Source organism: Lontra canadensis, unplaced genomic scaffold, assembly GCF_010015895.1.
Source record: "Lontra canadensis isolate GAN:19392208 unplaced genomic scaffold, GSC_riverotter_1.0 scaffold14, whole genome shotgun sequence".
Taxonomy (NCBI): Eukaryota; Metazoa; Chordata; class Mammalia; order Carnivora; family Mustelidae; genus Lontra; species Lontra canadensis.
The window spans coordinates 5,529,063-5,673,241 of record NW_022631008.1 but is presented as its reverse complement, the minus strand read 5'-3'; the positions used below and the strand labels follow the sequence as shown (position 1 = coordinate 5,673,241).

The 144,179-nt window shown below is 37.4% G+C and overlaps 2 protein-coding genes and 1 pseudogene across 5 annotated transcripts in view; 1 reads left to right on the top strand and 2 right to left on the bottom strand.

Moving 5' to 3' along the window:
- The window catches only part of GJB7 (gap junction protein beta 7), a 12,905-nt gene extending 3,873 nt beyond the window's left edge, over nt 1–9,032 (top strand). The window contains exon 2 of the mRNA XM_032858074.1: nt 7,275–9,032. Coding sequence (XP_032713965.1) covers nt 7,302–8,108 — 807 coding nt within the window. The 5' untranslated portion in view covers nt 7,275–7,301 and the 3' untranslated portion in view covers nt 8,109–9,032. The remainder of the gene's footprint in view (nt 1–7,274) is intronic.
- A 16,406-nt stretch (nt 9,033–25,438) lies between these two features.
- ZNF292 (zinc finger protein 292) lies at nt 25,439–116,708 on the bottom strand. 4 transcript variants are annotated; one of them, XM_032858070.1, is made up of 8 exons: nt 116,440–116,708; nt 69,161–69,315; nt 68,699–68,777; nt 66,330–66,465; nt 50,696–50,898; nt 44,391–44,527; nt 42,022–42,163; nt 25,439–34,418 (listed from the first exon to the last, which is right to left on the bottom strand). In XM_032858070.1, the coding sequence occupies exons 1-8, from the start codon at nt 116,605–116,607 to the stop codon at nt 27,270–27,272; spliced, it is 8,169 nt and encodes a 2,722-aa protein (XP_032713961.1). In that variant the 5' UTR covers nt 116,608–116,708; the 3' UTR covers nt 25,439–27,269. The 4 variants fall into 4 exon arrangements, with proteins under 4 accessions (XP_032713961.1, XP_032713962.1, XP_032713963.1 ...); XM_032858071.1 differs by lacking the exons at nt 68,699–68,777; nt 69,161–69,315; nt 116,440–116,708 and adding an exon at nt 68,026–68,105; XM_032858072.1 differs by lacking the exons at nt 66,330–66,465; nt 68,699–68,777; nt 69,161–69,315; nt 116,440–116,708 and adding an exon at nt 62,113–62,135.
- Nucleotides 116,709–133,612: 16,904 nt separating this feature from the next.
- LOC116868024 lies at nt 133,613–133,954 on the bottom strand (annotated as a pseudogene).
- Nucleotides 133,955–144,179: the final 10,225 nt, after the last annotated feature.

Here is a 144,179-nt window from a genome sequence, read left to right as displayed (position 1 = left end):
TGCTGCTACGTCATTATGCCAGTCACAGGCCAACATGGTTGATTAGCTTGTTTCTTCGTTTACTATCAACTTTATTTAGGGACACTCTGGTTGCTATGATGGGAAAATAAGTTTCCAATTCTCACCATGACGTTTAGGGTCTTACATAATTCTACACCCTTATACCTACTAACATTCTAGTATTTTCCAGATTATCCCAGGAATATAGGACAGATGGTCTTTTTGAGATAGCTTTTTTGTACGAATTACTAATCTTTTCCAATGATGCTTTTTAGTTATTTCACACTCAAAGGAGGTATTTGTCTCCAAATTCTGAGTTGCTTGATTTGGTCTGATTATGCTTTCCCTCCAGGATGTCATGTTTTATGGAGGCCTGTGATTGTAGTCTTCATTTTTTAAAAAATTCAGTTAGTAGAGGCCACCAGGGTGGCTCAGTTGGCTAAGCGTCTGCCTTCAGCTCAGCTCAATGATTCCAGGGTCCTGGGATGGAGTTCCATAGAGCCTGCTTCTCCCTCTCCCTCTGCCTACCATTCCTCCTGCTTGTGTTCTCTCTCTCTCTCTTTCTCTGCCAAATCAATAAATAAAATCTTTAAACAAAATCAGTTAGTAGAACCTTAGTATAGCTAGTAGAGGATTTTTTGTTGAGCTTTTGGGGGTCCTTCAACTTTCACTGGTTTGATAATGATGATGATATTTAAATTGGTATTTGTTATGCATCAGGTCATATCCCAAGTGCTTCAAATGAATTTATTCATTTATATCTATTTACTCATAGCTATACTAATGCAAGTTCCTTCTAAGAGTAAACTCTGACACGTACAAATTTATTTCTTCTGCATATTCATTTGGTTGTGACTCCTGGATATGCAACACACAGGGGATAGTCATTTTAAATTTTACATTTTAACACAATTCTTATCCAAAATCTCCATTTTGAGGATCAGCTCTCTGATGTGAAGAGAAGGGTCCAAACAATTTGTCAATCATTATTCTTAGAGCATTCCCACTCCTCATCCCCACAGAGCATGGGCGTATGTGCAACCACATACCCTCTGTCTCCACTTCCCAGACACATTTCATCTGGGAATTTTAATAGAATTATGAAATAGTTGTATCAACATTAATGCCAATAATGAAAAAACCCTTGCTATAAGCTTAACATTTGAATTATTTGAGTAAATAAGAATGGATGGATATTTCCTACTAATATTGATATTAGAGATGACAGCAAAGTGATATGAAAATTCATCTCTCATCTTTTAGCTCAATATTCTTAGTGTGGTCAGTGTGAAGAATTAAGGCCCTTGGTGACTGTATGAGTGATTCATTCTATGGCAAAGAGCAAAGAAATCTGAGATTGAATAATTCACCTGAGAGTCAACATTCAATTTTGCTGTTTCCTTTTTTCTTTTCCTTTCTTTTCTGTTCTTTTCTGTGTGTGTGCATACTTCACAAAGTTTTTATATTTCATCTTATATTCTAAACATCTTATGTTCCCAACAAACTTCATGAAGCCAGCTTGAAAAATATTAGTATCCCCTTTTTATGGACAGGGAGAATGAACCCTCAAAAGAGTGAACTTCTTGCCTATAGTGACATAGCACAGGACAGCCCACTGTGACCTCTAAGGTTCTATGTGACCTGGCTGGACCTCCTTTTCCAGTCTCATCTCAGACCATCCACTCTTTACTCACTAAGGTCCAGTCATGTGGACCTTCCTTCTGTTCCTCAAACACATCAGTTCATTTTGTCCAGCCATTCCATTTTCCTTGGATGTTCTTCCTCAGAGCTTCACATAGTTGACTTCTTACCACTTGGGGTTCCATCTGAAGGCCACCTCATTAGAGAGCTCTCCCATGGCCTCCCAGTCCAAAGGGGCTCTCCTGGCCCCATCAAAATTACATCATTCTACTGGTGCTTCTTCACAGTCTTCATCATTTTCTGATATTCTGCATTTATTTCTTACTTATTGTCTCTCTTCTTCTCTAGAATATAAGCTCTATGAGAGCAAGGCCTTTCTCTATCTAGCTCACTCTTGTATCTCAGCACCCAGAGCATATACTTGTCACAATTCTTTTTTTAAGGGAAAGAGAGAAAGAATTGGAATGAGAGAGAGAGTGAGAGTGAGCCAGAAAGAGTGGGTGGGGAGGGGCAGAGGGAGAGGAAGAATCTCAAACAGGCTCCATGCCCAGAGCAGAGCCCAATGTGGGGCTCGATCTCACAACACTGACATCTTGACCTGAGCCAAAATCAAATTGGATCCTTAACCTACTGAGCTACTCAGCTGCCCCTTTATTTTATATTTTAAAAACTGTCCTCATCCTAGTAAATGTGAAGCAATATCTCATTGTAGCATTGATTTGCATTTTCCTAATGACTAATGATGTTAAGTATCTTTTCATGTATTGACTGGCCATTTGTATGTCTTCTTTGGAGTTATGTCTATTCAAACATTTTGACCATTTTTGAATTATTTTTGTTGTTAAGTTTTAGTAGCTCCTTACATATTCTGGATATTAAAACCTTACCAGATACATTACATACAAGTATTTTTTTCTCACTTTGTGAGTTGTCTTTTTGTTTTTGTAATAATGTCCTTTGATGAACAATGGTTTTTAATTTTTATGAAATCCAATTTATTTTTTTCTTTTTTGTTGCTCATGCTTTCAGTGTCATATCCAAGAATCTATTACCAAACTCAAGATCATAAAGATTTACCCCTTTGTGTTCTTCTAAGAATTTTGGTTTTAACTCTCATATTTAGGTCTTTGATCCATTTTAAGATAAGTTTTTAAATGGTATAAAGTAGGGATCCAACTTTATTTTTGTTCATATGGAAATCTGATTGACCCAGCACTTTTCTTCTCACCTCCACTTTTAATTCAGAAAAGATGTTTGGGGAATATTTGCAATTTCCCAATATTATTCCTGATATTAGTAATACTGAATATTTTACTTTCTGAAAATATTTGATTAATTGAATTTTCCAAACTAAATTCTTGTGCAGTTAACTGCTAGTTCTTAAGAGAAAAGAGAAAGTCACAGGAGAACTAGTACATTAGAATTGGCAAGTAGAAACTCTTCAAAAATTGGTAGTTATCCTTAGTGGTTTAAGAAAAGAGATAAATTAAAGAGTTTTATTAAAGATAAAGAGATAATCTGAATTATTATTTAATGATGTTGGGGTACCTGGGTGGCTCAGTCTGTTATGTGGTTGCCTTCGGCTCAGGTCATAATCCCAGGGTCCTGGGATCAAGCACCATGTTGAACTCCCTGCTTAGTGGAGAGGCTGCTTCTCCCTCTCCCTCTGCCTGCCTCTTTGCCTACTTGTGCTCTCTTTTTATCTTGTGGTCAAATAAATAAATAAAATCTTTTTTTTTTTTTTTAAAGAGAGAGATAAGAATGATGAGCTAATGATTTCAAACTAATAATGACTGCTTTCAAATGCTTAAAGGGCCATTATATGAAGATTCCTAACTTACCCACCTTCATAGGAAAAAAAGCTAGGGAAAAAAATATATATACTTACAATTGGAAAGACTTCCAATTTGACATCAAAGAAAGGCTTTTAGTGGCAAAATAATGATGATGATGATAATAATAATGCTTATGGATCACTTACCATGTGTCAGACTCTGTTTTGAGCCCGACATGGCTGGTACTATTATCATCAGAGCTAAACTTGGACTTGAACCTGAGGAGTCCAACACTGTGCCCAGGCTCTTATCCACTGTGCTAAACCACCTTTGTTAAAATTGAACTAACATTAGAACACCTCTCTCTCCTGAGAAAAGCCGTGGTCTTTCCATTAGCAGAGAACTTCAAAATAGGATAGACATTTATCAGTCAAATGAAATTCATAATCCTGTCACATTTGATGGTATCAGTCTTCCAATTCTATTCAAACACCAGTTGCTTTTTTATTGCTCTCCTTTTAGCAAAAAAGTCTGAATCAACTCTTGCCTTCCTCCCTTCTCTAAAATGCCCAGCAGAGTGGCTTTCAAATGCTTTGTAATATTACATAAATACCCTTTTGAATAATATGGACAAATGCTCAATGACACATGTTACAGGAAAACATAATACCCTTTGTGTTCCCTTTTTAATCTTTGGGACTTTGTTTTATAATTCATGGAGACATTAACCTTTCAGGTGGATTTGAGAATCCTTTTTATTTAATACAATTTTGTTTGTATTCTGAAAACCCAAGGACATTGAAGTATTTATTCCCTGCTGAATAGAGCACTGTGTACATGTGTCTTTGTTTTCTCTGAAAATGTCTCTTAACCTTCATACATTTCCTCAGGGCTCTAGTGTGTGGGCTTACTAGATATTGTTCTCTCTATAAGAGGTAATGTGACATGCTCCAACAGGTGTGCTGCTATAACAGTATCCCAATTTTCTTAACATTCTCATTCCCCTCACACCATCATTTCCATGATACTCTTTCAGCTGAGCTATAGCAAAAGCAAAAACTAATTAATTTTTGTAATAGAAAACAAGATCTGAAATGGCAAGGATTTCACCTGAGAAATCACAAAGTATATGAGTGGCAGACCTGGAGTTCTGGCCCACATCTTCTGATGAGAGAGTTAAGAGAAGTGATTTTTACTCAGAGAGATTTTGCCTCATCTCCACAGGGCACATTTGGAAATGTCTGGACTACATTTTTGATTGTCTGAACTGGGGGCAGGAGGTGGTACTACTGGCATTTAACTGGTAGAGGCCAGGGAGACTGCGAACAACCTACAATGCACAAGACAGCCACTCCAACAAAGAATTATCCGGCCCCAAGTTTAATGATGCTACTGTTGAGAAGCTCTGTTTTAGAGTGATGGAAATTGGATTTGAACCCTGCTCTGCATCTTACTTTGTAAACATGGGAAAGTGGCTTCATTTTTTAGAATCTGCCTTCTCATCTGAAAGAACAAAACATCCACCACCATAAGCAAACAAACCAAACCAAAAGCAAACAGAACTCCCACTTTCCAGAGTAGTTGTGAGAAACCAACTTAAAAGCACTGAACAGAGAATGCTGAGCATATATAAAATGAGCCCAACAAAAAAAAATCAGGGCCACACCACAGCATTCAATTATAAGACAAGAATGAAGCCAGAAAGACATCACTGATATGAAAAAGAAGGCTCCCTAGCATCCTATCAACTTTTTAAAACTTTTTAAAATAGAAATTCAATTAATTAACATACAATATATTATTAGTTTCAGGCATAGAATTTAGTGATTCATCAGTTGCCTATAACACCCAGTGCTCATTACATCAAGTGCCCTCCTTAATGTCCATCACCCAGTTACCCCAACCTCCAAACATCTCTCCTCCAGCAACCCTCAGTTTGTTTCCTATAGTTAAGAGCTTCTTATGGTTTTCCTCCCTCTCTGTTTTTATCTTGTTTTATTTTTCCTTCCCTTTCCCTGTGTTCCTCTATTTTGTTTCTTAAATTCCACATGAATGAAATCATATGGTATTTGTCTTTCTCTGACTAACTTATTTCACTTAGCATAATACCCACTAGTTCCATCCACATTGTTTCAAATGGCTTGATTTCATTCTTTCTGATGTCTGAGTAATATTCCATTGTGTGTGTGTGTATACACACACATATATATACACACATACACATTTTATATACATACACATATATACATATACATATACATATATATCTCACATATTCTTTATCCATTCATCCGTCTATGAACATCTGGGTTCTTTCCATAGTTTAGCTATTGTGGACATTGCTTCTATAAACATTGGGGTGCATGTACCCCTTCAAATCACTATTTTTGTATCCACTGGGTAAATACCTAGTAGTGCAATTGCTAGGTCATAGGGTAGTCCTATTTTTAACTTTTTGAGGAACCTCCATATTGTTTTCCAGAGGGGCTGCACTAGTTTGCATTCCCACTTACAGTGTAAGAGGGCTCCCCTTTCTCCACATCCTTGTTAAAATCTGTTGTTTCCTGACTTATTAATTTTAGCCATGCTGACCTGTGTGAGGTGGTATCTCACTGTGGTTTTGATTTGATGCCAAGTGATGTTGACCATTTTTTCATGTGTCTATTGGCCATCTGTATGTCTTCTTTGGAGAAATGTCTATTCATGTTTTCTGCCCATTTCTTGACTGGATTTTTTGTCCTATCAGCTTTTATATGGAAAAGAGCAAAAGAGATGGAGAGAGGTGCAAGATAATTAAGCATCATCAAGGACGTAGTATGAGGAGACTGGAAGAGATGATGAGACTGGAAATGGAAAGGTGTGGGAAGGATGTATAAGTGAGAGAGATTTCAGCAGTGACCTGGAGGGAAATTTGAGAGATATTTAGGAGGAATCAGAATTTGGAGAGCAATTAAAAAGGGGCATGAGAGAGGAGTCCAGGATGTATGTGGGATATCCAACTTGGGCGCTTGGGTATTGGTGATACCATTGAGCAAGAAAATCAAAGGGCAGGACAGATAATAAATTCAGCTGTAGATATATCAAGTTTGAGATGCCTGGGACATATTTAAATGATAACCAAGAGGCAGAGAGGTCTGGAAATCTGGGGAGGAGCCAAAGATTTGAGAGTCAGGAGTCTGAAAGCAATAGTTGAATCCATGGGAATGGGCTATAGAGCTGGAATGACCATTTTGAGGCAAGATGAGACGACCCCTCCCTCCAGACTGGGTGGAGCAAGTTAAGTTGGGCAGTGATGTAAGTGGATCTGGAAGGGTGAGAAAACATGAGTTTGAAGAAATTCTTACTGGAGAGAATCATTTTTCACTATCAGACTGTAGGCAAGCTCAGCTGTTGATATAGGATATGGGACATAAAGGGAGGTTAAGTGCAGTGACTAACCTTTAGGGATTGGGGAGGGGCACTGACAAAGTAGAAAAAGTGAGTAGAGATTACAACTTCAAGAAGTGGGTATGTGAGGGCTATCTCAAAGTACCAAGGTTACCTTGGGATTCATATCTAATTTTTTCTAGATTAGTAACAGAACACATCCATCCTTATAGAGAAGCAATAAACTGAAGAATTTGTTTGAAAATGGGTATAGTGTGTGTGGGGTCACCAACCATATTCCAAATTAAACTGGGCATGAGATCAATTGTATATACAGACTAATTGTGTTATCTCCATGTTTGAAAGTGAGTCCTCAACATCCAGAGTTGAAATTTGAGTTTCTTTTCCACAATCCCAAAATCAAGTAAGACAGTGAAAATGATCAATGAAATAAAAATAAATGAATCATGATGAAATTGTTTTCTTTTGCAGAATCTTACCTTCTTTTGAACCCAAGTCATGATTTGGATGTTCCTCAGAGACCTCTTAACTGGAGTAAATAAATACTCAACTGGCATTGGACGGATTTGGCTGGCTGTTGTGTTCATCTTCCGTTTGCTGGTCTACGTGGTCGCAGCAGAGCATGTGTGGAAAGATGAGCAGAAAGAGTTTGAGTGCAATGTGAAACAGCCTGGTTGTGAAAATGTGTGTTTTGATCACTTCTTCCCCATCTCCCAGGTCAGACTTTGGGCCTTACAACTGATCATGGTCTCCACGCCTTCACTTCTGGTGGTTCTACATGTAGCCTATCATGAGGGTAGAGAGAAGAGGCACAGAAAGAAACTGTATGTCAGCCCAGGTATGATGGATGGGGGTCTGTGGTACACTTACTTTATCAGCCTCATCGTTAAAACTGGTTTTGAGATTGGCTTCCTGGTTTTATTTTACAAACTGTATGATGGCTTTAGTGTTCCCTACCTTATGAAGTGTGACTTGAAGCCTTGTCCCAACACTGTGGACTGCTTCATCTCCAAACCCACTGAGAAAACCATCTTCATACTCTTCTTGGTTATTATCTCATGCCTGTGCATTGTGTTGAATTTCATTGAACTGAGTTTTTTGGTTCTCAAGTACCTTATTAAGTGCTGTGTCCAAAAATACTCTAGAAGTCTTCAGTCCTCAGCATGTGAGTGCCACAACCTCAGATATGTTGAATGTGGTGAGATAGGAACTCCTCCCTTACTCCAGAATCGCCATTCGGATTTGGCCACAAGCTCACCCCATCAAGATAAAACCAAGCTACTTTTTGACACACAAGAGGGTTAGACAAGGAAAACTGGCATCCTTTCTGAACAAGATCTGAGCTACACTGGAAAACAAAGGGCATCAACCTTCATAGGATTTGGGATTCCTTTTTTTTTTTTTTATTTTCAATATGTGCTCAGTTGTATACACTAGACAGAGATCTCATTATTGTAGGGTTCTAGTGGGTACGTGAATTGTGTTTGAATAGTTAATTGCAGATTAGTCTGAAGAAATTCAACAAGCAGCATTCTTTTAAATGCTTAGATCCATCAACCGGAAGATATAAAAAGTGACACTTCTGAAAAATGTGATGGCCTTCAAGCTGAAGTTGATGCACTGGTAATCTTTCCAGAGTGGCAGCCTAGGCTCCCCTCACTCAGCCCTACTTAATCTCTGCAGAGAAAGAGTATGTTGAGGGTGGGGCAGCAGCTAACTGAGGGTACACAGAAGCACACACAATGACACTCAGTAAGAAGACTGGCCTGGGGAAATGACCACAGGGCCCAGGACTCTGCAGGTCACGGCTCCCTGGCTGTAAGTGGACTAGAAGAGAGGGAAGAAAGCCATCATTTGTGGTCTCCAAGTTGATACAAATATTACCAGGAGATATTCCACTTAAACCTGAACTAGGAGGCACCTGAAAGGGTTACTCTAGAGACACAGAAGCAGGTCCCAACAAGTACATTGACCGGAGCAGGGTAGGATCTAGAAAGAGAACATACCCAGCTTGATAATTACTTGACACTTCTACCATTGAACATTGAACTACTTTGTAAATTTCTGTATTTGTTGAACATTTTTATAATCAGAAATTCAGAATATATTCTACAATATATCATAGTTTGCCCACAATTTACTAGTACATCTCTATCTAGATAATAAAATGTGTACTGTGCTATTACATTGGTGTGAGAAATGTAAAAAATCAAATAAAAATGTTTATTATTACTTGATTGGGAGTCTAGATTTTAGGTTTTTCTTTTTTTTCTTTTTTTTAAGAGAGAGAGAGAGGGCACATGAGCATGAGGGGGGCTGGTGGGAGGCAGAGGGCGAGGGAAAGAGAGACTCTTGAGCAGGCTCTACACCCAGCATGGGATCCCACAACCCTAAGGTCATGACCTAAATGGAAACCAAGAGTCAGAGGCTCAACCAACTGACCCAACCAGTGACCCTTTACTTTCTCATGTTTTTTTTTAAAAATCACAGATATATTATTTTTGGATTTAATACTCTAACGGATGTGCATTTATCCAGAATAAAAATGAAGTGGTTTTGTTTTGTCTGTCATTGATATTGTTACTTGATTGCACTATTATTATTCTGTGAAATAAAGCTTTTCTGACAGTTTCAGAACACAATTTGCAATGCTGCTTGGTAATGATAGCTCAGAAATCATTCTTCCCCACTGGGAATGTTTTAATGAGACTACAGTGCATAAAAATGTAATTTTAACTGAAACCGATTTTGTCATGTCTTCCATGGCCCTGCCCTCTTCAGCAGAAAGCCACTGCAATTCATGCATAATGAAGGTTATTTCTGTGTTATCTACAAACTGTGTCACCAACAGTGGTCATAATCTGTCTTAAAGACTGTGCCCTGGACAACACAGAGAAAGGTGAACTTTGTGGTTTTCCCCATCTTTCAATTTATGCCTCACAACCCTCACTGTTGCACTCATAAGGCTACATCCATTTGATATGAAAACACCTCAGCTTCACAAGTGCAGATAACCAATGAAGGCCTTAAAGGAATACATATAAATTTTTGACAGTGATGGGGGTTAAAGAAGTTTAAGGTTTTTGAGGCCCCGATCATAGCACAGAATCTAGAAAATTGGGTTTCAGTGCACAGAACTGGAATGGAGACGGTTTTTCAGTCTGAGAGTAAATTTGCTGCCAAAGATGTTTTGAGGAGCACAGTCTCTTAGCATCAGTTATAACAACAAATTTTGCTCTGGGGAAAAGGATGGGTGGGACATATGCTTTGCTTGTTTCCCACTTTGCATGGAGAGAAGATGGAAAGGTAACAGGAGAAATGACTGTGAATAAAGTTGTTTAGACAAGAAGGAATGATTTTTAAAAATTTTATTCCTATTTTTTTAAAGATTTATTTATTTGACAGAGAGAGAGAGAGAGAGAGAGATCACAAGTATGCAGAGAGGCAGGCAGAAGGAGAAGGGGAAGCAGGCTCCTTGCTGAGCAGAGAGCCTGATGTGGGGCTTGATCCCAGGACCCTGAGATTCTGAGATCATGACCTGAGCCAAAGGCAGAGGCTTCACCCACTAAGCCACCCAGATGCCCCCTTTTTTCCCCTTTAGAAGATGCAAAGCCTTTGATTGAAACTGGCATTTAAATTTTGACATCTTTATTGTTTCTCTTATCAATAAATTAAAATTTATTGAGCTATGATCAATATGAAAAAGACACTGTGCTATGTACCTTCAGAGATCTAGAATTATGGCCTCAAGAAAATCTCCACTTTCATGGAGGTGCATAGAGGTGAAAATGGAGGCAGGAGTAGTATTTCACACTTGTGTCCTGGATTGACATGGTAACCTCACTTGACTTTACCCCCCTACAACACTGATGCTGAGAAAGCAGGCAATAACCTTTGAACGCAAGATTGAGTCACTTCCTTTCAGGGATATACATCTAGTAAAAGTAGGGTTAATGATCGACCATGGTTTTTCCTTAAACCACTTTCTCAACTCATCAATCTTCCCAGATCACTAAACAGTTATCTTCTTAATGTCATTCAAGCCATTCCTGAGCTGCAGTTACTTTGGCTTTCTACACTTATCCGCCAAATCTTCCTGGTTACAGATTTTGTCTGTGGCCACAGGGTTTCTTCTCATTGAAGCTGGAGGGATTTTTTTTTTTTTTTCCCAAGTGCCTGTATGAAAGAATGGCTAGGATTGCAAGTAGCTATGGTACCAGGCTTTCCAAGGAAATTAAACCAACTTCCTCAAGACAGAAAGATTGCAAAGTTAAGAGGAGAGGAGAAAAAGGCAAAGACCTGAGAACATTTGAATTGTTCAATCCTGCTGTTCTGACACAGGCTCCCCCCTTCCCACTCCATCCCAGCTTTCTGCAGTTTAGTTAAATGAAAGATGAATTCCCCATTTTTGCTTAAGCTGGTTTAAATAGGGTTTCTGTATCTTGCAACTGGAAGAATCCTAATAAAACCATGTTCTTTATACACTTCTTTCCCATACAATTAAAAAACGAGGAGGAGGTAGGATACTTCTCTTGTACTTACTCTCCCTTTTTAGGCATCGAGCATCCTAACTTTTATATGTGTGTATGTATAGAATGTTTGAGTGAATAGGGGGAGACATGTGGAAGGATTTCAACATTGGTTACGATAAAGGAGAGAGAATTATTTTTCTTGATAAATCTTTTGTTTCACATTGGTGTTCTTAAAAATTTAATAAAGAAAATAAAGCAATTAAAAGCCCAAAGTGCCCCATCCCAACATAGGCATAGCACACCTTGCTCAAATACTGATGCCAACTTATTTCTAGTTTATATTTCATTCTGTTTGTATATTGCTATATTAATAGCACAGAGCACAAAAGAGAGGGTGTGTCTCATTTCTGTAAAAAAAAAAAAAAATGGTGAGGAAAGCAAGAACCACTGGTGGAGCGTTTAAGGCAAAAAGTGTCAGCATTCCTTTGGATTTTATGACAAAATCCCAAGGAAGGTGTTCTGGGAGAAACTGACCAGAAGCTCTTTCTTCAATATAAAATTGGGTCTTTCTCACAGAGCAAATCTTTCTTCAGCTGTAAAGGATAATGGTGATTGTGGGGAGTTCTGAGAAATTTCCACAGACCTATCTCGTCTCCACTGTGTCAGGGAAATTTTCTTATTATAAGTAGATTAAGATCATTTTTTAAAAGGCTGCGATATATCATATATTGTTTGAAAGCCAAGTAAAATGAGTTCTGCGTGTTGCCCAAATAGGTCAACATTTCCATCTACTTAAAGGTGAAGTATCTGCTCCTTCCCCTACTATAGAGATTTAGTTTTCTTTCAAAAAGGAAAAATACTGTTCGAAGTGATATATGTAACTTCTGTTAATTTTGTCTTGAAATTTTTTCAGACATTAGTGCTGTCAGAGTCAAGATGGACAGATGGCTGTGGTATAGAACTGTCTGTACAGAATAAAAGGAAATTGAAATTGAAGAAGTGAATTCCAGTTTTCTATCCTTTAGAAAAAGGTCACTGTTGAACTCTGTGCAATAGGTTGGGTCCAAAGGAGACAAATATTAAGCAATCCCATTTTCACTTTCTTGCTATAAAAATTTCATTAACTAAATTGATGATCATCAATCCCTTGCAACTAAAAGAAGTATTAGTCATTAGGTTAAACAAGTGCTTTCATTTATAAAGCATTTATTTCAAAGGACAGTCAGTGCAGCAACTTGAGATTTGACTTTCTATGGGAGACTAGCAAATGTGATAAACCAATCTTTTCAGAGAAAATGGCCTCTAATTACTTACATTAACTTGATGACATTAAAAACTACTCACTGTGGCTAAGGTGAAGGTTGTCTTATTCATCTTTTCATATCCTGTATCCCCACAGCTTAGGTCCCTGGTACTTAGGAGTTCAAGGTTTCTTGGGAAAAAATCTGTTCCTCTTGCTTCTTCCTTTGTCTACCCAACCATTTACTCTTCTTCACCTAAAGAATTCTGATTTTGTTGGAGGTGGCAATGTCCCCAGCTAAAAAGTCACATTTCCAAGTCTTCTTTCCATGTAAAAGCAGCAGCGTGAAATCTTATCAAAACAAGATTTTTTGACCAAAGCTTTGGGGAAAGTTAAAAAGTAGGACTGACCTAGCTTGCATGCATCTTTTCACTTCCCAGCCCCTTCCTGCCTGAGACATCATAGCTAGAGCTGCAATAAGCATCTTTCTACCATGCAGTGACTTTGAGGATGGAAGAATGACCTAATGCATGAAGAAGCAGAAAGAGCTGCTGGGACATTTGTTGCCATCTGTCATGGAAGTGCCATATTAGCTCTGAACTGCCTATTTCCATGCTTTTGTTTTTGTTATGTGAGACATAACTGCTACCTGATGTAAGCCATTGCCTTGTTAGGCTCTTTTACTTATAGCCAAAAATAGTTCCTGACTACAGTCATGTTAGTGATTAGGGTGAAGATACAGAAGATATGCTTATCTACTGAAGACAAAAGAAATGATCAGTATGGGGGTGCCTGGGTGGCTCAGTGGGTTAAAGCCAGATGCCCTTCAACAGACGAATGAATAAGGAAGATGTGGTCCATATACACTATGGAGTATTATGCCTCCATCAGAAAGGATGAATACCCAACTTTTGTAGCAATGTGGACGGGACTGGAAGAGATTATGCTGAGTGAAATAAGTCAAGCAGAGAGAGTCAATTATCATATGGTTTCACTTATTGGTGGAGGATAACAAATAGCATGGAGGACATGGGGAGTTAGAAGGCATTTGGGGGAAATTGGAAGGGGAGGTGAACAATGAGAGTCTATGGACTCTGAAAAACAATCTGAAGGGTTTGAAGATGTGGGGGGGTGGGAGGTTGGGGGAACCAGGTGGTGGGTATTAGAGAGGGCACGGACTGCATGGAGCACTGTGTGTGGTACAAAAACAATGAACACTGTTATGCTGAAAATAAATTTAAAAAAATGATTAAAAAAAAAAAAAGCCTCTGCTTTCTGCTCAGGTCATGATCCTAGAGTCCTGGGATGGAGTCCCGCTGCATAGGGCTCTCTGCTCAGCGGGGAGCCTGCTTCCTCCCCCAACCCCCTGCCTGCCTCTCTGCCTACTTGTGATCCCTGTCAAGTAAATAAATAAAATCTTAAAAAAAAAAAAAAAAGGGAGAAATGACCAGTATGTTGAATGCCAGACATAAAATATGATTTAAAATTTCAGTATTTTGTTCAGAACAAGTCGGATGAAATGAACAAGTGGTCATTCTGTGTCAAGATTTAAAAACCTAATTTTGAGACAAGGATTGGTATTAGTTCATAATGTAAAGACCTTGGAGTTTAAACTTACACTTTAGAAATGAGCAAAATGTAATATAAGACTATTGAAAACAGGTTAATCTTGTGTTATTAGAATTTTGTGTCCAGACTATCAGGAATGATGTTGAAAGATCTTGAAAGAGAAATAACTTATTATGTGTTTCAAAGAACCAGGACTAATTGGTGAACGTCAAAGAGATAAACATTTTTATCTAATATATAAATATTCTATTAATTTGAACTACCTCAAAATGAAATGGCTGCCCAACACTGAGATGATCAAAAATATTCCTGAATTGTACAGCAGGTATAGCTAAATGACCTCCAAACTTCCTTTTAACTCTCCAAGATTCTATGGATCTTACACCTAGAATATATACTGTGTAATGGTAAAATAAGACATCGTGTTGGTTATCTTACTATATAAATCTGATACCATAGAAAGATCTCTAATAGAGAATCACCTTTAAAAAACAAATTTCATGTACAGTAAGACACCTCTTTAAACAATTTAGGCAGTTCCTAACAAGATTTATCTTTTTTTAAATAAAGATTTTGTCAGAGAAAGAGAGTGAGAGCACAACCACACAAGCAGGGGGAGGGACAGAAGGAGAAGCAGACTCCCCACTGAGCAAGAAGAACAACCCAGACTCGATCCCAGGACCCCAGGATCATGACCTGAGCCAAAGGCAGACTCTTACCTGACTGACCCACCCAGGTGTCCCAAGATTTACCTCCTTTATAATCATGACATTGTAGTAACACGTAAGGTACTTAATATTTTGTATAATTATCATTCTTTTCTCAACCTTGAAAAATCTAGTTTCATTTCAAGGCTTGGATCAAATATTTCTACCAGAGAGCATTTTAAAAAATGTAAAATGGAATAAATAATACCTATGTCAAAGGTTGTTAACCAGATTAAAGATAACCCATGCAAAGCATTGGTAAATGGAGATTATTTTTTTAAAATATTAGATATTATAACACATGGCTTTACTATATCACTTATCTCTATATAATTTCTGCATTGTATCTCCCTCTAAATTACGAGCATACTGAATGTAGGCTAGAGCCATGTCCTTTGCCACTGTACCCTCAAGGCTTAACCTATCCATGAATCTTATAGCCTAACCATGTTGCATGAACTAAAAAAAAATCATGGTATTCTGGAATGGAAGAAATCTTTAAAATATTTATGAGAAGAGTACAACTCAGAATGATAAAGTGACTTGCTTATTATTACATGAAGTAATGGAGTAAGAATACTGGATTTTTTTTTTTTTTAAACTCCAAATCTAGTTGTTCAGAAATTTTCTGCACAAAACTGTTTCAAAGATCTTTGGAATATTGCTATCCCATATAATAACCAACTGCATTGCTCTCCGTTTTTGTTTTGTTTTGACCTTAGTGGTCAACTAAATTCTGATTTTGTTTGGAATGACAATGTGCCCAGCTTAAAAAAAATAAAAAATGCACATTTCCAAGTCTCCTTTGCATGTAGAGGTAGCAGTGTGACTACTTTCTTGTCAAAACAAGATTTTCTGTGCTTTCAGGAAAGTTAAAAATATGTATAATACAGAAAGTTTACTCTAGCCTGTTTCATTGTAAATGGTGGTCTATTAAAAAAGTCATAGTCATTTCCCAATTTTCAAAATTGTACTTCAGTAACTGTTCAATTTATCTTAAGTACTCAAAAATAAAAATGACCACATCTTAGGCCATGTCCTTTATAATGTATAAATAAAAAATGGAAAAGTAATTTCTGGTTCAATTTTTAGATCTTGGCTCTACACCACATTCCCTATGTTAGCTTGCCATCTTGTGGCCTCTTACTCCTGTGCAACTCATTATCTGACCACCACACACTCACATCCACTTTTCTTGTTTTATATGCAGCATGTAAGTTAGTGCACAGCAAATTTCACTCCCAGACCAACTTCATTCCAGCAAAGGTTGACAAATCTGTAGTCAGAAATACAAATGCTGGCAGCTACAAGTGAATCATCTAATTAAAAAAATATGCTCTGAGAGACAAGTACTTAAAAAACATCTGAATATTTATTGAATAGAACATGCATACGTTTGCTGAAAAGGAGTTTACGTATTTCTTTTTGGTGAAGTCAATATATGAACATGGCCTCTGATAAAGATGGGAAAGCAAGGTAGTAACAGGATTTAGATGTAGATTTTACCAAATCAAAATGGTGACATGGTCTTTCTTCCCATTCTGACAAAATTATAATCTACTACAATGTTTGCTTTCTCTGCTGAAGGTATACATACGTGTGTGTGTGTGTGTGTACACGCATATATACACCATCGTGACTACAATTTAATTTTTCCTTCAAGCAGTATTCTAGGCTTAACCTCAGTAATAACACATGGGCTTCTCAGAATAGATGAGACAAGTGGTGACATATGAATAAAAACTGTGACAATTACCTCCAATACCAACTACTTCCTTTCTATGGCTGTGATTAAATGAGTTGACATCTAATGAACTCAGAGGTCTGACACAGTTATTAAATATTATCTATTGCCCTTATGAGATAGATAATGCCAGATTTCAGTCTTCAGCTCCCCAAACCTCCCTTCCAGGATCTTTGAGCTCAATACTTTAACTGTCGCTCCCTTAATTGCCCAATTCAATGTACCAAAGACCTCTGATGAATGGCGCATGTCTGTCGTTCACTTCAGTGTTGTACTTCTGAGAAAAGCTGCCCACACAGACATTATAGCTTGGTCAATGAAAAGGGAAAGAAAAAAAAATGTATCCATCCTATAGGACTGGGTTTCTGCCAATACAGTTTTAAAATCGAAATTCAATTTTTCTCTCATTTTTGGGAATAGTGGCTTTGACAGAATAGTAAGTTAAAAATCTCAGTGATTACACACAACCCACCATTTTATGGTAGAAAGGCTTACACCATTATACAGAACATTCTGGATGTTTCTGGTCATTTCACTTCTAACAGAACAGCTGTTGCCTTTCGTACTTCTGGTTCATCAACTTTGGCTGGGGAGCTGGTGTAGGATCAAGATTTTACTGGAAGAAACGAATTGCTTCAGTTTCTCATTTTATACTGGTAACATGTAGACTACATTAAGAAACCTATTTTTAAAGTGTAAGACAACATATGCCATGACATGTGACAGAACTTACAATTTTGCCTTTTTTACTCCTAAGTATATTGCACTGCCTTCCATATTTGCAATGATAATTTTCACTATGTAATCCTGACACTCTCCACAATCATCCTTCTGCTTTGAAATGGCAATACTTTCAGCCAGCAGGACAGTAGAGAAAGCATTCTAAGTGAGGGCTCAGACGTGTTTTGTAGGTTTGCTATTACAAGTCATTACATTTCTCCTACTCACTGTCCTCATCTATAAAAAGGTTGCTTTCTCTATTCCTCTTATGGGACAAGGCTTATTTGAGAATTCCATTTTAAATTGCCTAAATAAGGTAAGACACCGTCCAAATGCCATCATGGGATGAGAAAATTCCCTTTAAGGGCATATACTTGAAAAAAACCTTGTAATGCTCCAGCTTTAAGAAGCTGTTAAGAAGGTTTAGTAAATACTTTTAAGGGTTGTTTTGAAACTTTCATATAAGTAAATATAATAATGTGTTTACCAGCTGTGTTTTAGGGTTGGAGGTAACGAGTAAGAATTGCCAATATGACTTGAGTATTTGGGCTGTATAGATTGCAGTAAAATTTTTCCCAATACCTAAGAGATTTTCTGTATATCCCATCCCCCTTCCCACCCAAGTGTTTAAGTGTTGGTTAACATCTTGAAGTCTCCATATAAAAGGGGTTACGTTGGCTTGGTGAGGAGGAGGGTGCACTCCTTGTAGGGGTGACTTCTAGGTACCTGTTTCCGATGAGGAACTTCCTGGTGTGATCTGCTCCTTAACAGTTTGAAAACTACTCTTCGTCCTCAAAAGCCCAGTGACTTAAATACTTCACTGCTATAGAGGGACCACAGCACATGAGGCCTATCATTATCACTCTGATGTGCCATTCCTCTTCTTCAACCTATCCTGGGTGACAAAAGTTTTTAGGCGATTAGGGATGGTAGTACTAAAGGCTGTTTTAAGGGCAGCTTGCATAGTGAATGTCCTTTTGACATGCCCATAGTTACTTTGAGGGAACTTTGAAGAAACACAAGAACCTGTAAGCTGAAATGGCAGCAAACAAAACATGTGACTACGAGTTTCAATTATAGGGCTCCCAATATACACGAGAGAGTGAGAAGACAGCTGGTCAGAATTCATCCAACCCCTCTACAACTGCTTATTTTCCTCTCTTAGCTTCTTTGGTTTAATAGTACACAGCGGCAGCAAAGATTCCTAGTAGTAAGCCCTTTGTTCTTCTGTGCTCCCTACCTTCATCAACACAGCTACCTTCTTCATGGTGCCAGACTTGATTCCAGAAGTTCATCTATTCCCCCTACCCTTGGAATCAATATTAACTAACTGTAAACAACAGCAAACAATATATATTTGTGTGTGTGTGTATACAAACACACATAACAACATTAAAAATGTCATTTACGAATTATCTACTAATTGCTTGGGGGACAATTCTCTTCAGCTACCACGACCATTTTTACATCATTTCAAATAGACACTGAGAAACTTGTTACTTCATTTGGCTACCTATGTTTCCCAAATAAAAGCATATATAAGCTTTGGAGTCAATGGATATGGTTTCAGCTCTCAGCTATGCCACATACTAGCTGTGTAACTATTAGGCAAGATACATAGTTTTTCCTCATCTTACTCAATTTCATCCTAAAATGAGAATATGAGCACCTAAGAATTGATGTAAGAATAAGTGGAAATACAAGGGAAGTTCTTAAGCACAGTCTAGCACATAGTAGCCAATAAATATTAACTGTTACTATCATTAGCAGATCTGATACATGGGACCTAGGCCTGGGAGAGCTTGGAATAGCAGATTCTCATTAGACTGTATGTAGCCTTGGTCTTGAAGTATTCTCTGTACTACCTCCATTCTTACTATTCTAATACCTCTCCCTGACTTGTGCTTAACCCTTTCAACTCTATTATGTTCTTTAAAGAGTTATCGCTACAACTGTTTGCTACTTCACAAATTTGTATTCTGCAGGCTTAACTGAATCTGGATCTCCCAAGACTACTGGGCCAAGATGATGTAAGAAAGTTACTTTCCCAAACTCCTTCCATGTCCCACATAGCATGGAAGCTTTCTTTCTGACAAACCTCTTAATTAAGGACTTCAGCATTTGACTCTGTCTCCTTACATCCAGTTCCTACTAGGGATATCTTCTCTGTACAGTCCATTCAATAAACTAGACAAAAATTCTTAAAATTTTTCAACTCCAATAACTTTCATCTACATTTGAATTTAGCAATCTACTATAGCCATTTTCAAACACTGCAAGCTGCATTATTCCTAAAATCTTTTAAATTTCAGTGCCCTGGTCCTGTATACCTAAATTTTGGCTTTATTCCCATCATACTCTTTGGTGCCACAAGACCTCCAGTCTCTTGACTCTCTTCTCTTCAGTCCTTTTGGCTTTGTTTCCTACTCTAACTGGGCTCAATTCATTGATGTATTTACTCCTGCCATAGACTATCCAACCTCTTCTTTCTCCTCAAGCTGAGGAGCAGTACTGGAAATACTGCATAATCATACAGATGTTGCCACTACACGATCAGGCTAACTCAGCTGTGTTGAATGATAATCATCCTTTTATATCTGCTACTTAGCTCCTTCTCCCATTCTTCAGCTCAAACCTTTATTATTTAAACCTTGGTTTCCTACTTTTCCAAGGCTTGCTATTCTGTACCTGTTTCCTTCCTTCATGACAAGGAGCTCAACATTTTTACTGAACAACAGTCTGAGAGAGAAGGGTGCCTGGCTGGCTCAGTTGGTTGAGTGTCTGCCTTTGGCTCAGATCATGATCCAAGGGTCCTGGGATTGAGCCCCAACATCAGGATCCCTGCTCAGCAGGGGGCTTGCTTCTCCCTGTCCCTCTGCTTGTGCTCTGTCAAATAAATAACAACATCTTACCAAAAAAAAAAAAAAAAAAAAAAAAAAAGGGCCCCACCAAAAAACAATAGTTTAAGAGATGTCCTTTTTCATTGTGTAAAGCTAGTATTTCTAACCTGCGATCTTAGGATCAGGTTCCATCTACTACTCTACTTAAACATCTACCTCTTTAACAAGTACCTCCCCAGAATCCACAAATATTCAAGACTCATCTTAAAATCCTTCAAATAAGGGAAAGCACTTACCCAATTTCCTTTTCTTTCATGCAAGGTGCTTAAATAATTAACAGCCTTGACTTCCTTAGCTCTTTCACCAACTGAATATAACTACACGAGCATTTATTACTTGGCATTCACTAAAACTTCTTTAAAGATCAATGACTACCAAAGATTAATTCTAGTAGCTCCGTTATTCTTAATGATCTCCCAGTGGCACAATACAGGACCAAAAACTACCCTTCATCATTCTCTTCCAGCTTCTGTAATGCCCTATAACCTTACCTCCATTCCTGGTCCTCACCTAATTTAAACCATCCTTTCCAAGTCGTCTTTGCTAGTTCCTTTTTTTCTGCCTACTAAGTGTTGGTGTTCCTCTGGGTTCTAGCTTTGGTGATTTATCCTTCCCTACATGCTTGCTATTTCTTTCAATTCCAGCAAAATTTAGTAAGTGCTCCCTATATCTCAGATTCGGAGCAAAATGCTCATGAGACAGAGGCCAAGATACTTGTACTCAAGGAGTAAAGTCCACAACTGTAGTTTCAGACCCGATAAAGAACTGATCACTATTCCTCTCTGCCTTAATGACCTATAAAAACCTCAAACTCAGTATTAACCTTTCATCCAACCCTATTTCTTCTATATTACCTTGGCAAACAAGATCACCATTCGCAATTACCCAAGCCAAAACTTGAGAATTTTACAACATATACTATCTTTCACATCTTAACCCCGCTCTACCAAATCCTTCTCACTGGAACTTAACCCGTTCTCTACCAAATCCTTTTCAATGGAACCTGAAAATGCTTGATTTTCCTATACTGTGAAAAACTGGTTGGACTCCATGACTCTTTTAGCAACTATTGTGTTAGTTTTTTTTTTTTATTATTATTTCAATAAAATACCAAAAGTAAGTGTTTACACTTGCTCTCTACACTTCTCAAACTGACTTCCACTCAAACTAAGTAATTGCAAAAGTCACAGATTACTTTCTTACCACTAAATCCAAAGGAGACTTTATAATTCCCTTATCTCAGCAGAACATGACACCTGAAATAGTTCCATTCTACAAGTCTCATGATTTTTTTTTCTATTTCTCTTTTAATCTACTTTGAAATTCTGAGTTTCTCAGAGTTAGGTCCTGGATTCTTTTCTATACAATCTTCCCTTACACAATCATCAATTCACAAAACTGCTCTTTTATCCTCACCCTCCTAAATAACATTTCAACCATTTATTCAAACTAAAAACCTATAAATTTTCTCAATTTCTATCCTCTTCCTCTTTTCCCATAACCCATAATGATCAAGTCCTGTCAAATATCCTAGATCTCTCAAGTCTGTCCACTTTTCTCCTTCAGCCATCACCACTCTTCAAGACTATTTGCTCTTCCCTGGACAACTTGGACAGCCTCTTTAACTGGTCGTCTTTAATTTTCCACTGGAAGACTCCCTCACCAGAATGAAGTTTTAAAACCAGCTTGGAGTTTTCTCTAAGTTCCTTCCCCTTATCTCCTTCTTTAGAGAAGTCTTTATTAACTGCTTTCCCTCATTACAGACTACATAGTACCAAATTCTCATTGTTATATATTCTTATAATGCCCTTGGCACTAATAATTACACTAATTGTATAGACTCAGCTCCAGAGACTCTTGATTCCAGTCATAATCAAGTTCTCTTTATCTCCCATTTAAGCATTCAAGAAGTTTTTACTATCATTAAATATGTACTATGTTCGAGGTACTGGATTGTTCCTTAGCACAGAATAAAAAGCAATTACAACCTGATAAATGCTATCAAGGAAAGCTGAATGCTACAATGGAGTAATTGATAACGGGGATGAGGCCTGAGGCCTAAACAAGAGGGAGTTAGAACACAGTAAAATATAGCACTCCAAGCAGAAGGAACCACTAGTGCAAGGGCCTTGAGATGTTAAAGAGCCTGGTTGGTTTGAGGAATTCAAAAGAAATCCATGTGGCTAGAACACAATGGGCAAAGGAGAACAAGAATGTAGATGGGCAGGCATCATAGTAAAACAAACACCATATTTTATTCAAAGTGCAGTGTGCAGAAAAAATTTCCTTTCTCCACACACTTCCCACAGACCTACTAGAATTACCTAAAAAAAAAAAAAAAAAAAAAAAAATTAACCTAGCTGTTCAGTGGGGAATATTGTGGAAGAAAGCTCATAAAGAGAATGCTACAGTGGTGTAGGCAAGAAATGATCTGGATGAGAAGTGGATTCCTTTTTGCTTGAGGTAAAAATGCCTAAAATTGTGACCAAACAGAAAGGGTGTGACTTGGTTACCATGATGACGTTAGAGAACCTAGAATGAGGAACCTAGGTAGTTATTTCACTTATCCAGATTAGGAATAGGGGAGAGGAACAGATTGAAGGTGGGGTAGGGAAAGAAATTATTTGGAGATGTTATGTTGGAGGTAGGCAGTTGAAATTACAAGTCTAGTTAACTATGAAAAGTTTGGTCTTAGAGGTATAAATTTGGGTGTGACGGTACATTCATACTGAACACAGAGAATGGGCTAAATCATCCAAAGAGAGTGGTGACATACACACACAATTAGCCAAGGTTAGGTATTGGGAGGGAATAGGGTTGGACTCAGCAATGTAGCAGCCAGAAAGGTAAGATAACCAAGAGAGAGTATTTCCAAGAGAACTCATTAAACCTATTAAATGCTCCTAAGGCAGTGAACAAGCAGAAAAAAGAACAGATATGGCAGCATAGAAGAGAATGGTGATCCTGATGAGAGCAATCTCAGAACAGTTGTGGGGAATATATATAGTGGGAGTAAATGAGAAGAAATGGAATGTCTGACAACTCAGATTAGCTCTGATGGGAACCTAATAAAAGGGATTATAGTTAAATGGAATCTGAGATTATAAACTTGCCTGTTGTAATGATTTCCCTCCCATTCAACTGCTCAAGAGCAGACAGGTTTTGAAACTGTTCTAGATTACGACACAGAGGCATGGTCTGAGGATACCTGTAAAAGAGTGCATAGAACAGTGGGATCTAGTTTCTAAGTAGGACAAGTTGAGGACAGGGTGAGCGGATGAATAATGAGCAGGTGGTAGGATTAACTGACTAGTTTCAATGAGGTAGAAGTATTTTTTTAGTGGATATATCCCAAGCAGGTGAGCTAGGAGTTTGTGGTTGGACAAAGGGAATCTAAATCCTAAATATGGAAGTGATACACGTAGGGCTCCCCCTTATGGAGAGCTGATCACTGAAATGAACCACCTCTAAGGAGCAAAACCACTGAGAAGTAAAGCAGATACTATCATTTTGTTCACTGAGAGGTAGGTAGTGTTGGGAGGCACAGACAATAAACAATATAAAATTAAAAGCATTGTTATAAAAGGACATGTGAAACCTATCAACTGGAATGAATAAATTGGCCAATCTGAAAAATCACCATTTGTAAATAGCTGATACAAGCTGCACTAGTGCACACACCTGCTTATTCTCAGCCCTGGTTTAGTGAATGCCATTTTAGAGGAGTGGTTCCTAAAAGATGCTCCCTAGAACACTAAGTTAGTAGGATATATTTAAGTACTTCTTTCATTAAAAAAGAAAAATATTTTCATTTTCAGTTAAGTCTGAAAAATTCCCATTTAACAGTTAACATGTTCCCTGCATAGAACTTTCTTTTTTTTTTTTTTTTTTTTAACTTTCAGTCTTTAATATACTACTGCACACTGGATTCTTTAAACTTGCAGTTTAGACAACTCTGATGACAGGATGTTCCAACCTGGTGGTATCTCACTACAATAAACATTCTGAAAAAGAATGTCTTACTGTTCTACTTCTCAACTCTGTTAAGACCTTTTCTTCTGGCCCCCACCATTTTTTGCCTCAAGTCTCCCTGCTTTTAACTTCCAACTTATCCAATCTATCATCCTCTATAGAATAGATATTATCTTTCTAAAATTGGCACCTGGTCAAACTGTTGAACTTAAATGCATTCAGTAACCACTCAACAAATCAAAACTGAAAACTATACGGCATACAAGAACTTTCATGACCTGGCCCATTTCCTCTTCAGCTTCTCCAACCCCCTATCTTTCCACACAGACCACTTCCAATATTGCAAATGCACTATGCTGTCTCATACCTCCATACCTAGAATTTCCGTTTCCCCATGACCATTCAAGGACTAGTCATTCATTTTTCAAGACTCATCTTTTCCACAGATTTTCATAAATACCCGCCCCTGCAATACGCCATTACCTCCTTGATTATCTCTAGCTATAGTATTTATGTCGTCTTAATAGCTACAGCAACTGTTTGCTTACCCGATGATCAAAAAGAAACTCGATCTCTGTCCAGCCCTTTAAAATAATCTAGGCTGAATTTAACACAACTGAAAATTTCCCAAACTGTTACCTTTTCACTTCACATGATATATTTTGAATAACATGTTCTGATCTGTAGATTAAAATTCTTTGGGTTTAGAAGAAGGGAAAAAAAAATCCATTTTTAAATGATAAAACCTAAGCAAACTAAGGCTGTAGAAAGAAAATACCTCAATAGATTCCCTTTTTAATACTTAGGCATTACATTTCATATCAGATTTTACCAACATGCTGTTCTATAAATCTGTATTTGTATACCATAACTTGATTTTTCTGTTTCATGCTAAAAAGCCCACTCTGTTATAATTATGTTTAGCAAGCAGTACCTGGAATATAGAAAAAATTAACTCAATGTTAGCAAACTTTCTCCTGACATGTAGAACAATTACAGAAATGTCTAAGGGTCAATTTTCTTGAGCTAATGAGCAAAAGAAAAGCCCCAATACAATAGTATTTTCACTTCACAGTGGTTCATCACTACATTCACCAGAAATAAAATCCACTTGCTACTGCACTATTTAGGGCAGTTTTGCCAAATGCCTATCTTTAAGAGCTAGGTGACCTTCCAAGAAACTTACGGAAACATTCAGTTGTTAACAAAAATTTAATATTAAAATTCAGAGTTAAGTTACTGTTAATTTAGAAAAAAACATGTATTAATTACCCATAAGAACAACTTTTATTTTAATAAATAACAGTGGGCTTATCAAAGGGAAGGAATTTTAATGTGTCAAGTTTTATGCATATTGGTAATAAACCTTAAGGAGGTGAAACCAACTATTCAATACAACCCATTAGGCCCTAAAAATAAAACTATAATGCTTTAATAAAACTTAAAAAAAATATTTTCCAAAAGAAAATAATTCACTCCTTGACCATGCTTATTTATTCAGAGTACCAGCAATTTCAGTTAAGTGCTTCATTCTTCCTGCAAATCTGATGTTGCACAGGGAATACACACATTTTCTTATTATTACAACATCATCAATATCTCAGGCTAATAATATTGTGAATGCAACTGGTTTATAACAAACACAAAGTCAAAAATCAATGCTACTATATATGGCAAACAGAAACAAAAGTAAATTCAAAAGGTGTTTTCTTTTGTTTCCAGTCCTGACTTTAGCTGGACTTCAAATGAAGGTAATAAAACTCTCCTGAAATAACCTCTACCTCTGCCATGAATCCACAGTATAAATATGGTGAATAAAGCTAAACTATAAGAGCTAACTATATACTGAATAACCAAAATAATCAATTATAACAACTAATACTGCTCTGGAAGACCAATCTAATGAAAAAAGTATCATTAGATGTGGTGGGAAAATACAAATCTGTACAATCTAACTTCTATAAACAGTAAAATCAAAACATCCAACTTCCTTATAGAAAGTGTTTCATCTATGTAATTATAAATGTTAAGGACTCTTGCATTTTATAAACACAAGATGGGCTCACTCTGATGATACCAATTTTAAGATTTATAAAAATGTTTAAAAAAATCTTTCCACAAAAGTTTATACAGTTTAAAGCTATACACCAATCTATAAATCTCAGAAAATGGAAAAAAAAAAAAACTTTGTAAGATCACATGTATAAAACAAGAAATGAAATGTGATTTTATTTAAGGCAATACTGGGCTACTTCACAAATCACCACCTCAAATATTTACACTGCTCCACACTACTAGTTTCTATCACATTCACAAAGGATTTTTTTAAATACCAAATGTTTAAAATCTTTGATGTAGTAAATTCTTTATTCACATTTCCATTATATTTCATGGAATCATAGTAACTATACCCAATTAGAAGCATTGAAAAAAAACCTGCAGCTATAGGAAACCTCTAAAGAATCTGCTATAATTTCACATGAATACCACCCCAAAATTCTGGAGGATACATTTACAAAGCAGAGCAAGATATTGATATAATGTGCCTACTTTGTGAAAAGTAATTCTGAGATCTTGTAAATAAACGTTTTATGTAAAAATCAATGAACTATGGCAGAGTTTCTACTTTTAGTTCAAAAAATTCTTAATTTAAAACAATAAAAGAACAGTTTTAAAAACTTGATCACTTAGTTAAAAATTAAAATTCCAAATATAAATGTGTCATTTAATAGTTTAGACTTACACACTGCTGGTGGCAGCAAATGATTTACAATAATAAATATATACAAAAAAGGTATCTACAAACAAAGACTACTGTCCTACATGAGCAGTGACCTGGTGAAACCTATCAATCACACAGATAATTCAATTTAGTTCATGGGAAGGGCAACTGGCTGATAGAAATTTGAGGTGAAGCTCAACTATTTACAATAACTGAAGTACTAATTCTGTTCCTCAAGTCCCATAGGGATAAAAAAAAAATTTTACATGACAAATGCCATGTTTTTTTTTTTTCTTTTTTTGGCCAGGTTAATTCATGTCAACAACAAAAATTAATGAAAAAGTTTCACAATTCTAGCATGCTTAATGGCTTCCTATTTAAAATAAAACCGTAAATAATATATTTATAGTACATTAGTTATCAGTACTGCCCTCTACCTGTAGCTTTACCCATACTAATTTCTTTCATAACAGACATATCTGGATCATTTGAACGTACTTCAAGTTTTTTCAGACTGACGGTAGGTTTCATTTCCTGAAGTTGTTTTAACACAAGTTCAGTGCAATCTTTAAGAGTCTTGTCTAAAACAATTTTTACATTATCACTGCACTGAAGCTGTGATGGATTGGCAAACTGTACAAAGGTTTCACTTTCTTTACAAGAACATACATGATTTCCACTAGTCACAGCAGTCTTATCAATATTTTTTCTTGAATTTGAATGGGATCCTTTCTTATTTCCACTATTTGGATGGTCTTTGTCAGAATTCTTCTTCTGCTTCACTGCAGACTCCTCAAGAAACTTCAGAAATGATACTTCAAATCCCATCGGTTTAAATGAGCTCCAGTCAAAAGATGCAGGATGCTCCTCTGTAGTTTGAATGGCAACAGCAGTTTCTTCTTCTTTATGCGTACTACTTAACTCAACTGCCGATGCTGGTTCTGCTTTTTCAACTTTTCTCTTTTTATTTTGGGAGACATTTTTTTCTTTATTAACTCTCTTCAAATTACTTGTTTTTTGTTTTTCTGACTGGCAGGGGTTATTTTCCTGAAAATCATTACTTACATTTGAAGAGGTATGAGCTTGGGTCTCCACACTTGCATTGTCTTCATTTATTAATTTTGTAATAAATAATTCTGTTAGCTCATCCATTTCATCTTTTTCATTTTTTTCACTTTCCCTCTGGGGAACTGTAGCTGTTCTGGAGTTATCATTACTCTCTGATACACATGCATCAGAATTTTTCACATCATTCTTATCACCTTCTTGCTCAGAAGTGTCCTTTAGTTGTGAGTTGCAACACCGTTTGAAGACAATGAGAAGATTACGGTGTTGTGATGTAAATGCCTTTGATAATTTATGGCATTTATAATGTCTTATTATATTGCTTTCACTTGTAACAACTGATGTGCACCCTTTTATCATACATGGATACTGGGTCACAAATCTGCTCGTACACTCAGATAAGGCATCATTTCTAGCCTTTATAGAATATACGTGCTTTCCACGTTTCAGAGAATAAGGCTTATTTTCTTCGATCTGCACAATTTTAGCTGTCTTATTTTCTAAATTATTTTTTTTCTTTCGTTTTGTCTTAGGCATTTTTATTCCTTCCTTTCCAGATCTGTGTTTTGTCCCCCGATGCTTAGATTTTGTCTTTTCTTGGTTTGCTTTGCTTGATATATTTTCCTGACCAGGTGTTAATCTTCTTGGCCGAATCAAATGAGCTTTATGTTTGTCATTATGCTTATTAAAAATGTGTCGGAGGAGATTTGACCGAGTTGCATATATACGGTCACAGCCTTCACAGTCACATTTGTATATGCCATCTTCTTCAGTTTTACTTCCCCTGATTCCAATTCCATGATCTGCCTCAAGATGAACAACATAGTTCAAATATGTGGTAAATGAAGACTTACATTCTAACTGGTCACATGGAAATTTCCCAACATCCACAGAAGCAGTCATACTTTCAATTTCCTCAGGAGTCATTTCATGAAGTTTCATGTAGTGTTGTATCAGGCCAGTAATTGCTTGGAAAATTCGAGAACAGTCACTCACCTGACACCGAAATTCTTTCACAGTCTGTTTGGTTTCAATTTCTTCACTTTCTTTACCAGCTTCACTTTCTTCTTCAACCTCTGCAGAAAATGCAGGTAGATCTGACTTGTGTACAGCCTGGTAATGCAGAATTAAGTTTTGCTGTATAGTAAAAGCAGCAAAGCAACCCTGGTGAACACATCGATAAGGTCTGTAGGGGCTGTATCTTGTTGGAAACTCAAGAGAGTGAGAAACCGGCTTCTTGCGTTTTTTCTCCTCCTTTTCTTTTTTATGTCTCCTAATTTTTCGTCCTTTGGTTTGTATATTTGTGAGAGAATTTGAATTACATTGTTCTGAAGTAACTGTGATCACCTGCAAGGAATTTTCTGTTTTTTCAGGACTTTTTTTTTCTACAAGTTGTTTTTCTGGGATCACTGCTTCATTACTGAGGGCATTCTCCTTCACTGCTCCCGAATCTAAAGCAGGCTGGAATTCCCTTTTATTTTCCTCTGTCATAGTTAGCTGTCTTTTTACTTGTGTAACTCGTGGGGCTGACAAATTTTCACTCTGAGATTTTCTTCCATAAGGCCTTTTTATTTTTAACTTTACCATTTCTTCTGTTGTAAAATGATGGACCAACTGGCAGTGTGCCCGGAGATTAGAATTTCTTGTAAATGTTTTTGTACAGGTAGGTACTACACATTTAAATGGAGCAAATTTCAACTGATTCTTCTTAATTTCAAGAATCATCTCTGGAGTGTACTGATGAATCTTACCATAGTGCTTAAATAAAGCATCCTTTGTCATAGCACTGTAATTACAGCCTTGGTTTTGACACACGAAAGGTTTATGAACTTTGTCACTAAACTGAATGTTGCTTATCATTTCAGAAACTGGCTGAACAACTGTGACATTTGGAATTGGTTTAACAGGAGTGGGAGTCAGTGTCACTGATGTATTTATTAGTACACACTGGGGTGCTGGAGTGGACAAGTCATTTTCTAATTTTAATTTCTGCAAGCCTTCTAAAATTTCCTGTATTTGATCCTCCTTATGTAATACTTCAGATGGAGGAATGTTACTTTTTGCTGGCATGACACCTACGAAGGAGGAAAACTGAGAAGAATCAGGTAACTTGTTATTTTGTACAGTGTTTACTGAAGGAAGCTGAATGTTGTAATTTACTTGAGCATTCTGTGACATTTCACCAACACTGTGAGATCCAGTTTTTACCTCAAGTATTTGAGAATTCATAGCACTTTTAATAATTTCAAGAGTCTTTTCAAAATTTTGTATAACATTGTCTTCAGAAATCTGCAAATCAGAATTTATTGAAGTTGTGCACGAATTCAAAGCCATCATTTGGGAATCCCCATTTTCAGTTTTTAATGTTAAAGGTGCTAACACTGTATGGGACTCAAGATTGGTTTTAAAGTTTTCTTTCACATCAGTAATAAATAACTGATTGTCAACACTATTTAATTTCTGTGTTAGGTTTTCCACCAAACCCTGAGGCTCACAATTTGGAATTACATTTGAATGGAGGTTACTAGTTGGTATCTCAATACTCTTTGCTATAAGTCCCATTGCTGTTAAGTCACTTGTTACCAAGTTTTGGGAAGCATTAGGTGCAATTAGGGGAGGAGCAACTTTCTTCCTTCTCTTTGAAGCACTGTTTCCCTTTTTATTTAAATGACCAGACCTCGTGTTCTGAGGACCACTTATAACTGAAACACGTGAACTGTTATTGGTAAAATTTTGTGATGGCCCACTAGAATTAGGGAATGAACTAGAACACAAACCATTTTCAACAGTCTTCAGTAGTAAGTCATTTGTTGGGAAAACGGGCAAACTGCTGCATTCCTCAATGGAGGAAGTTTTGGAGTTTGGTGTCCTATTCTGGTTTGTCAGCAGGGGGTTTGGGTGGCATACGGTCTGCAACAGGGCTGGTACAGCTGGATTTGGCATCACTGTTGCATTTACTTGTGTTCCATCTGGAACACAACCTGCTGGAACATGAGAAAGGATTTCAGAACCCTCAAATGTACTGGGAATGCCAGCAGTTTCCAAAGCCTGTTTAATAATTTCACTTCCTTCTTGGCTAACACTGGTACTAAAGCTAGTCACACCAGTCCGAGGAAATGTATTTGGTAAAAATGTTGAGCGATTTTCAGCAGCAAGAAGTTGCAGAAACGATGGATCTTTAAAACATGCTTCTGGATTGAAGGTAGACTGCTGCGGCTGCTGCAAATTTACTGCATTTGTGGAGAGAATCATGCTGGCAAGAAGAGAAGGCTGTCCATTATTCTGTAGAAGTTCTTGAGCAATTTCTGCTCCATCCAGTGGTTTACAGTAAGATCGCTTAGATAAGTGTCCACCCAGAGATCTGGGATTAGTAAAAGCCCTGTAACATCTGCTACAGATAAATTTCCCATCTCTGATAATTGCAGGCCATTTAGCCCTTTTGTTGTGCTTGGGTTTTCTTTCCTTCCCATTTGGGCCCCGCCCACGGTCTTTTTTAACTTTTTCAGGTGCAGACTGTTGGGCACTGGTGCTATTAAAGTCATTTGCAACACTGACTTGTGAAGGAAAAACTGCATTTTCACCATTACCTCCCTTTAAAAAGGAGGAATTAGCGCTTCCTTCAATCTGTGAGGAAAAATGATTTGCATTGTTTTCCAGTTGAGAAAAAACAGAATTAGCCCCACTCTCTGCTGGTGAAGGGAAGAGAGACATTGAACTACTTTCCGCAGGTAGAGGAAGGAAAGGATCTGAACCACTGTCAATATTCAAAGGCAAAACTGTTTTGGTTAGATCTTCCATTTGTGCTGGCAAGGTAGTAGTAGATAAATTTTCCATCTGGGAACATATAATACCACCACCTTGTTCATTTTTATCCTGAGAAGGTATATTTGGATTTATGACACTTTCCACTGAGGGCAGCAGTGGAGCTGACACAGTTGTTAAATGAGCTGGAAAAATGGAAGGCGAGACATGCTGCAACTGATTTGAACAAGTAGGATTCCCGTTGGCTTTGGTCTGTGGTGTAAAAAATGCATTGTTAGAGCTGCTCACCTGTGATGGCAAAAAATAAACAAACTTTCCACTATTTGGTGTATTTAAGTTGTTAGATTTCTGACCTTTTTTACTTTTGCGCTGCATTTTAAATGCAGCATACTGGTCAGGGTGTGCTGTCTTCATGTGTTTCCCAATACTCTGTGAAGAATTATAGGTTCGAGTACATCCCTCGACCTGGCAACTGAATTTCTGAACTGGCGCTTTTGGAGGCACTGATGGAGTTCCTAAAGAACTACTTGGGTTGGGCTGTTGTGGAACAAATGTGATACTTTCCAATGTCTTAAGAGGTAAATTATAAAGATTGGATGATGTTTTGACATTACCTCCACATTCAAACTTGGAAGCTGGTAAACTGTTTGGAAATCCTGCCTGATTTTGCACAGAAAAGGTCATTAGGTTGTTCACTTGTCTTTCTAAGTTTTGTGGGGTAAGGTCACCTATTTTGAGGGTTTCTGAATTTACTAAAGAACTCTGAGTAATCTGGGCTTCATTAAAGCAATCCTGCTTTCTTTCTTGAAAACTTGGACGACACAAATCATTACAAGTATCTCCACCTGCTGTATGTAAGTTTGTGACCAGTGATTCACTAGTGCCTTCCACAGTTGAGTTTTCTTGTTTTCCAAAGTTATCCTCGATCCCCTGATTGAGGGACACTTTAATGGACACAGCTACTTCACTGGCCTGAAGCAGAGGAGTAGTCACAGAGTTCTCCAAACCATTTGACAATGGTCCATCAGCTGGCCTGAGCTCTGATGCAGAAATCTGGTCTGGTTTGGTCAGAGCTGATTCTGCTTTGCTTTTATCCCAAGCATCACTTCCATCTGTCGGTAAGGTGTTTTCAATATTATTTTCTGAAGGAAGCACAGACCTCTCCTTCTCAAAGCTCACTTCTGTGTTCGGATTCACTTTAGAAGGCTGAACACAATCTCCAGATGAAGTACGCTGGTTTTCAGGAGGCAGCACTTTTTCAGGAGTACTGTGATCGTCCAGATGCTTTTCTAGCTCACTCTGAGAACGATAAACTTTACCACAACCTGTGAACTTACAAGTATAGGTATTATAATGCTGTGCTTCATGATCATACAGTAAATAAGCTTCTGAAAAAATTCTGCCACATTTAGGAAACATACACTTTGCTCTAAAAACTTGATGTTCCTTTCGGTGTGTTAACAGCTCCGCGTAACTATTAAAACCAGCCTTACATTTCATCTGTATACAGATATATGGTTTACTGCCACAGTGCATTTGTAGGTGATCATTAAGATGAGTAACACTTACAAAATGCCGTCTACAGTACTGGCAAATAACTTTTTTGCTTTGCATTTCAAGAAAGCGCTTGGCATCTTCATTATCCTTATGCCCCTTTACATGAGCAATTAAATTTTTAAAGTACTTAAAGCCCTTTTTACAAAAAGTTACAGGGCAATTAAATTCATTAACAGGTACTGGTTTTTGGACTGGGATTACTTCTGGTTCATAAGATTTATCTTTGTCGTCATTCTCATCATCTGAACCATCATTGTCATTAAATACTATGAAGTCTGTTGAATAGAGACTATTCTTTTTTATAGGCCGCTGTTCCTGCTTGGTCACAGCATTAGTCTTCTGATTCTCGTTGGTAGTTGTGATCTTAGGTGGCCTCCCCAATCTTCTTAATGGCTTCATAGCTGCAAGTCTCTCTTTACTAGATTGTTTAACATGCAATGTGACATGAGGGACAAAAGTTTCTTTAGAATTGAAGTTCTTTGCACATATAGGGCAACTGTAAATCCCATCTTTGTAATGTTTTTGAGCATGTCGTACTATTCTATGACCAAGGAATTCTTTGTCACATAGCACACAATATTGCATGTAGGCTTGCCAATTCCTAAACCTAGCAGAAATAAATCCCCTCTCTCTTAATTGTTTTATCTCTCTCTTCTTCTGCTTTTCATCACAGATGTCTTTAAGAAGGTCAGAATTAGCACCAATTCCACCAGAAAGTCCATTCATAGAAGTTTCTTTAATCTCTTCCTGGTAGTCCATTACTTTCTCATAAACTTCACTGTCGTTTAGTTCGTCTATTGAAGACACAATAGATGCTTCTTCCCCCATTAATGCAAGACACTGTCGTTTTAACGTTTTCCAATCCCAGAATTCTGGATCAAAGGGCCACTGAGTTTTCAATACAAGTAGGAGCTCACAACGTAGAGAATTTGGTATTGGAAGATTCTCTTCATCATATTTCTGGTCTGGCTGGTTATACAGCATCTCCACAGCATAATATGCATCTACTGTAGGCTCAATAAGAAATTCACTCAGCTGACAAGCACGTTTAACCTCCAGATCATCAGGCAACAAGCATGAAATGGTCTTGCAAATAGATATTTTCACTTCAGTATTTTCTGTAGATTCCAAACGAAGGGCTTTTACACATAATTCTATACAGGTGGCAAGTCCAGCCCCTTCAGTCTGTGAAAAAGCAAACAGGAAATGTTAATTTAATCTATACTAACCAACATGTATTTGTGAATTCAGTATTTTTGAAACTAACGCTTGCTACTCTCAAATTTTGCAGCTGTAACATATGAAATGCTGCCTCTTCTAAAGCACTGTAGCTTAGCTGTGTGTGTGTGTGTGAGAGAGAGAGAGAGAGAGAGAGAGAGAAATGAACTATAAAGAACAGCAGGAGAAAGATAAGTATTGGGAATAAAGAGAAGACCTGGGTATAAAATCACCTAAAATAGCTAGGCAAACCTGGAACTTACCAACTTCTCTAACCGTTCACCACCCACTTACAAAAATCAAAATAGCATTTAAACTTCGTAAAACTGCTGTGAGCATTAATGAATATTGTGTACCAAAAGTATATGATATAGTTTAGTATAATGTCTGGTACATAGCAAGTGATCAATAAATGTCAACTTTATCACAAATCTTATTTCCTAAGTTTGTATTTAGAATCCTTCTGAAATGAAAACCCAATTACAGAACTGAGGAAGTCCTTGTATTTCCTAATTTACTAGAATGAAAGGAGATTTTCACTTTTAACAGAATAAAGTTAACTTGATCCTTCATGGGTGTTTCTATTATACACTGGCTAAATGCGAAATCACTTACCTCGTTGTTGAACCATCTTAAAAATCAGAAGTACAAGGAGACACAATAAATGTTTTTCCTTTTGAATAAGCATCTTGAACTATTACTATAAGATAGCAGTAATGAAGGTAAGAGTCATTTGAAGGTAGAGGTAGTGAAGAGATAAAAATGGGTTTTAAAAGGACTAAGAGGACATAAATATAAGAAATAAACCAGTATAAGATGTGGTCACATTAGGGGCGCCTGGGTGGCTCAGTGGGTTAAAGCCTCTGCCTTCAGCTCAGGTCATGATCTCAGGGTCCTGGGATCGAGCCCCACATCGGGCTCTCTGCTCAGTGGGGAGCCTGCTTCCCCCCTCCTTTCTCTCTGCCTGCCTCTTTGCCTACTTGTGATCTCTCTCTGTCAAATAAATAAATAAAATCTTAAAAAAAAAAAAAAAGATGTGGTCACATTCATGGGAATGGAATATGTATTATACCAGATCAAAAGGCAGAGAAGAGGTTAAGTATAAAAAGCTGACAGGGTATTTTCACAGGCTAAGAAGGAAATAAAATATTTTACTCAACCAGCTTAGATTTGTGGGACAATATGAAAGTGAGGGGAGGATACTAAATTGGCTTGCTTCATGAAAAGCAAGGGTACAAAGACCAAGAAGAACATGGACAATAGATGATACCTATTTTTAAAAGTGACAGTGAGGAAAGGACAACAGGAAAGAAAGGACAACAGGGACCATATGGTTGTCTCCAGCTTTTACGTCAAAATCATATATTTATTTTCTACTATTTTGAGATAAATCTGAGCCAGAAAACTTTAACTGTAAAACATCTGTACCTCTGTTACATGCCTTAGCGGCTACTACTAATAATGGATAACTAGGTCACTCCTTTCTTGTAGTATGAAAAAAAGACGTGGTGAGGAAAGGTATGTATTATAGACAGGATATCTTGGAGAAATCCAAGGTGAAGTCAACCATAAAGATGATATGAAGTGATAATGAAGACATATACCAGAAGGACTAGTACATATGTACAGAACAAGAATTGTGGAGAAGGATGTTTTTCTTTAGAAAATTCAGGAAATGATGAAGGAAGAAAGGACTTTAAGAAAGGTTTCAGGAAGCCTGTTTTGTGGATGCCATCTGCACTGAGGAAGAGGGACTGTAACTATTCTGTCATGTGACTGTTGATCCCTTCATAAACAACAAAAGCAGATTCAAAAATTCTGCTTACTGCTTAAAAAATGCAACTAAAATTATTTCAGAGAGAAACTCAACAGTTCTAATACAGTCTGCTATTGGATTTAAGGGTGATTTCAACTCATTAAGGGCAAATGGCTTTGAATAAATAAGCTTTAAAAATACCTTAATGTTGTAATTAAATGTGAAATCTTAATGCCAATAAAACTACAACAATGTTTTTTATTCTTGTGAATTTTTAATCTTTGTGATTAAAAATTGTTTATAGGTAAATAAATGTTTTTAAAGATGAGTTTGAATTAATAATTTCCCATAAATATGTAATTAACAATTAGCCCACAAAAATCTACTTAATTCCGGGGCGCCTGGGTGGCTCAGTGGGTTAAGCCTCTGCCTTTGGCTCAGGTCATGATCTCAGGGACCTGGGATCGAGCCCTGCATTGGGCTCTCTGCTCAGCAGGAAGCCTGCTTCCCCCCACCCCCCTCTGCCTGCCTCTCTGCCTACTTGTGATTTCTCTCTCGAATAAATAAAATCTTTTTAAAAAATCTACTTAATTCCTATCATTAGTTAATAAAAGTTACTGATAATACCAACTTGAATTTAAGAGTGACAGATGAAAGTTAAGTGCTAAGAATTGAGAGGAGGAATATAGAATCACCCCCCACTGACAATAATCCAGCATGAGGCAACCTTCTAAAAGATACAAGATTTTATCTTTGGTACTGCCCCCCCCAACTTTTCTGTTCCTTTCCTCTGACTGCCTAGTATCCTTGGCCCAAAACTACCCGAGGCTTAAAGACTGAGTAGCAACCCCCAGTACATCTTGTACAGCCTTCTCCATCCACACACAGCAACATGTCTTAACCTGCTTTAAAATTCTTAAGTGGTTACCTTTGTACCTCAGATATATATTCTTAATGGGGAATAACAAAAGGGCCTTCACAATCTTTAAGTATGCCTCATCTGGTCTAGATTTATCTTTTATCTTTTGCCTTATCCAAATAGCCTATATTCCAGGCAAACTAAGCTAACTCTATTTCCTCAAAGATGCTATTCTCTCATTTGTCTTGATACCACTTGTGATATTATGATATAAGAAATACATATATTTTTTGGTTTTCATCCAGGGTTCCCAGCAAGTAGCTCCTAAAACCTTTGTAATTTCCTAAGTGATAAGAGCTATATGGGCATCTTTTGTTCCCAGCTCCTGAAACAGCTCCAGAACCTTAAATTGTGAAACAGGTGCTGTTACTAATTAGGCCCCTTTAACCATAAAGAAGTTTATTTATGTTAATAAGGTGATTTTTGGAAAGCCCCTAGATAACCACCGGATGGGGGCTGACAGGGGAACAAACCTGTGATTACAGGGTTGGAACTTTCAGCTCTTGCCCACACCCCCATCCCAAGGAAGGGAGAAAAGCTGGGGCCTGAATCAGCTGCCAGTGGTGGCTCATGATTTAATCAATTATGCTTATGTAATGAAGCCTCTGTAAAAACCCCAAAAGAATGGGGTTCAGGGATCTTCTGCACTGGTAAACATATGGAGATCTGGGAAGGCAGCTTGCTCCTTGCCCTATGCTTATCTTCCATCTGCTTCTTCCTGAGTTGTATCCTTTCATAAAACTAGTAATCTAGTAGGTAAAGTGTCTTCCTGAATTCTGTGGGCCACTCTAGCAAATTAATCAAATCTGAGGAGGTGGTTGTGGGGACTTCTGATTTTAGCCAGTTGGTCAGAAGCACAGATGACAAACTGGACTTGTGATTAGCACCTGAAGGGGTATGTGTGTGTGTGTGCGTGGCAGTCTTGTGGGACTGTGCTATCTCCTGGTAAATAGTGTTAGATTTAAGTTGTAGGATACCTAGCTGGTGTCCACAGAATCAGGTATCTGCTTGATGCAGAGATCATCCCCACACATTTGATGACCCAAAATATTCAGTGAGTAGTGAAGAGAGGAGAAAATTTTTTCCATATACCACTTTTCATGCTTTTTCTATTACTAGGAACACTTTCCCCTCCCACTCTGTGTGGCTACCACACAGAGTCAACACAGACAAGTGGATTAGAATGTCCACCTCTTTTATTCATTCAGCTACTTTCTACCAGGCACAGTGCTAAGCCATGTGCTCTGACAGGAGTCTCAGCACTCCACCAAAACAGAAAGACCCATACACCAAATTGCAACTGATTGTGTGTCTCCATTAGTAGACTATGAAAGCCTTAGGGCAGGGCTGTATTTTTCAACTTTTAATTTCAAGGGTCTAGGAAAAAGCACGAATAAACTGTTCAATAGCTCCTGGAATTCTGAAAGAGAGCTGCCAGTTAACCAAAATCACTAACCTTGAGACTAAATTACATCATGTGAAAAATAAGGAGTTACACTAGAACCTAGTTAACCAGAGCACTAACTTAAAGGTTTCTTTTAGTTCTAAAACAATAATAATCTATGATTGTAAAGTTTTTCTGTTTTGTTCTGAGAGAGTGAGTTTGACGCACACATGCCACTGGGGGTAGGGACACAGGGAAAAGAAATCTCAAGCAAACTTCCCACTGAGCTTGGAGCCCAATGCGGGGCTCGTTCTCACTGAAATCCTCAATGGAGCCGAAATCAAGAGTCAGATGCCTAACCAACTGAGAAACCCAGGTGCCCTATGAACCTCTAAGGGAACCTGGTGGCTCAGATGGTCAAGCAATTGACTTTAGCTCAGGTCATGATCCCAGGGTCTTGGGATGAAACCCCGCATCAGCCTCCCTGATCGACAAGCAGCCTGCTTCTCTCTCTCCACTGCTTGTGCTCTCTCTCAAATGAATAAAATCTTAAAAAGAAATAAATAAGTAAAACCTCTGTCTGATCAGATTTCAGAATGTAAAAAACAAAGAGAAAAACATTTTATGCAATAGGAAACAAGATTTTGGGGGCAGAGTAATTGATTAGCAAGTTCCAAGTTATTTTTGTGAATAGGTGAGCTCCCCTGACCCAACTTTCTAAGCTATTATTCATGCTTTTAACTGCTTTTTTATAGGCTTTACTTCTAAACCTAGTCTCTCCACAAAGGTACTATTCTGCAGAACTGTCCATGATGATAGAAGCATTCTTTATCCTATTCAATGTCAATAGCCCCATGGAACTACAGAGCACCTAAAATAAAGGTTACTGGTTACCATAATGGACAGTACAGCTCTTGTCCAAGTTTTTTCCTCTCCAACACAATCTCCTTATTAGTGGGGTGTAAGGTTGAGGGAGGAGAGTCATTTTTACCTAACTTCGTTGATTAATCTAATTAAGAAATGAAATACAAAGTGGTTAGAGTTAACCAGGTGATCAAGAGAAAGTCACCCAATCTGCCAGGCTTTTAGTTTCAAAGTCCTTCCACTGTGCTATACTGCTCTTCAATTTAGACATAAAGCAGTGGCACAACTTGTATTTTAAAATTGCACAATAATTTTTAAAGAAACTTAATATTAAGTTCTTTTTTTTACCTGCAGCACAATATATAAAATGAAAAATCAGAATGAATTAACAAGGTTGACAGACAAAAACTATATAGATGAATTCACCTCTGTTCTTTACTCCTGAAAGAGAAATTCTATTCTTCTGAAATTATTTCAAGAGAAAAAGGGAAATTTGTAAGATTTACTGACCAACTACAGATTTTAGAAGTTACTCTTAAAGGGGGAACAGAAGAGTATCTTTTGGTCTGTCCTTTCAAAAAAAAATTACAGATGAATTAAAAAATACTTCTTGAGGCTTCTGGGTGGCTCAGCTGGTTAGAAGTCCGACTCTTGAGATCATCTTAGCTCAGGTCATGATCACAGGGTCCTGAGATTGAGATCCGTGTCAGGCTCCCTGCTTAGCAAGGAGTCTGCTTCTGCCTCTCTCCTCTGCTGGTGCACACTCGCTCTCTCTGTATCTCAAATGAATAAATTAAAAAAAAAAATCTTAAAAAAATTAATTCTGTAAAACTCGGACTCCAATTGAGATAATTAGGAACATATGTAACCTCTGCTTATCACTTTCCTCTTCAGTTATATCTAATCTGTTTAATCTACTTATTAAGTGTTTTCATTTCAATAACTATGTTTTTTATTCCTAGAAGTTTTTTTTTTTTAAGATTTTATTTATTTATTTGACAGAGAGAGATCACAAGGAGACAGAGAGGCAGGCAGAGAGAGAGAGAGAAGCAGGCTCCCTGCTGAGCAGAGAGCCCGATGCGGGACTCGATCCCAGGACCCTGAGATCACGACCTGAGCCGAAGGCAGCGGCTTAACCCACTGAGCCACCCAGGCGCCCCTAGAAGTTTTTTTTGACTCTTTAAAATCTGCTTGGTCATTTTGATAGTATCTTTCTTTCTCATGCTTTACTTCCTTACTTTGTCTTTAAATATATGTATTTTATGTAATTTTCCAGAATTGCATTACTTAAACTGTTACGCAAAAATTCCTTTTCTCTACTGAAATTCATTCACGTGACTGTTTCATATGCTTTACAAATTTTTTTTTTTTTAATTTTGTGCGTGTGAGAAAGAGAGCGGCGTGCGAGCATACACACACGTGCGAGAGGGAGAAGCAGGAGCCTGATGTTGGGCTTGATCCCAGGACCCTGGGGATCATGCCCTGAGGTGAAGGCAGCTGCTTAACCAACTGAGCCACCCAGGCACCCCCTGTATAAATCCTGATGGTTAAATTTTTGTCTTTAAATAGTCTATTTAATTCTACTGTTATTTTTCTGACAAAGTTCCCTCATGACAAACTGTTTCATGTTCCATAATTCTTGATCATGAACTCATCTTAACCAGGGCTTTACCTGAGAATCCAGCACTGAGTATGTGTCACCTCAAAGAAGTTCTGCATTCTGCCAGGTGTTACCAGCCCAGTACTCCACTCTTACCTTCTTAAACATTACTTACTTGGCATGGGGATTTCTGGATTATATAAATAGGGTAAATTTAGGCCACAAATCTGTCTGAGGGTAGACCTATGGTTACAACCTCTTAAGGGAAACATTTTTCTTTCTCTGACCCACAGCCCAGTAGAACATGCACAAGCTTCCCTATCATCTATCTGTACTAAAAAGCAGCATTTTTCTGGTCTACTTTTTCAAAGAAATTATAGAACTTTGCAGGTGGGGTAGGGGGACAGATTGCTGAATTCCAACTCCCCAACTGGTGAGGGCCCATAAAGCTATCTCCCATCCCAATCTGCAAATTCCTTGGTTACTGCAAATAGTAACCTATCCCAATACCCATCAGGCCAGGAGAGACCCAGCAGCAGCTTAAGCTTTCTGCTTCAGAAAGCTTTAAGTTCCTCTTCATTTTGGGCCAATGGATTCTCCCTAACAGTCCTGCAATCTTAGATGCTATAAGAAATATTTAGTTTATTTCACTGAGTATGTTGGGGCAATTTGTAGAAGGATTTTTAGATAATGTAATCTGCCAAACTGTTAGCAAAGGAAGCTATCTCCATATCTCTCTTTATACTTTCTTAAATGTCTATAAAGCCAATTATCAAAATAGTGTAACACCTAGGAGCAAAAATTGTCAAATGATAAAATACCAGTATATGCATATTACTTTTCTTTAGGTCAAGAGCAAGCCCCTAGCTCTCATTTGTACTTTTAAGTTTTTCTGTTATCAAATGCCTATTGTAAGACTAATTAAAGCAATGTTCAAAACTCTAAATGAAATAACAGAAGTCACTGGAAGAGGTGCCAAAATAATAGTTTTTATTGAAGGTAATTAATACATCTTAAATTGAGAAAAAATAGCTTGATCATTCTTACCTCTGAATTAATAACTTTAATCAGGAAGAAAATGTGATATACTGTCTTGGTTAACAGAGAAAGTTGCCGACATCTTTCTAGGTACACTTGAATAGATGGTTCTACTCTTTGCTGTAATTTACTCCAAAAGAGAGTGAGCTCCCTAAAAAAAAGTATAAAAAATAAATTGGAACAATAATGTAGTAATCATGGCCTATATTGGTCCAGTCATTACATTTGAAATTAAAACTAGTTTTAGATTCCAAATTCTACATGTGGAAATTAAATTTAAATTAGGTATAAAATATAAAGTATATTTCAATTTTTTAAGAGACTAAATAAAATCAGGATATCATTCTTTTAATGTTTTTCAATGTCAGAGAGAAGCGATACCCGTTACTAGTAAAGCACCTCTCATTTAAACACATTATACAAATGGTATCTGAGCCACATTGATCTATACAGATCAATGGCGTATTTTTAAAAGCATTTAATTTTATCTTCTGCCTGAAACTGAAAACTGACAAACTGGTCACTTAAATTTAAAAATTTGTTATTAAATATTAATAATCAATGATGACAAAGAACTCAAAAGAAAGTAACTAAACTAATTTCTGTCAAATTAGTGAAATAATAAACTTTGAAAAATGAACTTTGAAATTTATTTCAAATACAATTAGAATGTATGTTTCACAGGAAATAATCCTATGAAACGATGAATTTTCCTCCCTTTTACCTATAGTCCTATTTCTCTTCTGTCCTCTGTGGTTAATTTCCACAAAAATCTTCTTCCTTTCTTCAACTTTTTTCACCAAGTAATCTCCTCAATACAGGGCTTTCCTAATACTATTTCCTCAGGAACTCTGCCCTTTCACCACCCACTTGAATAACTTGCTCATTTACTGGATTTTAACCTATATACTGAGGACTTCAAAATCTTGTCTCTCCAGTCTTGACCACTTTCACCTCTCTAGTTCTTTATAAGACTTCTCTAATTTGATCTCTTCTGAAACCTGAAACTTAATATATGAAAAAGATGATTAACATTCTTTCCAGTTCACCATCTTTGTAATTATATGCATCATTATCACTGACCCTATAAAAGCCTCTGCTTTCTATTATCCTAAAGACTGTTTGTGTCAACATTATTTCAACCCATCCTACATCCATAAGGAAGCCTTCTTAACTTCCCAGATGGACTGTTAACTGGCTTTCTAGTTGACTTTTCAAGCTCAACTCTGTCCTGCCACTTACCCCCAACCGTCCTCACTGTTAAGACCCCAAAGCATTCTCAAGTACTTGTATTAAATAGCATTTCTTAAACATAAATTCCCCCCTCACTTAAGAACTTTTAAAAGATTGCCTTCGTTGTAATGAAATTCAGACTTTGATGAATTTTTCAAAGCAATGTAGAGTTAATTAAGTCACTACTAGTATTTATATTACATGGAAAATCTACTTCTCCTCAGTTAAATGCATGCTTTTTATTATCCCTTCATAATCTTTCTATCTACCTTTTATATCAATCCTCTGTGTACTGCATATATGATTTTCCCTTCATAACAAAACTCAAAACTGCTCAGAAAACCTTTGTAACTGTGAACTTTATTCTTCTTTAATTACACACTGATTTAGCTTGCCTGTCCCATATTCATGGGATTTGTATGTCATATGTCATTTGGTAAAAATTCTTAATGTCTGAATGTTGTATACTGAATTTTGTGTTTCCAATATTACCAACACAACACTGAAGACTAATAATGCTGTTCACTGGCCAGATAAATTGTCAGTTTTAGCTAACACATTAATTTAAGACAGCTGATCTTAAGATTTTTTTTTTGAGTCCGTTGAAGTCAATATCTCTATTACTTGTATGTTGTATGTAACAGGCCTCTGCACACTTGAAAATGTACCATATAAAGAAATATGCACTCAAGAAGTTAGTGAAGTAGAATGATAAATGAACTTTATTTCCTCACATAAATGACTAAACTAGTTATGTAGTTGGAAGTGTGTAATATGTAGAGGGAAAAACATACACAGAGACTGCTCAGATACCTGAAAATATTGTGGCATTAGACAAAATAAAAATTTCCTTCATCTTCTAACATCTAAAAATTTCCTGATCATTATTAATCATTATACAACCATTACTCGTATACTAAGGAGATGTGTGGTCCTTAACATAAAAAAGTTTTAAAGTTACAATATGAACTACTTCATGGTCAGTCTGAACAGCATGTAATAACTGAAAATAAGCTTTTATAAGCTTTTTGTTTTGATAAGATTTTAAAATATTAAAAAGTATGTTCTTAAGCTCTCTGAATTCTCACAACCTATCTTGTATTCTTATTTAACAAACTTTTCTTTACAAAATAAAATCAACTCACCAAGCACAGTACATATCTCCTTGTTGAAGCTGACGTGATAAAAACGCAGTACATAAGACAAGAGCATTTTTTTCATCACCCTCAGATTCTAAGTTACAAATCATTTCTAGTGCATCTTTGCAGTCAACTTCTGAAATCTAAAGAAAAAAGGATATAGAAAATATGCCATAAAATGGTTTTATTATTAGGATATATAATAATATACTTTTGAATCTTCATTAGATATTTACAGATAATTTTTTATCAGTAAAATCTCTAGTTTGTCATTACTGGGCTGCAGTAAAGAATTTTTCTTCAAGTCGGAGAACCAACTATTTTCATAAACTTTACAAATACTTATTTATCTGAAATAACTAATGCTAATTTTAAGTACCCTCTACCCATTAATCAGGACTACGATACTGAAAAAGAAAAGCTGTATTTTCCCCCCTTATCTGGTAATTTAAAAACCATTAAAATCAGCAGAAAGACACAGAAAGGTATGCTGGATATACACTAATAAAGTGTCTATTCATCGGAGGGGGGAAAAGTATACTATGAAACATTTTATTTAGTTATACTACCTTTAAATTAAGCTCACCTCAGTGTTCTATAAATCTCCATTATTTTTCTTTTCATATAAATTCATTCCATCTCAAAGCCTGTCAACAGTCATGCATGCATAAGTATAACCTAGATGAAGGCAACTTCTTCATTTAATTACACATGTATTATCTATTACTTATTTTTTGAAAAATTAAAACTTATTACCACATTACAATGATTTAATATGTAAACAGATCTCTATAAGCATTTGCTGTAAGACAAGGATATAAGCAAACAGCATATAATCACAAATCACTGGTGTTCCACAAAAAAAAAAAAAGATAAATGGAAAAAAAAAAATGAAGACCAATACAGATGACTGGCACCCACACACCACAGAGATAACCATGCCCCTCCTCACTGACCTTCTGTCTGTCCTGATCAACTTTTGAGTAAAGGAAAAGTGTGTGTGTGTGTGTGTGTGTGTGTGTGTGCGCGCGCGTGCATGTATGTAAAATGTAATGTGTTCGGGACTGAACAATGTCTAAATGAGGATACTCTTGAGACTGATCTTTGAGGAGGATAAAGGTTGCATGAGGATAGATTCTGAGGTTCCATTTTATACATTAAGCTGAGCGAGAAAACTCTAAAGACAAGACCCAACTCTGAGTCTGTGTATTTAACAACAATGACTTCTTACAGGAATGATGAAGTTAGTGGCCGAGTTAAAACTGAAACCTATGTCTTGGAATTCCCCGGTGCAGTGCTCTTTCCATTATTCTTTCATCTCTTTCTAACAAATCTTTAAGTGACCCCACTTAAATAAAAAAAAAGGCTGATCAATATATAATCATACATTGAATATTTTCAAATATTCTACATTGTTAAGTGCATTATCAGACATATTTTATTATTTAATCATAAATTTCCTACTAGGTAGGTATTATCATTAACATTTTATAAACAATGAATGTGGCGTTCAAAGAAATTATATTAATTGCCCAAATTGCAACAGTTAATTAAGCAGTAGAGCTATAAATCAAATTTTGTCTAACTGGAATTAAACACTCAAGCTCTTTCTATTTCATTACATTATCTTTTATTGCAAGCTGTGTTAACTTTAAACAATTACCCCATTATAGACATGCGGACAAATGTTAGAAGTCATCCCGTAAGTTTTATTTTTTCATGTTAATAATAACAATAATGGCAGCTACTATTTATTTATTAGTGCCAGCTTCTTCAGAAATAGCACCGCTAACCAGCACAACAGCTTGCCTGGTAGATATTACTACTAACTTTCTAGAAATAAGGTTCAGAGAGGTTAAGTTAGTTGCTCAAAATCACATGCTTACTTAATTAGTGGCAGTCAAGATTTTAACCCAGGTACAGCTTCAAAGTCTGCTCCTTCCAGAACTCTCCATGCATAAGCATACTGAGGCCTTTTATTGCTAAATATTGACCCTTTACACGTTCTGCTTTAATAAAAAATCTTATATCCTGAGAGCATGATTTGTTTTGAATCTGATCTTTTGCCGTTTTTGTTCTAAAACCTAAGCTAATCTTGTTGAATGCTCAAATGATGCAAAATGTGTACATTTTATATATATATATGTATATATATATAAGGAAATTCATTTCCCCAATGATATTACCTACATTAGCTTGCACTTAGTAATTAGAAATACATATATATATTTGTATTAAAATAGCCTCAATATGTTTATTTCACATATATACAACATGTCAAACTGAAACATTTGCCATATTCAGTAATACAGAAAACCTCACTTTTTAAAGGTATGCTAGGAAAACAATTTTTAGTGTGTACTTCCATAGCTTTCATTTCCCTGATTTGCCACTAGATGGTCCTCTCGAAAAAAAACAGGACACAAAAGAGAATGACAGGGAAAACCGAAACCGTATTTAAACTAATGGATGGCTGAATTCAAACCATGAAAGAACGAGTCAAATATAGCTATCAATGAACAAGAATTATTTTTTTAATGCAAGGCAGCACAAAGTAGGAATTACCATTATATACCTAATGACTATATAGTATAGGTATCTTTTCTCTATTGCTTTGAAAAATGAGCAAAAATTTAAACACCAGAAAATTTAGAACTGTGAATAAATTTTCAAAGTCAGAATGATCTGTTTGTTAAAGACATATTATGCTAACTCCCTCTGTAAAACAAAAATCATTTTAAGAATGTGAATAATGATTTTTATGTTTTAATATGGCTCTTTATGCCAGGTATTCAAAAAGCACAGAACACTTCAACAGTATTCTATATACAATTGCCAAGTGTACTTTTAAAATGTATTGGCCTTAATCACATTTTAAGAAGTCTTCCTTACATAAAATTGCTTTCCAACTAAAAAAGAAGTTAGAAGGTGCCTGTGTGGCTCAATTAGTTGAGCATAGGACTCCTGGTTTCAACTCTTCATTTCAACTCAGGTCATGATCTCATGGGTCCTGGGACAGAGCCCCTGGCCCTCCACCTCCCACCTCCCTGCTAGGCAAGGAGTGTGCTTGAAGATTCTTTCCTCCTGCCCCTCCCTCCCACTCGCCCTCTCTCTAAAATAAATACATCTTTAAAAAAAAAAAAAAAAAAAGAACTTAAATGGTAACCCTATCATACTGAAAAAACATAAAATCAAATCATGAGCTACTATTTTTTAACTCTTGGGCAAGCAAAAATTTAAAAGACAAATAATCTCCAGTGTTAGTAAAGAGGAAATTTCATATACTGTTTATGGGAGACTAAACTGGCATAATCTTTTTTGGATGGTAGCATGGCTCTATAAATTAATTTAAAACATGTAGACTCCTTAATCCAGCAACTGTTTCCAGAAATTTGCCCTACCAGTGAACCACTGACAAGAACGAAAGGATGTATATAATAAGGAAACCATTTAAATGTCATCTAGTCTGATCAAAGATATCACAAATCCATATTATGGAATTATGCAGCCATGAGAAAGAATGAGGCTGATTTATATGGAATGATATGAAAGGACGTCCATAGTAAGTGGGGAAAAGTGAACAGTAGGTAGGGTGTGCACATGTGCATATATATGTATAAAAATATATGCATGTGCATAGAAAAGGATCAGGTTATATATCAAATTTCAAACTGAATGATTACTTGGGGTAGTATTAAATGGAGAAGGGATGGTTAGAGAGAAAGAGGATTTATTTTTTAAATTCTGTGTTTATTTTAAGACAAAACCAATAGCTATACTGGCTCTAAACAGTTCTAAAATACCAAAACACTGCTCACTTTGTTTTATACCTATACCAAGAATACGGGCCAAGGTTTTCCTTCCAGAGAAGCCAGATAAACACTCATCTCTCTTAGCTCCATTCCTCAGCCATCTACCAGTGCTAGCTGCTATTTCTATAACAATGAAAGGATCCTGAAAATCCTAGTGGATTCCTTGCTTACTGGCTTCCCTGAACAAGGATTTTCTCAAAAGGACCACAGAATTCAGGCCACAGTTGACTCTCTCCAATATCTCTTCCTACCACACACTAATGAATGGGTTGAAAAACTCAAATGCTTTTAAGAACCAGACAGGTAAAAGCAAATGAATGTGAGAGAGAGAGCATACCTCTTATGAAGAGGGCAATATCTTTGGGCAATTGTTCCAAAGTGACTACCTTCCCTTGGGGCAAATACAGGCCTTGGTGACAGCCAATCTTAACCCACTTCACATGGAACAATGAAGAGAAAATTTCTATTTTTTGTAATAGGAACATAAAAGAGTAACCAAACAATCTCTAAGCAAAAGAGGACTTTTAACAAGGAATGTGTAGACTTACACATATCCTGTCCTGCTCTGCACTTTAAGATCTAGTGTTGTTTCTGGAGTAGGGTACAGAAACTTTTGGTGAACTCTGCTTAGAAACAAGGAATGCCTTAATTCTACCTGTTTAATGTAAGAAGAAAAAAAATCATTTTATGGGATATCAGAGATACCCGAGGCCCTCACAGAGAATTTTCCTGAGGATCTCCCAGAGCAAGCTAGGTTGCTGCTACTCAAATCTGAAAAATTAAACCAAAAGGGAACTTAAAGTTCAGTTCGACAAAATCTTTTGACTATTCAAGAGTTAGAAATACAGATTTTTCCTGCAGATTACAAATTCGTAGTCTTCAACTTCAAGCAGGGACTTTAGAGCTAACCTAACGATCCTACATTTAGATAGTTTCCTATTAGAAGTTAAGTTTCTTTAGGCCAAGACTTATGCCTTAACTTACATTTAACCCCTCCCAGGGCTTAGACAGCACACATCATTCACTTAATAAAAATCTGATGAAGGGAGAATTAGATAGATGGATAGACTGACATAAGGGCAAGGAATGAACTGATAATTAAAGCTTTATTAAGGAGCTAAAAAGTATCTAAGATATAGCAGCAACACAATAATTTAAGAATTTTAGAAAACCTCTTAAAATTCAAAAGCTATCTCAAGAAACTTTGTCTGCCAACTAATGTCTACATAGCTATTCTGAACTAATAAGAAAACTTCAATCTTCTATATGTCCAAACTAATGATATAATTTCCTAGGCTATAACCCTTAGCTCTACTCTGTCTAGCCTAGGAACTGCCAGACATCACTCTTCTCAGTACCCTCATTATCCTCACCATCCATAATAACCTTATTTCTAATCTTGGTCCAAGCGTACCATTTTCCTCTTCATTTTCTTAAAAAAAAAAAAAAAAAAATTCACAAAATTATCACTACCATTACCACCTCTAACCTCATGTAGGCATTCAGCTTTTTGTCTGACACTATCCTTCTTCCAGACTGATTACAGGATCTGTCTACACAGCTGATAATGCAAGCTCTCTTGTCTTGGTTTGTATCTCAATTCTTCCTGTTACACATCTTTAAGTGTGTCCTTTAGTCATTTTCTTCTCCTCTCTATTGCTCTGAGGTTGAAGGATACTTGTATTAGAGCTATAAGACACTTGTGTGCATTAAATGCTCAGTCAACACTGTTAAACATTATAGTTTTTTATCTAAATTATTCAAATACATATTGCCTGTATCTTATTTAGCAACTTTTAATTTTCCTGCCCTGTCTCCAATTTCATTTTGGAATTATGAGTTCTCTAAAATTCAAATTCCCATTTGGACCATGATTCTATCTCAGAATTCTATAGTACAAAACAAATGCACGAATACTATGCTTTATGCCAAACTAGAAGTAAAAAAAAAAAAAAAAAAAAGCGTATGTCTCACAGAAAACAAAACTTTACATTAAATATGCAAATAAAATTTGATCTTAATATAGATAAAGATCTATACATATGTGTGTGTTTGTGTACACTTCTCCCTAGGAATACATTATGCATGTGTGTGTGCACATGCGTGTGTATAAAACAGAGAACATATTTTTAGGAGGAAGTCATATAAATTCTATAGTTACTTAAATTAGCCAGTTAGATCTACAAGTATCCTAAAGTCAGGTAAAACTAAAGTTAAGGTCCAACTGCTGACAAAAACATCCTACTCAATTAATAAGCCACCTCCACCGTCCCATAATTTAACCTTAGCAGTAAAGATTCAATTTAAAAAGAAGCTAGATGAAATCAGTTTACATATAACTCTGAAAAGCTGCTTAGAATCACTACCCCAGAGCATACTAAAATTTAAGATTGACAACAGTCCCTCACTATCTAAGAGAAGTCAAAGATATTCTAATCTAATTGAAAATTAACTTCTTCATTTTTAAAAATAATTACTAACAAAAGAAAACATACTCACCTCTTCGATTAACTTTTCATTTGGTGATGATGTACAAAGACAAACAAGGTAAGTTTGCTTAAAACTACCTTTTGTACCAATCTCTGGATGATCAGAACACAGCTTTGCTAGAGCAGTTGCTTGACTTAACTGATTGGTTTTGATTAGATGTTTAATTCTCATATCCAACAAGATGGGACCCTCAAAAGCTAAAAATTCATTCACTTTAAAAAACAAGACATAATAGATTATTAACATTTGGTAATAATTCATTTGCAATACAAATACTCGGAATATCTTTTTTAAAGCACAGGAACTAATTTTTTTTTTTTTTTTTGCTTTGCAATTCTTTATAACTATCATGCTACTATAAAATACTTGACTTTATAAGCAAAAGGAAATTATATTGCTAACTTTTAAAAGTTGCATTAAATATTTTTACCCCTGAAAGTACCATTTAGAATGAGGTGAATTAATTTCTTTATGGTAAAAATAATTTTGCACTGAATTCTAATAGCCCATGCTATTAAAATTACACTAAATTCTTTTCCCCACAGCATTTATTCTTGAATATCAGAAGTTTGTATTCCTGGAGATCTGCAGTGTTGGGGCATTACACACTCACATTGGTAACCACTGGATATTCTAGATGAGATTCAACTAAAATTGTGTTCGATACTGATGTATTTTTTATTTTACAAAGGTGAAGTCTAATAGATATTTTAGAACAAATTACGTATCTACAGAAAAATAAAGAAGGGGGGGAGGTCTACTGAAATTTCTGTAGATTTGTAATTTTTAAAACATCGACCAGTAAACCTCAACATTTGCTTAAGAACCACTTACATATAATACATTTCTATTCTGAATTTCCTACTGCTTGTTCGATCAACTACAAATAAAATTTATTTTTGTGTTTGTGAGTGAGACTTTAAATTTTAACAAGTGCAAATTTAAACTCTTCCCTGTTTTCTTTACAAGAATAAGAAAATCATGTTTAAAAATTTACTTGGTGATAGCTAGCCTGAAACCTTTGGAAGGTTTTTAGTAATAAAATTTTAAATACTCTAAATAAAACACACAACTTCTCTACTTATGAACAGACGGGAAGATACATCTAGTAAGTAATTTGTAGGTTAAAAGATGGAGAGTGAGAGATGTTCTTCCTTCTTTAAATATCCTTTGCTACCTGCTCGTACTTTTATTTTTTAGATTTAACAGCACCGTATTCCACTGTGAAAAGATTCTTCTATGAGACAGTATAATCATGGCTCCTCAGTATTAAAACCATGAACGTATAAGTATTTTAACACAGGATCCCAAATTCTATCCTTTTCTTGAAGTCTAGACCTTTGTACCTGCCAGACTTTATTCTACTCTCTGCCACATTAAATCAAAAAGTATAAAGACTGAACAAAGATAAATAAAACTAAATGCATAACTCTGTGGTGCCTCTGACAGTAATGTCTTACATATACAGGTTATTAACTTTTCTTTTTTAGTATCACATGATCCCCCTTGCACAATTATATCACAAGTCTCATTTCACCCTTCAGTTCACTGTCAAATCAAAACCAAGAAAGATTCTAAATGAAAACTTGAGAAAAAAAGAAGTTAAAGTTTTGGCCATAAATAAGTCATAGACTTAAAAAGCAACTTTACTTTCCTAATACAATTCTCTCAAAGGGAAAAACCCAGCAATAAAAAGTCTAAGAATTACTTAAAATATTCCCACTAGAATTCATAATCAACAAATTCTGAGGATTGTGGCAAAGAAATGATTTAAAGGTGGCAAGTATTTAATAAAGCTGATGACACTGAATAGAATCTCAAATAGTCCCTAAAAATCTCAAATAGCAACATATAAATTAGAGTGACAGATTGTGCAAAATAATTTCTGTGCTAATATACAGGAGAATATATGCTAACATAAAATTTCAAAAACATAGACTTTTATTTTTCTAATGATGGGAAACCACTGCCACACTTAGGGGAAAACTGATTCATTCCAAAGAAATATAGAATCTTAGAGCAGAAGGGACTTTACAGATCATTTTGTCCAGCTCCATCATTTGGCAGATGAGTAAACTGAGGCTCAAAGAAAGTAAGTTAACTTCATAGGGTCATAAAGCCAGTTAATGACAGAACCAGGACCGGAATAATGGGTCTTCTGACTTCCAGCTTAATACAGTGGTGGGATAAGAAGAACATATTCACATTAAGTGTGTCTACTTCGGATTAGAATGGCACTTAAAGCAGTCAAGAGCTGTGAAGTAGCATTAACTTTTAAAGGAAACTAATCATGTATTCTGAAGCTCGGGATTCAAATGGATCAAAAGTAGATTACATTCTAATACTCAATTCAGAACCTGCTGAATGCTTACTCTCCCTGGCCTTTTTTTCATTTCTCCTTCACTGCTTTCCATTTCCCATTCCTTCTATCTTTCTCTACTTCTCTCCAATCCAGGACATGCTTTTTCTTACAGTGTTTTAATATCACATCAAAGACTACCTGTTTTTGGGCTTGCTAGACTTATGAAAAAAGTTTTATATTTATCCCTGAGTAGCTAGTGCATTATACCTCATTCCCTACCCTAATTTTCCCACTCCCATCCCAGAAAAATAAAAATATCCTGAATTTTACTTGTGTGCAACCTTTTAATCTATTTTCTCTATTTATGCACTTGAACAGAAACACAGGTTTTACCACATTAAAGTCTATCAAGAGAGCTGGATGACATAAAATGACAATGTAAATCAGTAATTTAGCCAGTTCAATTTAATTTAGCCAGTTCAATTAAGAAAGAATGGCTTCTTCTCATAGAATGTCACTTACATAGTATTGAAAAGTACTAGTTTCTACATTAAAGATAATTAGCTTTAAACATACTACAATATCTAAATTCAATTTTTGTGACCGATCATTACACAAATATTCAATGAACATGTCCTATGCACCAAAGCTTAGACTAACTAGGTCCTGGACTTCCTTCAAAGTGGAGTCAATTTATTTACTGGGCATGTATTTCCATGGCCAGATTTGCACGCAATCTCCTCTGTACCATCTCTGAACCAGCTATTTAGCAAGCATCTCAAACTGCATACAGACATCTCTATAGCACAGTATCTATTATCTCAATTCACTTAGTCATGTTCAAGCCAAGAACCTAACAGTGGCCTTAAAAATGCTCTCTTGTGACTTCTTCTCACCCACACATCCAATCTACCACCTAACTCTGTCACTTCTAATGCCTAAATACTCCATCCCATTCACTTTTCTCCATCTCTACTCCTGCCATTCATCCATTCCTCCCAGCCTGTCATTTATCCATCAGACCACTTTGTACCACTCTGCTAGTTTTCTGCATCCACTCTTACAACATCACATCTTCTCTCAGATTAAAATGCTCCAATGCTTTTCCCTCTGACTTCAAAGAGTAGATTCTGAACTTTTCACCATGGCCTACCTGAATCTGCATCAACTACTCCTTTTTAAAAAATAGTTTGTATTTTCTATTAAAAACAATTTAGTATTTGGGCAAGGGAAAAAAAAAAAAAAAGAAAAGGCATCCAAATTGGAAAGGAAGAAGTAAAATAATCTGACTACAGATGACATCATCTTTTATGTAGGAAACCCTAAGAATTCAACAAAACAAACAAACAATTAGAATGACTTTAGCCAAGTTATAGGATTCAAAAATTAAAATACAAAAACAAGTAGCATTTTTATATACTAACAATGAACCTAAAAAGGAAATTAAGAAAACAATTCCATTTGCAGTATCAATAAAAAGTAAAATACTTAGGAATAAACCTAACGAAGAAGGTGAAAGACATACCCTGAAATCTACAAAACATGGCTGAAAGAAATTAAAGACGCAAGTAGAAAGATCCCCATGTTTGTAGATTCAAATATTTTTTTATTTGTTTATCTGACAGAGATCACAAGTAGGCAGAGAGGCAGGCAGAGAGAGAGAGGGAAGCAGGCTCCCTGCTGAGCAGAGAGCCCGATGCAGGCCTCGATCCCAAGACCCTGAGATCATGACCTGAGCCGAAGGCAGAGGCTTAACCTACTGAGCCACCCAGGTGCCCCCATGTTTGTAGATTCAAAGACTTAATATTGTTAAGATGTCCAGCTATCAAAATTTTCTAGATTTCAATACAATTCCTCTCAAATCGCAATAATTTTTTGCAGAGAGAGAAAAATTCATCCTAAAATTCGTATGAAATCTCAAGGGACTCCCAAAAGCCAAAACAATTTTGAAAAAGAACAAAGTTTGAAGTGTCACACTTCCTCACTTCAAAATAATTTATAAAGCTACAGTAATCTAAACAGTGTGGTACTACCATAACAACAGACATATAGGCATATAGGCAATGCAACTGAGCAAAAAGGCCAAAAACAAACCTTCACAGACATGGCCAAATGATCTTTAACCAGAGTGCCAAGATCACTCAGTGAGAAATGGACAGTCTCTTCAACAAACAGTGCTGGGAAAACTCATGTCCACTGCAAAAGAATGAAGCTGGACAATTACTATGTAACTCAAAATGGATTAAAGATACTAATGTAAGACCCAAAACTATAAGACCCCTAGAAGAAAACAAAGGGGATAAGCTTGAAGACATTGGGCTTGGCAAGGATTTACTGGATATGACACCAAAGTATAGACAACAAAAACAAACAACTGCAACTACATCAAACCTAATTTTTTTTATGCATCAAAAGAATCAACAGAGTGAAAAGGCAACCTACATAATGCAAGAAAATATTTGCAAATCATGTATCTGATAAGGGGTTAATATCCAGAATATATATAGAATTCTTGCAACTCAACAATAAAAAAATCAAATAATCCTATTACAAAGTGGGTAAAGGACTTAAACAGACATTTCTCCACAGATGACATACAAAGCCCAACAAACACATGAAAATGTACCTAACTAATCATCAGAGACATGCAAATCAAAACTACAATGTGGTATTGCCTCATACCCATCAGAATAATTACTATTAAAAACAAACAAACAAACCAACAAACCCAGAAAATACTGCTGGTGAAGATATGGAGAGATTGGAACCTTTGTGCGCTACTGAAGGGACTGTAAAATGGTACAATTTCTATGGAAAACAATCTGGAAGCTCGTCAAAGTTAAAAACAGAACTACCTACCATATGATCCAGCTATTGCACTTCTGGGTATGTAGACAAAAAAAACTGAAAGGAGGGTCTTCAAGTGATATGCATATGCCCCCCCATGTTCATAGCAGTGCTATTCACAAGACCAAGAAGAGGAAGTAATCCCAATGTCCACCAACAGATGAATAAACAAAATGTGGTATATCCATGCAATGGGCTATTATTCACTCTTAAAAAGGAAAAAATCCTGGGACATGCTACAACATGGATGATCCTTGAGAACTTCATGCTAAGTTAAATAAGCCAGTCACAAAAAGGTGAATACGATATAATTCTACTTACAAAGGTAACTAAAGTAATCAAAGCACAGACACCAAAAGTAAAACAGTGGTTAACCAGGGACCGGGAGAGGTGCGGTAGAGGGAGCTGATATTAAATTGTTACAGATTTTTAAAGAAATTATTGGGAAGCCTGGGTGGCTTAGTTAAGTGTCTGACATCAGCTCAGGTCATGATCCTGGGGTCCTGAGACTAAGGCCCAAGTCAGGCTCAATGCTCAGCAGGTCATCTACTGACCACCCTCTAACCCCTCCTACTACTACTCATGTGTAATCTCTCTTAGTAAAAAAAAAAAAGTTACAGAGTTTTAGTTTTGCAAGATGAAAAGTTCTGGAGATATGTTTTACAACTATATGAATATACTTAACAATATTGAACTACACAATTAAAAATGATGAAATAGTACATTTTGTTGTGTTTTTTTTTTTTACCACAGTTAAAAATAAATCAATGCAGCACTGTTACAAATATCCAAACTTAGAAATATAATAAAAACACAACACTTCAAGATGTACTTAAGTGGTTCTTAACCATGGCTGCACAATTATGTTGATCTTCTAAAAAAGCACTGATGTCTGGGGCTCAGACCCAGAGACTCTGAGCTGAGGCAGGCCTCCAGCACTGAAATGCCTAAAAACTCTCTAGGGAATTTAAACACAGACAAGACTGAGAAGCACTCCTCTAGGTATCCCTATTTCAGAGTCCAAATTACCAATTAGGGATAGTCTTAATCTTTACCCTACCACTCACTCTTTCTTGAGGGAGTATTATTTATAAGAAATAGAAGTTTTTACTTAAAAGATTTCAGTATTTCTTGGGGCGCCTGGGTGGCTCAGTGGGTTAAGCCACTGCCTTCGGCTCAGGTCATGATCTCAGGGTCCTGGGATCGAGTCCCGCATCGGGCTCTCTGCTCTGCGGGGAGCCTGCTTCCCTCTCTCTCTCTCTCTGCCTGCCTCTCCGTCTACTTGTGATCTCTGTCAAATAAATAAAATCTTAAAAAAAAAAAAAAAAGATTTCAGTATTTCTTAAATCAAGTTGCTTGCTTTTTCGTTAAATCTGAAACTTTATGGTCATTACTTCATTATGGTAAAACTTTATGATTATAACTGATTTTTTGACATAGTTGCTATAAAACAGAATTTTTATAGACCAGGGGTGCTTGGGTGGTTCAGTTGGGTTAAGCGACTGTCTTCAGCTCAGGTCATGATTCTGGAGTCCCTGGATCCACCTGCATTGGGCTCTCTGGTCAGTGGGGAGTCTGCTTCTGCCTCCTCTCTCAACCCCCAACTCCAACTCTCTTACTGTTTCTCAAAGAAGTAAAATCTTAAAAAAAACAAAAAGAATTTTTAAAGACTAAAAAAAATTCCATGCCACAGATAAACCCAGTTAGTATGCAACACTAAAATTTTCATGTGAAATAAGATTTCATTATGAGTTCTGAATTTAATTAAGTTGACATATTTATCCATTAACTTTATTATAAAATACACTCATTAAAACAGAATGCTTCAAGATGTTTCAAGAAACCAGTGAGTGTATTTTAAAAACATTTTCAGTAAAAATGAAAATTTGGGGGTCACTACATTTATATTTAATTATATAAGAATATAATTAATATTAAATACAAATATGTCATCAGCCTAAAATGGAAGTGAACACTTTTATAGGTTTTCTACAGTTAAATTCTATCAGCTTAATTCTATCCAGTCACTGATCCTCAAGGATCTAAGGGTCATACATAAGTAAAAGGCAGTCTAATTTATAAGTGATTTTTAAAAATAAAATCTAGAATGTTCCATTCAATTATTTTTTTATACCAAGACAAGGTCAATTAAGGGCACAGAAGAGAGGAGGTGGTAAGGCAAAAAAAAAAAGGGGGGGGAGGGGAATCAAACAACAAGAAAGAAACAGAGAGAGAAAGAGAGAAAAGAAAAAAGAAATAAAAACTACACAAAACTAAAGAGAAACAAGTCAGGCCAACTGTATTTCTAAAAGTACTTAATATAGTCTTTAAGGTACTCTTTTTAGTGACTTTCTGTAAGGAATGTCCTAACACAAAGAAACTGTTAACAGATTTAAATCTAATTTTCAGAGTCACCTCTTCTGGCATTCTCTGTATAGACATGTAAAGCTATACATACACACACGAAAAATATACCAGAAGTATCAGAGTGAATGCAGCTCCATGTAATCAGATCTGACCTCATCCTATCTACCTGGGAAGTATGAGTTATCACCTGCTCTCTCCTCCCATCTTCCCTCCTTTCAAAATATTACATCTTACTCATGCTAACATCTGATAAACCAGGGAACAATTTTTCCACCTTCACTTTTAAATGTAAAGTTTGTTACTGAAATAAAGACTTATTTTCTCACAAAATTCTTAAGGATTTTTAAGTACTGTGGTAAAGCTTAAGCTTTAGAAATTTCCTTTGAAAAAGAAGGGGCTGGGTGGGGGGGAACTGCAGCTTAAGATTAAGAAAGGACTGGCAAGCTAACAAAAATGTGATTTGTGAAATTGCAAAATATCCCAATATAGAAGCATAAAGGACAGGTCTGAAGGAATTCAGTGTGACTGTAATAGGGCACTCTCAGAGTTTAGATTATAAAATGATGACATGTACAAAATGGAAAGCAGGCTTAGGACTAATGATGCACATACTGTAAGTGTTACAGACCTGGTACTAGCCTATGCTGGTACTAACCTATGCAAAATGTTACTAAGGCTAGAATCCAAAATGATCCCTAGCTTACCAAAAATGCTGAGAACAATCAAATTGGCAGAGGTGGGTGACTTCTGGAGAAAGACTATTTGGGTTTGACTAGTATTATTTATGATGACAGAGAAAAAGAATTCCTCTAATGGTGGTTCTGTTAATAAGCTTTGGATTTAAAAGGGCGGAACAATGGAACAAAGGAAAATAGATGAGAAAAAGTAATTTTCAAAATGGGGCTAAGCAATACATATAATCCTTAATAAATTTCAAAATTAATCATATTAAAAACATGGCCTGTCATTGTTCAGAAGATATTTGAGTGTTAAGAGCCAAGACAGATTCACTAAACATAAACTAGGTTACACTTGTCACAAAAATTATCTCAATATGTACTGAAGACCCAAATGTTAAATGTGAAATTATAAAACTTCTTTGAGAGAAATCTATAGAACTCTAGATTTGGTAATACCAAATACCAGTCATTTTACTTTTTTTTGTATGGATTTTTTTTTTAAGATTTTATTTATTTATTTGACAGAGAGCACAAGTAGGCAGAGCAGCAGGAAGAGGGAGGAGAAGCTGGCTCTCCACTGAGCAAGGAGCCTGAAGCAGGACTTGATCCCAGGACCCTGGGATCATGACCTGAGCAGAAGGCAGCTTAACCAACTAAGCCACCCAGGCGTCCCGTGGTAATGAGTTTTCGGGTAAAACACCAAAAGCATGATCAATCCACAAATGGAAAAATTCGTGTAAGGTGAACTTCATTAGAATTTTAAAATTTCTTCTCTGTGAAAGACACTGTTAAGAAAAAGCATCAGCCACAGACTGAAAGAACTTATTTGCAAAACTCGTATCTAATAAAGAACTCGTATCCAAAATATACTAAGAATTGTTATAACAATACAAAAACAAACTAACTGATTAAAAATAAGGAAAAAAAAAACTAAAGGGATGCTCATCAATGATACACAGATGGCAAATACGCATATGAAAATGTTCAGTATCTGATGTCATTACAGAAATGCTAATTGAAACAAAAATGTAGTATTACTACAGTCCTATTAGAATGGGTAAAATTCCCAAAATAGGTAATCCCAATTACAAATGAGGGTCTGGAGCAACAGGAATTCTCATTCACTGATGGTGAGAATACAGAATGGTATAGCCACTTTAGAAAACAGTTCGGCAGTTTCTTACAAAGCAAGACATAGTCTTACCATATGATCTAGCAATCTTTTTTTTTTTTTTTTAAGATTTTATTTACTTATTTATTTGAAGGAGAGACAGACAGCAAGAGAGGAAACACAAGCAGGGGGAGTGAGAGAGGGAGAAGCAGGCTCCTGCTGAGCAGGGAGCCTAATGTAGGGCTTGATCTCAGAACCCTGGGATCACGACCTGAGCCAAAGGCAGACACTTAACAGGTGAGCCACCCAGGCGCCCCATGATCTAACAATCTTACCCCTAGTATCTACCCAATTCATATGAAACTTATGTCTGCCCAATATCTTGCATGCGAATGTTTACAGTAGCTTTATTCATAAACAGCAATGGTAGTAAACAAGATGTCTTTTAATAGGTAAATGAAGAAACTGGTACAGTCATACCACACATAATATGGTATACAATTCAGCAATAAAAAGGAATGAGCCATTAAGGTATTCAAGACATAGATGAATGTTAAATGCATATGCCAAGTAAAAGAAGCTAGACCAAAGGCTATAATTATATGACATTCTCAAAAAGCCAAAATTACAGAGATGGTAAACAAATCAGTAGTTATCGAGTGTTTAGAAGAGCATTCAGTGGGTGAAGATAGTTGATTTTTTTTTTTTAAATGTATGGTAGTGAAACAATTCTGTATGATATTGTAATGGTGGATACATGTATATACTATGCATTTGTCAAAGCCTATAGAACTTTACAGCACAAACAAGAAATCTTAAGGTATGAAAATTTAAAAAAAATATTTAGGATGTTGGGGAAGCCCAGGATGAAATGAATACAGGGGATAAAAAACCTAACTGTGTTACAAATGTTATGAAAGAACTTCACTGAAAGAGGTAGGGAACTAAAGTGCCTGCCTAACTATCTTTGAATGAGTGGAGTCTATAAGAAAAATGGCAAGAGAAATTGTACGTAAGCATTATATTCTAATCAGTAAAGTTGTTTTCCACAAAGGTATGTTATCAATTCTGAAATCACTACACATGTACACTAATACTGATTAAGTATATAGATAGCCAATGGTAAAAGGTCAGTCTGAAAAGACTATTAGTGCATGATTCCAATTATAGGACAGTCTGTTGAAGTGAGAGGTTACAGATAAGCAAAAAGAAAAGACTACAGTGATCCTTTTGGTATGGATTAGTGGAAGAAAGGTATCAGTATGGACCCTCCTATTTAGTCTGATGTAAATACATCTGGTTACATATGGAAATAGTTACAGATGTGTCTACACACAGATTAGTATACCTACATATAATTTGCTTTGTCTGTTGAGAGGACCTAGAAGTAATGACACCCTAGAAACAACATCATTTCAGTAGCAATAAACACACCCAGTTATCAGGTCTTGGTTTCTATTACTGTTCTCCAAGAAAAAAGAGTAACGGCTCCTTGAAAAAAAACAGCTGATTCTAGGACTGGGACAGGAAATATGTAAAGTAAGTTGGAGCACCTTACAGTGCCAGAAAGCAAGAGAGTACTCAACCCATAATGACAGGGGTATATCAAAGGGACACAGAAATTAATAAATAAGAGGATTCCCAATGGCCAAAGCTGGGACAATTTGAGTAACAAAGTAAAATAATACTGGATTATGACCAAAGTATAAAATTAATATTCATTAGTCCATATTGATATAAACAAATGAATGGGAGAAAGATAAAGCTGTGTAAATTCCAATAATCTGTGTAGATACTGCCCCCCCCCCAGGATGTGGAGCTTAAATTTCACCACTTAAGTGTGGGCTGCATATAGTAACTTCCCTCCAAAGAGTATGGTATAAAAAGGGAGAAAAAGAGTAACTTTAAAGTGGAGAAACCTGACAAACACACTACCTCAGACAGGTGATCAAGGTTAGTATCAACAATGAGAAGTCATGTGGACAGTATGTACCCTTGATATGATGTGATAACAATGGCATTTTACCTCTGTGATCTTCCTCCCCAAATCCATAAGTCCAGTTCTAATCATGAGAGCAACATCAGACAACTCCCAGTTAAGGGACATTCTACAAAATACCTGACCAGTATTCCTCAAAACTGTCAAGGTCATCAAAAACAAGGAAAGTCTGAAAAATTGTCACAGCCAAGAGGAGCCTAAGAAGACATGACGACTAAATGTAATGTGGTATCCTGGATGGGATCCTGGAACAGAAAAAGGACATTAGGTAAAAACTAAGGAACTCTGAATAAAGTATGGAAGTTAGTTAATAACAAAGTATAAATACTGGTCTATTAACTGTGACAAATGTATCATACTAATACAAGATACGAAGAGTAAAGAAAATTGGTAGTGGGGTATAGGTGAACTCCTCACAATTTTTCTATAATTCTAAAACTATTCTAAAATAAAAAGTTTAAAAAATTATAAATTAGCTCATCTTAACCTCAGTATTAAACATTACTGCCTAAAAGAACTCTAGCAAGAAAAAAAAAAAAAGGGAAAAAAAAAAAAAAAAAGAACTCTAGCCAAATACTTGTTATGGTGTTAGGGTCTTTCATCAAATCCTTATATACAAAAAAGTAAAATCATGGAGCAGACACAAGGAAAAACAGGCGTATTTTATCAAACAACCATAATCAGAGTATTGATTAAGAAGAAGATTTCTATTAAGTATCTGAGGAGCTAGATTTCTGGACATGACCATTTTATGGTTATTTTCAAGGACCTGGATGCCAAAAGAATATATGTTAACAAGAGGCAACTGGTAAGGGCAAACACCTTGAATAATAAAATCAAGGCTGAAAAGTTGCAAACAGAAAATGAACCTAACACTGAAATTAAGCAGGGGGGAAAAAGCGATGCTTCGTGTGACAAAGGAAAGTATAAAAATGTAGCTGGTAATTTAAGGGTACTGTTTATTTTTAAAATTTTTTGTGTGATTAGTAATTTCACGGACTTGTGAGAATGATATGGCTACCCAAAAAATTTAAAGTCATCTTAAGTCACACTAGAAATATAAATTGTCAGAATGAAAAATCAGAGAACCAATGACCTCAAAGTCAGCCAGATCATATTCAGGGTACACATTAAGTTCTGAGAATTACATATTAAAGAGATCCAAAAAATGCATTTAAAAAACCTTGCTATGGCATGAAAGAGGGACTTACACTTTGTTTGGCATGGCTCTAGGGGTACTAGATCCAAAAGATGGAATTCTAAGAATGCAGTTTTCACAATTTTTATAGTGAAGAATCACAGGTTAAGAACAGACTGAACTACGCAGCAAACCATCTCTCTAGCAAATAAACTGGTGTTTAAGAGAAGGCCAACTGGGGTGCCTGGGCGGCTCAGTCGTTAGGCATCTGCCTTTAGCTCAGGTCATGATCCCAGGGTCCTGAAACTGAGCCCCACATCGGGCTCCCCACTCAGAAGGAGCCTGCTTCTCCCTCTTCCACTGCCCCTGCTTTGTGTTCCCTGTCTTTTTGTCTGTCAAATAAATAAAATCTTAAAAAATAAATAAATAAATAAAGAGAGAAGGCCAATTTATTTGTCAGTGATATTTAGAAGGCAGTTAAAATTGGGTTAAAAAATAAAATTGGCATTCATTGTCTTTCCAATCCTGAGATTATGACCAAAGAAAGATAAAAGTAATATGTAAGCTTAAAGTTCCTATGAAATTCAAAGGGCACCTACTTGAATTGTGTAAATTTTTATTAGAGTTACTTTATTCTAGGATGCTAAAACCTTAATAGTGAAACCAGCATTTCCACCCACCCTCAATCCCCCAAATCGAAGAGCATTTCTTGGATTAGCTGGGTTTTAGTGAGTCCAAATTTAGTCAATTAAAAAAAAAAAAAAATTCTGGGACGCCTGGATGGCTCAGTCAGTTAAGCCGCTGCCTTCGGCCCAGGTCATGATCCCAGAGCCCTGGAATCAAGTCCCACATCCGGCTCCTTGCTCAGCAGGGAACCTGCTTCTCTCTCTGTCTCTGGATGCCACTCTGCCTGCTTGTGCACTCACTTGCTCCCCCCCCTCTCTCTGAGAAATAAATAAATATTTTAAAAGAAATCACAATTAGGTAGATTACTGTTCAAATACTACATCAAACCTCCAAAGGGTTCACTATAAACAAAGTAATGAGCATAGCCTCCTGAGATGTATTATTCTCTAAGCTCTAGTTCTCTTCAAACTTGCTGTAGTTAAGTTAAACTAAGAGACTGGGTATTTAAAGCTAAAAGTTCCCCATCCTTCTGAATCATCAAGTTTGATAATGTAAATTAATTAATATTTTGTGTAAAATGGTAATTCCTTCAACTTTTTCAACATACACTTCTAGCTTCTGTGATTATCCATAAAATGACTCCCATCAAAGAGACATTCTAAATAACAGAGAACCAAGTAAAGATTATGGCTGCAAAATCTGTCATTTAACATCTGACTGCTTCACTTAGTTGTATTAAAGTCTGGCTACCTACAATCCACTGCTATTTTAAGAAATTCCTCTTGGTTGAATAATCCAAATTACTCTAGTAGCTATGTCAGGCAAAGAACAAGAAATAAAGCAGCAGAGATGGGCAGAGACTTTGCTAACAGAAATGATGTTAGGCACATTTAAGCAAGTAAGGAAATGGAGTACATATTCTTTTAAAATAAATTTTAAATCTCTGCTAAGGTAAAGGTTCCATTTTCCTGTTTTAGTGTAATGTGTGAGCTCAGCAAAAATGCTCTTCAGAAATTGACAACAGAAAAAAGGAGTTAGTTATTTAAGCTAGGTGCAATTTTATTAGGCTAGGTGCAACAGGGCATGATTTAAATGAAGAGAGGTCCTGACTTCAATTCCTGGCTCTGCCTCACAACACTGGCAATGTAATACTGAAAAGACAACCAATCTTTCTGAGCCTCCATTTTCTCATCTGTAAAACAGGGATAATAAAGATCCTACCTTTTTCACAGGATCATCAAGGTTAAATGAAACCATGAATATAAAAGCACATTTCAAACTGTTAGGAACTATACAATGTAATCTGATATTAGTAGTAATGTATGATATCCAGTATATCTAAAAGCTGAATAGATTAGAAAGTATAATTTGATTATAAGAACAAAATCTTAGTGGTATTAGTATACTGGGAATGTAACTAATATGCCAAAGGCAAAAAAAATCCAAGATTCTCAATTTTAAATGTTGTTCTTATTATTAATTTAAATAATGAGAGTCCAGTCCCCATTTCTCCAAAGTCTTGAGAATACTCTAATACTGTGAGAATACTGTGGATATCTACCATGGAAGGGGGTACTAAAAATAATTTGCCTGTGAAAATTAAGAAACAGGTAACATTGCTAGAACTATCAGGAAAGCACAGAGAAATTTTAAGAGGGGAGCCAGGTAGGAAAAACCAGCTTGAGGAGAAGTTTGGGGATTGGCTGGAAGGTATCAATGTACCAGAAGACTTCACAAGCAACAGACCTAACTTCTTTCTCAGAGCCTTCACAATTTGCTACCACACAGCAAAATACCTAAAGTTTGCCATCCATCAACAAGTAAAGCAGCAATAAACAAAAGAAGTTTATTTACTTCTTCAGTTAAATACCTTGGGAAAAGTTTGGGTGAAATCTGGGCACTTTCCTAAGTAATTTCAAGAAAAGTACCAAAGACAGTAACTATGCTCTTCTTCATGGTATATAAAATTTTTGAGCTCTGAACATTAAGCGTTTACACATATTACTCATGATTTAACCATCTACTTCCAACAGGGTATCTGCCAGTTGAGTTTAACTGGGATCTTTATTACCCAAGCTCATAAAATAACAACAAAATAGAATAAAATAAAATGGAGTGATAAGCTGTTGAGAAAGAGTACTAATCTTAGAGGCAGAAGACTTGAGAGTTCTAGGTTTAATTTCTTTCTCTATTTTGAGGAAAATCATTTAACTACCCTACTTCTGCTTCCCCATCTGTCAAGTAAGTTATCAAATACAAGCTAGATTGCCACCTGTCAGGATATTGCCGAGGGAATTCCTCTATGTGAAAACATGTTGGGGAAAAATTTTAGTTTTTCTGTTACCCTAAGACTGTGTAATATCCTATAAATACATCTTCCCCCAAATAAAATTAAGGTGAAGGGCCTCAAGTACCTCAGCTAAAATTTAATTAAATGGTCCTTCTTTGGGAAATCTTAAAATGAATTATATTTATCAAAACAATTTTAAGTATTTATTTTTTTCTAGTCTAATGGTTCTTCTTCTTTTTTTTTTTTTTTTTTTTTCTCTCTCTCTCTCTCTAGAAAATTTACCTTTATCCTTATCCAATGGTTCCTGGGAAAGTATAGTGCACAGTACCGGGTTTTTCCACACCCCAGTCTCTTGAGCTAGAGTAGCTAAAAAATGCAATTCACAGCTGCCATTCTCCATCAGCTTTTCATGAGCTACCTATAAATATTAAATAAACATCCAAAGAATTACAACAGATTTTTAAAAGCAAGCTTATCAGGCTCTAAATATAATACTAAACTTTTGAAAAATCAGACTTTTATCTTAAAAATTTCACATCACATTACAAAGTGCTGAATTCCTTTACTTCTGATTCTTAAAGATGAATCTCAAGAATTGTATCAATTGTAACTTTTAAATAAATACAATTTATTTCTAGAAATAAGTCAAAATTATTTTTCCCCCAAAATCTAAACCAAGAACAAAGTTACTTCTGAAGGAAGCTATCAGAATATCCATAGTATAAAAGACCTTACACATTTTATATCCTGTGTTAGTAAAAAACTTTTTCCAAAAAAACCTACCATTAATAAAGTTTAGATTTGCATCAAGGCCTAAATGACAACACATACATATTCCAATAAAAGGGACTTATGAAAACAACTAAATGCATGGTTTTTCATTTATTCATTATATAGATTTGGCAATATTCTATTTAAAACTGACACTAAAACTTGATTACTAGTTGTTTCCAAGTGTTCATGCAATTAGCATATTCTTCAAGACACGAAAGACTAATGGTTTTTATTCAATTCAGAAAGTGTTTATTGGGAATTTCTATGGGCAAAGGACTAGGGAAGAGAGCAAATGGTCCCTGCATTTATGGGGCTTATCCTCTAGTGGGGTAAAGAAAGTTAACACAGTAAAACACAGGTAAAAAGAAACAAATGCTGTTAAGCAAATACAAAATAAGCCCAAGGGAGCTCTGAAATGAGAGCAAAGTGTCATGGAAACTCTTAAAGCTGCAAGCTATGTTTATACAAAAAGTTTATTCCTCAAAACCATAAACTCTCCCCACTGCAACAAGTTCCAGTGCTTTAAGAAAGTTTCTTCGAACAATTGCTGAAATCTACCATATAAGGATTTAAAGAGTTATTTCCTTCTCATTAACCTGTATGAAAAACTATCAACTAGTGCTACTGTTTCAAAAAGGAAAGTTTAAAAGTTATCATATGCTGACAAAATAGCATAAGGAATTCAGTATTGTATTTGTACATAAACAACTTAATTAATTCTGAGGTAGAATGCCAAACAATGAAAAGTTCTAAAATAATTATTTGCCTAAAAATAAATACTTGCTGGAAAAACCACCTAAGACATGAGTTACTGATACTCTGAAGTAGAAATTGCGTGATCAAAAAGTTAGTTGCAATGTAACAAACACAAGACACCTTCATTTCAACAATTAATTATGTGTAAGACAATATGTGGAATCCTATGATATTAAGATATAAATCCTTTCCAGAATTTTGCAATTGATGAAGATTTTAATGGTTAATATTAAAACAGAAAAGCTGACTTCTCTACCTAACTACAGTTTGTTTATTTCACATGCTTCTGAAATTTGCAACTAATTCTCTTTAATTGCTACAGAAAAAAAAAAAAAAAAAATCAAGCCAAAACATATTTTATGAACTCTGGATAGAGAAAGAGAAAAATACCTTCTGAAACTAACTAGTAAAATCATTCTTTTTAGTTAATCAATTAATCAAAACTTACTTGAAGCTATAGTATATCCAGCACAATCTAGTGCTTGAAACAAAATTTAACATTCTTGAAAATACTCCAACACAACTAAGTACTAAATTGTGTAGTACTTCTGTAAGGTAGAGTAACAGCACTAAACAAGAGAGACAAAGCATGTGTTTTCAGTTATAGGCGAAAAGCATGGACTTTGAAAAAAAGAACCTTGATTCAAATAACTACTCTGTAGTATTAGCTGTATAAATTTGGGTAGATAAATATTTTAAAGTATGAGCCTCAGTTTCCTCACCTTTAAAATGGGAAAAATACACCTTCCCCCACAAAGTTTTCATAAGGATTAAATGATATATTAAATTCATTTAAGGCACATTGCAGATGTTAGGCAAGAAAACTGTTTCTAAATACAAATTAGGGCATTTTCTTTTGTTTTCCCTTACTGGTCTAGCAAAGTGCTAATTAACTGATCTTAAAGAACAGTGTGACAATATTCAATCAATCTATTTAAATGTATATCATCATTTAACACACATTTATTGAACATCTAGCATATGAATGACACTAGTGTTAATAAGAGCTGCAAATAATGCCTGTTATTACTTAGATGGTTTTAAGTGTAACCAAATAATTTATTAATAAAGAAAAAGGATATGATATACCTATATGAAATCTAATAGGTAAATATTCTCACCTGCACCAGTGTCTGAAACTGTTCCCACTGTTTATCTGATAACTCAACAGGCAGACACAGTAAAAGTTCAACACAGCTTCTAAAAAACAAAAAATTGGTAAGGATACAAACATTTATTAAAATTCAAAGTAAAATAAAACAAATAATCCTAGTATCAGCAGATACCCCATAACTATTCTATTTAAAATTAAACTATCCTGAGATACAGAATTAAAACAAAAAAGCTTGATCTAGGGGCGCCTGGGTGGCTCAATTGTTAAGCATCTGCCTTTGGCACAGGTCCTGATCCCAGGGTACTGAGATGGAGCCCTGCATCAGGCTCCCTGCTCCTCCCTCTCCCACTCTCCCTGCTTGCATTCCCTCTCTAGCTGTGTCTCTCTCTGTCCAATAAATAAGTAAACTCATAAAAAAAAAAAAAAAAAAGCTAAATCTAATTTTTTATTTACTCAAAGGTCTACTCACAATGCCAAGCGTTCCAGAACCAATGCTACATTTTCACATTCAGAGGTAAGATAAGGTCGGGCTTTAACATAACTTTGGATAGCCACTGTGTATACCTCCAATAAAGGTAAAGGATCTTCTGAAGTTTTCCATTTCTCTGCATATTCAAGGAGTGTCTGTTTTGGGAAGAATAATAAAAAGCATTCAATGTAAATCAAAATACACACTGGTTCATCAACTTTCTTTCCTCCCTGAGAAATCTTGAAAAATAACATATTTATAAAAACAAAAAGTAGCTTACACTGATTAAAATATTAAAAGTAATAAAGCCATAGTCTTATTTCCAACAGCTCTCTGTAGGAGAAAAGATTAGTGTTAATTATCCAACAACAGCATCATTTCATGAAGGATGTTAAGTACTGCAAGCATTATCTCCTTTCTTCTCTAGTCAAAATGCCACCTTTCACCTCAAAACTGCTAAGATTTAGAAGTTATTTTAAAAAGAAGATACCTAGACAAGCTTCACCAGAAGGCAAGCAGTAAAGAATTTCAAATATTTACATTTCTATTTTTCATATAAGGAGCATAAAATTCAACACCTAAAATAAATAAATTGCATACAGCCATAAGACATGTAATTTTTCAGTTAATAAAAAAATAATAGTATAACATATTACTATTTTTATGACAACCTTTATCATTTAAAAAATCGTATGAAGAGCTTCAACATACATAAAATCAATATTAAAGATATTAAAAATTATAAGATTAACTTTTGGAATAAAGTGCTTATTTTTTTAAATAAAAAACTCTTTATCCCTTAGTAAAGCAAATATTTCAAATATACCTTATCAGAATTACTAAAAGTAAGAAAACAAAACAACAAAACAACCACCCCCCTGCTGTTTATCCTATAGAAGAGGTGGAAAAATCTAGCAGCAGCATTTAAAGACACCCACATTTAAGACTCTACAACTATTAAAATAGCAAATTACTAAAAAGTATTATCTAAAAGGTTCTATAATTATACTAATTGTTTTCATAAAATAGAAAACTGCCATAGTTGGTTCTCTTCACACTTCAAGATTTAAGACTCATCTCCCCACATCTGGAAATTCAGGTGCCCTTTCCCAGAAAAGAGGGTATTTTGCATGAAAACTCCGTGAGGGCTTACATCCTCTGGCATACAGAAGCAGCTTTTAAAAAATATGTAGATAGGCAGAAAGGTGGGAAGGAAGACAGAAAGTTAGGAAGGAGGAAGGAAGAACTTACAAACACTCAAAAAACACTGCCTTGTCCTCTCTAGTCCCTCTAACAGCAGTAAGTGATCAGGGAGAATAAGGAAGAAAGAAGGACTAAAAGGAGAAATCTGGTAAACTAAAGAGCAACACAGTAACAACTCACTCTCCGAGCTGTCATATATTCACAGACCCTGATCCTCTCCAAGTTGGACAGAAATGCAGGTAACCTGGAGACCCAAACTTGCCACTGATGTCTAAAGCGAGGGCAGTCTTGTGGGTCTGAGCCTTTAAACTGGGGGGTCTGATGTAAGTTCAGGTAGTTAATTGTCAGAATTCAATGGTAAGATATCTAATTTGGTGTTGGAGAGTTAGAGAAATGGTATAGAGAAAGAACATGTATTTCGTGTTAGCAGTAAAAAGAAAAAAATCCCACAACAGAACTTGTATAAATATCCAGCCCTATGTATTCTCCCTCTCCCCCTGCCCTTCCCCCGGCTCGTGTATGCATGCATGCTTGCTCACTCTCTAATAAAAATATAATCTTAAAAAAAAATTTTATAAAATCTAAACCAAACCTACCAACTGAATGGAAGTATCTGCATTTTGGGATTGTTTGTAACCATATTTCTATTTCTACGAATGAAACAGAGTATAATGTTCTGTTTTTAAAGTTGGTTTTAATGTGTTCCTTGGGCATTTTATGGTGATGTGGCAGAGAATGACCTCACATCTTCAAGAATTTCAGAATTTAAAACTGTGCATACAATTCTTACTTTAGCTAACACCTGTCTTTCTACACAAAGTTATTAAATATTATTTTCTTTTTTCTGGAAAAACATGCCTACGAAATTTCATGCCGGGCAAATGTTTCTAATCTAACATGAATAAGATTAAAAGCTTAGGTTTCCCCTATTAGTCCTCTAGCAGTAATGAATCAATTTCCATAAAAGAGTTTTAACTTTAGCTGGAAAAGAAAACAAAATATAGCACACCACTTTCCAAATGAGTTTGAAATTATAAGCTTTTTCCTTTTCTTATCTCCTAACCAAAAGAAACCCTAAAAAAAGGTCTACACACAAGTACATTATCTAGGAATACCTCTTTTGTTGCACTTCACCTCACTGTGCTTCAAAGCTGCGTTTTTTTTTTAAGATTTTATTTATTTATTTGACAGAGATCACAAGTAGGCAGAGAGGCAGGCAGAGAGAGAGAGGAAGGGAAGCAGGCTCCCCGCTGAGCAGAGAGCCCGATGCGGGGCTCGATCCCAGGACCTGGGATCATGACCTGAGCCGAAGGCAGCGGCTTTAACCCACTGAGCCACCCAGGTGCCCCCAAAGCTGCGTTTTTTTAAAAACTGAAGGTTTTTGGCAACCATGCATTGAGCAAGTCTATCAGCATAGTTCTTCCAACAGCTATTTGCTCACTTTGTATCTGTCACATTTTCATAATTCTTACAATAATTTAAACTTTTTCATTATAATTATATTTGCTATGGTGATCTGTGATCTTTGATGTTACTACTGTCACTGTTTTTAGGGCACCACAAACCGCATTCATCTAAGACGTGAACTTAATCTATAAATGTTGCGTGTGTTCTGATTGCTCTACCGACAATCTCTCTCCCTTTCCTTGGGCCTCCGTATTCCCAGAGACCTAACAGTACTGAAATTAGGGCAATTAACCCCACAACAGCTCTCTAAGTATTCAAGTGAAACAAGAGTCACACATTTCTTTAAATCAAAAGCTAGAAATGACTACGCTTAATGAGGAAGGCATGTCAACAGCCAAGACAAGCTGAAAGCTAGGCCTTCTATGCCAAACAGCCAAGTTATGAATGCAAAGTTAGAGTTCTTGAAGGAAAAGTGCTACTCCCACGAACATACGCATGCTAATAAAATCAAACAGCCTTATTGTTAGTATAGAGAAAGTTTTAGTAGTCCGAATAAAAGATCACCAGCCACAAGAGTCCCTTAAGCCAAAACCTAATCCAGAGCAAGACCCTAACTCTCTTTAATTTATGAAGGCTGAGAGAGGTAATTGTCAGAAGAAAAGTCTGAAGCTAGCAGAGGTTGCTTCAAGAAACGGTTTAAGGTTTAAGGGGAAAAAAACCATCTCTGTAACATCAAAGTGTAACATGAAGCAGCAAGTCACCTAGAAGATCTAGCTAAGATCATTAATGGAAGTGGCTACAATAAACAACAGATTTTGGGTGTAGACAAAACTACCTTCTATCACAAAAAGATGCCACCTAGGACTTTCTTAGAAAGGAGATGTCAATGCCTGGTTTCAAAGCTTCAAAGGAAAGGCCAAATCTTCTGTCAAGGGCTAATGCATCTAGTGACTTTAAGTGAAGCCCATGCTGAAGACCCTAGGGCTCTTAAGAATTATGCTGAATCTACTCTGCCTGAGCTCTATAAGTGGGACAAAACTTGAAGGAGAGTCCATCTGTTTACAACATGGTTTATTTAATATTTTAAGCCCACGGAACGGAAGATAAAGATTCCGTTCAAATATTACCACTCACTGATAAATGCACCTGGTCACCCAAGAGCTATGATGGAGATATACAGGATTCATGTTGTTTTCATACTTAATACAACATCTGTTCTGCAGTCCATAGATCAAAGAGTTATTTCAACTTTCAAACCTTATTAAAGAAGTACTTTCATATGCCTAGAACTGCCCGAAACAATGATTCTTCTGATGGATCTGAGCAAAGTAAGTTTAAAACATTCTGGAAAAGATTCACCATTCTAGATGCCATTAAGGACATTTGTGATTCATGGGAAGAAGTCAAAATATCAACATTAAAAGGAGTTTGGGAGAAGCTGATTCCAATGCTCATGAATGATTTTGAAGGGTTCAAGACTTCAGTGGAGGAAGTAACTGCAGATGTGGTGGAAACAGCCAGAGAACTAGAATTAGAAGGGCAGCCTAAAGGGGTGCTTGGCTGGCTCAGTCAGAAGAGCATGGGACTTTTGATCTTGGCTGAGGTACAGAGCATGAGTCCCACATGGTATGCAGAGATTAAATAAAAAACTTAAAAAATAAAGTGGAGCCTGAAGATGTGAATGTATTGCTGCAACCTCATGATAAAATTTACACAGATGAGGAGGTGCATTTTAGAGATGAGCAAAGAAAGTGGTTACTTGAGATGGAATCTACTCCAGGTGAAGATGCTATGAAAACTGTTCAAATGAAAACAAAGGATTTAGAATATTACATAAACTTAGTTGATAAAGCAGTGGCAGGAAATGAGAGGACTAACTCCAATTCTGAAATAAGTTCTACTGTGGGCAAAGTGCTATCACACAGCATCACACACTACAGAGAAATTACTGGTGAAAAGAAGAGTCAATCAAAACACACTTCAGTGCTGTCTAATTTTAAGAAAATGTCACAGCCACTGCAACTTTCAGCAACTACCACCCTGATCAGTCAGCAGCTATCATCGAAGCAAGACCCTCCATGTGCAAAAAGAGTATGACTTGGTAAAAGCTCAGATGATAGTTAATATGTTTTAGCAATAAAAGTATTTTTAAATTAAGGTAAGTACAGCGGTACCTGGCTGGCTTAGCCGGTGAAGCATGCAACTCTTAATCTTGGAGGTTGTAAATTCAAGCCCCATGTAAGTGTAGAGCTTATTTACAAATAAAATCTTTTAAAAAATTAAGTGCATATTTTTTAGACTTAGTGCTATTGCATACTTAATAGACTGCAATGCAGTGTAATTTTATGTGCAGTGGGCAAACAAAAAATTCATCTAACTCACTTTATTGTGATATTTGCTTTATTGCAGTGGTCTGGAATTGAACCTGCAGTTATCTCCAAGGTATGCCTGTACCTACACTTTTCCCAAGACCTACATTTCTTGATATGTCTAACTCTGCAAAGGGTACTCATCCATTATTTCTTTCCTTCATGAACTGAGTTCTACTGTCCTCAGATGAAAGAAGTTTTTAAACTTAACTCTAATAGGTAATCAAGGATGAATCCTTTTGGGTTTAACAGAGTCTGAATTGATGAGAAAAACAACTGACAAATCACAGAATGTTAGAACCAAAAGGCACCTTAAAAACTCTCTCCTCACCTCATTTTATTGATGAGGAAAGAGGGAGAGGAAGCAGATTCTGGCGAAAACGAGACCACTCAGGTGGCTATTTAATAGTCTGGGAATAATGTAACTAGGAAGAGGGTAGAAAGATGACAGCAGATTGAGATAATATGAGAAACGTGATGATATACTCATAATGATTACATATAAGTAAGTTAAAAAGCTGGTTAAAAAGCAAATATCTATGTGTACAGAGCTTTGAGAGTTGGTATTTATAGTCAATAAGTGTTTTAATAGTAGAGCTTCCACTGCTTCTCAAACACTAAGTAGAACCACTGTGAAACTGGCCTATCCCCAACATAATTGGTTAATAAATTATGCTTCTTCCATTAAAAAAATTACTTATTTATATCTACTGCCTTAATTAATCTATACAAGGAATTTTAGGTGGAAATGTCGGAATGATCAGACTCCTATTCTTTTCACAGAATTACAAGAGACCTTAAAGATCATTTGATTCTGTTTTAAGAGTAGTAATTAAAGAAAGGGTCTAGTGACCTGCACACTACTGAAAGAACTGGTAATTTGCAAAGCCAGGCACCCTCACTCTGTGAAACATTCTGTCCACTACAAACAAATACTGGTTGTGTTGTTATAAGAGAACTTTACATCTGTGGTGTTACTCTGTAACTACAAAGTACCTTTTACCTCTATTAATTCAATTATTCCTCATAACTATGAGATGAAGTACCATTTTTTTTTAAGATTTTATTTATTTATTTGACAGACAGAGATTACAAGTAGGCAGAGAGGCAGGCAGAGAGAGAGGAGGAAGCTGGCTCCCTGCTGAGCAGACAGCCCAATGTGGGGCTCGATCCCAGGACTCTGAGATCATGACCTGAGCCGAAGGCAGAGGCTTTAACCCACTGAGCCACCCAGGCTCCCCGAGAGGAAGTACTATTTATCCAATTTGCCAGCCATACTAGAAATAAATAACCTCTTTATTGATTAAGCTTATTTTAGTTGGAGGTCAGACTCAAAGAAGCATATAATAAAAAAGTTTTTCACATAACAGGAAATTAAGAGGAAGGGCTGGTTAGTTTAGCAGCTCAAGTCTTCAAGATTGTAATGAGCACTGGGTGATGATGTAAGCAATGATTCACTAAGGCATATACCTGAAACTAATATTACACAGTATATTAACTAATTGGAATTTAAGCAGAAACTCGAAAGAAAAAAAGTATGAACAAATAAAAACAATGTCTTCGAGAACCCACCTATATCAAGAACCCACCTATGTCTTCACTCTGCTATCCTCAGGTGGTACCCCTACCCAATTCCCAGGCCTTAAGACAGTGAAACAGGTTTCTTATCCAGTCTCAGCAGTAACCAGAAAGATGAGACTCTCTCTTCATGCACATCTCATTTAGGAACAAGGATTCCTTTCTCAGAAACCCCAAACCCAATTTCCATCCCGATTTCTCCTCAGATCTCAATGGCCACAACTGCATCACACACCTATGTCAAAAATTACCCAGACATCATGGAACCCCCTGGTTGACTTTTAAACCAAGGAGAACCCACTATCCAAGGCTGGAGATAGGCCCTGATTCTCTGAAGCATAAAACTGTGTAGAAGAAGGAAACTGTGCATAAAATCAGAGTTCTATTAGGAAAGTGAGGGAGAAACCAGTCTTATAGTTTGGCTGTCTAATGGTTTTTATGTCCTCATACCCTCAAGAATGAAGAGGTGAATGTTTATGTGTGCATATATGTATGTGTATTTATATATGTATATACATATAAACAAAGATAAAAGTCACTGTGATCTGGTTTTGAGAGAAATGTGAGGGGATAGTATAGAAGGTAACAGTTTGGGAAAGTAAAGTTTCTTGTAAGGCACCAGACTGCTTCCATTAATGAGTAAAGTATGGCAAGAAAATATAAAACTGTTATATGAAGAATGACTGATGGAACTAAGGACGCTTAATCGGGATAGTAACATTTAATGAGTATTTACTATAGGCTAGGCATTGTTCTGAGAGCTTTGCATGTAATACCTACCTATTAGCAATTAGATAAAATTACAGTACTATACTGAACTGGACCAACTGGGGTACAAAAAGATTAAAGTAACAAGCTCCAACACTACAGAGCTAGTTAAGAGGCAGAGAAGAGATCCAAACCCTAACAAACTTGATTTTAGAGTTTAAGTTTTATGCTCTACATTTCTGAAGAAATTTTTTATTTTCAAATTCACAAATCTGAAGACCTGTCATGTAAGAGAAGAGTAAATTTTATTCTGTGTCATCTCACAAAACAAAGCAGGACCACTAGGTTAAAGTTTGAAGAAGATATATTTCTGCTTCGTCTGAGGCAGAGCCATCAAACAATCAGAGTTAACCAAAATAGGGACAGGTTAGCCTCCTGGGACAAGAGGATCTACCACAGTTATTCAAGCAGGGACTTAGAGTTCAGGATGCTGTAGGAGAGTCGTATTTTGGAGAACATTCTATCACAGCGGAAGAGACTATACTTACTGTGGTGTGTGTGGGAGTGTCCTAAACCAGGGGTTCATAGAGGTTCTGAATGCTGTATTATTTTAAAATTATTTAAATTAGCTTCTGATATTTAAAAATAAGTTTTTCAAAGGGGGAAGGGGCAGAGGGAGAGGGAAAGATAGAATCTTAAGCAGGCTCCATGCCCAGTGTGGAGCCAAAGGTGGGTTCAATGTCAGAACCTGAGATTATGACATGAGCTGAAATCAAAAGTTGGACACTTAACCGAATGAGCTACCCAGGAGCCTCTAAAAATAAGTTCTCCATAAAATTTGGATTTTCTGGCTTTTCTTTTAAAAAATTTAGGAATTTTGGCAACTTTGGGCATATATTCCACTATGACAACAACTGGCTGGAGCTGAGGGATGAGCCAAGGTCCTTTGGCATAAACTCTCTGGTTGCTACTAGCTTTACCTAGTTGTCTCCCTCTTTAAGGGACCTACTGCACCCCTACAAGGTATTTGTAGTTACAGCATCTACTCTTTGGCATTATGGAACAAGCCTAGAGAAGAGAAAAAAACGTAACTGAGAGAAAGGTTAACAGATCATGTTCTAATAGGATCTCTAATGCACTGTTTTCCAACCTCTTTTTCCTAAGGAAACTTTGACTTTTTTCCCCTAACCATCCCCCATCTCCAATGAAATTTTAATACCCAGATGTATTGTATACCTCTTTATGGGCCACAAACTATTATAATTCTAAGTTTTTCTCTTTAAGAGCCAAGTTTCACCCCTTGGGAATAATAATGCACACTTTAACATTTTGGGTCTTAAACTTATTTCTCATTATCTAAGTCAGCAGAGACTGGCACATGAATACTCTAAGGAGAAAGACAGTATAAATTAACTTCCAGCAGCTTCCTTTTGTTCCTCTAAGGGTTATTAGGTAAGAAAAGAAAAGAATTTTGAATAAAACCACAGGAGTGTTAAATTTAATGAGCATGAGGACTAAACCACATTACTGTCCTATGTAAAGCTGAGACTAGTGCAGTGTTGGTTATGTTTGTATCATTATACTCATGTTCTGTTCCAATTTATATCTAGGATAGTCTAGAGCAGAAGCTCTCAGAAGTTTTGACCTCATGACTCTTTATTCTCTTAAAAATTACTGAGGAGGGGCGCCTCAGTGCCTCAGTGGTTTAAGCCTCTGCCTTCGGCTCAGGTCATGATCCCAGGGTCCTGGGATCGAGCCCTGCATCGGGCTCTCTACTCAGTGGGAAGTCTGCTTCCTCCACTCTCTCTGCCTGCCTCTCGGCCTACTAGTGATCTCTCTCTGTGTCAAATAAATAAATAAAATCTTAAAAAAAAAAATTACTGAGGATACCAGTGACTGTTTTTTATGTGGGTTACAACTACCAATATTCACCATATGAGAAATAAAAACTAAGATTTTTAAACTATGTATTTTTGAATAGATCTTTAAAAAAAATAAACCTATCATGTTACTACAAATAAGATATTTTTAGAGAAAAACTTTTCCAAAAAATTAGTAAAATGAATGCCATTATTTTACATTTTTTCAAATTTCTTCAGTGTTTGACTTAGAAAAAAGCACGACTCGCCTATTTCTGCATGTAATCTGTTGCAATATCACACATCATGTAACCTATGGAAGACTCCACTGTACACAAGTGAAAGAAGGCAAATAACATCTTACAGTTTTGACTTTTTGGACGCCCTGAGCACTTGGTGTGTAATGCTCTTTAAATTTCAAAGTTATTAAAATTTATTTTAAGGTTTTGTGTAAAAATGATTGACTGGTTACACACATTTTTGTACCCTGCTCTCTCCAAACTTCACCAAAGTAGCATAAACCAGGGGCACCTAGGCAGCTCAGTTGGTTAAGTGTCTGCCTTTGGCTCAGGTGATGATTCCAGCGTCCTAGGATGGAGCCCTGTGTTGGGGTCCCTGCTCAGTGGGAAGTCTGCTTCTCCCTCTTCCTCTGCCGCTCCTCCTGCTTGTGCTCCCTCTCTCTGTCAAATTAATTAAATTAAATTAAAATTAAGTATTATAAGCCCACATAAACCAAGAAAATAGAAATGGAGGAAAGAGAAATAAAATTTTAAACACTAAAAAGCATATGGAAGAGTGGAAGAATGGCACTTTAAGAAAAGTGACTCCTAAGTATATAAATCGCTAACTGCAGGAACACCAAAGGGTTCAAGAATTGGGAGCACCAGGTACCTCTAGAAATGGGGGTGAAGGTGGGTCTAGGAAGAGGATTGGTTGAAAGTCTATTTAAGCAGTTAGGCCTCTCTGATTTCTTTCTTAGTCGCTCTCCACAGTTAGGTGACCCAAGCTAGGAACTACCCTCTCTATAGCCAGCAGAAGCTATTCTGTAGAGAAGTCTTCTTTCTTTCTACCTCCCCCAACCCCTTTTTTTAAAAAAAAGGTGTCCATACACAATCGAGGAGAGTTATCTTACTTTTATAACAAAACATTAAGTCAACTTTACACACAGACTAACTACAGAGGCAGCTCCCTTTCTCAAGCCCTCTTCCCAAAATCATTGTCAGAACCTCCAGAGGCTTTAGTGGAGTCCTCTTCTTGGAACTCAAGAGAAAAGACCCAGAGATTCTGTCAGGCTTTTCGGGGTAGGCGGGGGCAGACGACTAGCTAGCTTCCCTTTAGGTGAAGACCACAGCAAACCCCATTCAGGGGCTTGGAGCTCTGAATCACTTTTTCAGTAGTATACCTTTAGATATGCACAGGCAAGGACCACCTAGACACTGATAAGAAGCATCTAATAGTGAGATCAAAACAAATGGTAAAAAAACAAAAACAAAAACCACACACACACAAACTCAAAATCAAAACAAAACAAACAAACAAACAAACAAGAAAGAAACCTGGAGTAAGCAGGGACTATGAGACTATGGGAGAAGACAAAATCCAAAAACGTCCTCAAAGGTTAAGAGAATACATCAGACCTATGAACAAAACACAGTGTCATATTAGAAAAAAAAATTTAATTAAAAATAGCAGAAATGGAATCCTCAAAGAACTATTAGATAAGATGAGGAAAGGTCCCCAGCAAGTACAATAAAAGGGATAGGAGAGAAAAGATAAGGAAATCTGGGGACCAGTGCCTGAGGTCCCATAATTAACAACAGGAATTCCAGAAAGTCAAAACAGAGAAATGGAAATCAAAGAATTAATTCAAGTGAATTTCCAACAACCTAAGGACATGAATTTTAATGGAAAGACCCACCGATGCCCATCGTAATTGCTGAAAGGAGACCTACACAAGGCACTTTTTCATAAAATTTCAGAGCTCAAGGACAAGGAGGATCAAAATAAGCTCAAAGGAAAAAAGACTTCTCAACAGCAGGAATGGAGCCAAAGGAAAATGAAGCGTTGTATAAATTATTTCCATCCAACTATCATAATATTAAGACAGCAAACTCATTTTCAGACATGCAAGTTCTCAAAAATTTCACCTTCTAAATACATTTTTTCAGGATGCTACCGAGGGGAGAATTTTGCCAAAATGAGAATAAAGCAAAAAAGAAATGACAGTGATATCCAAGAAAAGGGAAGCTAACAAAAAGAGAGGGAATGAAGCTCCAAGAAGAAAGCTGTGTAACAGGCCCAAAGAGTAACTGCAACCTAACAGATGGCTCCAGGAGAAGTTTCTTCAAGAGGAACCTGATGTACCTGAATAAACTGAGAGGAGATTTACACAACTGAGAGAAGAGATTGAATTCAATTAGCAAAACATATACATATATATATGTGTGTGTGTGTGTGTGTGTGTGTGTGTGTGTATATATATATATATATATAAAATTCAGATAAAGCAAAAAGTCTTCAGAAAATGGTAAACAATTAGAGAATGAACATTCTTTACAAACACAAATAAAACATTTACGAAAACTAACCACAAACTGGTCACCGAAGGAAAAAAAAAAAGAAAAAAGAAAGAAAGAAAAAATACCCACAAACAATTCATGTCATATATTTCATTCATTGAACACAGTGAAATAAAGTTAGAAACTATTACCAAAAGAATATTCCTGTAAGGAAAACTACAAACTTGAAAAATCTTTAAATGTACTTCTAAATCATGGCTGAAGATATCATAATAGAAAACAAAGAATAATACTTAGACTTGAACTACAGCAAAAACACAATATATCAAAATTTGTAGGATGCAGCTAAAGCAATCTAAAAAGGGAAATTTATAGATGCAAATGTTTATCTCGAAATTCTTCTACAGTTTTTTCTTAAAAAAAAAACAAAAACCACACATTTTTTTCAACACAGTATGAGCAAGACAAGAATTTCCAACTTGCTTATGTGTGATTTATTTATTTATTATTATTATTATTTTTTTTTTTTTGGTGAGAAACATCAGGTGAAAGCAGAAAACTGAACCCAGAGGAACTGAGCTGTGCTGGAACATGCAAAATACATAAAACTAAACACATGTACCATCTCTATTAGTTCACCAGGTGTGTACCACACCTACACACACCTACAGTATTACTCTTTCTGACCAATGTCAGAGAACCCTCCTTCCACCACCTCACAATAACTTGCAAGCTGTATCCCTTCTCACACCTACTTCCACAAGCAAACTTCAGGTCTTTTTCAAGTCAAGTACCACATTCATTTTAGTATTTACATATGTCTTAACCACTAAATGGATATAAAAGAGTACTACTGTTTTTATAAGGTTGTCTGTTGGGGTGGGAGGAAGGAAGGGAGAGAGGGAAAAGGAGGGAGGAAGGGAAGGAGAGAGAGACATGAAGCTTTTCAGTGTTGTGCCTCTAACCACATTTTCTCCATAAACCCTGTGATTTTTTTTTTAAAAAGATTTTATTTATTTATTTGACAGAGAGAAGGATCACAAGTAGGCAGAGAGGCAGGCAGAGGGGGAGGTGAAGCAGGCGCCCCGCTGAGCAGACAGCTGATGTGGGGCTCCATCCCAGGGATCATCACCAGAGCCAAAGGCAGAGGCTTAACCCACTGAGCCACCAGATGCCCCAAACCCCGTGATTTTTGTTGTGCAATTGCACAATAAGGTCTCTAAGAATACATATGTTGTGATAAAGCAAAACTGACTGCATTAGAAAAGATACAATGAAAAACACTTATAAAGGATATTGGGACAAATACAGAAGTCTAAAAATACACTGTAATTAGATAATATTAATGTGTTAATATTAAGTTTCCCGAGTGTGATGACTGTCTTTGGCGTTAGGATATAAAAATGTAAGGGGGACGATGTCATGATGCCTACTAACTTAAAAAATCCAGGAAAAAGAGAAAATAAAGTGTGAGACAAGCAAACACAGCAAATGTTAACAACTAGCAGATCTTGTGAAAGGTGTCCATTGTACTATTCTGTAATTCTTCTGTAACAAAAAGTTTGGAAAAGCAAAACATTGGCGATGGCAAGAGTGGCAGATTGAATTCTCCACTCCCTGCATTCCAGGCTCTTTTTGACGTGACTCTGGAATACTTCCCATACTGGTAGAGAATATATTCCTGTCCTTTGCAGCTTGTTTTAACCAAAAGAATGGGGCAGGAGTAATAGTAGGCCAGCTCTAAGTTTAAAGCTCTTGTCCTGTTTTTTGCTTCTACTTTCAACATGAGAAGATATATCCAGATTACCCTAATCAGGAGGATGTGAAGCAGATGTCGTCTGGTTGCTCTGGCTGAGGCCAACCTGTGTCAGTCAACATCCAGTCAGCGTCTTATCTATGCACGACTCTAGCCAAGACAAGCAGACTGCCTAGCCAATCATCTTCTGACCTGGGACAAGTGAGCAATACATGCTGAGTGTTACATATCACTAAGACTTTTGTGGTTATTATGCAGAATTTTGTGAAAACAACTTAGCAGACAACTTAAGCCAACTTAACTTAGACAATAAACAGAATAAACTCAAAGTACAAGAATTTTTTTTAAAAGTAAAAAAAGTGTTAAGAAATAAATGAAATAGAAAATAAAGATACAAGAGAAAGGATCAACAAATCCAAACACTGGTCATTTGAAAATATTAAAAAATAAGAAATCTTGTGACAAAATTTATCAAAAAAAAAAAAAAAAAAAGAAAGAAAGAAAAAAATAGAAAAGCACAAATACACAGAAAAGGAATGAGAAAGAGACCACCACTACTGAAGCATTACAATTTTTTAATTCTTAAGTTAATACATTAAATAATGTTACTCCTTATTTGAAATGCTTAAAAATCTTTGTTTAACTATTTAATTGATTTTTAATGAAAAGGCTTAAAAATCTGAATGGGAAGTATTTCAGAAAAAGTTTCTAAAACTAACTCAAAAAGAAGTAGAAAGAAAGAGTCCTTTACCCACTCAAGTCCTTTACTTACTAAAGAACCTGAATCCAATTAAAAAAAAAAAAAATCACCAAATGATTTTTACAGGAAAATCCAGCAAACAATTTGTCAGAAAACAGATAATCTCTTTAGTATAGAAACTTTTGGAAAAAAAGAACGAGAATATGGAGGGAAAGAAAACTCTCCCAATTCATGGTCTGAGGCTATTATAAACTTGAAGAAAACTGAGCATATGTAGTATGAAAAAGGAAAATCTCAGGCCAATCTCACTTATAAACAGAGATTTTAAAATCCTAAATATTGGGGGCCTGGGTGACTCAGTCAGTTAAGCGTCTGTCTTTGGCTCAGGAAATGACCTCAGGGTCCTGAGTTTGAGCTGTGGGATTGAGCCCCACACTGGAGCCTGCTTCTCCCTGTCCCTCTGCCTCTGCCTGCCGCTCCCCCTGCTTCAACTCTCTCCTTCCATCAAATAAATAAATACAAACTTTTTTTTTAATCCCAAATATTACTAAATCAAATCCTATAATAAACATTTAAAAATTTAAAAAAATATTTTGAAACAATCACAGCTACAGAAAAGCTGGCAATACAGTAGAGAGAAAATTTTTTCCTGAACCATTTGGAAGTTAATTCCCACCTGATGCCCCACTGCCTTTAAATACATGCATGTATTTCCTACAAACAAGGACCTCCATGAAAATCAGGAAATAAATATTGATAAGTTAATGCCATTTAGTTTTCAAACACAATTCAAGTGTGCCAATTATCCCAATCATTCCTTGTAGAGAAAAGTAAAACGTCTGAAACCATGCAATGTATTTAGCTATCATGTCCTTTCAGTCTCTAAGACTTATTTAGGACCCTTACACTATCAAAAATGACAGGCCAGTTGTTTTGTAGAATGTCCCTTAATTTAAGTTTGGTACTTTCCTGTAATTATATTCATGTTATGCATTTTGGCAGGAATACCACTGAAGTGATAGTGATTTCTTCTCACTGTATCTCACTGTATTGAGTGGTATCTGATTTCAATCTGTCCCATTATGACATTCCCTTTGATCACTTGATTAAAGTTGGGTCTGCCCTCTTTTGGGTTCTGACTTAGCATGCTGGAATTGGCTGTCTCTTCCACACACACACCCCGGACCACCCTTCCCCCTCTGCTTAGGCTCTGACAGAAATGCCCCCCTCCCCTCTGGTCGGGCTGTGAGGCTCCACCTCAGGCTGCTCCCCTTCCTCTTCATGGATGTTCTCTACTCATCACTCTTGGGCTCTAAATCGCCACACACAGCCATGTAAGCCACCTCCCTATGGAGCATTCGTCATCCTAACTGGGCTTGATTCCTGCCCCACTGAGCTGCTATTCTGTGCAGATACCTTCTTTGCCTGATCTGGGCTTTGACACTCACTCTGGGTCAATACAGCACCCCTGCTCCCATCCCCAGATTACCTATTTCACCCTATGTAATGGATTAAAGATAAGGACTGAGTTATTTGGGAAGGAAAGAATGGCTACAATGTATTTTTTAAAATGTATTCTGGATCCAGTAGGATTTATCCTAGCAATACAAGGACAGTTTAAAATTAGAAAAATATGTTTACAAATTTACCATAATAATAAATCTAAAGGGGACCTATATGATTATTTCAGTAATTACTCAAAAAAGAACATGGAGGGGCGCCTGGGTGGCTCAGTGGGTTAAAGCCTCTGCCTTCGGCTCAGGTCATGATCCCAGGGTCCTGGGATTGAGCCCAGCAGCGGGAATCTCTGCTCAGCAGGGAGCCTGCTTCCTCCTCACTCTCTGCCTGCCTCTCTGCCTGCTTGTGATCTCTGTCAAATAAATAAATAAAATCTTTAAAAAAAAAAAAAAAGAACATGGAAAAATGCAAACCATCCAAGGTAAAGAAAAAAACCAAAATCTTCTTTTCAACAATGAATAAAAGGAAAGCTCCTCAACATAATTGAGGGTATTCAGTAAAACCCAGAGCAAATCTCATACTTATGGTGAAATGTTAAAATATTTCCCTTTAAACTCAGAAACCAAATAAAATATGCCTGCTATCACTGCTTCTATTCAACACTGTAGGGCTAATCAGTGTAGTTAGAAAAAAAAGTTTAAGTAATAAAGGCTGGGGGGGGTAGCATCATTTATCAGGGTGCCTGGGTGGCTCAGTTAAGTGACTGACTCAGGTCACGATCTCCAGTCCTGAGACAGAGGCCTGCTTTGGGCTCCTCACTGGACAGGGAGCCTGCTTAAGATTCTTTCTTCCTCTCTCCCTCTGCCCCTCTTCCTGCTGGTGTGCACTCATGTGCTCTAAGAAACAAATATATATATATGTATATGTATATATATATATATATATATGTATATGTATGTGTATATATATATATGAAATTTAAATGTCATTACTGCAGACAATATATACATAAGAAGTTGAAGGGAATTCAATATAGCTGCAGGGTTATCAAGCCAATGCAAAAAATAAATTCCAAAGTAAATAAGTAGAAAATATAATTGTTAAAAAACACCACTTGAAATAACTAAACCCATGAAAATATCTAAGATAAATTTAACAAAACATTTTTAAGATCCTGTCAGGAAAAAAATATGAAACTTCACTTAAAGACATAAAAGAAGGCCTGAATAAATAGAAATAACCTCACGATGTAGTAAGATAAAATTAATAAAGATGGCAATGTGACCCAAATTTAATATATAAAATCAAAGCAATGTCAATGAAATTCCCCCATAGGATTTTTCATATAACTTGGAAAAATTCATAAAAAAGGACAAACCAATTTTGTTTGAAAAGTAAGGTGGCAGTATTTGCCCTAATGAGATAGCAAAACTTATCCTAAAGAAAAACTAAGAGAATGTGTTATTGGTACAGGTATAGATGACAGAAGAGAATCAGAGTTGTTTTTTTTTTTTTTAAATATTTATCTATTTTTTTGTTAGAGAAAGAGCACACACAAGGGGAGCGGCAGGCAGAGGGAGAAAGTGGCTCCCCACTGAGCAAGGAGCCTGATGCTGGACCTGAGCTGAAGGCAGCCGCCTAACCCACTGAGACACCCAGGTGTCCCAAAAATCAGAGCTTTAAAACAGCACTACTAGGTATACATAGGAGCTTAATACATAAAAGATGTGCCATTAAGAAATCAGTGAGTAAAGTACAGACTATTCCTTAAATAATGATGAAACAACCAGTTATATAGGGGAAAAAATTACAACTATTCCCAGCATACAGCCAAATTACAACCCATATGGATTAAATACAAAAATGTGAAAAGCAGTATCTGAAAATTTTAAGAAGAAAACATAAGAGGAGAATATCTCAAGGGAAAGTGAAGGGCTTCTTAAATAAGATACAAAAAACAAAATCATAAAGCAAGACAATGACAACTGAAGCAACATTAGAACTTAAAACTTCTGTCCATCAAAACCCCACAAAAAAAATCAAACGAAAAGCCATGAACTGGGAGGAAATATTTGCAATCCATATTCCCAAAGAATGCTTATTCATATCTTCATAATAGAAAAATAACTTACAAATCAGTAAAAAAAGAAAGAGGGAAAGAAAAAAGAAACACACAATCCAACTGAAATGGGCCAAGGATAACAATTAGCTAAATAGTTAATCCAGTATTAAGATAAAATTGTGGTCAACTAAAATCCCAGGTAGACTCTGGGGTAAGAAGGTACCTCTGAGTAGAACTGGTGAAAGTGAAATGTTAAAATCATTTCCCTTTAAAGTCAGAAACAAAACAAAAATGCCTGCTACCACTGCTTCTATTCAACACCTAAGACTAATTAGTGCAATTCAAAAAAGAAATGAAAGTAATAAAGAACTGAAGAGGAAAAAGAAAAATGTCATTATGGGAGACAATTCATACATAGGATGTCCAAGAGAATTCCAACTACCAAGCTTGTCAGAAGTCTCACTTAAAGAACTGATGTTCATCAACATCACTTCCAACTCCCAAGTCTGCCTCTTTATCTCAGGTTTGACTTTCCACCACATTTTCTTCTGAGTATGCTACTTTCATACACCTTTTCCTAAACATTAAGAATTCAGGAGAGTCTCTTACTTAAAATGAAATCCAAAATCATTTTATCATCTTACTTCTACATTATTCTGGTCCTGATACTTTTTGTCTCACATCTTAGTCTACTATCCTTGGCAAATGGCCACTATTTTAGCACTTGAGCATTTTCAAAGAAAATCCATTACGGCAGCTTCCAGGATAAACACAAGAAGATATTGGGAGAGTGACATCCCTGGAGAGGTCGTAGAACGTTTGTGCTCTTTCTGCCTACCTTGCCCTGTGCATCTTTCCCATCTGGCTGTTCTAAAATAAAGTTATAATAAAGTTATAGTCTTTATTATTAAAACCAGTATCCTAGGTCCCTAAAACCATTCAGGTATGGGGAAGATACACAGTAGCTGAGTACCCTTTCTTCTTAACACCATCCTCAGAATCAGCTCTGAAGATGTTTTCACCCTGTCCATCATCTGCAGCAACCAGGCACAGTGCTGATTCCCTCACAGCAGTGAGGAACTCTTCAGGCTCCAGAAAGGCTGAAATTAACCTGAAGAGCACCACAATCCCTTTCTCTCTCTCTTGCTCTCGAAGAAAAGTTGCCACTGATATTTTTATTGGATAAAGTTAAAAAAAAAAAGTTTCAATTTACAAAGGCTAATTGTTGAACTGGTGGCCTGAAGAAACTGTCCACAGCAGCCAAGGCAGAAGTCTCATACCAGCAGAACTGGCTCCATTAGACCATGGTTCATCCCCTTTTAAAATCAAATCAAAATATTTTTCTTCTTCTGGCCTTCAAGTATTTTTTTCAAAGTACAGAAAAAGACTACACTGGCATTGAGTTCCGTATCAATCCATATTACACTGCAATCCATGATTTAAGACTATAGAATCTTGAATAACCTGTGACACTTTAATAAAGGTTTTACTAAGACAAAGAAAATCCATTTTCAATGATATAATTCACACTCTCATAAACTCATTCTAGGGAGTGAGGTAATCATTCAAAAACGGAACTCCTGACAACTTTCAATCAAAAAAATTCTTCAGTATAGATGCTACAAATACTCACTCTCCAGAATTTCTCAGACTCCAAGGCCTACTTTCTTCACAGCACTTTGGTAGCATGAACATCATGATCCCCAATTTCCTATTCCCTACCCTGACATGGCCCAGTTCTTGTAGAGTATATCCTCTGCAAAAAGCAAGGCTTATATATGCAACCAGATTAGTTTCTTGGTGTAGAAGGTGTCAATATTGGATCAATATTAACCAGTTTGATATGAAACTATTCACAATGCTCACAAGTAACTAACTTCCTATAAAACTTGATGTAATGGAAGTAGTGATTAAAAAATGCTACTACATAACCTAGAGAAGGAATGTTTCTAGATCCCATTCAATGAACTAATTCTCATAATGCTATGTAATTATTCCTATACATAGGGCACCCTAAAAAGGACAACTCCAACCACAGAGTTTAATCTCCACAACATTTCTAACTTTGTATTTATTTTCCAAGAACCATGACAGCATATGTCTGGCAGACCTGTACCTTTTATCATGATTCCAATACTCAGTCGTAGGGAAGGGAAGCACAAGGCTAAAGTCAAGAGGGATGACTTTATTTCAACATGCAGCAAATGTCACATGGGTGGTCCAAAATCCTGCAGAGTGGGGGAAAGAAATTCTCTACACAGAATTTAACTATGTCCAGGAACCTACAAACCCACTTACATATAACCCTATTCAAAGCAGCAGAGTCAAGATACCATAAATAACAACAGCATGAGTTTCAATCTGAACTTGCTGGGCTCAGCCAGAAAAGGTACCAGAGTCTACTGGGTATGCCTATCATGGGTCAATTGCCACATATATGATATCCCCACTGTTATGGACTGAATACACGTGTATCTCAAAATTCATATGCTGAAATACTAACCCCTAAGAAGATGGTATTAGGAGGCGGGGCCTCTGAGAACTGATTAGGTCTCCTGAAGGTAGAGCCCTCATGAATGGGAATATGCCTTATAAAAGAGGTTCAAGAGAATTCCTTTGCCCTTCCCACCATGTGAGACACAGCAAGAAGGTGTGAGCAGTCTATGAACTGCAAAGAAGGCTCTAACCAGATACTGGATCTGCCAGTGCCTTGATCCTGGACTCTCCAGCCTCCTGAACTGTGAGAAATCAATTTCTGTTCTCTCTGAGCTACCCAGTTTATGGTATTTTTGTTACAGCAGCCCAAATGGACTAGTATACTTACCTTAGAACATGAAATACAACGGCAGGAAGCCCAGCTTAAAAGATGCCCAATTTCTTTCATTTCTAGAACTTTTAATCATTTATATTATATTCAATGATCCACAATGAGCTTTGATTAAAAACAAATTAAATAAAAAGTTACTTCTTCCCAGGAAAAATGTTAATCAACATAAGCTGAACTATGAGGGGATGTGATCCATTCTCAACGTAACAAATGGTACTAGGACAACTGGATATTTGAATGCATAAAAGGGAAATGAGACATTTACGTCACATATAAAGATTAACTCAAAATGGACTATACTTAAATGAAGAGCCAAACCTATAAAACTCCTAGAAGAAAACGTAGGATAAAATCTTAGTGACAATGGGTTAGGAAAAGAGTTCATAGATACAAGGGTAAAAGTGTGATCTAAAAAAAGAAAGTTGATTAGGGCGCCTGGGTGGCTCAGTGGGTTAAAGCCTCTGCCTTCGGCTCAGGTCATGATCCCAGGGTCCTGGGATCAAGCTCCACATCGGGCTCTGTGCTCAGCGGGGAGCCTGCTTCCTCCTCTCTCTCTCTCTCTGCCTGCCTCTCTGCCTACTTGTGATCTCTGTCTGTCAAATAAATAACTAAATAAAATCTTAAAAAAAAATTTTTTTAATAAAAAATAAAGAAAGTTGATGGGATTTTATCAAGATTAAAAATTTTGCACTTCAAAAAACCATTAAAAAATGAAAAGACACAAATTTGGTAAAGTTGCAAGGTGTGAAACTAAAATACAAAAATCAGTTGCATTTCTATACACTAGTAACATTATCTGAAAAAGAAATTAAGAAAACAATCCCACTGACAATAGCACCAAAAACAGTAAAATACTTAGGAATAAATTTAACCAAGGAGATGACTACCCTGAAAACTTAAGACATCAATTAAAGAAACGCAAAAAATGTAGTTTTCCCCTGCTATCTGAAAGTTTGCTTTATGCCACTTGGGCTTTTGCTAAAGACCTACATTAGTATCTGTTTTCACTAACTAAAAGAAATCTGAAGATTTTTGCTTTTATGAAATGGTAATTGCTTCATTGATTTACACAATTTTGGCTTCTGAAAAGTTTTATAAGAATGCTCTACTTTGGATAGTGGGAGAAACCTGTAAGTGGAAAAGATAGTCCATGCACATGGATGAGAAGAATATTGTTAAAATGTCTGTAAACAACCAAAGCAATCCACATATTTAATGCAATCCTATCAAAATTCCAATGACATTTGCCACAGAGAAAGAACAATTTGTATGCAACCACAAAAGACCCCAAATTACCAAAACAATCTTGAGATGGAACAAAGATGGATGCCATCAACATTTCCTGGTTTCCAAACTATATTATGAAACTAGACTATATTATGAAGCTAGACTAATCAAAACAGTTTGACAGTGGCATGAAAACAGACATAGAGATCAATGGAATGTAATACAGAGTGTTGAAATAAACCCATACATATATGGTCAACTAATCTTTTGGGGTTTTGTTTTTTTGGAGGGAGTGGTTTGGTGAACTAATCTTTTGACAAAGGTGCCAAGAACAGACAATGGGGAAAGACTCTTAAATAAATGGTCTCTTCATTAAATTGTCTCTTCAAAAAATGGTCTTGAGAAAACTGAATATTCACATAGAAAAAAATGAAGTTGAACTCCTATCTCATACCACCCACAATAACCTGAAATATATTGAAGACATAAATGTAAATAAGACCTGAAGCCATAAAATTCCTAAAAGAAAACATTAAAAACAAAAAACTCCTTGACACTGGTTATACAAAAGAATGAACTGGACTCCTATCTCATACCACTCACAATAACCTGAAGTATATTGAGGACGTAAATATAAGTAAGACCTGAAACCACAGAATTCCTAGAAGAAAACATTAAAAACAAGAAACTCCCTGACACTGGTCTTAGCAATGATTTTTTTGGCTATGACACCAAAACCACAGGCAACAAAAGCAAAAACAGACAAGGGGGACAGCAAACCAAAAAGCTCTGTACAGGAAAGGAAACAACAAAATTAAAAGGAAACATGAAATGAGAGAAAATATTCACAAATCATGTATCTGATAAGAGGGTTGATAACTGAAATAAATATATATATATATGTATATATATATATCTGAAATATATAAGGAACCCATACAGCTTGCTAACAACAACAAAAATCCAATTAAAAAACGGATAAAGGACCTGGAGACGTTTTTCCAAAGGACACATACAAATGGCCAACAGGTATAGGAAAACATGCTCAATATCACCAATCAGAGAGTGCAAATCAAAACCACAATGAGATGCCACCTCATACCTAGTATCAGAAAGATAAGATATAAGTGCTGACCATGGTGTGGAGAAAAAGGAATCCATACACTGCTGGTGGGAATGTAAACTGGTACAGCCATCATGGAAAACAAGGGGTTTCTCAGAAAATTAAAAATGGGGCTATCATATGATCTAGCAATCCCACCTCTGGGTATGTACCTGAAGGAAATAAAATCAGTATCTCAAAGAGGTATCTGTATTTCCGTATTCGCTGAATTACTCACAACAGCCAATATATGGAAATAACCTAGCTGCTGACAAATGAACAAAGAAAATGTGGTATATATTCACTACAGAGTATTATTCAGCCATTTAAAGAAAAGAAAATCCTGCTATTTGCTACAATATATATGAACCTAGAGAATATCATAAGTGAAATAAAACCAAACACAGAAAGTCAAATACTGTATGATGTCACTCATAAAGAGAATCTTTAAAAAAAAAAAAGTCAAACTCACAGAAAGAGAGACTACAGAGTGGTGGCTGGCAGTGACCGGGGGGTGGTAGTGAGGGAAATTAAGAAATTCAGTTATAAGATGAGCAGATTCTGGGGATCTAATGTTTAGCATGGTAACTAGAGTAACTATATAACAATATGTATTGTAGGGGTGCCTGGGTGGCTCCGTGGGTTAAGCCTCTGCCTTCAGCTCAGGTCGTGATCTCAGGATCCTGGGATCGAGTCCCACACTGGGCTCTCTGCTCAGCAGGGGGCCTGCTTCCTCCCCTCTCTCTGCCTGCCTCTTTGCTTACTAGTGATCTCTGTCTAATAAATAAATAAAATCTTAAAAAAAAAATAATAGTATGTATTGTATACTTCAAATCTGTTAAGAGGGTAAATCTTAAGTGTTCTCAATGCACACGCATGCACACACACACACAGAACCGGCAACTGTGAGGTGATGAATGTTTTAATTAATTTGACTGTAATCATTTCATAATGTCATCTTGCATAAATACCTTAAATATATATAACTTAATCTATCAATTATACCTGAAAAAATGGGGGGTAAAAGCATTTCTCACTTAAAAAGATTAAAAAATGAAGAGGCACAGGCTAGAAGATAATGTTTTTAAGTGATATTATCTGATAAAGGCCCTGTATCTAGAATACATAAAGAACTATTACAACTCTAAAATAAAAAGACAAACGACCCCACAAAAATGGGCAAAGGTAAATGGAGAGTTTGCAAAAAAAAAAAAAAAAATGGCTTAAAAAGTACACGAAAGATTCTCAGTATCATTAGTCATCAGGGAAATGCAAATTAAAACACAAGAAACCACTACATATCCACTAGAATGGCTTTAATTAAAAAGAGAGACAATACCAAGTTTTGGTGAGGATATAGTTTGTTTAGGATTGTTCTACAGAACCAGACTTGAAAAATTTTAAACAATTAGTGTCACTTAAGACACAGATCCCTGGCTACCTGAATTTTCTGATATAAGTAATCAAATTTACAGAATGAATTTGAAACTAATCAAAAAGGAAATACCAATCAACATATATTAAACACTGCTTAACTATTAATGGTTCAAAATCATATTACTTAAAAAAAAAAAAACATTAACTATAATTCAGAGGTACCAAAAAAAATACTCCTAAAATAGAAATTATCTGAAAACTACTTTTACTATAGCACCCTCAATTACCCCTATTCAGAGATGGAAAATTAAAACTTTTTAAAGACTTCTTCTTTGGGTGCCTGGGTGGCTCAGTGGTTTGGAGCCTCTGCCTTCGGCTCAGGTCATGATCTCAGGGTCCTGGGATCGAGTCCCGCATCGGGCTCTCTGCTCAGTGGGGAGCCTGCTTCCTCCTCTCTCTGCCTGCCTCGCTGCCTACTTATGATCTGTCTCTGTCAAAGAAATAAATTAAAAAAAAAAAACTTCTTTGCAAAGTATATGTGTAACAAAAAGAAATTAAACCTCCACAGTTGTCAGAAATAAAAACATTACAAGGAGACACCATTTCACCCTGCAAAATGGCAAAAAGTATAAAACTTTAAAAACAACCAGTGCTGTATAATATTTATCAGTACAGTCTTCTGGAGGTCAAGCTGGCAATAAAAACATTTCACATGGGCATAACTGTTAAACTAAAAATCCTGGTTCTACAAAATAATCCTAAACAAATACTGCCACATACAGGCAAAAATAGAGATATAAAGGTATTCTGACATTTCCTGTAATCCAAAATATTGGAAATAACTTAAATGTCACTAATAGAAGACACTTTAAAAGTAAGTTATGGTATGTCTCTACTATGAAATGTCTTATTTAAAAGAATGAAGTAGGGGTGCCTGGCTGGCTCAGTTGAAAAAGTGTGTGACTCTTGATCTTGGTGTCATGAGTCAGAGCCTCATGTTGGGTGTAAAGATCACTTAAAAAATAAAATCTTAAGGGGCGCCTGGGTGGCTCAGTTGGTTAACCGTCTGCCTTCAGCTTAAGTGAAGCTTAACTGTGATGATGATCCCAGGGTCCCGGGATTGAGCCCGTATTTGGCTTCTCCCTCTCACTCTGCCTGCTGCTCCCCCTGCTTGCTCTCTCTGTGTCAAATAAATAAATGAAATCTTAAAATACATAAATAAATAAGTAAATAAAATTTAAAAATGAAGTAGTTTTGAGTTTATGACAAGAATGATGATCAGGATATATCATAAGGTGAAAAAAATGTATGGCACAGAACAATATACATGATCCCACTTTTTAACCTTGATCATATAAATACGAATGAATTATACTTATGTGAATACACAGAAAAACATCTGGAAAGATACTCAATTTTATAACTAATTACTTCAGGAGTAAAAAGTGGAACAGGATGGAGAAGATAACAATCTTTGTATTGTTTGGATTTTTAAATAACAAAAATGTTATTTTTATAACTTAAAAAAGGAAACAGTGAAGAAAAAAACTGAAAAGGGGCTTTTTATACTATGTACTAGAGAGTTAAGAAAAGCTAATCACAAGTGTATCTGTCTTAAAAGATGTTTCCACTATCTTGAAAACTGTTAGAACTGACTTGGGATGCTGATTACATTTCTACAAATAAATTAGTACCAGTGATCACCCCCATCCCAAGCAATGACTTCTCTGGCTCCTGGTAAATCCAACTATATAGGCTGATTATATATGGATGTCTAATTACTGGAAATGAGTTTTATACCACCAAAAACTTGATCAAAAGTAAAACAAACTTAGGCTTCAAAGATGTTTTTTAGCTATTTAAACACTCCTTTGAAGGAATTTTTTCTTCAGTCTTCTTAAAAATATATATCCACTTGCTTAAAAACAACTTTTCCTGGTAAATTTCCCTGTAGCAAGCATAGGCATTCTTTACTGCTCTGAGAACTTCAAAATCTTCCAGAATCCTCTATCCTGACAATGTTCACCAGTGCCTCTGAAATACCTGAATGAAGAAGGCTGATAGGGCTAAACCAGTGTTAAATATGGGACTTTAGGGTTAACAAGGGTGTAAAAATGGAGGGATAATTAGTACATAAAACATAACCTGTATTTTAAAATTTTTCTTCTAGATCAAAAGACTTGTGCTACAACACATCTTCACGCAAAACACACACACACACACACACACACACACAGAGAGACTGGGGTGAAAAGCAATGTCAAAGGCATACATGAGTCAACTGGAAGAGCTCCCAATGCCCAAAGTTGGAATAATCTGGGCAAGAAAATACAGTACTGGATTATAACACTAAGTATACAATAAATATCCATGAATCCGTACTTATGTAAATAAGTGACTGAATAAGTAAATGCAGGAGAAGTGACAAACCTCCTATAGAAAAAAATTCCCAATAATTTACCTAGACTCCATTCTCAAGGAAGTAGAGTACAACTTCACACCTCTTAATTGTGGGTTGTACATAATGACTTCTTCCAAAGAGAACAGTACGGAAACAGCTAAAAAAGAATGACTTTACAGTGGAGTAAACTGACAAACACTGCTAAGCCAGGTGATCAAAGTTAATATCAACAGTGTTAGGTCATGTTGATAATATGCACCCTTAACAGGACTGTGATGACAATGGCACTTTACCTGTGTGATCTCCCTGCCAAAATACCATAACTCCAGCCTAATCAAGAGAAAATTTCAAATGAGGAATATTCGACATAGTATCTGATCAGTACTCCAAACTTAAAGTCACCAAAAGTAAGAAAAGTCTGAGAAATCGCCCCAGCTCAGAAGGGCCAAAGGAGTTAAGACAACCAAAAGTTAATGTGGTATCCTCATGGGATTCTGACAGAAAAAAACATTAAGATAAAAACTAAGGAAATCCAAATATAGATTTTAATGATACTGTATCAATATTGGTTAATTGTGACAAATGTACCATACAAAATGTGACTAATGTGGGAAATTAGCTGTGGGGTATTTGGGAATTCAACTTGTACTGTCTTCACAATGTTTCTGTAAACTTAAAAATATTTTAATAAAAACTGATTAAAAAACAAAACAAAACAAAGATTTGTTGGGGCACCCCCATAGCTGAATTGGTTAGGCATCCAACTCTCGAACTCAGCCCAGGTCTTGATCTCAGGGTCATGACTTCAAGCCCTGCATTGGGCTTCATGTGGAAGCTAACTTAAAAAAAAAAAAAAGGATTTGTATTTGCAATTATTTATTTTTAAGATTTGTATTTTTAAGGTTTGTTTACCTGAGAGAGAGAGAATGCGAAAGGGAGAGAGGCGAGGAAGAACCTGACTTCCCACGGACTAGGAAGCCCAATGTGGGACTCCATTCCAGGACTCCAGGATCATGATCTGAGCTGAGCCAAAGGCAGAAGCTTAACCAACTGAGTCACCCAGGTGCTGCCCCTAAGTTTTGTATTTTTAAAAACCCTTCATTATCATACTCCTTTTCATACTTGATATTGGTTATTTTTACCTGGCCATCGAACTTGGTACTGGCTCTTTCAACACTGTGAACTAAACTTGCTAAAATAATCAGAAACTAATACAGCTGGCCATTATTCATCTAAACTTGAGAATTTTCTCAGATAATGCAAAAAATTAAGCAATACTGACATTCTATAAACTAATTTTAACGTAAGTATATTTTCTAAATTTTAATCATGTTAGCTGCAAGTTAACATGGTTGCAAGCTAGTGTTATCTGACTGGTTCTTTTCCATCCTTCCACTGAAATATTCATAAAATGGTACCTGGGATATATACAATGTTTAAATAGTCCTGCAAAGTTAAAACACTGGCTAAAAATCTGTTAGGCCTCAGAATAAATTAAACAAAGCAGGAAAAGACAACCAGGAAGATGGTAAGACATTTCTACCTATCTGCCAATGGGAATCTTTACCTTAAAGATCTCTCTATTCCAAATTAGGTACCAAAGCAACCTGAGTTGTTTCCCTCACCTTACCTCATTGGCTATTTGTACAACTCTCTTTCCAGATGCATTCAGGATTTCCAGGGATGCAAATGAAAAATGGAAACACATATAGTGTGATGGAATCATAAAGAACCAAAACTCACTCTGAAGGAGGAACTGTTTTTCATGTCCTGTTTCTGGCAAACGATAGATCACTCAAAATACCCAGGAATAAATTTAAATTACTCAGACATGTTTTGTTTGGCTCATACAGTGTATGGGGGTGTTTCCCCTCAGACATTTTTAATTACTTGCCAATATTTCAAAATTGTGCTGTTATACTAAGAATCTGGATTTCTAGTTCTTGAGAAATCAGAAGATCCAGCAACACTAGGCTAGAATTCCCACACAGCAGTCAGTAATAAGGAGGTAGTCAGCAGGCAGTGAATCTGGGTGGGAACTGTGGTTCCTCACTATTCTTTCCCTACCCTACTTCACATTCCTGGGGTTTATAGACATTTATTGTCACTGCTGGCAGAGACAAACAGTTAAGTAATGACAGTAGTTTTTAAATCATTTTTTAAAAAAGATTTTATTTATTTATTTGACAGACAGAGATCACAAGTAGGCAGAGAGGCAGGCAGAGAGAGGAAGGGAAGCAGAGTCCCTGCAGAGCAGAGAGCCCTATGCGGGCACAATCCCAGGACCCCGGGATCATGACCTGAGGTGAAGGCAGAGGCTTTAACCCACTGAGCCACCCAGGCACCCCTGACAGTAGTTTTTAACCCAGAAACACCAAACTATATTTAGTCATCAGTAAATATCACGTATTTGTCCTTAGAACAGGTTCATCCAACAGCCCTGGCTATGGATATATGTATTTTCCAGTACTAAGTGGCCAGGCCTTGAAATCCAGAGATTTAGTCAAGTGTGTTATCGGACAAGAGTTCCCAGATACTTATCACAATTGATCTGTACCCATAACCCACAATATTTTTAATATATTTAAGTCAGAAAGAATTGACAAATTGTTTTGTGTAAGCACTTTTTACCTAAATATTTGATCACTTTTTATTAGGATGAGAAATTTAACACAAGGTCACTTAAAGGGGAAAAAAGGTAATTTATTCACTCACATAATAACTGTTAAAGATCAGAGTGATGACAGCACAACTGGAATCCTGAACTTATAAAACCACACACAACAGTCCTGCCCTATTCATCTACTCCATGAAGCCTTGCTGCTAATGTAATGTACATAGTTAAGAAAAAGTTTCAAGTTCAAGTTTTCAGAGAAATGATGGATTCAGGAGCACAGAAACTTAAAAAAAAAAAAAAAAAAAAAAAGACTGCACTCAGCAGTAACGAGGCAGCTTGTCTCTTTGGAGACTCTTCTATTCCAATTATTCTTCCCTAAATTACCCATATTTCCCCATTATTATCTACTTAAAATCTTATCTACCTAAGACATATCCACACATCCCTATAAATTATTCTAGATGTTCCTTTACAGAAACACACACACACACACACACACACACCCTCTTGTTTCTAACTTGGATAGTAAGCTTGCCTAATACTCAAGAGAAAGAACAGGAAACCCTTCTTTCCTGCATGGCATAATGTCCCTAGAATACGAAATAACATTACAGCATACACTGTAGGGGTGCCTGGATGTCTCAGTTGGTTGTGTCCGACTCTTGATTTTGGCTCAAGTCATGACCTCGGGGATCATGGGATCACCCCACGACAGAGTCTGCTTCCATTCTCCCTCTCCCTCTGCCTCTGCCCCTCCCTCCTTGCACATGTGCGCTCTCTCTCAAATGAAAAAATAAACCTTTAAAAAAAGAATAAAGCATACACTGTAAATAACAAAAGACTTTTGTGATTAGCCTGGGAGTTTACCTCTATCAATAAACACAGAAAAGTATGCTTATAGTTCTAAAAGAATACAAACAGTACACCAACAAAATTAAAATTATTATTCTGTTAGTTAAACTGCCACACTGTGTTAACTGAAGAAGACTTTAAAAAAGTTTTTAAAGAAGTAACTTCTTAGTAAGATACGATATATGCCATATGAATTTCATGTTATATTTTTCTTGTAGGGGCCGGCAGGAAAGAGAAAAATGTATCTGATAACAATGTATATTATAGAATATTTTCTTCCTTATTATTCTTACTGTAGCGAAGAATTCTATTTTCTGTTATGATTAGATTCATTCCCTTATAATTATCTTTCTCTAGTACATTACACCCTTACAGAGTTTCACATGTCAAAAAACAGAATAAAATAGGAATCTTTTCACTGCAAGGGAGGAAAACTCCTATTTGTAAATTTATTTTCCTATTTGTAAATTTATTGAAAAATACTTTTTCCAAAAAAAAGAAAGTACTTTTTCCTTTTCAAGAACATTCACTTTATACATAGTAATTATATCCTAAGTTTAAAATAAAGGGGCGGGGGGGGGGGCTCCTCTACAGAAAACATCATTTGCTTTTAAAAATTTACTTAAAATACTAATTAGATAAACGTCCCACTGGGAAGATCATCATCTACACAGTCAGTGGTATCCGTTTTATCTTCAATAATATCTCTACCCAAAGTTGTCACAAATAGTAAAATTAAAGCAGTAGGTCCAGGAGGTAAAACCCCTCAAACAAGAGTCTAATATCCTATTTTATGGATTTTACTTTAACATATTTAAGATTTTTTTTTTTTATTTGACAGATCACAAGTAGGCAGAGAGGCAGGCAGAGAGAGACAGGAAGAGGCAGGCTCCCTGCTGAGCAGAGAGCCTGATGTGGGACTCGATCCCAGGACCCTGAGATCATGACCTGAGCCGAAGGCAAAGGCTTTAACCACTGAGCCACCCAGGCGCCCTACTTTAACATATTTAATACAAAATGCAGATTCTTTACTTCTGTACCAGTATAAAAGCTATCAGATATAGCAGATTTAACAAATTTTGCTGTACAATCAATAATCTGTCATTAATTCTATTCCTTCCTCCTTCAATTTCTGGATCTACTGTCATTATCCATTTTAAATATATATCACAGCTTCAAAGAAAAAACAAACACTAGGGTGCACAGAAGCCAACATATTAAGCCAGAAATTTAGTATTCACTGAATTGAGAAAAATGCTTGGGAATGAAGGTAGTATTAACAGAACACTTTAGTCAACTGCAAAGAAATAACTACAGATACGTGATGTTATGAGAGATATAAGGGGATCATAAAATTAGCAAAAGTACTGATTTTAAATACCCACAAGATTCAGATATGAAAATGAACAAATTTACATGTCAACAAATAACATTTAACAAGTTAGCATTACTAATAAATTGGTCACAACAGCATTTCTGTGTCTCCATTCCTTACCAGCCCCACATCCTCTAAGAGTGTGGGTGTGCTTTTCTTTTAATCCAACCTCCTATTTGGGTAAATTTTAAAAAGATAATTCACATGACTGTCATTTGCTAACTTATTCAAAAAGAAATGACCAGGTGGAAATTTTCTGAGCGATCAAATATGCTCATAACTTAATAGGATGGAGAAGTTCTCACTTGGTGTTTCTTGACTGTTTAGAGACATAATTAACTATGAAAACACAATTATTCCATTCCCTCATCTCAACAATTTTTGAGGCCAGTGCCTTTTTTCAGATTTATTTATTCATTTCAGAGAGAGAGCGTGCATGCACATGAGCACACACACAAGTGGGATGGAGGGGGTGCAGAGGGAGAGTGGAAGCAGATTTCCCCGCTGAGCCCAGAGCCCAATTGAGGGCTGAATCCAAGGACCCTAAGATCATGGCCTGAGCCGAAAGCAAGAGTTGGACGCTCAACTGACTGAGCCACCCAGGTGCCAGAGACTTTTAAGGATGACTCCCAGACAGTTATAAGCCCACTGGAATGAATAACTGAATTTTACAACCATGTTATTTTATTTCTTTAATACTAAACTAAGTTTCCATGGACTAGGTGATGACCCAAATAATACTGTGTATATGAGGGAAAAAGTATTGGTACCAATCTATAGATTTTATGCATAAATATAGTATGTAATTTATTTCATTTTAGCCTACTGCATCAGGGTTCAACCAAGAAATAGGAACCACACAGTAATTTGAAAAGGGAAAGTTGCACTTAAAGAAATAAAACAAGGGAGTAACATATATAAATATGTGAAGAGAACTCTAAAGAATACCAGAGGGCTGGGTGAAAGTATCCAAGGCAGAAACAAACACAGAAGAGGGCCCTCCCCGCAAACTAGGGTATGCACCAAGGAAAAGGTGTGCTTGCAGCCTGCTGGATGGCAAGGGAAGTTCACCAGGTTGGGATGCCTGGACCTAACAGGCTGGTTAGTGAGCACACATAGGGAGATGAAAAACAAAGAACCGGACCCAACAGTGCCCACAGGGAGGGCCATGGAAAACAACTCTCAATGGTGTAAGAAGACATGCAGGGAGAACTGGGGTGCTAGCCACTGGTTCTCCAGAAAGGAGACATATGTTTTTGGGGTGTGCAATGTACATGTCAGGGGAACTATGGTGAGATGGTCACGAAGTTGGGGCTGGGACTGTGAGCTCACCAAAAGTGTGTTTACTGTGGACACTCACCCTGGGACAGAGCACCACGGGATGTCCCCATACCTGTCCCACTAGCAGTCATGCAGTAGGAGCGAGAAACAAAAACTAAAGCACCTTCCTTGTGTAATGTCCCTTCAGTATGCTCTACTAACAAAGCGGAACATCAATCAAAGAAGAAATGCTTAACGGGTCAAGCTCCAGTATCACAGAGCAAGTAACTGAGTTGATTAGAGCTGAGAGGGAATCTGATAACTGGGACAACTTAATACTCAGGTATCTTTATAAAGGGTAAAGCGTGACAGAAGCAATAAACCAGAAATACATACTACATTAAATCTGACTAAAAGACAGTAATTAAAATCTGCTGTCACTGTTGTCATATCTCCATACACTCTGAAAATGGGAAAAATAAATCAGGCAGTTATTTAATAATTTATCTCAGAAATGTCAGCTACTCATAGCACTATAAACCAGAGGTTTCCAAAGAAAGTACACAGTGAAGTACAGAAGGGGAAAAAAACTTCTTGTTCTATTGAATTTATCTAAAACATAAACTTTGTCATTTAGTAAACATACTCTAACTATGTAAGCTGTAATAGTACATATATATGGTATGTGTGTACACTCTCTCAAAATATCTTATTGTGCTACACTAACCCTTGTTCTTCTTAAGATGAAATTATGTATGCCTACCCAATAAGATAAAGTGAGGTGAACGACATAGGCACTGGGATGTAGCATTCTCCGACACCTAAGGAAGAAAATGAAAGATCCAGAGAAAAATAGATGAAGACTGGGGGGAATGTGTAAGATGGTGCAGGTCTTCTTCAAGAACTTTCAAGAAGAATTAAATGTTAGCAATGAGTATGTCTGTGGAAGGGCACACAAGTCTGACTATTAACATTTATTGTTATTCTGATAAAGTACAATTTCTCTATTCACATTATATACATCTCAGTGCCATGCTTCCTGAGAAATAAATGTATTTTAAATATTAGATACAAAAAACCCCGAGTTTATTTAATGTGACTTAGTATGTAAAACAAAAGCAAGCCACACAATTACAACTCTTTAAAAATTAAACAGAATATATGAAAGTTCTGAGTGATGGCTTTATTATGTTTCTAAGACAAGAACATTCATTATGTCCTCCAGAATACAGAGAAGAAAGCAGTAAAATGAAAAAAACAAAAGGGAAAAAACCCACACCTGTTTAAGAAGAAAATAATGTCAGAAAAGTATACTGAACTCCCTTTACAACCTCTGGCAATGGTATTGTTATATATGCTAGATTAGTACTTCTCAGTAACTTTTCTGTTTTATACATCAAGATACCAAGTTAAGGGACGCCTGGGTGGCTCAGTTGGTTAAGCAGCTGCCTTCAGCTCAGGTCATGATCCCAGCGTCCTGGGATCGAGTCCCACATCAGGCTCCTTGCTTGGCGGGGAGCCTGCTTCTCCCTCTGCCTCTGTTGCCACTCGGCCTGCCTGTGCTCACGCTCTCTCTCTCTCTCTCTCTCTGGCAAATAAATAAATAAAATCTAAAAAAAAAAAGATACCAAGTTAAGAGTTTGGGGTAAAGGGAAGGAGTGAGTTCCCTTAACTTTTTAAAGTTTTTTTTAAGACTTTATTTATTTATTTGAAAGACAGAGATCACAAGTAGGCAGAGAGGCAGGCAGAGAGAGAGGGGAAAGCAGGCTCCCCTCCAAGCAGAGAGCGCGATGAGGGGCTCAATCCCAGAACCCTGGTATCATAACCTGAGCTGAAGGCAGAAGCTTAACCCACTGAGCCACCCAGGAACCCCAATTTTTTAAAGTTTTAAGACCACTATCTAGATGACAATAAATTAGAGAGTATTTTACTAACACGAAGATTAATGTTCTTTTACGAGGGAAAATTTCAGATCTAGTCCTTTTAAGTGTTTTAATAGCTAGCAATCACTGTGTACTTCCAGCATTATAACATGCGAAGTGCTCAGCAAATATTATGCCTTAATCACGACAGCTTTAAGGCAGGTATTACCTCCACTCTGTAGATGAGAACACAGACACAAAATGAAGCCTGAAGTCCTAAAGGAAGTAAGGGAGTTGTAATTTGAATCACAGTTCAAAAACTGTACTTTCAGTTACTCTGTAAAACCTTCTTCCCATCCCCAGCCTCTCAAATCCCAGGTTTAAATTTTGGACAAAGGAAAGGTTTCAATTGTAAAGCCAATAATCTACTCCTGGTACATTCCACACATCAAGTAATCTCTCTCCTGCTCACACCCCCAAAATCAAAACAATTTTTTATAAATTACTACGAAATAAAATTCCACCTTCTCTAAAATACAGACTTCAAAAAAGTTGGTAGATCAGTACTCTATAATGTTATTTTTCAATATGATGATAATAGATGACATTGAATATGACAGAATTTTTGTTTTTAAATTATGCTAGGTCATTATCATATATAAAACATCAAAGGTGTTTCCAAAGTAGTCTCTAAGTGTAAATGAAAATGTTGCTTTATAACAATCATTTAAAATAACTACATGTCCTTGATCAATTCTTACAACAACAACAAAGGTTTGTACCATTTCCATTTCAAGGATAAAGCAAAGTTGTAAGTAGCATGCCAAGGGTCATAATAAACAATTTTGTGGAAATTAAAACCAGTGTCCTTAGAATCCCAACTTTAATTCACAGTATCTAATGGGCTGTCAAGCGAAGTATCATGAGGGACAGTATGTAAAGAGTAAGTTTTTTCCATTAAGTAAAACACGATCTATAAAAGATGATTCTTGGGGTAGGGTGGAAATCAAACACCACAAATGGTTTCATTCAAGATAAGTAAACCCTCAAAGGTCTTTTTGGTGTTAAAAATAATTTCTCTTTGGCAGCATTTGCAACATCAGGTCACCTTTTCAGAAATATTTTATAAATAGGTCACAATATTGAGTATGCTAAGCGTAACTTGCCAACATATTCAGTTTTACACAATATGGTGGTGAATTCTTAATTACTAAAGAAACAGCAGTTATGGAACATTCAGAACTGTTCCTATAAAATATTTTCATGCTAACAAAAAAGTTTATGATCAATTTGTTTGAGGATATACATTTTATCCATCTTAACCTGTTTTTATGTGCAATATCTCATTTTAGGTAGGCAACTTTTTTTTTGTAATTACCCTAATAGAGCTTTAAAATAGTTACACGGGGTGCCTGGGTGGAATGTTAAGTGTGGGACTCAAAAGGTTTCAGCTAGGTCATGAGATGGAGCCCCAAGTTGGGCTCTGCACTCAGCATGGAGTCTGCTTAAAGGATCTCTCACCCTCTCCCTTGCACCTTCCCCAACCCTCCTCGCCACCACAAGGGCGCACTCTCTCTCTCTCTGAAATAAATAAATATTTTTAAAAAATAAAGTTATACAAATACAGTTTGGATAAGTTTGGTAAGTCACAAGATTCAAACTACTTAAGTATCAATTTCAGTAAGTATTTTATTAAACTTTATGTTTCGGGGCGCCTTGGTGGCTCAGTGGGTTAAGCCTCTGCCTTCGGATCAGGTCATGATCTCAGGATCCTGGGATCCAGCCCCGCATCGGGCTCTCCGCTCAGCAGGGAGCCTGCTTCCTCCTCTCTGCCTACATCTGATCTCTGTCTGCCAAATAAATAAATAAAATCTTAAAAAAAAAACCTTTATGTTTCATTCTTTTGAAAGATAATCTTAGGAAAGTGTTGTTCAAAAAATTAAAAACAAAAATTTATAGTTTCCAGAATATAAACTGACAAAATGATAATGCTTTTGAGGTAAATATACCTTTCAGGTTTTTTACAGACTGAGATTCATCATATTTGCAAAAATCTGGGAAAGATCAAGAATATGTACAACGTTTATACAGATAATACAAAATGTAGCTATTAACTTGGAGTAAGATTCTAAATGCCTCATTTTGATGATAATGGCTCATCCAAAAGTAGTAGTAAAATCATTCTTATTTAATGAAATAATTTTCTCTCAAAAATCACAAATATCTGCTTCAATTAACTTTGGTAAGCTAAAATTACCACAGCAATTAATTTAAATACTTGATAAATCAACTTTCTAATACCCTGATAAAACTGTTTGGGATGGGAATCCAGTCAATTGTTAATTACCACTTTTAAATTCAGATTACCTTCTTTTAAATATAAAAGCTGTATCTTAGTTATGAACTTATAATATATAAGGCTGCCTATGTCAGGCATCAATAGGATGCCAAATGTTCCACATGAACACAATGTCCAGATATTTGAACTGTTTTCATTTTAGCCATTTATCCAAATATCTCAGTCTTCCTAAACAAATGCCTAATAAAATTTAGTATTTTCCGATGATTCAGTGTCATACTAAACAACTATTATTTAGTAATGATGAGATCCTAGGAGGCAATCTGGATTAAATGAGACATTTAAACAAACTGGTATTTAATCCTATGATCTCACAGGTCTTCAGAACAAACAATTCTAGTAAAGCATCTCACAGTGCCTTTCGGAACATTAATTCTCTTCCTCTTCAATCTTAGTCCAGCCTCTCTAACTCCAAACTTCCTTTCATCTCGCTTATTTTTTCAAAGAAAGCATGAGCTAAAGATCTTGTCCTGATCAGAGATGAGCTCATATCTGACATCAAATCCATTTGGTTTTCAAGTACGTAACACTGCTCCTCCAAGCAAAATCAGAAAGAAAGTAAAATGAACAGGTATACTTGTGAGGAATGAAGAGACCAATTTAAATGAAGCAGAAAGTTCCTGTCATAACAGCGAAAGGATGGGGAAAAAGTAAACAGAGCAAGCACAGTCCTGGCCTGAAGCTTAAATTTGTATGTTATCCTATGCACCAGTATTTCTCGAATTGGGTTCCATGGCCATTATGCTGGGTTCCTAGCATTCATTGTTACAAATTTAAAACCATATTTTCATTTTGATCCTCCTCCTAAATAAAGTTAAGAAGTTCTGAATCAGCTAGACTAGAAGGCCGCCTTGTAACTTGGGACTGCCTGCCTTATCCTTACGCTAACTACTAAACTGAGCACAATGATTCCCCCTATAAGGAGGGGGATTGGTTGTGCCTATCAGTGGACTATAAAATCAAGAGCAGCTTTGCAATATAATAATAATAAAATAGAATACATCACACCTAGTAAGGATAAGTACTGTTTTGGGAGATTTTTGTTTGAGAGTGACAACTAAGTGGTGAATTAAAAAAAAAAAGTTACGTATTACTATAAGTTGAGGTCAAAACTTGTAACCCTAAGATTGAAAGACTCACACTTTTTTGGTTTCTGCAAATTCAAGCTTGAGAAACACAGGTACAAATACTGGACTGCCAATCAGGCAGAAAGATAAAAGCAGCATACTGGGGACTTTCACAAATTGAAAGTAAGGTTAAAAGCAAGTTTATCAGTTAAAAAAAAAAAAAAGAAAGAAAAAAAGGCCAAGGATTAGAACAAGACCTAGGAGGCTACTGTTGGACTGCATAATGTTCAGAAAGCACAAAACACCAAACTGAGACCAGATTTAATATTAAGGTAAAGAACTACTGTAAATAAAAACGTTGTTCTACAAATTTCCCAAAATTTGAGTGATATAGTGGGGACACCATTCTTCTACTTAGAAACTGAGATTAGAAAATGGGAAATGGAAATGCCTTTAGCCAATCTACGAGAAAAGGAGCAAAGAGATGTGCTTTGATTACAGAATATAGATTGACAAGAAAAAAGCAGAAGTAGGGCTACAAAGAGGAAAAAATGAAATCTGGCCTATAAAGTATCTGACATTGCAGTGGGGAATAAAGGGAACTGGGATATGTGTCAGACTGTTACGCTACAGAAAGAATCCCATTTCCTTGTACCCAAAAGAAGCTGGGTTTGACCACATGTACCCAAAAGGATCTTGGCAAACATGACAGAAGCAGAGGTTTAAAAAGCAGTTGTGCAACAGAACTTGATCTCCTCTTTCCATGTAAAGAAATCCCAGATTACCTTACTAGATGATAAGAGTGGAGCAAATGAGCCAACCCAACTGAGGAACCTTGGCATCCAACCCGCCTGACAACAAGACAAGTGAATGAGACCATCTGGGACCATTCAGCCCCAGACAACCTCCCAGTTGACTGCAAACCATCCAAGAGACCCCTAGACTGGAGTACAGTTAATAAAAACAGCTATTCTTCTGGGGCATCTGGCTGGCTCCATTGCTAGAGCATGTGACTCTTGATCTTGGGGTAGCTGAGTTACAGCCCCACATCAGGGGTAGAGTTTACTTAAAATAAAACAAACAAAAAACAGCTGTTCTCCTAAAACCACTATGTTTTTGGGTAGTTTGTTACCCTGCCATAATACAGGATACTTCAAGAAAAACCAAAGCTGGGGATGCCTGGCGGTCTCAGTCAGTAGAGCATGTGATTCTCGATCTCAGTCAGGGTGCTGAGTTCAACCACCACACTGGGTACAGAGCCTACTTAAAAAACAAACAAACACCTGAAGTTATGACATTCAGCTTTTTTGTCTGTTTCAATGTCCCAAATTTAGAAGGGTGAGTCTTTAAGCAATGTTACTATATATTATCTATACTTAAAAGATCGAATAAAATTCCTTTGTTTGGATCCTAAACCCTTACTCTGGTTCTAATTTATCTTTTCTATCCTATTTTTCACCCATGTTTACTTATCCAAATTCATTAAGGACTCTATGTAAATAAGTGTGTTCCTTTCCAGATCAATTTTTACTAAAATAATTTCAAAATGCTCTTAATTTACACTCCACTTATTGTTATTTATCACTAGCTACTTTACTATCTAATACTGTTGTTTAACTGCTAATATATGCATCAAATTTGTAAGGGCTTTGAAGGCAGAGATCTCCATAATTCTCCACAGCTCCCTTAGCATCCCACATGAGGAATTTAATTACCTAATTAAAATAAATTAAGAAAAGGGCAGCTCAGCTGGGTGGCTCAGTGGGTTAAGAGTCTGCCTTTAGCTCAGGTCATGATCCCAGAGTCCTGGTATTGAGCTTCACATCAGGCTCCCTGCTTGTTGGGGAACTTGCTTCCCCCTCACCCTATGCCCACTGTTCCCCATGCTTGTGCTCTCTGCCAAATAGAAAAAATTTTTAAATGGATAAATTAAGAAAAAAATACATGTAACTGACTGAATTTTAACACATCTTCTTGGCTAAAAATGTGTATTCACAGACCATAAGTTTTTGTACTGTAAAGTTAAGGGGAAAAAGATTAACATTTTAATTCTGAGATGCACTGTGCAACTCTCAATGCTAAAAGGAAATAATGAATCAAGAGATTCTCCTGGGAACAATACATAGTTAAAAAGTTATATGGGGTATGTAACAAATGCATGAATAAAAAACAAACTTTCCATTTTATAAAGGAGGCTCCTCCCATAGTGACTGGTTAATTTCGTGAACTGGATTTATGTGTGGGAGTTAGGAAAAAAAGGTAAATTCTCAACTCTGACAGAATTTCAAGGAACATAAAATACAGCAGAAGCTCATATGGTTAAGAACACATATTTTCAAAAATCTTTGGTTTTGCAGGTTCGTCATATAAAATATTATGAGGGGCAACTGCAGAATACATCTCATCTTCCTCCATTTCAATTTAAGACCAGGAAGTAATTGTCAAGAAGGAGGCAAGCAAAATTTGGCAAAGTTTTCCTTTGCTAAAATTGGTAGAAGCATAATCTGGAAAGTGGAATTTAATATCTCCAATATGCAATCATACTAATTATGAACACTCAAAAAATTATTTCCCCTGAGCATTACCTACACTTTTAAAGTTTAAATGACTTATTACTCCCTCAATACCTAAAGTAATTATCACTAATTAACAAGCAAGCCATCCTTTCTTCCGATTCAAAGTGTCCTAAAAATTAACTTAAGATATCCTCTAATAATCAAAAGAAAAAACCTAGCTTAAAAAAAAAAAAGAAAAAAAAAAAAAAAACCTAGCGATTTTTTGAGGAAAGTGGGCATTTTTCAAAACCTTTGCCATTATAACAAAGCTAAACAGAACATGCAGATAAAAAAATCAACTTGTATCAAACAGATGAAACTAAAATATACTCTGAAATATTTTAATTACATAATTCGAATACTCAGAAGCTCTCCTAACAGTTTTACTTTGGTTTTTGTTTCTTATTCCAGTAAGGCACCAGTTAATAAAAGCAGTAAGGTCTGGCTCAAATCCTATCTCAGTAAAGCTTTCTCTGATACCCCAGCCAGAAATGCTTACCTCCTACTTTGAACAATTAGTTGAAATTACTATACATAAAATTAACTTATTTCTCTAAATAGCCACCAATAATTAACTGATAAAACACTGCCATAGACTGAAATTATTACAGTTTTTTTTTTAAGATTTTATTCATTTATTTATCTGAGAGAGACAGCACAAGCACGTGGAGGGGGAGAGGCAGACTCCTCACTGAGCAGAGGGTAGCCTGCTTCTCCCTCTCCCTCTGTCTGCCATTCCCCCTACTTGAGTACGCTCTGACAAATAAATAAAACCTTAAAAAAAAAAAAAAAGGCCACCAATTTACATGAGAAGCTATGGAATGATCTCAAAGATATGTATTTTTTGGTTAATAAAAGCCAGATGCAGTGTACAGTATGTCCTCATCTTTATTTTTTTTTTTAAAGATTGTATTTATTTATTTGACAGAGAGAGATCACAAGTAGGCAGAGAGGCAGGCAGAGAGGAAGGGAAGCAGGACTCCGGCTGAGCAGAGAACCCGATGCGGGGCTGGATCCCAGGACCCCAGAATCACGACCTGAGCCGAAGGCAGAGGCTTTAACCCACTGAGCCACCCAGGTGCCCCATCATCTTAATTTTTTAAAAAAGAGCAAACATGTATTCCTGGAAAGAGGAATAAAAAAACTATTAGGGGACTATCTTTGTTCAGAGTGACAGGAGGTCTGGGATAGGAAGATCAAGTTTTTCTTATATGCTCTTTCTCTGTTTGAATTTATAAAAAAAAAAAAAAATTCAGTACACTACACTTCCTTTTTTAAGATTTTATTTATTTGCCAGGGATGCATACAAGCAGGGGGGCATCAGGCAGATACAGGACTCGATCCCAGGACCCTGGGATCATGACCAGAATGCAAGGCAGACAACCAACAGAGCCACCTGGGGATCCCTACACTACACTTACAATTTAAAAAAATAGAATAAGGGGTTCCTGGATGGCTTAGTTGGTTAAGCTACTGCCTTCGGCTTGGGTATGATCCTGGAGTCCCGGGATCGAGCGCCACATCTGGCTCCCAGCTCCGTGGGGAGTCTCCTTCTCCCTCTTACTTTCTCCCCTTTCATGCTCTCTCTAAGTAAATAAATAAAATCTTTAAAAAAAATAAGTAAAAAAAATAAACTTGTTAATGATACTGTCTTTTGACACCTCTTCAACTGTCATCTTTAAGTTTTATTTAAATCTTATTTTAGGGGCGCCTGGGTGGCTCAGTGGGTTAAGCCTCTGCCTTCGGCTCAGGTCATGATCTCAGGGTCCTGGGATCGAGCCCCGCATCGGGCTCTCTGCTCAGCAGGGAGCCTGTTCCTCCTCTCTCTCTCTGCCTGCCTCTCTGTCTACTTGTAATCTCTGTCAAATAAATAAATAAAATCTTAAAATAAATAAATAAATAAATCTTATTTTATATACAAGTCTTTTGTATCTTATGTCCCCTGCTAACACCTTAATCTAGTCTTTGCATTAAATGCTTTCTTAAAAGTACAGAATTTTAATTATATCAAAAGGTCAAATCTGTGCTTTAATCAGGACAATTAAGTATGCTAAATTGCCAACCTCTTACCCCAGTAAAATGGAATTGTTTTAGTAATTGTTTAAGTAATTGCTTGTAATTTCTACTAAGGAAGTAGACATTTTCTTGACCTCTCAAGCTCAGTGTGAATTTAAGTATCGCTGAACAACATTTACCTAGACCTGTTCTGGATTAGCTACATTTCTTAGCTACATACTTATGAAAAGATCATAGCAACTAAAAAAAACTTACTATATTATTTTTCTTTCTGTTCAGTGCTTCTCAAAAAAACACTGTGGGTATTTAGGCAGAGGAATCCATTTTGGTGGAGTGGGATGGTCCTACTAATCACCTCAGAAAATTTGGTATCCATGGGCCATGGACACTAAATGCCAGTATAACATCCACAGACACTGCAATCACCAAACAACTGACCCCACATATTTTCAAATGCCCCTGAAGAGAGATCTTCAGGAGACAAAGTACTAGCCTATTAAGAATCATTGCTTACATGAATTAAAGTATGAAGTATGTGTGTGCATGTAGGCACACATGGAAAATACATATTTCCAAAAATGCAATCCAATCTTTTAAAGATTTTATTTATTTGTCAGAGAGCAAGAGCAGTCATAAGTAGGGACAGCAGCGGGCAGAGCAGGCAGAGGGAGAAGCAGGCTCCCGGCTGAGCAAGGAGCCCCATGTGGGACTGGATCCCAGGACCCTGGGATCATGACTTGAGCCAAAGGCAGACGCTTAACCACTGAGCCGCCCAGTCGTCCCCAAGTCAATCTTTTAAAACAATTATCAGCCACATGAAGATAAAAGAGCAAAACCAGTTACAACTCATGTATTAATCAACCCAGTCATCTAGCCCTGCGTATAATGCTGTCAACAAATACCATCCCCTAACAAATCATTCTTCAACTATTACATGGCTTAACTTTTTAAATGAATAATTTTAAAATCCTTTTAGAACAATTATTCTTTTGAAGTGCTTCTGTTTAAACTCCCAAATAAATAACCTTCCACTGTACTGCACTGATCTCCTAAGTAAAAGATGTAAGTCACAGTACACAACGACCAGTGGTTGTCTACCTTCCTTCAGAGACTGTAGACTCTGTGAAGCCAAGGACCATGATCATGATTGGCTGGCCCACAGTGTAGGTATTCAATAACAATGCTGAATGACTGAGTGAACACCAACCCCGTCCAATACAATAAATAGTCCAAGAAGTTCCAATTATAATCAATTTTTATGTACAGTAATGATCCTGACACAAATAAATGTAAGAAATTATTTCTGGTTATCCTGTATTATTATTCTAAGTTGATTTTTAAAAAACCAATGAAGTAAACTACATTACCTAGATTAAAGCTAGCTTGTAAAGATTTAAAGAAATTTGAGATTTTTGACAAGCACTCCCTTATACTCATCCTCTACCACCTTTTCCTCCTCCTACTTAAGCTTTAAGCAAATGTTCAGGTAAACAAGTAAAAGTGGGGCATACTTCCAACACAATATAAAGAACAAAACAATACTGTTAACAGTAAGAAAAACTTACTTAATATCTTTTATTTCTATTTTACTTCTCAGAATTAAAGAAATCTATTATATTGTACTTCACTGCAAAAGAAAGAAAATCTACAAACTAGGATGCATAAACAACTTCTTTTGTAGGTTTCACTGTATTCTCCAGAAACTCATCTTCTGGGGTGCCTGGGTGGCTCAGTGGGTTAAGCCTCTGCCTTCAGCTCAGGTCATGATCCCAGGGTCCTGGGATGGAGCCCCACATCGGGCTCTCTGCTCATCCGGGAGCCTGCTTCCTCCCCTCTCTCTGCCTGCCTCTCTGCCTACTTGTGATCCCTCTCTGTCATATAAACAAATAAAATCTTTAAAAAAAAAAAAGAAAGAAAGAAACTCATCTTCTGCTGAGGTAAAACTTCAAAATATAAACTAGTTCATTTTTTAAGCTAATTTTTTTTAACTAAATCATTTTTTAAAAACAAATGTAACAATAAGGACTGCACAAGCACTGTTAACAGACAGGTATAGAATATTAAATCTGAAGCCCACTAACTCTGACAAATTATCTTTGCCTTTCTGAAGCATGTGAATATCACACTTTTACAGAAAAACTTACAAAGAAAAAGCTAATCTCAAGGTTAGAAACAATTTCCAGGTCCTAGCATTTCAAATACTGTTTTTAAATTGCTCCAATAAATTCTTTAATTGTTAACCACGGTTTGCTCAGTTCCTATCAGCATGTTAAGTAATAATGGCTGGGATACAATTTTAAAGAAACAATTGTTTCAAGTTACTGCCCATTCGACCTAATCACTAAAACAGATTATTAAAAAAACAAACAACAACAAAAAAAAAAAACAGCATTTGTTCTAGAGGGGATCAAATAGCAGACCATTCTGTAACTTTTCAAGTAATGGAAATTACTTTTAAATGCATTTAAATTATTGTGGTATTTTAGTGCATGAAATATTTCATTACTCTTGAAATCCAAAAACCTAGCATTTGTTTTATTACTGTTTCCTGCAACACTGGTCAATAAAAACTATTTACATGGTATAAAACTAATCATTTAAAACACAGTAAATTCCTTTCATATTGATTTTATTTTTTTTAAAGATTTTATTTATTTATTTGACAGAGAGAGAGATCACAAGTAGATGGAGAGGCAGGGAGAGAGAGAGAGAGAGAAGCAGGCTCCCTGCTGAGCAGAGAGCCCGACGCGGGACGCGATCCCAGGACCCTGAGATCATGACCTGAGCCAAAGGCAGCGGCTTAACCCACTGAACCACCCAGGCGCCCCTCATATTGATTTTTAAAAAACGGTGTTTCATCCATTAAAAATACTTTTTTAAAGTGACAAGTTTCTGATATTGCATACACTCAAAAAAGTCCAACCTGCATGAGATTCCTTTTTCCAGAATTATTAATCAAGCTTATAAATATTGCTGGCTAAGAGTATTTACGGTAATTAGCTATAAACCCATCAGTGGATACTGCTATTTAAAAAGTACCTTTCAGCAAAGCTAGACTTTAATACTTTTCACTGGCTAAAGCAGACTTTACTTATAACAGAAACACTTCCTTTTATGGATACTTTAAGTATTCTCTCACAACTAAAATAAATATATCTAAAAGACCAATTAACAATGAGTTGGCACTCCCAGGGTAGGTCAAAATGGCAAATTTCAACAATTCTTTAAAACAAGGATTTAAAAGAATGATGGAATCTCTAATTTTGCCACAGGTATTCATCAGACCTTTATTACCTTAAGTGGGGAGCTCTTGACACTGCACAGACACCTAAACAAGTCGCCACTTGATCTCACAAAGTTTTTTTTTTCTTTTTTTAAGATATGAAGTACTACCAAATAATTAGTGACAATAACATGCATACATTAGTGGAAATTTTTTTTTTCTATGGGTTCAAGTATCCCTATCTTCTACAGGAAAGATTTCTGAAGACTACAAATTAAATGAAAATGTAATCTTTTCCGAGATTCCAAAATAGTCCACCCATTGTTCGGCCTTGGGCTCAGTATCATTCCAAAACAACTTCTCTATAACGATACATTGACAAGTTAACTCTAAATGTGATCTGTATAAATTGTCTGTCTCCTCCTCGAGAAGACAATCTAACCAAAATCTTCACCACAGCCAGCAGCAGCTCCTTGAAATTTCAAACGTAACTGGAGGGTTTGTAATCAGGGCCAAATGTAGACCCAAACTCTGCGATTTCTATCGAGCAAACGTGCTTTTAACATTCTAAATCCTGGTTAGAACGCAGTTACTGGAAAGCAGTGTCCTTGTTCAAGAAAGGGAAGGAAAGGACTGAAACTGACCTGAGCACAGGTCCACAAGAACCTCAACCCTCTTTTAAACCAGGAGGCCAAATAGGGAAGGCTCCAAGTAATAGAGGCGGTGGGGAGATGGGGGAGGAAGGGCAGAGGAAACCGTACTCCTCGAAGGGTGAAAGCAAAAAAGAGAAGCAGACTCTGGAAAGCCGCCCCACAGGATACAGGGAGAGCTCCTCTCCTCTACCGAGGAGAGCAACCTTTACCAGGGAAGCGGTGCACCAGGCAAGCAAAGGCAGGAAGGGACAACCTCTGAGCCCCCACCGCGGAACATCGCAGCCAGCTAGAAGGGGTCGGCGAGAACGGTTCCACGGAACATCAACAAAGGCCCCTTCAGTCCTACGGCGAAACTCGAACAACAAAGGCCGGGAGACAGCGAGGACGGGGCCGGGGGCGGGACGGATGAAAGCAGGGGGAAGCAAAGGAATCAAACCAGTGGGGGCGGAGGCCCGTCGTAGTGGGAAACCAGAGGCGCAGAGGCGGGGGGCGCGGTAATCCCCAGTGCACAATAAGAGGAGGAGGAAAAAGAGGACCTGGCCTCCATTCCTCCTTTACCCTATCCCTGCGGCGGAGAGGACTCCGGTCCTTGGCCGTCTACATCTCCTTGGCCTCGGGGACCAAGCAGTCCCGAGTTGGGGGAAGGAAAGGGGAGGGGGATTTTCCGCCCTGACCACAACTCCCTTCCCCCAGTCGGGAGCTACCGACAACAACCGCCACAACGGCAGCCACACAAAGGCGCCTTCCTCATACTCCCCGCTCCCGCCTGGGCGGCGGCGCCAACGATGGCAAAGAAGGGACGAACACCGCTCAGCCCCCAGGCACTCGCTCGCCCTCTTCCCTCTCTAGCTGGGGAAAAGGGGGAGGGGACCCCCAGGCGCCCTCACCTGGCACAGATGCTGACAGTACTCCGTGGCCGCTTCCACGGCCGGCACGCGGCTCTCCCGCAGCTGTCGCTCCAGCTCCTGGAGCCGCTCGCCCAGGCGCTGCAGCTCCGCGACGCAGCCACCTCCGCCGCGACTCAACCTCTCCTGCTCGGCCTCTTCGTCCGCCATCTTCACACCCCGCTCCGTCGCGTACGCACCTGGGTCACGTGATAACACAATGCCACGTTCGGCGGGGTCACGTGCCGGGCGCGCTCGCACGCCGCCGAGCACGTACAAAGGGCCCGGTGGGGAGGATGGGGGAGCGGAGAGAGTGGCGCGAGGGAGCCCGAGGGAGGTGAAGGGAAGGGGAAAGGAAGAGGGCGGGGTTGGGGCGGTGCAGAAAACCGCGGTTTACTTACCCCGAGCGGGAAGTGGGCTGCAGCGGCCGAAAGGGGCGGGCCGCTGGAGGCCTGCTCTCGGTCACGTGGGCCCCGCGACTGGGGGTGGGGGGAAGCCTGGGGAGCGGCTCCCCTTTCGAGTGTCCCGATTCCGGCGTAGCTTTCCCCAATCCCCGAAGTCTTCTGCGGACATTTGCCCCAGTTCCCCAAGAAGATAGGTGAGAGAAAGCTCTGGGTCGGCTGGGGCAATGGCTACACATGCGGCTGGCCTGTAGGCAAGCCAAAACGGGAAAAGGGAGAAGGTAAAACCTACCCATGGACCGCAAGCGTGAGAGCCAAAGCGGTACTATGAGCTGTCAAAATTGTCTCTGACTTCTCACCAGGCGGGGGAGGAGGGATCTAGTTCCTGAGGTACCAGATATCTCACTGGGCTCTGCTCTTCAGCCCCAAGAACGCCTCTCCCGTGGAAACACAATCTCTAGGGGGTGGAGGCAACAAAGAAAAATAACAATTGGATCAGAGCAGGATGAGGTTCAAATCCTCAGTCTGGAAAACGGAGCGAACTCGTGAAAAACATAGCTTAAAAGATTTCGCTTTATGAAATTGTGGACGATGTAACCAGATGATTTTTAAACCACGAAAACATTTCTAAAATAAGTGATAGCCAACTAATCTGTTTCACTTTTATTGAAGACTTTTCTCCTACACACTACAGAAATCACCATCACTGAAAACACTCTATTTGAAAGTAGGTCAAGGAAAAAAAAAAAAAAAACAAGAACTCCATTAAAATGATAACGGAGGAGGGAAAATTGATGCTAAAATAAAAGAACAAGGTTACCGAGAATTATAAATTCAACAGCATTTTTTTTCCTGGTGCTGCAAATAGAGATGACATTCTCAACCGTATTTTATTTGGTTACCTGAAAGGAATGAATAGGTGACACTTGAACAAAACAGAAGAGGTACAACAAAAAGTCACGTCCTTAATCCTAATGCTCAGCATAATAAAATGAATATTTTGTTAGTAGTAGAAAATTAGACAAGATGCTTATCTTTCTTAAAACTACAAAAATTCAGAAACTATACTGATAAGGCACCTACCCAGTCTTTTCACCATCGTTCAAAGTGATATTTTTCTAGTACAAGAATTTAAAATAATTCCTATTGTGTGCAGCATCCTCTTTCAGAGATTTCTAGCAGCTACCGAAAATATTCTAGATAGTATGTTGTCCAGAATGAATGTTTTGTAATGCATCAGTGGTAGTGACATCTGTTAAGTACCAATGTATGAGTGGGCACAACTGAACCCCTTATGAAAAAAAGTATCAGCTAAAATACTAGTACTACATAGTGTATTGATACTACATATTAACAAGACAAGTTCTCCAAATATATACTTATGGAAGAGTCTAGGGAATGGGGATGTATTTTAAAGTATCACTGATAGCTGAAAAAGCAACAATTAAGGCACCTAACAGATTTTAATATTTGCAGCTCACTTTCCCAAGTGAAGTATTTTAGACATCCAAAACCAGGTTTCTCAATTTATGTTATTTTAGGATGACAGTGCAAATATAAAAAGTGAGAAATATGAAATTTAGCCAAATGTACCTGTAAATCCAAAGATAGATATCAAAAGGTTAGCACGGCATATTTTCACTTCAAGAAAAATGGCTTGCACCACACCTAATCTACAGAAAGAAAGAAAAACAGAGCAAAGAAAGGAAAATACATGAAAAGAGAAATATATCCAAATACGGATTTTAAAAAATAGCCTGAGAATGTAGGTCATTCCCTCCTCCCGCCCAGGATAGCCCTAAAACCAAGAGACTTGATTAGCAAATTGATTCTGAGCACTATAAAGGTTTTGCAAATGTCCCTCAGTGGGAATGACTAAGTCCTTCACTTTTATCTGTTATCTTTGAGCTCTACCTCCCCATTCCTCTGTTTTAGAGCCTAAAAAAATGGAAAGACTAGGAGTAATATCATCATTTACTGAGTATTTATGTACATACACTGCTTGGTTTGGGAACATCAAAGGTGAATAAACACTATTCCTGCCTTGGAGAAGCTTAGAGTTGTGATGAAGAGTCACCTGCAAAGGCATTATTTACAACATAATAAGTGTTCTATTATGAAAATGTATGCAGATTCAATTCAGAACGCAAGAGTCTGAGGTGCTGAGTAGAATGTCTACAGAATCTCAACAAAGTACAGGTTTTTAATGAAATGAGAGGGATTGGAAATACTCTCCCTTATGAGGTCAACATTGTCTTGGAGATAACCAGAAATCTCATTCTTATCCATAGAAAACATGTATCCACAAGTACGCCACTTGTTTCTACCTAAGTCCGTTTGTCCTTAAATACCAAACTGTCAGTTCATGAGAATCATTACACACACACACATACACAGACACACACACCCCTACTTACTGAGACGTTCCTGGGGAAATCGGAGGCCTGTTCCATGGAGAAATAAGAATAAACCCTGGGGCCAAGATAATCCGCCTCTCTGGGGAACTCAGTGTCAGCACAGCGAATGCCCATGCCCATTTTGGACACAGCGCAACTGTTATAATCATATGGACTTTCACTCCCAAGAGGGTCTATTTCACAGTAAATCTGAGAGACAGGAAGAGACCCCTATCCCACTCCGGCGATCAATAAAGCTGGGGAAAACTTTAAGGGACAGATACGTTTGCATCCAGGCCACCTGTGCCTGCCTGCTTTGCGAGTTGCCCTGCCTGCCCCGGCCTGCATCTCGCCAGTGCACATTTTTTCACTAGAATTCTTGAAATAGCAGGGCCCAGGGGCAGGAAGGGAGCTGGGTTGTGCCTGCTAACAGAGCCAGAGGGCCGTGCCAGGGATGCAGCGAGCGCGATGTTTGCAGAAAACGGATCGCTGAGGGGTGAGGCCCGGCAGGTCCTTGCAACCCCGGACGCAGAGAACCACCGTAGCCGGACCCCCACCCCAACACGCAGTGAGAGAGCGCAAGGCAGAGCACAAGGCAACGAGGTTTAAGAGACAGCGCGCTGCTCTCGAGCGGCTGTTTCTCCCTTCCCGTCTCTCTCTGTGGTCACCCGCGGCTGAGAAGGTCCAGAGGACTAGAGCCGGACTAAATCTCTCTCGGCTCCGCTAACCCTGTATGCGGGTCTCCAGTCGGCGGAGGCTACACTTGGCTCCCCGGACCGTGGCCCATCTCGCTCGCTAGCCCGGCAGCCGCGGGAGTGCTTGCGTCCTCGGTGGCTGGGCTGGCGCGCTAGCAACGAAGCACTGGCCCAGGCGGTTTTCCCACCTGCGCTGTGGATCAAGTCCACAGAGCGGTTCTGTCTCTTGGCCCAGGAGCAGCGGCCGCCGCGGACCTCCGGGCCTAGAAATGCTGGAGCTTCAACAGGGCGCGGCGGGGCGCTGGGCCTCCGGAAACCGACCGGGAAAGGATGCTCCTGTCTGTCCTGACGAGGCCGCGATGCGGGCACGGCTGCTTGGTCTCTGGCAGCTCAGCCTGCTCTCTTCCAAAGAGCTGGGCCGCCGGCCCCAGACAGGCCACCTCCTGGAACTCAGAAGGGAGGACTGGAGTGCGTCTGGGTTTCGGTCCAGTAGAAAGTATCCCCAGAGTCTGGGAACCACTGGCGTGCCCACAGACACAAAGAAGGAGTATGGGTTTAAGGCTCTGTTGGCATCGGTTAAAAACATACCACACTTTGACAAGGAAGACATTTTTCTTGAGAGGAACAGGGAGGGGAGTCAAGTAAGATGTTGAAAACACAAGACAGGTGCTATTGCACTTGCCGGAAATTATTCCAAAAGCACCAGGGCACAGCCCACATTTAGGAGGATTAATTTTAGTCCTTGAGTTTTCCCAGAAAGAAGATGGACAGGTAATTAAGTGAGGGGGGACATTTTTATTGCCTATTTGGATAATTTTTTTTCTTTTCACAGGAAGAAAAGCCACGTGTGAATGAGAAAGAGGAACAACACCTTAAGGAAATGCTTTTTTTTTTTTTTTTTTTTAAGATTTTGCTTATTTATTTGACAGAGAAATAGAGAGCACAAGTAGGCGGAGTGGCAGGGAGAGGGAGGGAGAAGCCGGCTCTCCATGGAGCATGGAGCCTCAGGTGGGGCTGGATCCCAGGACCCTGGGATCACCACCACAGTGGAAAACAGCCCTCCAACTGACTGAGCCATCCAGGTGTCCCAGGAAATACTTTGTAATACAGCCTCAATTATTCAAACTTATAAATCAACCAAGGTGAAAATAATCACTAAATAGAGCAAAATTTGGAAGCACGAAAGTAGTATGCCTCATTTCTGCAGAGAATCCTTGAGTTAGTTCACAATATCTCTCCAAAGAAGCAAAGAGAGAATTGTAGAAAGTGCCTTTCTTTTCTTATATTTCTGTTTTAATCACTGTATCTCATTGACCTCATTGGAAATCTAGCAGAGAGTATTACTTTTGTAGCACGAAGGATCAGAAAAGTTTTCCCTTCTTCCCTTCCAGTTTCTAGTGATTAAATCATTATAAGACAGATTAACAGGAGAAAACAAAGTTCAATAACTTGTATACAGACCCAGGAAAACTGTAAGCCAGGTATGGTTGTTATGCAGATCTAAGTCCTGGTCTCTTCTGTTGATAGGAGTTTCTAGAGATCAAATCCTCCGCTTCTTCCAGACACAGTGAAGGAGGGAGACACCCTTACAAATGGAGATTTCCCTTGTAAATGTAAATGTGTCTTACAAAAGAGTAACTTCTACTCAGTTCTCAGGGCTTAACTGTGTCTGCTGTTTCTTAAAAATAACCAGTTTAAGGGGTGCCTGGGTGGCTCAGTGGGTTGGGCCTCTGCCTTCAGCTGTGTTTGTGATCCCGGGGTCTTGGAATCAAGTCCAGAGTTGGGCTCTCTGCTCGGCGGGGGGCCTGCTTTCCCTCTCTCTGCCTGCCTCTCTGCCTACTTGTGAACTCTCTCTGTCAAATAAATGAATAGAATCTTAAAAAAAAAAAAACAAAAACAAACAAAAAAAAAAACCCAGTTTAAAATAATCCAGACTAAGAGACACATTTTTTGGGTAACAAATTCTGCTGCCCTTTAGTCCTGCCTTTGAAACCTTAAATAAGAAATTTCACAATCAAGAGGCTTGAGTTGCTCCATCTCACTGAAGCTGTCTCTTAATCCTGACAATTGTTCTGTTCAGTTAAGCACCCGGGTCTCCTTTCAGAAGGCAGTCTAGATGGGATCCCAAAGTTAGGCTGTATTGTGAAAACAATCAGATAATTAACAAGAACCATTTCTGTGGAAACAAAAGAAAAGCAAAAGTTGATGATTGGAGCACATAATAAATCAGTTTCTGAGCCCAGGGGACAGCCAGTCAAGATTTTTAGTTGTCAGGGCTGAAGCACCTTCAGATGGAGCGAGGGGAGGCAATGACAATCTGAGAGATTTTTGTGGTTTGCAGTTTGAATGCCTCAGATTATATCATCTGTGTACCAATAAGCTTCCTGAGAAGACCATATAACAACAAGTGTGAAAAAGATTGTCTAAATATGAGCTGTTGTGGCGATTTCTCTGAATTTTCTGAAAGATTGATTTATTTGAGGGATGCCTGGGTGGCTCAGATGGTTAAGCATTTGCCTTCAGCTCAGGTCATAATCCGGGAGTCTTGGCGATGGAGTCCTACATCAGGCTCTCTGCTCAGCGGGGAGCCTGCTTCTCCCTCTCTCTCTGCCTACTGCTCTGCCTACTTGTGCTCTCTCTCTCTTTCTCTATCAAATAAATAAAATCTTTTTGAATTTTATTAAATTTACTAAATTTAAATTTTAAGCTTTTAGATTTGAGAGAGAGAGAGAATATGGGGTCAGGGATGGGGAAGAGCTGTGGGAGAGGGAGAAAGTCAAGCTGACCCCGAGCCGATCATGGAGCCCAACTTCGGGCTGGATCTCATGACCCTGAGATCATGACCTGAGCTGAACTCAAGAGTCAGACACTTAAAGGACTGAGCCCCGCAAGCGCCCCAATTTCTCTGAAATTTTTATCAAGTGTCTAGCTTCAGTTTGCAGGGCTTCAAAGTGAAGGACAGTTTTATTTCTCAGTGATTGCCAAATCAAAAGATAGGAGAAAAATTGGAAAAGTTACTTTGGAGATTGTCACCAGATGAAGAAACTAGAAGAATTTAGGATCCATCCAATTTACAGGAAATACCAAGACCTCAAAGACAATTAACATGACTGGAGTTAACAGGATTAAAATCTGGTATCTATGCACTATAATTTCTACTGAGGCTTAATTCTTTCTTTCTACAATCAATATTTTATCTTATTTGAAAATGATTTAGATATTCAATAAATATCTCATCTTTTATTTTAACTTAGCAAAACTAAAGTTTCAAATTACCAGAGATCTGGGAAATTTTTCTAAGGACACATACTTTAAAATATAATAGCTGTTAAAAAGTTTATCTATAGGGCTCCTGGGTGGCTCAGTGGGTTAAGCCTCTGCCTTCGGCTCAGGTCATGATCTCAGGGTCCTGGAATCGAGTCCCACATTGGGCTCTCTGCTCAGCAGGGGGCTTGCTTCCTCCTCTCTCTCTGCCTGCCTCTCTGCCTACCTGTGATCTCTCTCTGTCAAATAAATAAATAAAATCTTAAAAAAAAAAAAAAGTTTATCTATAACTTACGTCTTATCCCAGTTACGTCTATCTAAATCATTTGTTCCCAACAACTGTTTAGAAGAATTTGTTTTTAAGCCAATTAACAAGCTCTCCTGCAAATTAATTTTAGCAACAAAAATATCCCATATCTATTAACATGTGTTTACATGCATAGATACACATAAACATACAGACAGACTCAAAGAAATCTTAAAGCTTTGTTTTAAAATATTAGCTATGAGGGATGTCTGGGTGGCTCAGCTGGTTAAATATCTGACTCTTGGTTTCAGCTCAGGTCATGATCTCAAGGTTGTGAGATCCAGCTTGCATTGGTGCCCAAGCTTAGCGTGGCATCTTCTTGAGATTCTCTTTCTCCCTCTCACTCTGCCCCTCCCCCTGCTCATGCTCTTTCTCTCTTTCTCTCTTAAATAAATAAATACATAAATACATAAATAAAATCTTTAAAAAAAAGTAAAATAAAACTTTAGCTATGAGATGGGCATAATAGTGCAAAACTTACTGGTTTATAAAAGAGAAGTTGGATCCAAGCTGTGTTTCTGGCAAATGGAATAAATTAAGTTTACCTCCTTAGATGGCTAAAGCTTTTTCTACTAATATTTGTGAAGAATCCATTTAAGATTTTTTATTAGCCTACTTTCTAAATACCTACCCCCTTTGTATTTCTTCTGATGAGAAACTTCTCCCTGAAGTTTGTATTTCAAAAAATGGCTCTTAGTTACCAGAGAAGATGGGAGTAGAAAATCTACATCATGGGCGCCTGGGTGACTCAGTGGTTTAAGCCTCTGCCTTTGGCTCAGGTCATGATCTCAGGGTCCTGGGATGGAGACCCTCCAGGGAGCCTGCTTCCTCCTCTTTCTCTGCCTGCCTCTCAGCTTAGTTGTGATCTCTCTTTCTGTCAAATAAATAAATAAAATCTTAAAAAAAAAAAAAAAGGAAGAAAGAAAGAAAATCTACATCACAAAGACACAGAGAAATTATCAGTTTTCCTTCAAGATGGTGAGAGAGGGAAACTGAAGAGATGCAAAGGAAAACAGCTGCTTTTTTTTTTTTTTCCTTTGCTCCTTTTCCTGCTTCTATTCTTGCTAGAACCTGCACCTCTGCCTTAATGTATGTCCTCCTTATAAAGGTCAAGGAGTTAATGATTTTTTTTTTTTGAGACTTCCAGCATAATAGATAACATCTAAAAAGAGTCACCAGGCAAGGTTATCAAGTACATTTTCCAAGACCACTGACTACAGACACCCTGACACCAAGACCCCTGGCTATAGGGTGTAAGTAACTTATGGAGTACTGCTGAACCCTTGTCCTTGTTTGACCAGTTCCTGAATGCCCGAGAAGATACGTACACCAGATGACCATCCTCAGTAAAAACACCAGACCCCAAGCTTAAACAAGATTCATTCTCTTTTTCCTTTCTGAGTCTCCCAGCCTCTCCATCTATATCTGCTCTTTCTTTGTATATCATCAGTAAACTCTAGTCTCACTTCCTACTGGCTCAAATTCTATTTCTATCCTGCATATAGCCAAGGACCCCTCTGGCTGGTCCTTCCGGACCCCTCCTGGGTCCTCGGACCTGGCAAGGCCTCACAGTAGGAGCTTTAGGGTATATTTGCCTCTTAGCAGAGGTTTAAATTAATCCTACCTTGTTTTGTTTTGGTTAATTAAGCTCTTTGCCAAATGTGGAGGTTGAACTAAATGACCCCAAGGTCAGGAGTTACACACTCTACCAACAAGCCAGGCTCCCCTATGGTAGTTACTATTTAAATGTTTTCCTTTCCCTAAGGGCATGACGTTTGTGCTTCCAATGTCCTGATCTTTTACAATACCTATAAATATTTTGAGATGAGTAGGGAGTTTGGAGATTGGTGAGAATAGTAAGCTTTGAATTGCTTCTAGAGCCACATTTCTGGCTTCGTAGAGATTTGCATGATAAAGACAGTTGTTTCAAATTCCTTAAAGAACTGGATTGCAGCCTGAATATCAAGGGGCTGACCTACCCATCCTATTAAATTATCTTCAATTTGTTTCTTTATATCAGGAAGACTTCCATTACAAATAAAATGGGAATTTTTAAAAACGTCTTTGTTTTAGAACTTCAGGGCTTAATGTTTTATGTCTTTAAAAAGTCTGTATACAGTATTTAACAAAGGCCTTTGGATGCTCTTCTTTCCAAGCCATAACTCAACCTTAGACCAATTCACTTTAGGGAGAAAGTCTCTGATATTGTTTCTATCAAGCCCCTATCAGCTTCCAGCTGAGCTATTTCCTGGTCATTTGGAGGAGGGCCTGGAAGAGATTCTGGTCATCTGTTTCCTTTGGGGGTGAGGGGAGGATGTTCCCCCAGGGGGCCATCTGGCTTGTCTGATAACTATAGTATAATCTTGGGAGGGAAGAACACCCCTTAACAGCCAATCTAGGTCTCTCTAAGTGGGCTTGTGAATGACCACTAGTCTTTCCAACTCCCTTCTAAATTTGGTGGGGTCTTCTGAAAGGGCTTTATAATTTAGAAGACCTGTGCTGTCCAGGGGATATGAATTTTTTGCAGTGGAGGTCCAGGATACATCCACAAAGAACATTGTATAGGAAGGCTTGAAGTTGGCACCGTGTGATTACAGAGCCCTGGAAAGTAGGAGGAATTGTAAGAAACAGCAGAGTGAGCTCTACCCTAGTCTAAGGTGCTTCTGCTAAATTCACTTCCTGACTTTTAATGTTTACATGAGTAACCTGTATACCCAGGGGGTGGAAATCAGATGAGAGTGCCGTCTATAAATCTTGTAGAAAAAGGTAAGTCAAAGCAGGCAGCTGCAGGGGTGGGGGGGGGGCGGGGTGCCTGGGTGGCTCAATTGGTTAAGCATCTGCCTTCGGCTCAGGTCATGATCTCAAGGTCCTTGGATCAGGGTCTTAGGATGGAGCCCCATTAGTAGCAGTGGCGTTGGGCTCCCTGCTCAAGTTCTCTCTCTCAAATACATAAATAAGTAAAATCTTTTTAAAAAAGATTTTATTTGTTCATTTGACAGACAGAGATCACAAGTAGGCAGAGAGAGAGAGAGAGAGATGGGGAAGCAGGCCCCACCCTGAGCAGAGAGCCTGATGCAGGGCTCGATCCTGAGATCATGACCTTAGTTGAAGGCAGAGGCTTAACCCACTTCAGCCACCCAGGCACCCCTAAGTAAATAAAATCTTAAAAACAAATAAACAAAAACAGGAAGCTGGGTATTTAAAGGATTTTCGGGGCAATTGGAGAAGTTTGGGTGTGTAAGGGACTTTGCTGAGATAATGAGGCTGGATTGTGAAATGGGGGTTAAGCCAGGGGGCCAGAGATATAAAAGATCTTCTGGAGGGTCTGGGACAAGGAGGTGGGGATAAAGGAGTGTATGAGAGACTGGAGAAGGGAAATTTACATTAGATGAGGACTCTACTTTTTGTACTATGCTTAATTTCTATTCTTCCAACTTATTAAGGGAGTTGGTCCCTAAGGCTAGCCATCATCATTTGTATTTACTTTTCAATTTAGTCTTTCCAATAAGACAATTGTTTAGGATAAAAGCTCTTTGAAAAAAAAAAATTAGATACAGAAATTTGTCCAGTGCAAAGGATCCATCATCTAACCATTGATGAGTAGGAACTTATTTTAATCTTAATAATGACTCAAACCAACAAGGTTTTTTATGCCTTAACCACAGACACAAGAGGTGTCCCCAAGGGAGAACACACAAGATGCAGCACCCACAAAATTAAAAAAGCTCACTCCCAGCAGTAGCCTCAGAAGTCAGACTTCACAGGCACAGGTGGTAAGAATGGTGTAGAGCTGTGTATCCAGTTTCCCACGAGAATGTGAGATGCCTCTGGTCACAGACCCGCTAATCTGTGACACTGGGCAGGCGCTATTGGAATGGGCCTTTTCCAGCACTCTCAAAACAACAGAGGTTGAAACAACAAAGGTCCCTTATGAAACCGGACCCCTTATAACAAACTCTCCTGAGAACTGGCACTGTTGGACAAACAGAACGCGGTTGCCAGTTGCAAGCCCAGGCTGTTACCTATGCTTCTGACCCACTGGCTATAAATCAGAGGTTCCCATTTCTCCTTCTCTTTTTGGATCCTCAGCCTACTGGAATGTCTGTTAAATGTACACCAGTATGTGCATACTGCCAGCTTTTTGTCAGAGGTCCCAGAATCTCTCAGCTGCTGATCACCTAAAACAATCAGTGACTGGCTGGTGAAGGTCCCACCCCACTTGCTAAAACTCTATGGGTGGAAAAGCTTTCCCTTCTTACCATCCAGGTTCCTTGGCTGGCCTCATCATTAAATTGATATAAAACAGATAAACAGGAGAAAAATGAAGTTTAATAACATGTATATGGAGGGGTTCAGGACAGGCCCCTCACCGAATATGCCGCTTTGGCCTGTGGGTCATTTTGAGCTGAAAGCACCTGAGAAGTTGTGGGCTCAAGTGAAACTTTTGTTCCTCCCTTAGCCACACAGAAGAATCTAAACTAGGGGCCTTTCAGACTAAAAATTGTTAGCAGGTGTAAATTTTATCTGAGTGACCTATCTGTATGGCAAGACAAACATCTAATTACCAAGCATCTGCTCTTCTGAGCACCCTGAGAAGTTCATTCCTCTTCTCTGAAATCCCAGACCCCCTACTCCCTCTACTTAGTTCTGAATGACATATATGCCTCATTTTACCTGACTGTCTTTGGAATTTCCTTGTCTATGTGAATTCCCTCCATGGACACCTATTAAATTTGATTTTCTCCCATGAATCTGTCTTATGCCAATTTGGATCTTAGTCCAGTTAGAAGGACATTTGAGGGGATAATGTGGGGCGACCCGATTGGGTGGAGCCTTGTGGCACAGGTGGTGAAAGACTGTACCAAGGCAGAACTAATGATTTGGAAGGTTTTTTGTTTTGTTTTAATTTTTAAAAGATTTTATGTATTTGTCAGAGAGAGAGAAAGAGAGAGAGCGCGCGAGAGCATAAGCAGGGGGAGTGGCAGGCAGAATGAGAGGGAGAAGCGGGCTCCCTGCTGAGCAGGGCTCATCCCAGGACTCTGGCATCATGACCTGAGCCAAAGGCAGACTCTTAACCCACTGAGCCGCCCAGGTGCCACAGGAGGTGGAAGTGTTGAATACACTACAGAAGAGCAGCCAGCAGGACAGCAAAGGAGAGACTGTCTGCCAGGAGGCAGTGGTGAGAGGCTGTAGTGAAGGGGGGAAGGTGAGGAGGTATGGAACATATGGGATTTTTCTTTTTTGGTTCCTGTGCTGGGTTGTAAGTTGCCCATTGGTCAGCTAGGGGCTATGGCTATTTCAAGGTGGGTTGGCTAATGAACCTGTTTGCATTCAGCCCCATGGTTGCTATGGGCCCTTTTATCTCCATCGGGTTTCCATTGTTCAACCCTGTTGCCTAAAAGTGGCCTCTACAGAGAAGAATTCTTGCTTCCTCATATAGACTTCCTGTATACATGGAAGAGACCCTGGAAAACTGAGTAACCCCCAAATGGCCAAAGCCATCAAAGCCCCTTAAATAGGGGCACCTGGGTGGCTCAGTGGGTTAACCTCTGCCTTCGGCTCAGGTCATGATCCTAGGGTCCTGGGATAGAGTCCCGCATCAGGCTCTCTGCTCAGCGGGGAGCCTGCTTCCCCCTCTCTCTCTGCCTGCCTCTCTGCCTACTTGTGATCTCTGTCTGTCAAATAAATAAATAAATAAATAAAATCTTAAAAAAAAAAAAAAGCCCCTTAAATATCATCTTCAGCTAAAGACAAAAGAAGTTGTTGGGGGCGGCAGTTAAGGGAGATTACAGGGAAAAGCACACCAAACCAGGGTATGGTTGTAATGCAGATTTCAGTCTTGTTTTCTCTATTGATAAGTTTCTAGAGACTGAGTCATTCCCCTCTTCTTGGCACAGAGAGGGAGACACCCTTAGAAACAGAGATTTCCCTCATCAATATAAATGTCTTTTAAAAAGAGTAACTTCTCAGGTTTCAGAACTTGACCTGTGTCTGCTGTTTCTTAATCAGTTTATAATAATAACCAGTTTAAAATAATCCTTATACTGACTCTCTCTCTCTCTTTTTTTTTTTATGATTTTATTTATTTATTTGACAGAGAGAGAAAGAGAGAGCATGAGAGGGAGCACAAGCAGGGAGAGTAGAAGGAGAAGCAGGCTTCCAGTGGAGCAGGGAGCCCAACATAGCCTTGATCACAGTACTCTGTGGTCTTAATGACTGAGCCATCCAGTGCCCACTCATGCTGACTCTTAACTCTAGGGAACAAATAGGGTTGCTGGAGGGGAGGTGGGTAGAGGGATGGGGTAACTGGGTGATGGGCATTAAAGAGGACACGAGATGTGATGAGCACTGGGTGTTATACGCAACTGAAGAATTATTGAACTCAACATCTGAAACTAATGATGTACTACTGCATGTTGGCTAATTGAATTTAAATTAAAATAAACCTCATGCTAAAGAGACACATTTTAGTTAGGGTGGTAAATTCTGCTCCCTTTAGGCATCTGGATTTTTTTAATGCTTTCTTTTATTGAAATAAAATAGATGTACAATGTTATATTACTTTTATGTATGTAAAATATCGATTAAACTATTGTATACATTATGCAATGCTCATCCCAATAAGTATGGTCACCATGTGTCACCGTACAATGCGATCACAATTTTATAGACTGTATTTCTTCCTTATGCTGAATTTTTCGTCACCATGACTTATTTATTTTATAACTAGAAGCTTGTATCTCCTAATGGCCTTCAGCTATTTCACCCATAATCATCTGGTTTTTTTAAAATAGGCCTGCCAAAGTGGGATGAACCTGGAAATGCACAGGTCTCTTCCCGTTTTAGGGCATCAACTTTAAAAAGGTTTGCTTTAAGAAGTTTTGTTGAGGGGTGCCTGGGTGGCTCAGTGGGTTAAAGCCTCTGCCTTCAGCTCAGGTCATGATCCCAGGGTCCTGGGATCAAGCCGGCATTGGGCTCTCTGCTCAGCAGGGAGCCTGCTTCCCGCCCCCCCCATCTCTACCTGCCTCTGCCTGCTTGTGATCTCTCTCTCTGTCAAATAAATAAATAAAATCTTTAAAAAAAAAAGTTTTGTTTATGTCTGTGATTCTTACATATTCTTCAATAAAACAATAACAATCATTCAACTAATATCACTGGAGTATATAGTATTCTATTCATGTACTGGGTAGCATCAGTCCCACTAAGCACTTACCCTCTCTCATATCTTTACAAAAGTGTTCTCTTTCTATTTCTTTCCCCACATCCCCATCCTCTTGAGCTCCTGTGTTGAAGCCTTCCTTGGTCTGCTTGTGTGGAGGGAAGTCTAGGTGTAACGTCGTCATTAGAGTACATTTGACTCATTTGTTCTGCCTTCCCTTATCTACCCTTTCCATACAGAAATAACAGCTCTTCAAATACCCATACCTTTGATTTGCTACTTACTATATTTGGTTTGGAATCTGTCACTTTGCCTTTTATTACAGTTAATCTATAGATGAGCCTTGCTCGGGAGCCCATAAGCCTTTTGAGGGTAGAGATCTTGTTTTGTATTAAGCCTCAGTTCTCTAAAACCCTTTGGCACGTTGCAAGATAATAATAAGTAGTCAGTAAATGCCCATTGAAACCAATTCAATTCAGTTTATATTTTACAGTCCCATGGATATGGATTTATACTTATCTTTATTATTTAAAATGTCCTAGACTCTGCAGGGGGAACATATGCCCTCCAAACTTTAGAAGCTTATTTACAACTGTCTTTCAAATATTTGGGGGATCTGTACTTGAACAATAAAATTGTCTATAATCAAAAGTTGTAACTAAAGTACAATAGAAAGAAGAGAATATATATGCTCAGTTGTTACACGGTAACAGAGGAACTGCAAATACGTGGGCTCTAGTTTTCTCTTTCACCACCTTAATCTGTGCTTCAGGTCTAATTTAGTTTTGTCTTAGGTCTTGGATTTTGTCACAATATTGATTTTTTTTTCATCGTCTTCTTGAGAGATTCTAAATTTCCAACCCAGTGATTTTCTTAACATGACTGGTTCTTTTCTCAATTTCTTCACCATGAGTTCACCAACTGCTTAATATGGGCCCTTACTACTTTCCTAGAAATCTAAAGAGAAAATAAATGTGAGGAGACTACTTCTGGGTCCAGGTAGGACTTATTCTTCAGGATCTGAACTCTCTTAGAGAAAAGCTTTCAAATTTTAGTACGGTAAAGATCAACTAATGGACAAGTTAACTTAAATGCAGTTTCCCAGACCACACTTCTAGAAAGACTGATTCAGTAGACTAGGGTTGGGCCTGGAAACCTGCATTTCTAATTAATACTTCAGGGGACTTCAGATCATACGGTTCTAGACCTATGGTTGTCTACTTCTGCCTCTCCTTCCTTCCCTCCAACTCATGGCCCTTGCATCATTTTTTCTTTCTTTCTTTCTTTCTTTCTTTCTTTCTTTCTTTCTTTTTTTTTTTAAGTAAACTGGTGCATATATCTACCTATCTGAGCAAGCAAATATCCATGGGAAAAATTCCCCCCAACAAGGAATTATTGGATCAAAGGCAATGTGTGCTTTTAATTCAGTCATATTGCCAAATTGCCCTTCCAAAATGTTGGACCAACTTATAGTCCCATCAACAGAGTAGAAGAGAGCCAGTTTTCTCTAAATTCTTAGTAGAACTGTTTTGTCAAACTTAAAACTATTCCATAATTTAAAAATAGTACTCCATTTTAATTTCTTAAATTTGGGGTGAAATTGAGTATCTCTTGACTTGATCATTGCTCCTATTGATTTCTGAAGGATATAGTCAATTAAAATCAGATAGGATTTTAAGCAATTGTTAGCTCTGCATAACATTAATATGGAATTCCATAAATATACTGTGCTTGAAATTGTTTAAGTTAGATTTAAAGTATACTCTTAGGGGAATACTTTACTCTTAAGTTGATAGAGGAATATTAAGATGGATCTAATGTTTCTTTCTTATTTGATATTTCTGCCCATTGAATAGCTTTCTGGCATATTATTCCTCTTTTGAATTAGAGACAAAGGTAAATGGGTTGATTTCTAGAGAGAATTACTTATTCTATGCATGAAATATAATGTGAAACAAGGAGGCAACTTCCTTTCCTCTTTGCTTCAGGATGCTCAAATCTTGCTGTCCCTTCTATTCTACTGAAACATTTCCTTCTTTGAAGCTCTGCCCTATTTTAACTGTAGAAAGTAACAGAACCTTTATAAGCACTCAACTGTCTGCAGCTTTGGTGCATCATTTAGAAAGCAAGAATCATTTCTGGCTGAGTACTGACTGGCACAACACAGCAGGGGAACAAAGCTGAAAGGAGAAACCACTAGAAATTTGTTTTCTTTTTGCTCGAGTTTCCTGTCAAATGCATAAAACCAGGACTTAAAAATGAACCAGATGTGGTTCAAATGAACTTTCAAGATTAAAGTCAAAACACAAGTTTTTAACTTCCAAATGATCAGTCTGTATTGCTCCTCACAGGATTATTAGAAACTGCTCTATACTTTTTCTTTGAGGTTATAAAGCTATACACTCTAAAAACTAGTTTTATGACAAACTCAATCTTTTGGAATATTTTGCATCTTTCATATACTTACATTATTTATACGGGAAGCAAAAGACTATTTTTAAAAGGGTAACTGATTACCATCACTTCCCTGTATAAGTTTTTGTTTTTGTTTTTGCACTGCGAATTTTCACAGTTATTCCAAATGTTTTCCCTTTAAAGCACAGTAAATGTAACCCCCTTCGTTCTGTTGAAGATGACTGAAGATTATCACACGTACCTTGAGTGTGTAATGTAGGATGCCCAGAAACTTGCAATGAAGACTGTCCTGAATTGAACCGCAAGCTCCTTCCTTCCACCTCTGATCTCATAAAGCCCTTATTTATACAATTATTTTAGAGAAAATAACTCTTTTGTGACACATTTGCCAGTAGTTTTTTTCCCATAAAACTTAAAAGGATTTTAATTTCCAAATCTTTTTTTGAGAACGCAGAATCAATGTAAAGCAAACCAGAACATCCAATTAATAACAAGAAACCATGTAATTTTGTTGCCTACACTTACCCATTTATTACAGGCTAGCAAGGTTTCAAATGATGGAGCTTCTGCTGGTCTTTCAGTTCGTTCAGTCTCTTGATGTCAGGCGTTACCGTGACGGCAGGAGTGATGTTGGGGGCCCAGGCAACACTGGCTACTATTTTCATGCAGCAACCACAGCGCCAGAGCCCCACAGCTGGTCTCTTCACTTTGGATTTGCCACTGAAGGAGAAATTGTACTTGGCATGCTGGCTTATTTCAATTTTCCTAGCCATTTTCTGGAAGGACACACCATAATGTGTCTTCTATCTGCTGACAATTCTCACCTTGGTGTGTTTAGCTATGTTGCCACAAAGTAGGACCAAGACCGGGAAGAGCCACATTTGCACCATTAAGTATCTAGTTTGGAGATGTATCTTCTAGGTCCTTAAGATCTGAAATTGCATCTTAGTTGCTCAAGATACGAGTTACTAATTGTTTTCTTAGTTCTTGCCTCCAGTGATATAATGTAATTTCATTATATTAGATCTTTGATCTCATTAGAAACTCTTCAGAGACTACTAAATGGTTTTTTAAGTTCCTGCTATCAATCTTTTTTTTTCTTTTTCAAGATTATATAATATTTGCCTTCATCTTCTTTGACTCTTCTACTGTCAACCTTTTCATTATATCTCTCCCTTGGCAGCCTCATCCATGTTCATGGCTTTAAATTTTATTTTGTGAAGATGACTCCCCAAACCAATACCTCCCATCTGAACTTGTCCCTGAGTTTTAGCTTCACACATCCTCCTGCCTGTAGGGCAGCCCCACCCAGATATTTGGCTGGCAATTCAATTCGCAAATGAACTCATCAAATTCCCCTCCCACCCTTGTTCTCCCCCAAGCTCTGGCTTTCCTCTTTTTGTTTGGGGCATTACTATCCCTCCAAGCTTTAGGTTCCAAAGCTTGAGTTCAGCTTTGACTTTTCCCTTCCTTTTCCCTGTTGCCATAAGCTGTTCAGATGTGCCAAAGAAATCACTATATCCTTTCTCTTCTCCATGTCTTTCCCAGTGGCTCTCCTTAATCTCTCCTAGGGTAAATTTTCTTAATTTGTCTCTTTACCATCTGCCTCTTCATTTATTTTGCACTAAGGATTTCCAGCTAGAGCTGTCCTTCTGATTTTGAGAGAAGACAATCTAAAAGAGTTGAACCCCAAATGTGGAGTGAGCTAAGTGTGGGGGATTGGTTAAGCCACTTTATCTCTTATACCTTCTTCCCTTATTTATATTGTGGATGTTAATAATTCCCCCAACCTGTAGTTGGTGCAACTGAATGGAAATACGCACATAAAATTTTCATCCCTGGCACATAGTTAACACTCAATAAATGTTAACGGTTATTATCATATCACTTTGCTGCTCCAAACTGTCAATGGTGCCATGTCAACCAAACAGTGCAGCTCTGACCTACCTTTCTAGCTTGGAATCCCACTTATTGACCTTTTAAAACTCTCTTTAGTCCCATCTGCTGAACTGTGTTCTGTACGCATATTGCTTATTTAAGATGTCTCTTACTTTCTAATTTGTCTTTTAGCATTTATTTCATTTCCCCTATCTTGGTCAACATTCTCTTAGTTACAGATGACCTTCACTCTTCACAGTAAGTTAAGTAAAAAGGAAGGAAATTATTAACTCACATGTGTGGGCTAGCCAGGAACCGGAAAGTGCTCAGGAACCATGGAAGTCACTCTTTCAATCATTCTCTATTTGGGGTTGCTGGGGACTTCATTTTCTGCCCCTGAACTTTCACTTTTTCAAGTTCTCTTTATACCCAGGAGCAACACATCTCTCCATTAAGGCCTTGTTATTTCCATCCACTTGCTTCCACACACAGATCGAAGGGTCCTACTTCTCAATTCCAAATTCTGGGGAAAAGAATCAGGTTAGCACTCATTCTAAGCCAGGCAGTCAGTCACAGCAGCAGGACAGGTCATCTCAGACAAACCTGGCTTCCAGGGCCCACCTATGTGGGCTGGGCTCTTCTCAGAGAAAGTCCCTTCAGGGTCAGATGCTCCAAAGATATTTAATGTATAAAAAAATCAGGTCATTAGAGCACAAGTAGAGTTTCTCATTTTTGTATTTTCTCATCATCGCATAGACCCTTTCAAAAAATTGTTATGGAAAGAGCTGAAAACTTCTATTGTAAGGTTCCTAGAAACCATGCTGATATTAAAAGTGAAATTAAACTGATAATTTACTTAATCTGCAGTGAACAATACAGGTTTGATTGAAAGTTACAAGAGTTCACAATGCAATGGAAAATTTTGCCACAAAATGAGGGAAATACTTGAACATGTCTAAACCAGGGAGCTTTGAAGAAATGCAAGAAGTCATCTCTACTCATCTTTGGTAAAATTCCATTTTGGGTAAAGTTTTGGGTACTTTGGAGCCCATTAGAAGAAAGATGCTGATAGACTAGAAAGTATCCATACCGAGTCCATGAGGGTGATAAGAACATAGAGTTTGCATCTGTTTCTTAGGTCTGCTGAAATAGAGTCATACTTTAATAGCACAAGCTGCATGGCCTAAAATGACAGAAATTTATTGTCTTATAGTTCGGGAGGCTAGAGTTCCAAAATTAAGATGCTGGCAGCACTGTGTTTACTCTGAACCCTGTGGGAGAGAATCCTTCTTTGCCTCTTCCTAGCTTCTGGTGGTGGTGGCTGTAAGTTGTTGACATTGCTTGGATGGCAACCCTGATCTCTACCTCTACGATCACATGGCATCTCCCCCAAGTGTCTCTGTGGTGGTTCGTTTATGTATCTATGTGTCGCAAGGCATTTCTCTCTCTCTCTCTTTTTTTTTTTTTCAGGATACCAGTCCTACTGGAGTAGGGCCCACCCTAATGACTTCATCTTAATTCGATTACATCCACATAAACCTTATTTCCAAGTAAGGTCACAGTCACAGTAACAGAGGTCAGGACTTTGACCTAACTTTCTGGAGGACGCAATCCAACCTGTAACAGAGTATGACCTATAAAGACCATAAAAGTTGAAATATATCTTAGTCCAAAAATGAGTCTTGGAGGATGTGATAAATTACAATAAACATTGGGATACTGTGATGGTCAGAATGATGCCTTCTCACCTACGGATGTCCATGCCCTAAGCCCCAGAACCTGTGAACAGATCAGGTTATGTATCCAAGGAGGATTATGGTTGCAGATGGAATTACACCTGCCAATCTGACTTTCAGATAGGTGATTATTCTAGGGGACCTGATGTCATCACAAGTGTCCTTTAAGTGTGCAAGAATGAGGCAAAAGAGGTCAGAATGATTTGATGTGAGAAGAGCTTGACCAGCCATATCTGGCTTTGAAGATAAAAGGGGGCCACCAGCTAAGGAGTACAGTGGCTTCTCAAAACTAGAAAAGGCCTGAAAAGGGTTTCTGTCCTAGAGCCTCCAGAAGGGATGCAGACCTGTCCAAACCTTGATTTTAGCACAGTAAGACCCATTTAGGACTTCTGACCTCCAGAGCTAGAAGATAACAAATTAGCATTGTTTTAAGTCACCAAGTTTGTGGTAACTTTATTATAGCAGGCATAGGAAACTAATACAAGTGCTAGTGTCATGAAAGGAAGATAGTATTTAAACTGGTCAATTTTAATATAATGATGAACAACAACTTGAAACTTTAAAATAGGCATACTTAGGGTAGATGTTAGTAATTTGGCTCAGATAGTGATTTATCAAAATCAATTGCTAATGTGTTATTGCTGGAAGTAGTTAAAAGATACCTTGTTAAATAGCGTTTTAAACATGTAGAGAATGTTCCCACATTTGTTCAGGAGCATATACTTAGAGGAAAAGTAAGACTTTCAGTCATATTATTTGTGTTTTGTTTTCCCTTTACCAGAATAAAAATACTATAATGATTTATATACTCGTTAGAGTGTGTTGAATTCAATTAACATAGCTTGGATCCAGAATTTCAATTTCACTGGCAGTATCAGAAACTTCACCTGTAACCAGCTCCCTCTGGGGAAGATTGCCTTCCCATGTAATCTGATTTCCATAGCTACATGGAATGAGAACCTGGCCCTTTGAAAACAAGGTATTGATCTGTTAAGAATCTACCTTATTCTTATTCATAAAAGCTGTTTTCAGTTGCAAGCATTTAAGTTTCTGAAAATCACCCTGTTCTAAAGGAATACTAACTAAAGCTTGAAGGGATGATTGTTACTCTAATTTTGCTTCTAACATTTTATGGGTTACTACATAGCGAAATTGTATTATATTCTGCAAAAATAATATTAACCATAGAGAAGTCAAAAAGTTTCTGGCTCTGATTTTTCTCCAAACTGCAAATTTCAAATGGTCCTTATTACCTTTTGGTTTGTTGGTCCTTTTCAACAAAACACGTCTGATTCTAATTTCTAAATCAAAAGGCGGAAGGCTAGCTCTCTGACAGCTTTTATGGAGAGGTCAGAAGGACTATGGAATGATTTGTGAGCCCAGAGATTTTATGGTTATTTTACAAAATTTCCAGTATCTCGCAGGGGTTTATAGTTAATTGTTTTTTTTAACACAGGTTTTTTTTTTCTTTTTTTAAGATTTTATTTATTAGAGAGAGAGAGAGAGAGACAGTGAGAGAGACACAAGCAGGGGGAATGGGAGAGGGAGAAGCAGGCTCCACACCAAGCAGGGAGCCCAATGCAGGTCTTGATCCCAAGACTCTGGGATCATGACCTGAGCTGAAGGCAGACACTTAGCAACTGAGCCACCCAGGCGCCCTATAGTTAATTGTTAAATTTAATTCTGTCCAAAGTGTTTTCTTGCTTCCTTTCCTTTCCTTCTTTCTACTATTGAAACATTCCCTGGCAAGTTTCCTTTATAACTTTTGTGTGTGCGTACACGTGTACTGCCATTCCAAATAACACTGAGTTCAAGTTCCTGAAGATAATGTGTAAAAATCATTGCAACAAGTTTCTTTAAATTAAGAAAGAGTGCTTATACACTGTTGCTGCTCTGCCATGTTAATATAAGTGAGAAATTATTCATTGGTAAACACTCAACCATGAAATTCTTCCTGGCAGGTGGGAGAATCCTGCAGGTGGGTTCTAGAACCCAAAGAAGTGCTGACTGAACTATGATGAGTATGATAAAGGACTAGGTACCCGTATGAAGGAGGATTATACTATACACAGGAAGCAGGAATTCCCAGGTACTCTGCAAACATGGAAACTGATGTATGAAAAGTTTGAGGTCCTGGTGTAACAACACTTGATTTCTATTATCTCCGTATTTTCTGTATCTGGAGTTGTCCGGTTTTCTTAACCAGGACCTCTAAGTGCTAGTTAGATTCTTTAGATATGTGTACCCATCCACAGCCATGTTTTCAAATTCCCTTAATTTTAACTCTGTATTTCCCTTTCTACTCTCAATATCAATTACTCTCATATTCTAATTTAGGTGCTACAATTTCTTTAAAAATTTGATCTTTAAGCTCTTCTTTTCTTCTCTTTTCTCCTTCCTTCCTTCCTTTCTTCCTTCCTTCCATCCTCCCTCCCTCCCTTCTTTTCTTTCTTTCTTTCTTGTAGGCTCCACACCCAACATGGGGCTTGAACTCACAACTCTGAGATCAAGAGTCACATGCTGTAAAAGTGAGCCAGCCAAGTGCCCTGGCCCTTTAAGTTTTTAGTTTCCTCATTTTAGTGTTTTGACTTGGGGGCAGGTGGTATAATCAAATAACCCAAAACAATTCATGGTTTCATAATGCCTTTTCCTAAGAGAGGAGTTTGGTTTTGCCTTCCTGGAAAGCAAACACTCTATTTCCAACTCTTTTTTTAGGTGAATGTTTTCTATACAAAAATTGCAGAAAATCGAAGTAGCCTTAAAATATCCTGTTGTGCTGTATTACCAGAGGCAGAGCAAATATGAAAGAAAAAGTTTCCAAGTTTTCACATTCGAGGTATGTGAAATAAGTAATTTTTTCCCAAATTATATTTCCTTAAATTTTTGTCAATTATTACTGAGAATTGCATTATTTTCTCAGTAAAACAAACCAGGACCTTTTAAAAGGCTTTCAAAAGAGACAATAATAGCGAGGATGAATTCAAACTCAATTTACTAAGTGCTATGTTAGGTCCTTGGGGTTTTTGATTGATGATAAACCTATGTATATTACTTGTGAAATGTCTATTGATTTCAGCCATATGGTAAAAATCATTGCTTAGTGGAAAAACAATAGCTGTGCAATGATTAAATGAAAAACAATATAATATTTATTTTTAAAAAAGATTAATAGGAATATAACGAATGTAATAAGTTCCTCTTATAACATAGTTGACTAGTGGTAATAAGAATGTAGAAAATATTGGGAGAAGAATGTAATGTTAAGCACTTTTTAATAAAAAGCCTTTATAACATATATCTTCAGCAGCTTAATTTACTTTCCTACAGCTCTTTATATACAGATAATTTTCGCCCATACAAGCCTTTGCATTATTTACAATTAGCTCACAGTTCATGGTGATAGAGATTTTAGCAAGAAAATATTAACTTCCTCTCCCAGATCTCCCCCGAGATCAATAACTTGCAAATACATTCCTTGTCAGGGATGCAGCACAGTCCCCATTTTTTCACGCCCAGATAACAGCTCCTTACACAACTATACTCTTACTTGATTAGGGGCAAAATGTCACCTTTGCTGAAAGCAACCCACTGCTTTCACAGCAATCAAAGATCAAAATTCCACTTTATAGATAGAAATTGCACATGGACTTTCACAGGAAAAAGGTTGTTGATGATGTTAAGTTGTTGCCTGAGTTAAGACTTGTGGAAAAATGAAGGAATCCAGGATAAACTTAATTTTATGATTCATTTAAAAATAATGTTTGAATTTATTATAAAATCCTGATCCCAGAAGTATAATTTTATTTTATTTATTTATTTGCTTGAAAGAGAGAGAGACAGAGAGAGCACAAGCAGGGGAAGAGGCAGAGGAAGAAGAAGCAAACTCCTTGCTGAACCGGGAGCCCAAACTGGGGCTTGATCCCAGGACCTGGAGATCATGACCTGAGCTGAAGGCAGATGATTAACCATCTGAGCCACCCAGGTGCCCCCAGAAGTATCATTTTAATAAGTTCTTCAATACTTATTGCAGTACCATTGGCATTGAACCAATTGCCATAATCTACAACTAGGTGATGTTTCAAAATATGAATGGATACGGTCTCCTTCTATTATTATTTTTTTTAATTCCCTAAGTCTTCCCCAATAACACACTACTGGATGGTAGGCCATCATTGCCCCAGGACAAGTGAACCAGAATGCTGAGGCAGGAACTTCCTTTTTTTGCTTGCTTGCTTGCTTTTTAAGTTCAAATTTCCAGGACCAAGGATAAAGCAGAAAGACTGGAAGGAATACTTGATAAATGAGTTCCACTCTGCCCCAGCCTCCCCTTGTTCCTACCTGAGAGCAATGGAAACAGGACAACAAAACGAAACCAAACTCCCATATGAACCTCATCCTGCACTGGAGAGGAAGACAACACTGGAAAGTAAACAGTAGTCAGATGTTAGTGACATGTCTGAAAAGAGGTCTGCACCTCTTCAAACATCACTCTGGGTTAAGAGAGGGATGTTAATAGGCTCTCCAGATAAATTTGGGTATCCAACAGTGGGTGTGTCTGGTGTCCTGCCTTCTTCCAGGTGGCCCTATGAGTCAGATGAGATGCTTTGGATGGCAGAAACAATAAAGAAGCTTTCAGGAAGAAGTCCAATTAATAGCATACAACTTGCTCTCTCCGCTGCTTCCTCTCTCTTTTTAAAAACTGTACACTGTGGGTATGTAATTAATGGACTAGAGCTATTTATAAAGAATATCAATGAATCAGTCAAATGTTTATTGAATGTCATATCTGACCACCTTCAAAAATTTTTGAGAAAATTATGATGCAGTCCACATAACACATGTTTTAAGAGCCAAGGAAAGTTTCATGAAGGAGATAGGTCTTGGGTGGGAAGTGAAGACATTGGTTTTCAGTAAAAATATAACAAAGTCCAAACACAAAAGGCAGTCAAGGAAGGAATAGGTCTTCAAAAGAATAATATTTTAGGGATTCCTGGGTGGCTCAGTGGGTTAGGCAACTGTCTTGACTCAGGTCATGATCCCAATGTCCGGGGATTGAGTCCCACATTGGGCTCCCTGCTCAGTGGGGAGCCTGCTTCTCCCACTGTCTGCTGCTCCCCCTGCTTGTGCTCTGTCTCTTTCTCTGGCAAATAAATAAGTACATAAATAAAATCTTAAAAAAAAAAAAAACAAAACCCAAGTAGTCTTTTATTCCTGGAATCCCCTGTAGGTTAAACCCAATTTAACTGTACAGAAACTGAAAAGAATTGTAAGTGAACAGTAAATGACAATTCATGTTTCCCTTCAACATGTCCAATCCAGTAATGCGCAAAGGAGGGCCTTTGTGGAGGCTCAGTTGTGGACACAGATATTCAAGGAGACTAGTTCAGCAGGAAAAAGGGCTAGGGGAAAATTACTGCTCCCTGTTTTATTTCTGTGGCTAGTCTTCAGGTGGAATTATCAAAAACACCAGAAATTATTCTGAAATGTAAATTTCCCTAATAGAATCATCAAACTAGAGACCACATTGTTGCTTGTGTGAAGAACCAAGCACCATAGCTTTGGGGATTTTCTCAGATGCCATGTTGTGAAATCATGTGTGTGTGTGTGTGTGTGTGTGTGTGTGTTTGTGTGTGTGCATGTATGTAGTTCAAAACAGGGCCCTCGCCCTTGTACCTACTACATCATTCTCTCCAGGTGTTTTTCTTTTCTTTCTTTTTTTTTTTTTTTTAAGATTTTATTTATTTATTTGACAGATGGAGATCGCAAGTCACAAGTAGACAGAGAGGCAGGCAGAGAGAGAGGGGTAAGCAGGCTCCCTGCTGAGCAGAGAGCCTGATTAGGGGCTTGATCTCAGGACCCTGAGACCATGACCTGAGCCGAAGGCAGAGGCTTTAACCCACTGAGCCACCCAGGCACCCCTGTCCGGGTGCTTTCACACAAAGCTTAGTTTCTGTATAACTATTCCATAGCTCATTCTGATGAGGTATTATGAAGTTGCTGTGGACTGAATGGTGTCCCTTCTCTTCAATGAATGGTTAAGTCCTCACCCCCAATTTCATAATGTTTGGAGATGGGCTTCTGGGGAGGTGATTGGGTTTAGACGAGGTCATCAGGGTGGGGTCCTGGTGGTGGGTTTAGTGCCCCTTTAAGGAGAGATGCCAGAGCCTGCTCTTTCTCTCTCCCATGGGAGGACACGGTGAGAAGGTGTTTGTCTACAAGCCCGGAGAAGGATTCTCACCAGAACTGACCATTCTGGCACCCCGATCTCAGACTCCCAGCTTCCAGAACTGTGAGAAAATTAATTTCTGTTGTTTAAACCTCATAAAGTATTTTGTTATGGCAGCCTGAACAAACTAAGGCAGAAGAATTGGACTCGCCGGCATGAGGATGCTTTCTGAATGTCAAGTGGTTATTGACTTTTAGTCTGCAGGAAAGCATTAGCATGAACATAAACTGCTGCTTCTTACCACTTCCATGTTAGCACGTCTGTGCCAGAGCTGGGTCTAGTCATAAAATGCCACTGGCAAAGACACGCCAATTGTTACTTATTTAAGAGAAGATCTCTTAGAGAACAAACGACGCACAAATGACAGAGAAGCCTTTCATGTTATCTCAGGGATTAGGAAGTCTCACGTCTTCCTCTGGTAAGACCATGCTTTTACAATTTGTACAGATTACGAGCTTTCTCTGAGAATCTTATGGAAAAATAATCCTGTGCTGCTGATTATTGGTGCAGACCCAGAGCTCAAGATTTTTTGCTTGATGTGTATGTCTAGTTTAATGAGTATAAAACTAAAAAGCACAGTTTACTACTGAAGATGTGAACTATCTACCAGAGAAAATGCCCGGCTCTGTAGCAATGTCTTCTTAGAAAAATGTGGGGTAGAGAACCATCAGAATAATCAGACTGAATGATTAAACAAATCCCAGATTGGTAATGGCTTGCACTGGGTGTGAAGACATGTGCGGGTGATGGGGGGTGGAATCGCTTGAGCTTTTTAAGCCACTCATAAGCCAGGAACAAGAATTAATCGGTCTTGGCTTTGGGTCAAAGTCACATTATCCAGTAAATTATTACAACTATGCTGCATATACACAATCAGGGCTGTTTGCGTGAAAGTGATGCCTAGAAATCATATTTGAAATTTTATAAAGTCAGCGATCCTTCTCTAGATGCAGGTTCCTTCTATATGAAATTCTAGTGTACTTAGTTTTATTTCTACATGCATTTTGATAATTATGAAAATTTTATTTCCAAAATAAGTGCACAATTATTTTGGGAGTAATAAATGAAAGAGAGAGTTGAAAACAAAAAATAAGAAAATGACAAAAGTGTTAATGGCAAATGAGGAGAGCAGGATTTTAGAAATCTTGAGTTAGATAAAGATGGAAAAAAAGAAGCAACACTTTCCAACCAGCCTGCTACCTCTGTTAGAAAAAAGGACATTGAGATAACTCTAAAGGAGCAGGTGAATTGGGGCCTCCCTTTAGG

Bases quoted from the DNA above. Each gene is read 5' to 3' on its own strand.
- ZNF292 (XM_032858070.1), bottom strand. From the start codon at position 116,607: ATGGCGGACGAAGAGGCCGAGCAGGAGAGGTTGAGTCGCGGCGGAGGT. The intron at 44,528-50,695 runs GTGAGTATGTTT...TTTTTTCTTTAG, and splicing joins ATGAAAAGTTAATCGAAGAG to ATTTCAGAAGTTGACTGCAA. The intron at 42,164-44,390 runs GTGAGTTGATTT...ACTTTTTTTTAG, and splicing joins GGAGATATGTACTGTGCTTG to GGAGCTCACTCTCTTTTGGA.